This window comes from Centruroides vittatus, unplaced genomic scaffold (genome assembly GCF_030686945.1).
Source record: "Centruroides vittatus isolate TY-2023 unplaced genomic scaffold, ASM3068694v2 contig_811, whole genome shotgun sequence".
Classification (NCBI taxonomy): domain Eukaryota; kingdom Metazoa; phylum Arthropoda; class Arachnida; order Scorpiones; family Buthidae; genus Centruroides; species Centruroides vittatus.
In genome coordinates this window covers 38,778-176,893 of record NW_027122529.1, presented here as the reverse complement: position 1 = coordinate 176,893, position 138,116 = coordinate 38,778, and the positions used below count along the sequence as shown (strand labels likewise).

The 138,116-nt window shown below is 35.5% G+C and overlaps 2 protein-coding genes and 1 pseudogene across 4 annotated transcripts; 1 reads left to right on the top strand and 2 right to left on the bottom strand.

The window, feature by feature from the left end:
• Positions 1 to 2,253: 2,253 nt before the first annotated feature.
• On the top strand, positions 2,254 to 5,410 carry LOC136982135 (uncharacterized). The gene is made up of 2 exons (XM_067278559.1): positions 2,254 to 2,259; positions 4,940 to 5,410. Exons 1-2 carry the CDS (start codon positions 2,254 to 2,256, stop codon positions 5,408 to 5,410), a joined length of 477 nt encoding a protein of 158 aa, XP_067134660.1.
• Positions 5,411 to 9,529: 4,119 nt separating this feature from the next.
• On the bottom strand, positions 9,530 to 22,746 carry LOC136982132 (Na(+)/citrate cotransporter-like; annotated as a pseudogene).
• Positions 22,747 to 43,465: 20,719 nt separating this feature from the next.
• Positions 43,466 to 135,590, bottom strand: LOC136982140 (acetylcholine receptor subunit alpha-like). Of its 3 annotated transcripts, XM_067278566.1 has the most exons (8): positions 135,360 to 135,590; positions 91,373 to 91,532; positions 61,786 to 61,925; positions 55,154 to 55,198; positions 54,969 to 55,078; positions 51,712 to 51,892; positions 50,790 to 51,644; positions 43,466 to 44,514 (listed from the first exon to the last, which is right to left on the bottom strand). In XM_067278566.1, exons 4-8 carry the CDS (start codon positions 55,178 to 55,180, stop codon positions 44,323 to 44,325), a joined length of 1,365 nt encoding a protein of 454 aa, XP_067134667.1. In that variant the 5' UTR covers positions 55,181 to 55,198; positions 61,786 to 61,925; positions 91,373 to 91,532; positions 135,360 to 135,590; the 3' UTR covers positions 43,466 to 44,322. The 3 variants fall into 3 exon arrangements, with proteins under 3 accessions (XP_067134667.1, XP_067134666.1, XP_067134664.1); XM_067278565.1 differs by lacking the exon at positions 91,373 to 91,532; XM_067278563.1 differs by lacking the exon at positions 91,373 to 91,532 and having other exon boundaries at positions 54,969 to 55,198.
• Between the last annotated feature and the right edge of the window lie 2,526 nt (positions 135,591 to 138,116).

Here is a 138,116-nt window from a genome sequence, read left to right as displayed (position 1 = left end):
CAAAACCACTTTTGAGTCGATCGCGAATAAACCTTGTTTCATTTGTTATTTAAACGGTCGAGAGAGGTGGCACCACGGCTCAGTCGCCGATTTTATCACAATCTAGATTGAAATGCTCAGTGCGAATGGGGTCTTACCGTGTCTTACATATTAAGTAGTATTTCTAACATATTTTCAGACGAGAACGTTAATGTATATCAGAATAATAATCAAATAGACCAGACCATAAAAAATGATAATAATGCATTACAAAAATACAAATAAACGTAAATTTTATTCTTTTAATTAAAATTTTATCTGTATTCATCGAAAACATAAAAAAGTCGGTTTTTCGAATAAATACTGGCAGCAAACACGCGAAACTTACATGGATTACTGGAAAAATTTATTATTGATGTATTTATGTATAGTGTTTAAAATTACCTTCTTCTGAATACTGGAACAAATCACAAACACACTTTAAAAGTTATTTAAAGTGTGTCTACGTAAAGTGCGCATAATAATGATCTTGGAAAAGGAAAAGAATAAAAATACAAATAATTGAAAACTCTTCTGCGCAATCGATTACCGCAAACAATTCCCGGTCGTTGTTCGTCGTTTTCGTTTTTTTTTTTTTTTTTTTTTTCTTTCTATTGTTATGATTTTTGGCTTCCGTTTCTGCTGTCGTTTGTCTTAACATGTAATTTGAATTCTATCTTGAATTCTGATTGCTATCTACTACTGTCATTACTATTAAACAGTAGAATTTACACATAAAGGCTATTATACTTTTTTCTAAAATAGAATTAAAGTACAGGCATTCTTGGCTTAACGCGGGATTTCATTAACGCGCAAAATTAATTGAGACATTCTCTTCTTATACGCGGCAGAAGTTTTATTTAATTAACCGCATTAATCAAGGGATGCCTGTAGTCAGGCTTACCATAATATTTTTTTTCTCAAACCGAAGCAATTTTGAGAAAATACAACAGAAAATGACGCCTACTAGGATGGTTGAAAAGGCTATATAAAAAGTTGTTAACAAAAAACAAGAAGTTAAAAGTAATTTCTAGTAACTCAACTTGTGATAAATATTAATAAGTTCTTAATAATAAAGTATTGAACATACTTTATTATTAAGAACTTATTAATATTTATAACAAGTGTAAACTTTTTTTGAAATTCTTTGTTACTTAAATCGGTACCTTTAAAATATAACAATATATTTAAGGAAGTACCTAATTCTACTAGTTTTGCCTTATGTTTCGTACATTTCAAGTGATTTTTAATATTTGAACTCCCACCACGAGTTAATGAAAATTCTAAAAAGCACAGTTCATATTTCACTTCGTCAATCCGATTACAGATATTTTTCAAAAACGGATAATCCTTTTTCAATCATCATTAAACACACGGTTTTTTGGAATTTTGGAGATTAAATTAATTTAAGGGTATCGGTCCCTCCCGTGGAGCCAAACACAATTGCATCGTTGTCAACCCGGTATCCTTGCGGCAAAATGGTCCCCTAAGTTATATGTGTATTGAATCAGAAGCATAGTCTGATTTAATTCGTATTCTTTTTATAATTGACTTCTAAAATCGTGAAGGTTTGGTAAGGGGATTTACAGAGTTCAGCTTAGGGCTTCGAAATGCTTTAACCCAACCCTGTGCCTCACACAACATTACTGGCATTTTAAACTTTAAGGAAATATCTTTTAAAATTGACAGCATAACTTATTGATGTAAAGCTGGACAATCGGGAAACTGATTCAATTCTTAACAGTCTAATCCACTCTTTCACAATTCAGAGAAGCTCATAAATATAACCGACCGATTTCCGAATAATCATCTGTTTTTCGTGTGGGAATAGACGAAAACTTATATTAAGCTCCCGTAAGGCTTTTAAATTGCAATTTGGAACTTAACAGAAAGCTTTGCTTTTTCTATTGCTATTCTGATAATACACAAGAATGAATCAAACGACCCAGATCAAATAGTTTTGTTTTTAAACACCATCCGGTGAAAAATGCGAATATTTGATTGTGACGATACTTTACGTGGCATTACTGATTGTAACTTAAAAATAAATAGAGATTTTTATTCCAATTTTGTCTAAAGGAAGATTTAGATTAGAATTTAGACATAGTGTCCGGAGCATGCAGCAAATGCGGTACCAAATGTTACCATGCGAGAGCCGTGCTTTTATTATCGATTATAACCTTTTTATATACATAAAAAAACAAACAAAAATTTTTTTCCAGCAATTAATAAAAGATGGAAGTATGTGACTGTGTTTTCACTTCCTTCTAAAAGTGACAAATCTTCCGAATGTGTCACCCGGAAATTACCGAAATTCATCTATTGGCCACTACCTATAACATTTCCAAAAAAGGACAATAGGAAACACGAAAAAGACTCTCCAATAAAAAGGAGGGACGGATGACGATCATGACTGTCGTCACAAGAAGTTCGTCCTCGTCTTGCTCCTCGCTCGGATACCTCCGTGATTCTACTCTATCCCTAACACCTTAAAAAAGTAAACTATTAATACTTTTAATGCGGACTTAATCACAGTGAACCTTCTGAATAAGTGAACTCCTTTAAAGTGACTCTTTCAAAGGAAAAAAGAACCCATAAAAGCAACTTCTAGAAGAAGAGAAAAAGTGAAAGTCGTCAACGAGAGGGGACTCCCGTGAACTCCGTCAATTCGGCAGTGTAAGGTATCTATACAATGTATCTAGATGTAAGCTCTCTCTCTCCCAATGCAAATAGGTTAAATCGTAGATGTAACCTTTACTATAAAATATCAATCTTTTTGTATAATTAGTTAAATAAACGGATAATTTTTTGTTTAATTGGTGTTTGGTGCACTTCCTTAACGCGTTGTCTCTCGTGTCGCCTCCATCCGGATCCGACCTCCTTTAATACGTAACCGCTTGCGCAAGAACGAGATCGCTATCGCGCTGGTATGTCGATTCCGACATACTGGTGTCATCTTGACGAGACATCGTGACGTGATGCCGACCCTCCGGCCACACTACAACGTGACTGCAACGTGTGTCCATTTTTCACATCGTATTAGCTATGTGAAGAGCGTAATAAATGATTAAAATTTGTTTTTCATAATTAAAATTTACAAAAAACTTTCCTAAAATTGAAAAAAAATTCATTTTTGTAAATTTATAATGAAAAAAATTCTATTATATTTTATTCTATAAAAATAATACAATTAAAGCAGGATGTGCACTAGCTCACCATATATTTCTAAATGTTTTACAAAATTTCCAATTTTTATTGCTATTTTCGTTTCCCTATATAATTAAACGTATATATAATAAAATCTATTAATTAAAAAACTATTGGATATTGTTTATGACATCAGAAACTACGTTAAAAAAACATAACCAAAGTCAAATCTGTGCATTAGAAGTTTAAAACGATTAAATTAATAGCAAGGTTGTGGCCGAAGTTTCAAACGTGAAAACGTGTACGTCGGACGTTCTGCGCCGCTTTCCTGTAAGCCTAGAAGTTTGGCAATGGCGTTTGGAAAGTCAGTGGAATCATGCTCGACGTTCCAAACGCCATTGCCAAACTTCTAGGCTTACAGGAAAGCGGCGCAGAACGTCCGACCTACACGTTTTCACGTTTAAAACTTCGGCCACAACCTTGTTAATTTGATTTTAAAAAATCCCATTAAAAACAATTATACGTTAATCGCGTGTCAGTAAAGGTCATGTAATTACTAAATTAAATCGTAACTTGCAGTAAAAAAAAAATAATTTCTGATGTTTTAAATGGAAATTCAGGATTTATGACTAAGACTATAGGTATGCCATCTTTGAACGATACTTTAAACTAAAGACTTGCCCAAATTACTTTTTTACCTGTTAATACATTGTAGTGTAAATTTTATGTGTTTGCATTAAAACAACTACAATATTTATACACACATTTTTACAATCTCTTCTTCTTATTACACATTAATAAAAAAATAGAAAAAATCATTTAACATAAAAAATTAAAAAAAATGTTACTTGTAATTTGGTTCATAAAAATATTAACATTGAGAATTGTGAATTTTTACAAATTTTGAATTATGTTGAATTATTTAATTTAAAAAAAGTGAGAACTTAATCGATGTATTACTTTTACATTAGTGCCATCTGGAGAACACAATAGTAACTATCTTTTACATACACAAATAATATTTATATATTACAAAAACAAAAAAAACTTATTAAAATATTACAAAATAATAACTAGAAAATATTATTTATATCTTTCATCATAATAATTATAACAATAATAATTTCATTATTTTAATGTATTTAAATTTAATTTATGGTAAATATCTAAACAATGAGAAATGAATTTATTTACTGAAATAATGCTTTTAAATAATGGAAAACATTTAATATTTAAAATTCTTTTGATTTCTTCAATAGCGTCTACGTCATAGGAATAGAATGGCATGACGTTACCTGCCGCAGGTGTTTCTGCGGGCACATGACCTGTCACGTGACCGCAGAAACAGGTGTTTTTGTTTTCAATATTTTTCACTATACAGCTAGTGGAAGGAAGGGCGAAACTAGATCGAGGCGCCTTTAGCGGCGACGCCGGGTGACAGAATCGGGGCTACAAAGGCGGCACCAGTGTTGTTCCACCTAGTGCTGTTGTACTAATCTAGTACCTTTTTACTTGTTCCAGTACCAACATACCCAACACCATTTTCCTAGTACTATTTATTAAATCCTAATACCTTTCCTTTCAATTTAGTACCTTTCAAAACATTCATTTTTATTCTATATTTCTACATTTTTTTACATTTACTTTGGCAGTAAATAGATGTTTTTATTGCTTCCTCATTCAAGTGCAGCAGTTGAACGTATTTTTTGCAATTAAATTTAATAAGAACTACAAAATTGAGTTCTTACCGGTTCCTGTGAAGCACTGTTATTAGCAAAGGAGCTACTTAAAAGCAACAACGATAAAACATTACACTTGGAAACCATCATCTGCTTCAAATATACAAAAACATTCTAGTGAGGATGATTCTGATTCTAGTGAGGGAGATTCTGATTCTAGTGAGGGAGATTCTGATTCTAGTGAGGAAGATTCTGATTCTAGTGAGGGAGATTCTGATTCTAGTGAGGGAGATTCTGATTCTAGTGAGGATGATTCTGATTCTAGTGAGGGAGATTCTGATTCTAGTGAGGGAGATTCTGATTATAGTGAGGGAGATTCTGATTCTTGTGAGGGAGATTCTGATTCTAGTGAGGGAGATTCTGATTCTAGTGAGGGAGATTCTGATTCTAGTGAGGGAGATTCTGATTCTTGTGAGGGAGATTCTGATTATAGTGAGGGAGATTCTGATTATAGTGAGGGAGATTCTGATTCTTGTGAGGGAGATTCTGATTCTAGTGAGGGATGATTCTGATTCTAGTGAGGGAGATTCTGATTCTTGTGAGGGAGATTCTGATTCTTGTGAGGGAGATTCTGATTCTAGTGAGGAGGATTCTGATTCTAGTGAGGAGGATTCTGATTATAGTGAGTGAACATTCCGCAACTTCGGACGTAAGTCGAGAAGTGACTGTACTTACAACAAAACAGTTACACAATCTTACACAAGCACGCGCGAAGGGTAACTAACTACAGAACAAAACTAAAGACGACGCAATCAATCGCCAGAAGCGTGCAAGATCTATATGTATATTATATATATTTGACGAAAACTATAAAAATTTGATACATTTTTAAAATTTTTTAATGCAATTTTTTGTTGTAATTGCGAATGGTCTTAAGTCAAGGAATGAATGAATTAAATGAATTAAAATATAAAACTAAATAAAATACGTTAAAAATTATTATTATACAATAATATTGAATCACATTTCAAGGGTTCACTTCAGCTACGTTTTGCTTATGTAATGCGCATACGTTTATATTCTACGTTCTTATCTATGTCTATCGATGCCAGACATGCGACAGTCGGCGTATTCTGCTTGTCTGGATCAGGACAGTTTGCCTATTCCCGCGTGCTTTTGTTAATAAGTAATAGAATGACTCATAAAAGACAAAAAGTTAATTGTTCCAAAACTGTTTTATTATTTCTTAAATCTAACTTTTAACGATATAATTTTAAACAAACAACTTGACACCTAAATGCGAATTCCAGCATATAATAAACAAATAACGTTGACTTTAAACATTAAAGTTTGAACGTTATAATTTTAGTTTAAAACTTGAAGATGGCTTATGTTAACAGGTTGAAAATGTTTAAATATAAATTTCCAACTTTTCTAGAGATCCCACAGTGTTTGGCTCTGATGATGGTTGCCTGCTCCCATTGTATACCTCTATGTCTTGATGTTGCGCTTAAGCTTCCATCATCGTATTATTGAGATATTTATTAATTGTGTACTTGTGCTCCTTGAGTTGTTGTAGATTACGCATAGTGGCACCCATGTAAACCATTGGTCGATTATTGGGATATAATTTAAACGTTGGTCGATTATTGGGATGGAGTAAATCCCTGCAGTGAAATTACAGTTATTTGGTTTCTTATCATTCCTTAAAATTCTGAAGATCGTTGTGTTGCGTCTATATAACACCACGACATTATTAGCTCTGGCCACTTTTCTATGTATCTTTCTTAAAGATAGGATATAATTTAAAACCACTCTTCGTTTCTGGTCCACCAATTATTGATGTTTGAAAGGTTGCGATCAATTTCTGTATTATTTTTATCGGATAACCCTGTTGCTCTGCGATTTTTAAGATGTAATCTAGCTCCATTACGGTGTCTCTGGTACAATGGGTATATGCCTTTATTATTAAGGATGTAAAGGTTGGTAATTTGATGTGCCGGGAATCAAGAAAGTTGTATGGAAGTAAAATAGGTTGAAAACATGGTTTCCTGTATACCTTGGTCCAAATTTCGCCATTCTTGCAAGAGATAAAAATGTCCAAAAAGTTTCCATTTTTTCCGCCGTTCGGGAAGAGGAGGAAATCATTAGACAAATACATTCCCCAACTTTAGCAAAGACGGCGGAAAAAATGGAAATATACAAGAGTAGACTTGACAATAGATGCATTAACGCCAGGGATGCAGAGGGCTTACCCTCAGCTTGGAAGTTTGCAATTAAAAGACTTACAAATGGCTCATGATTTGCGCCATGTTTCGTATTATGAGAACCTTAATATTTTATTATCTGTTAAATGATATTAGCTTGTACTAATAACTTTGGAATTGTTATATGTCTGTTATTTTACATTTGTGTATTTTTTACGCTTTAATTCTCATTTTAATTAGTTGCTCCGTTGCCGGTATTTTTGAATTTAAATTTGTTGTGTTCTATTCTATGGAATTATTTCTTGTTCGTCAGTTTAAACCTGAAGATGATCTATGGAATAGATCGAAAACGTTAGTTTTTTTAATTAAAAATTCCTTCGTCAACTTATAAGGTGGTGGTTACTGGAGTATTTAAGATTATATTTATTGATGCTGACATTATTAACAAATATCCGTTAAAATTTAAAATTTGAACTTTAATGCTGTGAAGTTCCTAAAAGAGAGTGAAAGTTACGAATAACTATAAAGTTCCTAAGTCGGAGAAGTTTCGGAGGTCAATTCGGGTCAGGAACACATGTTGGTGATGTAGACCAGACAGGAAGGAAACTTTCTTACTTATTATAAAACAAACGCAATGCGATGATAAACGACAGAGGGGAATGTCAACCGAGAGAGAGAGGGAACTTTGTCAAGGTGCTCGCCAACAAGTGTCGGGTCTAAACAATCGAGAAAAAGGGGGGTTAATGACCAAAAGGACATCTGTTAAGTCATGTAAACCCAAACCCGTTAGGGGGTAAATTGCCACAAGAACATCTGGAAGTCCGTTTAGGTTCAAAGACGTCAGAGAAAAGGGCCATAACTGAGTAAAATACGAGTACGGACTTCGAAAGCTCCTGTCAACACCTCTCGGAGCTTTTCCGACCCGGATCAGTCTCGGGTTTCGTTTAGAGACAAAAGAATGACCAATAGGGGAAAGGGAGAAGGCTAACAGGACCAACCAAAAAGGTAAGATGCGTGGAGAAACCCTATAAAACCCCCAAGTCTCAAGGTCAAGCGTCGGTTCTCTTCCGGACAAGTGTCGTTGTATAGATCCCAGGACCTCCGTCCACCAGCCCGTCACGCCCGTCCAAACCTCTCCTGTAAAGACAACGAGTTCTCCGCCTGCTAAGAAGTGTGTGCGTCAGAACGTCAACCCGTCGCCCCTGAACCAGCATCCCACCTCCGACTCTGCGGACTTTTCTCCTTGGAAGCCCGGGCCACCACAAGTGTCACACCTCGTCCGACGTCCGACGTTCCATGTTTATTGTTCTTCTATTGTTATGTAAGTTAAACTAGTTGTTAAAATTAACGGTTTTTGTGTAAGACACTTGTCATCTTTGTCTCCTGCCGCCTCCACCCACATACGATTCGCCCCTAGGTTTTCCTGACGCGCAATTAACTTATTGCCCCTAAAAGTCGGCGAGCTTACAATGCTAACAAACTTTCCTTTTATAATTTTTTCATATCCACCACAAGCACTTCTAAATAAATAGCATATTATTTTTCAATTAGTTATTTTTTAAAAAAAATAGAAAAAATATCATCTATTTTCAGATGCAGTGTAAGATTACAATAAGAAAGAGGCTTTCATTCCATACCGTATACGATCTATTCATTTTTGCGCTAGTATGGTTTGTTCATCCCTTAAGTACCAAATACTGTCTCCGTATTCTGAATTTCATGTCTCCCAGTGATTTCTTGCGGAGTTACGACAGAAAACAATTGTTGCTTAAGTTTTGCACACCAGTGTATTTGTAATGCAATATTATTATGTTTGATGTAATATAGTAAAATCTCAATCTGTTGTTCCTGGATGTTGAACGGAGAGGAGGCATTTCGTCTTCCGAAAAGTGAAATGTCTCCATGTTGACGACATCATCTTTGCCGCACTGGGAGGGGAGGAACGTTTCGATCATTCCTTCCTTTTCCAACGAGTGGGATCCTCTCGTTCCGTGTGGGTAAGGATTCAAAGGAAAAAGCGTCGCTTCGCAAGAGATGTGAACGACGTTTTCCCTTGCTATTTCTGAAGTAACATTTAAATTTAAGGTTTTAGTTTCAATTTACTAACGTAGGATAAGAAAGCAAGAGGTTTTTTATTTCCTTTGGGGTAGAGAAGTTTTCGATCTCGCTATAAATAATAAAGAACAATAGTGTATAACGTGTCAATCAAACGCTGGTGTTTTCGTCGTGTGACGTAATTTAAAAAATTATAATAAAAAATTGAAATTATTTAAATTCAATTATAATTAAATAAATTAAAATTATATTCAATTTCACGTCTATCTAATTAATAAGAAAGAAATGTAAACCAGTGGTTTCTTTGGAGTACGTTAATTAAATGACGACACGTAATTCAATTTTTCCAAATATATTTATTTTATAAAAGATCAGAGAGAGCAATAAATACGATAGAATAAGTTACAATTTTATTTAAAGTAACGATTTTTATAAAAGAATAATATATAAAATGGAGGCTGCTCTCAAGAAGGGTCTGTCAATGAATTGTTAGCCCATTCGGGGAAGGTATCGATTTTAAACATGGCGCTACCTAATGTGTTTATCATCAGAAACGTGACTGCCAAACAGATGATTTTCGCCAACAATCCTGGTATTATCTAAATAATAATCAAAATTACACGTTAAATTATGAATGAAATGTTACTTTATAAGAAATATCCTTTTCCAGGATGGATTATGTTAATGTTTTTTCTGTTTTTATGATGATAATTAGATGAAGTTTCATCCAGTGTTGAGTGACATTTACTTTTCTTATTATTTAAATTATAAGATAAATATTACAAAGTAACTATAGTATAAAGAAAAATAATGATTGCTGAACTTTTCCGGCATTCTTTATTTGTTTTCATCCCTAATAATTACTACAGTCATCATTAAGTCTTCTTATCGGTTCGGAAGATATTAGGGGTCATATCTCCCGAAACAATGGTCAGATTTTTCTGAAAATTACTAGAAACATTCGCTTATAATACTCAAACCTTCCTGCCGAATTTCAGATAATTTCGAGAAATGGCACATGAGTTATTACGTTTCAAATTGGAGGAAAAAAATTGTGCCCTCCAAACACAATAACATCTACACATACAGAAAAACTTCCAACATTTCTCGACGTTTCAAGGTGTTCTAAGTTTAAAATTCTAAAAATTTGGGGGGGTATTTTTTGACCGATCCCTATACTTTCCCTCTGTTATATATAAAGTAAAATAAAGTAGCCTATTACACACACGTTAATGATGATAACATTTTTAAAAGATTAATTCATTTAATAATATCTTCATATTAGTATTTTATGAAGACAATACAGTAAATAACTTACCATTTCTTTAATTTTTAATTTAAAGTTTTCGTATATGATAGCATTAGGTGCAGAAGCAACCGGAAAGATGAATGCAAAAGAGGAACAGATCGCGGTGGGCAACGTCAGATACAGTGGATGAATCCGTTGAATGGCAGCCTGAAAAATTATAATAGATAAATTATTTCTGGGATGGTAAGACCCTCTGTCTTACACATCCCAGCTGGCCATTGTGAGTTAGGTATAGGCCTAATTTAAGACCAACCATATATACCAATTGTACTATACAGCTATAATATTAAACTATTGTTTTTTTTGGGGGGGGTTCGAGAGGTCTGAACACATGGAGAGTTGGAAATGACATTTCACAATTTATTAACTTAATTTTACCAAATTTTGACTTTTTAATGGGACTTTTCGCTCCTACTCTTATATACTGTGAAAGAAAAAAAATATTACTCGATGAAAGTTAGCAATGATTGATGCTGCATATATTTCACGAAAAACTTTTTAATTAAAATATAATTAAAACTAGTTATATTGTATAACAAATTTTCAATATATAATAGTAATAAAGTGATAAAAAAATTTCTCAAGCGTTAAATTGAAAACCCGTAAATTAAGAAAAGGTGATAAGTAATAAGTTTCGTTTTTTACCGCTTCTGTTTCTTTTACAATATTTTAAAATGGCCGTTCTTTATTAAACAATAAATAAAACAAAAAGTTTTAATACAGCATGCATTAAATAACGTGGTAAACGTTTTAATGTGCTATGTGTAAGGTATTATGAATACGGAAGGAAGAATCGATTGTAAAAATCTGTATCACAGTAAGCTTTCATTCTGAACATAAGCAGTCACATAAATATTCGAAACGACACGGGATATTTTTATTAAAGTGAAACAATTTATGCAAATTTTAGTTAAAATTTCCGCCACTAGGTAGCGCTCACAAGCAATGGAAGCGCTCTATTAAGTTATTTCTGCAACTCACTTCGTATTTTATTTTAAAAACTTTATATTATTAACAGTTCTAAAGTATCAAAAAGCTTAATTTTGAGGGTAGAGATGAGTCTTATAAAAGGAAAAATGTAAATTATAATAACAAATAAAATCTTCATTAAGTCCGACCTTACTCGATACGAATGATTACTCCCCTCTATCTTTCCTCCTTCTTCACCTTTAACCACCAAAATTTAATAGAAATAACGCTCCTAACACTCAAACCCACCTGCAAAATTTCAGAAATTTTCGACTAAAGGTACGGGAGTTATTAAGCTTTAAATTGGGTGAACAAAATTGTGCCCACCCACACACACACAATAACATGTATACATACAGAAATCTCCCTGAATTTTTTCGCATTTTTCGACATTTCAAGCCTCCCTGAGTCCGAAAATGTATGAGGAGGGGAGTCACTTATAAGTGAGAAATTTCCCTCTGTTATAAAACAGAGGGAAAGTAAAACTCCTGTATCAATCTGAATATTTCTGTGAAAATTGCACGTGTTTAAGATCGAAATTCATTGAGATATGAATATTTAAAGACGTGCCCTACTTCCGAATCGCCTGTACATACGTAAACTCATTATAATTTTTTATATTTATTATATAAAGTCACTATCAAAACACCGGATTTATACTTCACATAAATATGTCAATTAAATTATTGTTACGTATTGTTTGAAAAGAGAATTTGTTCTGTTTACCGTGTCGATAACATCATTTGTTATCAGTAATAATGATGCTTAATGGCAATTCGCCTGCTTAAAAATGAAGGTTACAAAGCTTTTCAGATTTCATTACAGATAATAAACGAGCACATCTGACGTTATTATACAATATCATTACTCGAATATTACTTAAGTAATGATAATGTTTATCACTGGTTATACACGAATAATAAAGGATCATAAAATACTCCCTGGAAACGTCTGTACCATTCTTGTTGTGTAAACTAAATCAAAAATCCTTAATAAATCAGTTCAATTCATAAAATTCCATCAAGAAGAATTAATTTATAAAATATTAATACGGGTAGATTATTCACTATTATTAAAAATACAACAACTAGTTGCGTAACTTTCCCGGTAGGAGTTAAAATTATGTGTGCTGCCATCTGTTAGAAACGTTTTTTTTTTATATTGTTAACTGTTATAAAACGGCAAAAAGCTTAATTTTCAAGGTAGAGATGAGCTTTGACCTTTCACCACAAAAATTTAACAGCATTAATGCCCCTAACATACAATCCTCCCTGTCGGACAATGGGCACAGGAGTTATTAAGCTTGAAATCGGGTAAACAAAAACGTACCCCACACTCTAACATACAGAAAAATTCCCTTGCATTTCTGGACATTTCAATGTCTCCCGAATCCAAAAATGTAAAAATTTTAGGGGTCATTTAACGATCGATCGCCATAGTTTTCCTCTGTTATACATAACAGCCTGGAAAGTAGTATTATAATAAATTAAAAACCAGAATTATATTACGAGTTATTATAGAATTTATAGAAAAATAAAATGGTGTGAGATAACGATGACGAATGAGAAAAAGGTTGATAAAGGATAAATAAATGTAACTTCATCGATTTGTAAATATAATTTGATAAAGTTACAGTCTAATAAGTTCTATCAGTAACTACGATATACGATGCAACCCTTTCTTATCCTCGTTGATCTTCATTACCGTGTTATATACTACGACACAGATAAGATATAATCAGCTTCGCTTTTATATCGGAAATTACCGTATATCAAAATGTAAATCGATGATTACTTTTTTATTACAAATAATCACAATATATGTAATTTCTTGTTTTAAAAGTATAAGTCTTATCTTACCAAATTGCCGTGTAATCTAAGAACAATTTGTAATTCAAACAATTTAGGGTGCATTATTGATCTGACTTTCTCGGCTGTTATATACAACAGAAAGTGTGGAGATCGGTCAAAAGAATGACCCCCCCCGAAGATTTTTTTCATTTTTGGACTCGGAAGACCTTAAATGTCCAGAAATGCACAAAATTTGGGGTTTTTTTCTCTCTCTCTATTTGTCGATGTAAGTGTGTGGGGGTTCACCCAATTTGAAGCTTAATATCTCCTGTGCCTTTTGTCGAAATTTTTTGAAATTTTGCACAAGAGTTTGGCAGTGAGAAGCGTTGATGCCCCCAAACTTTCATGGTTAAAGGTCCAAGGGGTGGGGAGAAACGAGCACTCATGTGACACATCTCGAAGGCAGTTGGACTAAATGAACATTTATTCGTTGGTAACGTTTACAAACTTTACAAATCTATTATAAAACTCATCTATACCCTCAAAATTAAGCTTTTTTGTACTTTAGAATTATTAGTAATAGAAAAAGCTTTCAAATAAAATGACATAACAGATGGCACTACACGTTTTGCCGGGAAAGTTAAGCAACTCGTTGTTAGGTTTTTTTTATTTCTTTTTTTATTCTTTCTGTTTTAATAATTAATAAAACTGTCGAATGCTTATGCAAATTTAATTTCTGAAGTGAATAAGAAATGAAAATAGATAAGATGTGTGATTTTATCCTTTATTTTTATGTCTTAAAGTGTGGAGCATCACTGCTTGTTTTATTTTACAACAGCTTTATTGTTTACGAGTCGATATTTAAAAAGCTCTTCCTGATTCAATTTCCCTTTCTACATCTCTAATAACTTTCTGTTGTACAAATGCAAAGACACGAATAGAAAAGAAAACAAGAATCAAAGCGAAATCTTTCGACTTCCCATTCACTCAGTTTTTATTTTGTAAGGTTTTAAGGAAATGAAATTGAAATGACATTAATTTTTGAATATTTGTAGAAAGATTTACTAAATAAAGAACGAACAAAATTAAATACGTAAGAAGTAATAAGCGCTTTAACATTGAAGATTTCAACAAAAACTGCATCTTTTATGTCGCCTGTCTCTTTTCCTTTATCACTTCTTAAAAGCTTTCTCTTCTTTTAGAGTTTCTTACTTTTATATAATTATTTCGTTTAGAAATTTATAAAACAATTTACATATCGTGGAAAGAAAAAGGTAAGGAATTTAAAAGGCTCCAACTATATATGAACTACTGTATATATTAACTATATAATTTTTCTGTATTATATCAATAGCCAGAGCTGATAAAACATGCAACTTACCATTCTGGCGATGACGGGGAAGAGGACAGTGGCCGTAGCAGTGTTTCCCGAAACTTCGATAAGAGATAGGACCACCAGACACAATACTAAGCATAAAACGGGTGCAGAGAAATCACTCAATTTCGATAAATTTCGGCTCAGCCAATCGGAAAAGCCAGAATCCTGTTAAGTATATGGACGTCTTAATCAATTCCGTACGAATAATTAAGAATTATAATTGTTATTGTCCGTATCTTCGTCGGTTGACAGATACGTTGAAACAGAGAATATTGTGTATTACTTTTGCACCTTCTGCCAGAGCGAATCCTCCTCCCAAAAGTATGAAGACTCCCCAAGGTACTTTCTCTTGAGCGATTTTCCAGTCTAGTAACGAAGGACTGGTGGAACGAAGTTTGGGTTCTGACGGAATAACAAACAGTAAAACTGCCACCGCTAAAGTCGAAGTAGCATCCGTCACCTTCCTAAGATAAAAAATATTCAGAATTTTTCATTAATATTTCAATACATAAGAATAAGAATTTAATTTTAAGAAATTCAATGGATTGCAAATCAGGGGAGCTTCAAGCGTGAGGTTTGGTTTTGCAGAATTCTTGTTTAGGATGCCAACTCTTGAGTTATATGAGCAGTAGCATAAAGGTGTTGAAAGTATCACGTGGTATTAATCTCGGGTTTGGTGTTGAGACCATTCATTGAACGGGTTCTCGGTTTCAGTAAGCCCATTCACTAATTAAACGGGTACTCGTGTTTGGTTTATTTTCTTATGTTAACGCGACAAATGAGCCATCTGCCAAGAGGAATCCTTCCCGGAAGGACTTTCTATGGAATACTGGCATATTTAAGTGTTACAAACGTGAATAAAACCGAAAAACTCCGCGTGGCCAGGCGCGAACCCAAGTGTTCACTGGTTTTATCCACTCGGCCATTGGTGGGCTCCGAACGTGTTCGCAACACGCGAGACTATTCGAATGTACACCAATTTTAACATTCGCTGATTTATTGGTATTTTATTTAAAGTTATTCGTTTAATACGAATATTCAGAAACGATTTATCAATTTTACTATAATTATTATGGCTTGTAACAAAAAACACGAAACAAAGGAATTTAGTAGCAGTGTTGGATGATACTTACGCAGGTCCAGGCATTAGTTTGTCCCATCCACTCATAAATTCTGGATCACGGAACAACCAAAGAATTGCCAAGATTATAAATAGAATTAGAACTGCTGTCTCTTGGAACCTGAAAATAAATACGTAATGTATTTCAAAGCTATTTTCTGGGTTAATTCTGTTGTTGTTATATAAACACCACAGTGCATAAATGTATTGTAATTGATACCTTAATCGTCCGAGCTCGTAATATTTTTCGTCCAAGAACTTCTTTACTTGTAACTTGTCCACCTGAGATTTTCTGAAATTTTGAAGAATAATTTTAATTAAATTTATATTTATTGAGATATTTTGATAAAATAACCTATTTAATTTTAAGAAGATAAATCAGCCTGAACGATTAAACGTTACACGTATTCGTATAGTTAAACCTATTCTGGAAGTATAATCAAAGACCTTTTATCTATCTAAGATTATAGGAAGGACAGACACGCAGACGGCAGTGGAAATTTTTAAATTTGCAGCGCAAAAAGAATATATTTCCAAACTCTTACATTTTCCTTACGTAAACGAGAACTAGAAATATCCATATTAATGTGGCATTGATCAGCATCCCTGGTAAATTGAATAACATCCAAGAAGTGAAGGTCATTCCTTCGTAATGTGGATAAAAACTGAAAAAATAAAATAATGTAGTGGAAATAAACAGATAAAAACATCATTATTATTTTCATGACATGATATTTTACCTGTCCATGACGGTTTTAAACACTAAATTAGGAGCCGTGGCGGGAATGGTTCCGGTACCTCCGATGTTGGTGGAATAACAAAGAGCCAGTAATAGAACTTTCTTCAGAAGATCGCTCTCTACATTTTCTTCCTGACTATTTAAAATATAAAAAAAACACACTAAAATAAATTATTCGAAAGTTTTTTCTTTGTTTTAAATGACGAATCTTTTCCTGTGTTTATGCGCGTGTTCTTTTTCCATCTTTCTGCCGTGTGGAGACACAAAGAAGGCTTTTTACCTAACCTATCGTGGCTTGGCCAGGCCCACAATTGGGGGGCTGACCATATGAAGGACGAGTATCCGGGATAGATCGCCCATAAAAATTTCTCTCCATCCGGATTCGATTCCGGATTCCCCGGAGCAGCAGCTGATGTCTTAGCCTTCTTCTCAGATTATCGGTCCACCAATGAGCTAATGGATTAAACCACCGAACACAGGTATAAACACTAGTAGTGTGTCGGGAATTCGCGCTTGAACTCGGAAACTGGCCACGTGGATGATCCCGGAACTGGAGGATGATCCCATCACTCCAACAACACTTCTCGAATTAAGGAATTGAAGTTAAACAGATCCGTATAACTTGAGTGAATTTTTATTGTATTGTCATTAATTAATACTTAAAACTACGAAGAAGTTAAAGTAGAATAATTAATACAATAAAAATATTTGATAAAAATAAATGGCATAGACCTACTTTATAACCTTTTCCTTTTCTTCACCGGGTTCTATCTGATAATGATTCGAGACAGATGGAGCTTTATCTGATTAAATAATAAAATAAATCTTCCTGTTTTATAAAATTCGGTTTCCATTTATTTTTATTTAAAACTAAAACGTAAAAAAATATTCATAAACAGATACGAATTTTCTGTCATTTGTATTTCAGTCACGAAAGGAGGAAATTCGTATCTGGATTAGTATTGTAACAATTTCTTTTTTTTTTCGGTTGTGTTTTATTTTCAGCTAACACAACAAAAGATAAAAGGGAAGAAAATAGTTTAGATATCGAGATTCTACAAATTTAAAATAAAATCTCCTTGTTTACATTTGGTATTCCTCTCCTTGAACATAACAGAGACTTTGCAAGTCGAAGAAATCAATTTTGTTCTTCGTGTACTAAAAAGAAGACATTTTAGATCCTCAAATATGCATTGCTCCTATACCAGGGTGGTGTTATATAAGGGTTTGGCTGCATATATAGAACTTTTTTACTTATTTACTTTCCTGGCTGTTATATATAACAGAGGGGAAAGACAACAATCGTTCAAAAAATGACCCCTTTGTCTGAAATTTTGCACGTAGGTTTGTGTATTATAGACGTATTGATGCTGTTCAATTTTGATGGTTAAAGGTCAAGGGGTAGAAAGATAGAGAGAGGGATCAGGCTCAATGAGTATTTAACTCGTTATTGCCATAGATAATTTTTTTATTAAACCCATCCCTACCATCAAAACTGAGCTTTTATTTTATATTTTATAATAAGTAATTACATAAAATGTTTTAAAAATAAACTATCATAACAGATGGCGCCATATAGAGTTTTGAATGTCGTTGCCGGGAAAGTTATGCAACTCGTTGCTAAACTTTATAATAGAAGGAAAGAAGAAGAAACCCATTTGAAATATAAAAATGATCTAAAATACACCGAATTAATTATTGAAAGTTGCCTGAAAAAATTTGAATTATTCTTTTTTGAAGAGGGTAACTTTCACAATTGGCTGGAAAGTTATTTTCTGTTTATTGGCGGAAGTCACTCCCTTTTAAATAAAATGACTTTCGCCACACTTACTGAAGGATTACGTTACGTAGTAAAAGTTTATTAAACTGATTGACAGAATGATACTTACGTCGACGAATGATGTCACATTTTTAGATTTAATCCCGGTGGTATTAAATCCTCGAGTAACTCAACACAATTAATTATAATTAAGACATGACGTTACGCGATTTTCAGTGAAGCTAATGACAGGGTATTAGGTATTAGTGTAAAGTAAAAATTCAGAAACGAAATTTGGCGTGGTAACTTGTTATATAAGTGGCATTGATGCTCTTAAATATCGGTGGTTAAAGGTCAAAGGAGTGAGGAGATATCGTGGCAGTCGTATGAAAATTTTTTTCGTTATTGGCATTTATAATATTTATTTCTATGATTTCTACCCTCAAAATTAAGACTTTGCTCTTTTTTTATAATAATTAATAATATAAAAGTTATTGCTAATGACAATACTTAAGAATTTAACCTCTTTTAGACGAGTATTTACGAAAATCTTTACCTTTCATCTCGATTTGCTGCGAATCGATGATTTTTAGTTGATCCAGAACCGACTTAACGATTGGCATCATCATGGCCATCACTGGAGTGGGTCCAATCCACATGGAAATGAACATAGACGAGATCATGAAACCTACCAAAAGTCTACAAAACGAATAAAGTTAACGAGCAATTATTTATTCATTTACTTAACTCCGTTCTTGAGATTAAAGAAAGACAGACAGACGGACGACAGTGTGAATTTAACCGATCTGGACTCAAACCCGGGTTCTCCGAGTGATAAAGAACCATTTAACAACTCGGCCCTATTGTTTTCTTCATCGATACTTTACTACAGTATTATTTTGCTCACAAGAATACATACACAAGAATATTTTTGCATATTTTTGCTAAAACTTTCTCCGGTATTCTCTGATAATATAACGAACTGTTTACCTTTTAGGAGTGGTTCCAATTTTTCTCAACACTAATAAGGCTACTCTTTCGTGAAGCCGGCATTGTTCTACAGCCACCGCTACTAAAATGCTTCCCACAGCCGATCATGATGGCTTCCTGAAAGGAAGAATAGGTACGTTAGTAAAAAGAGAAAACTATCATACGCAGTGATTGTGTGTGTTTATCGCGTGCTAAGTGTCACATATATAGTCAAACTGATTTTGGAGATCAGCGGAAACATACAAAAAACACTTACATTCATGTAGGCGGAACAGACATTTGTAGTATCAACGATTCCCAAAGAAGGTAGCAGAACAATGGGTAATAGACCGGTGACGGGTAGAGGAAGAGCTTCAGTCATCCAATAGACTGCCATCAACAGTACGACGTAACCGCATCTGGAGGCCTACGTAAACCAAACACAACACTTACAATGTTGCCATAAATGTCTATTTTTACATTGAATCCATTTTTTCGGATGAATGTGTACAGTAAACACCGGCTAAATCGGACTTTTATAAACTCCTACAACCCACACCCCCTATTATTCTAATTGAAGGAGATTTATTGTATATATATATATATAACTCATTACTTAAGTTTACTTATAAGATCTTTGCATGTGTAAGAATAATCTGGATAAATTCGTGACTTATTGTTATAATTTAAGCAAATTTCTGGCGTACTTACGCATATACAGTACTTATGCGTGTCTATGTGTTACTCGATGACAAACCTCTTACTTAAAAATATTTATTTCCTGTAAAACTCCTGTGTAATGTGTAGTGTATGTATGTGACTGCATATATTTTATTCGTTAATTTAAAAAAATGCTTATATTCCATCAAAGGGGAGAAGATAGCCAAGATAATAGAAAGTGCAACGCATCAAGAGAGGAAATCTTATAAAACGAAAATTACAACAAGCTAATGAGAGACTTAAGGTCCGAAATGCATTCTTTTTGGAAAAATAAAGTGATTTTCTAAGGCTGGTCTTGTGTCCAGTGACGGTGTGATAAGTCTAGCAATAAAGAAAGGCCAATATAGTGCCCACAAGTATATACCAAGACTAGAAAGAAGCGTATTATAGTATATAAAATCGAATTATTGTCAAATCATCACAATGCCAAGCTACAATTATTAATCTTGTGTATACTTTAATCAGATCCTCCTGCCCCTAAATTTACTATATCTGGCCTCGATTTTCATTTAACTCCGTTCCTAGAATTAAGAAAGGGCATTTGGAAACTTATTTATTTATTTATACAGAGCATTAGAAAACTTGAAATTTCCAAATGCTCTGTATAAATAAATAAATACGATAAAAAGGTGGAGATATATAACAATATCGATTACACAAGCGAATTTATAGCATTTATGTAAGTCATTACATATAAATACACATTTCTTCATCGTATTGAAAAATCTCTGGTAACCAAAAATATATATTTATAATATAAAATCGATAAAACTTCTATACATTGTTAAATATATTTAAAATTAATTCATTTCTTATCTACAATAGAACAATAATCGCGATTAAATCTGACGTGATTTAAATTATCTTTGTTAATATTTATTCGTGTCAAATGCTTACTTTACCTCCTAATTAACAATTTATATAATAATAAATAATGTCGAATATTCGCATATTTATACGAAATGAATCTAATTCCTAACATATTTAAATAATTCGTAGTGTAATTACATAAGAGAAGATAGAAGAAGTAACGAGAAAGAGAAGAAAATTGTGGAATTTTACGAGAATCTTTATCGCCGCATTATGACTTTTATTACAAATAATTGTATTATTTTTCTAAATAAAAGAAAATATATATACAGTCCAAACACTTAAATTAAAATTATTCTTACTTATATTACACAGCTATGTGTTTCTAAGCTTTCTGCTCGAATCTAAGTTGGATAAATTCTTATTTTATACAGGAATTGTATGAAAGGATAGCACACCGTTCTATTGTGTTCGGTTCTGTTTAAAATATTAAATTCTATACGCTTCTCAGAATGCATGAAAGGGGTGTAATTGAATTACTTTACCTTCTTCGATAAAGGAGTTTGGTGTGAACTTAAACATTGTCATGTTTTCGTCAATTTTGAGCCTATCAAATCACCACAAAAACAGATTTATCTCACTAAAAAGTCGAGATTTATAAGGTTAATATCTGGAAAGTAATAACGGGATTCTTAAAATTATTCTGTATTTATTGGACCGAAATATATATAAACGTACAACGCAGTCGAGTCTGCAATTATTGATGTGACAATCACTAAACAAGTACGAAATTACGTAGATAAATATATACAATAAGTAACCTTATATACATTTGTATTAGGTGTTTCATTTCAGGTATGTTTCCTAAACTATACTGGGAGGAAATTCAACCTCTCTGTAACTGAGAAAAGAAGAATTTTATAGGGAACTTCATTAGTTTTCATTACACTCCTTCGTAATTATAAATGGAGATTTAACTCGAAGTTAGCTGTAATTACAGTGATACTTCCGGTATGTCACTCCTTCGAGATTAAGATTTTGTTATATAAATGGATTCTGTAGACTTATTTTTTTATGTTTTGACTAAAAAAATTAATTGCTAACGAATATTTAATGATGGAAATGTTGATTATTCTAGTATTAAGTAAATATTCACATTGTACACAAGCAAAAATTTACGATTTGTGAGTGTCAAAATCGAAACAAATGTTTTTACTTAACGTTTATTACATTTTACATTAAAAAAACTCAATAAATTATTGTTAATAAATTAATTATTGATGATTTTTATCGAGTTAATTAAATTTATGTATTAAAATTCTTGCTATAAATGAAAAAATGAGGCTTTTTTTCCCTGTATGTAAGGATTGGGGACACGATTTTGTTCACCCAGTTTGAAACTTAGTAACTCCTGTGCCTTTTGTCGAAAATTGCTGAAATTTTACAGAGATATTTTACTATTATATGTAAATGATTTCACAAATTTTCAGGAAAATCGAATTATTGGTTCGGAAGATATGGCCTTATTCCTTTTATATGTCCCGAACCAGTCTGAAGACTTATAAAGATAATGGTAACAATTGTTAAGGATGAAAACAAATAAAGAATGCCAGAAAAGTCCAGCAAAAACATTGCCAGATTTTTTAAATGGCAGATAAAATCAAATTTTTATCTAAAATATTGAATATTAATTTTAACTGATAATATTCATTCAAATCGGAGAGAGAGTGTGTGAATTCTCTGATAAGTTTGAAAAGATAATAATTGTTTTCCTAAACTTACATTAATTTTAATTTTAATTTCAGTTAATTGGGCCTTCTGTCCCTAAGATTCGCATACCTGGTATTGAATTTCATATATATAACACGAGATTAAGGAAAGACAGACTGACACATAGACGACAATGGGAATCTATATGTCTACAAAAGTTCATCTTACTTGAGTTCCGTAATGGAAGGGAAGAGGAAGTAACAAGATGGGTGCCAGCAATAACAGAGATCTTTTCCTCCAGGCTCGAAAGATAGAGCATCCTCCGCAGGATTGCATCCATCCCAGGAAGGGCAATGCGACCGATCGAGACATGGTTCAGTACGTAAATGAAGAGGTTACCGATACTTTTATCTTATCTTCTCCACAAAATAACACTATCTGGTAGGCGGAACTTTATCTGTTGGCATCTGCTGATCAGTACAAACAAAAGGGGAAGTGAAAAAGGGTTGTAATTTATAAAGGATATTGCCTATCTGCCATTGGCCAGGATACAAACATAACTCGTATCCTGACCAAAAGACAATGACTTCTTGAATCTATGGACACATAAACTGTAATACATATCTCTCTCCTACCTCGTCCCTCTCTCTTTTCTCCTGTTTCCCTTCCCTTCTCTCTCTTCTTTTCCTTCTCTCTCTTCTTTTCCTTCTCTTTCTTCTACCTTACCCGTGTCTCTCCTCTCTTCACCTTCTCTCTCCCCTCTCTCTATCTTTTCCCCCTTCTTTCCTCTCTCTACAAATGATAATTCAATAGCATTTACATACTAATCAGAAAATAATAACGTCAAAAACAATACAGACAGAATAGTTATCTTTTGAATACCCAAAAATATATACAATAGATAAAGACTACTCACTTTTATTAATATTTTTATTATACTGTGGAAAGGTATTATCCAATAAGGGGATGACTTTCTATGGAAATCCGCCCCTATTTAGGTGTTATAACGCGAAAATAATAGGAAAAGTCCACGTAGCCAGTCCGTTGGCCAGGTGCGAACCAACTAGTGTTCAGTGGTGTTATCCATTCGGTCTCTGGTAGGTGATTATCAAAGGGTACATAAATGGCAATGACTATTCACTGGTATCATTGTCATCTTAAAGTACGTTTCTAGAAACTATTCTATATATTTACGTTGCAATTTGAAAAAAATTAGACTTATAAATAGCCACTGTCCTTCGTCTGGTGTCTGCCCTTCTTTACTCTCGAAAATGGAGTTAGGTAGATTAAAATCGAGATCAAATATGAAAACCTTTGGGGCAGAAAGCCCTGACAAACTATATGCTTAAAATTAAGTAATCCCCTTATTGTGGACGTAATTAATGTTACATTTAATTACTTTTCATATTATTTGCACGTGAAAAACGACTATAGACCTACGTAAGTAAAATTAATAAAACTAATAGAAAAGTATTGTAAGAACTTAATAAGTTCTTCCCGAGGGGAAAAAAATGGGCAACCTCATTTGACGATCCTGACTTAAATTCAATTAAATTAAAGACCATGGTGAGAAAATAAACAAGACCGATAAATTTTTTACTCCTGCCAGAATTAAAAATAAACAGAAGTTTTTATTTTCCTGGCTGTTATATATAACAGGGAAAGTATGGCGCTCTGTCAAAAAAATGACCCCCCCCGAATTTTTACATTTCTGGACTCGGAGGGCATTGAAACGACTTTGTTTGCCTACTTTAAAGCTTCACAAAATTTCAGAAACATTCGACAAAAGACACAGGATTAAGCTTTAATCTGGACCTCTGGCTCCTAATCTTTCCATATCTAGTCTCGATTTTCGTATATCTAACTCCATTCTCTAGATTAAGGGAGTACGGACAGCTAATGGATGCCAGTGCGAATTTATAGGCCTGCAATTTTAAAATTGGGTTAATGTTACCTTAGGTGCCAAGATGGCGGCTCGCTTCTAATTCCAGCAAAGAAACAATAGGACGCTCGTTCTAACCTAACCTAACCTAATCTAATAAATTACCATAATTATTAGCAACCGAATTATTAGGTTAGAACGTGCGTCCCACTGTTTCCTTGCTGGAATCAGAAGCGAGCCGCCAACTTGGCACCTAAGGTAACATTAACCTAAAATTGCAGCCCAAATTAAAAATGTTATATTGTATATATATTTTTAAATACCGTATATGTTGTAGCTAGTCTCCTATTATATCTTCCTTACAATTCCTTACAATACACCCATCCCTGTGAGGACTGAGTGAACCATTTATCAAGCCCATGGGTTTGTCTATGCCAACAATGTGGTAGTTGAATGTTAAAGGACCACTCCCAAAATATTTCTGGGGAGTTTCCGATTCAACCTTTAATTTTAGATAATTAGCTCTCTTCTTTATATAATACCAGGTAAGTGTTCACTAGCATTTTTAGCTGACAAATTTAAAAAGAAGTTCTTAAAAAACGAAATTCCGTCTACATTTCAATTATTTGTAGGGAAAGATAGTAGCTTTGGAGGTTGTTTATTTATTATTTCTACTTAAATTCAATTACAGTTGAAGAAAATCCATTCCAAGAGGTGTATCGATCTGAAAAATTCCTTTTTTTGTAACACTATTTCACAAAGAAAGTCTCTCATTTGAACATTCCTTAGGGCATTACGAGTGCTTTTCTATAATTACTTGATGCACAACAAATTAAAATAATCAACAGAGAATATACTACTCAGTTTATAAAACAGGATTCATTCCTGGCTGATTCGATCCGTTCTACTGTGTTTAACCACTTCGAAGCTTAATAACTTCTGTGCCTATTGTCGAAAATCTCTGAAATTTTGCAGAGAGGTTTGTGTATCGGGGGCATTAATGCCCTTAAATTTTAGTGGTTAAAGGTCGACGGAGTGAGGAGTTAGAGGGGAAGTTACGTGTCGTATCTCGAGTGGGGTCGGACAAAATGAAGATTTTACTCGTTATTTAAACTTTTTTTGCCAGGAAAGTTACGCAATTCGTTAATGGACTTTTATATATAGAGGCATTTAAGGACAGTTCATTTATTTCACGCATTAAACAAAAGTAAGTTTTCAAAGAAATATTAATGAATTATCCCAAAACTGCTTTGAAATTAATTTGCAGATAAATATTGACAAAACAAAACTTTTAATCTTCGAAAAGAGTGAGTAAATTAAACAGAAGCATAAAATTTAATTAAATTATAAATTATAAAATATTTCAACTATTAATTATTTAGGCATCATTATTTATTCTCCTTGAAAATTCACACATCAGATGGAAACGTTGTAAAATCTCTTCTCAAATTATATGAATCTTAATTAGACTTTAGATTAACCCCACTGTTCGCTCATTATCACCTCCTTCCGTCCTTATTCCTCAACAGTATAATTTATGCTTTTCCTGTTTAGTGATTTCTCGTTACGTTTCCATCGAAAAATTTCATTTACAATTCATTAATTGTATTTTACCACTAAATCATCCTATCAACGTTTCACTGATTAAACGTGAATCAGCGAAACTCTGTGTAAGATTAATTATTTAAATACTCTGCTTCTGGTGAGGATTTCTGTACGTTTTTAACTGTATTATATTAACAGACATTAATATTTTTCCAATAATTATCTAACTTTATCAATAGCTGTGTTTCATTGGTACAACAGTATCAATTACACTGTTGCAACGGTACAAGACTACAAGACTATCAATTACACTGTTGCAACGGTACAAGACTACAAGACTATCAATTACACTGTTGCAACGGTACAAGACTACAAGACTATCAATTACACTGTTGCAACGGTACAAGACTACAAGACTATCAATTACACTGGTTGCAACGGTACAAGACTATCAATTACACTGTTGAATTGGTACGAAAGTGTCAATACAATACAAGTATGTCGATTGAAATACTAAACATTAAATTTAATTGGTAAAACTTTCGATAGCGGTATCGAATTAATAGGATATTTTTTCTATAGTTATTTAGTGCAAAAAGGAAAGCAAGCATCGTCATTATATATCTCGTCGTATTACAGAGTGAGTGTAACACATCATCACGATAATTACTGCACTCTCTGTGAAGTGTCTACTTGGGAAGTGGCTTTCTGGTCAATAAACAATTTATTTTCTATGAAATCAATGGTTTGACGTTCGTTCCCTCATTTCCTAGTAACTTGGCGTAATCGTTCTCTAACGAACTCTAATTGATAATGCTACTCGTAATATATAATTACATATTTATTATCATTTCCATACAACCAACTTGGGATTAATAGTAAAATCAACGTGTCTGTTAGTCTGCGAAGAAAATTTACGACTACGTTTACAGTAAATCTACTAATTGTATTTTTAATTATTTATTTTAATACTGCTAAATATATACTTTACATCATAAATATTTACCATAGAAAACAATAGTGAGGTATAAAAAAAAAACAATATTTCAGCTGTTTTTGCCAGTTTCTTGTTTTTGCTATTATATAATTAATATTTTATTTAAATTGTGTTTATAAATTTCTTTTTATAATCGTAACATAAATGTCGGTATAAAGAGATAACCCACAAGACTTTACAAGACCCGTTTTACGAATGATATAAATTTTCCTTGACTATAAACGACGTGTTTAAGTATTATATTCTATTTTATTGAAATTCTCTGCGTGATATTACATACTTGCACCTATTTTTAAGAACTTAACCTAAATTTATGACACTAAAGTTGGAGAAAATACGACGGTTCGCTTTACGACGGTTTTCTATGGAGTATATATGCAATTTATATACACCTGCATTATTGTAATCACTGCATAACTGGTGACACCGGCTTTTATAAACGTTGCACGACACCAAGTTTACTCCGGGTGCAGAGTTTCTACACTATAGCTAATAAGTCAACAACGAGTTGCTCAACTTTCCCGGCAACATTTAAAATTTTAGTAGCGCCATCTGTTATTATATTTTTAACTATAGAAAGCTTCATTTGAGTGTAAGGATAAGTTTTATTTAAAAAAAAAAACAAGGAGTAATTAAGCTTCAAACGAGGTAAACAAAATCGTGTCATACACACACATACAGTACACACACCTACCCAGACACACTAACATCCATACATATAGAAATTACCCACAAATTTCTTTGCATTTCTCAAGGTGTCATGAGTCCAAATATGTAAAAATCTTAGGGGGTTAAACAATCGCCCTTTTTTTATTATGACCTCACAATTAGGCAACACGGTATCCAATAATTTAATATTGATAGAAATGTCTAATTATTTGATAACTTTATATCCCTGTACTTTAATCGAATTATCACCAAGCCTGGATATCGTTGGATGGTTGTATTGATTGAACACTCGGAATTTATCTTCCAAGCTTGTTGCTAGGGTGACCTATTGTGGAAGTAAACAATAATTTATTCCATTATTAATTACTTGTATAAATTGTATATAAAACGATCGCCCGACGTGAAAGTGCGATCAAAATTAGGACGGTAATATATAACAATAAAGTAATTTCTGTACGCTTCCTTGTGAACGAAAGGCACTTTAAAATAAATGTTTTGTAATTTTCGATTAGTGTTTAAAATTATTTTCGGTCTTTACACGTGCATTTTGCTGAAAAAGATAAGTAGATTCGTGTCAATTGTTCACGAAATCTTTCGTGTTACAAACAGATATTTGTATTTCTGTACGTTTGCTCTTGTGTGGGAGAAAGGCTCCAAGCCAATAATCGCTAAAGTCGATGCTTAAACAGTTGAATAATTCAATAGCAACAATTCAGAGACTATGAGCATAGTTTTCGTAACAATTATTATAATAATTTATTTGTCTTTTCTTCTCGTATTTTGATAACGTCAAAACACGAGAAAATCTCTACGAAACGGGACGTTTATAGAAATGAATTGGGAGTCAAATTAATTTTATTTCGTATTTTAAAATACACACAGAGTGCGTAATAATGCATTGTTGATGGAATTATATCTTTTAACAGGAGAGTCATTTTTTTGGGAAAGGATAAAACCACCGAATCGTGGGTTCGCGCTTGACCAATGTACTATACAGGTGGAGTTATCTGGTATATCTTCATTTCTATAACACCTCAATAGAGCCCGGTTTCACGTAGACTAAATGCGATCTAAATATAGTTCAAATTTTATATAGGGACCAGTATAAGGTCTAAATAGGGTCCAGTTTCAAGTCCTTCCGTCGGGCACACCCCTTGGCAGATCGCCCAAGAGTTGCGTTGCCTCATTCCATCAATCCATACTTATTTCATTTTATTTATTATTTTTTAGAGACGAAGCGTCGAATCGAAGGCACAGAATATTGGAAAATCGATGAATTTTCTTCGACTGATTGACGTCGTGCGCATTATACGACAATTCGTCCCTTATCGGGACGATCGGCGGTTTAACACCCACACCAAATACAAAAGTCATCTCTCATGAAGGAAGGCGATATTTATTTCGGTGATAGACTGTGCCGAAAACATCTCCATTCGATATTAGATAATAAGATATGTGCTCTTGGCTCGAGAGTCATCATTCGATCTTACTGTTAGATAGAATTTCCGATTCGCATTTCGTCCCAACAAAAGAACACAGTTACACTCTGTCGTCGTCACAAACGATAGTTGTCATCACGTGAATCTTGCTGACACAATTATTAATTAATAATACAAAATAAATATATAAGTGGAACTACTTACTTAAAAAGCAGTGGTGTAACTACCATTTCTACAATCTATGAAACTTACATGCTTCAATTTCACAAGTTGTAGAAATGTATGGCTAGTGTGAAGCTGCACACTAGCCACAATAGGAGAAATTATAAATGTAATTAAGGAGTTCAAAAGACAAAGAGAAAATATGTGGTTTAGTATTACAGAATTTACAGAAAGTCCAATGGAGGGTCCTTTCTGGATAATTTAGTTTGCCACTGTTGATATTACAAAACTTTTGTACTGAAATTTCTAAGGAGTCTAGGGAATAACGTTGTGTTGCTTGATATATTGCCGTGTTCTTTAATTGTTTCCTGTAGCATCGATTTAAAATATAGTATTTTTACCAAAACTTAACATATTGTATAGAAGTCTACCCTGGATTTGTATAATGTTAATGGGAAGCTCTGTCGTGGGAACATTGCGTAACACTGGAGATATTTAAAACCATTTTAAGCCAATTTTATTTGTTTCATTCATCTAAAACTTAAACTATATTCCATTTTCAGTGCCTTGTTTATACTCTCACGTTGTCACCTTGTCACATGTCCGGTGTGCACCTATACTTACTATTTTCATTCTCAACTGTAATCTTTAGTTTACATTTGTCACGGAACACACTGTTTTTAATAAATATGTTTACTCACTAATCTAATATACCTAAATGTTTTTAAAGCATTAATTTTAATTTTATATCAACGTGGTATAAAATTAAAATTAATGTACAGTGTAGTATTTACTTTTCTTTTGTTATTTTTCAACATTTCATATAAATCAATACAAGAAACCTTAATTTAATCTTAAATAAAAAGTTTTAGTTTTATTTCTCTAATCTCCTTTCTTTCTAACTTTTATCCTTAGATCTCGACGTTTGAAGCTCCTCTGAGTCCAGAAATCTGGACTAAGGGAATCTTGTAACGTCCAGAATGCAAGAATGGGATTTTTTGTGTATGTGTGGACGTTAGAATGTGTTTAAGAAAGGCACAATTTTACACCCAATTTAAAGCTTAATAACTCCTGCGTTTTTTGCCGAAAATTTCTGAAATTTTGTACGCTCGTTTGTATATTAGGGGGGAACGTTTCCAGAGATTTTCAGGAATATCGGACCATTGGTTCGCGAAATATAACCCAAACACTTTAATATTGTCTGAACCAATCTGAAGACTTATAATGGTGATGGTGTCAATAACTAGAGATGAAAACAAATAAAGAATACCGGGAAAATCTAGCAACAATGTTGACAACTTTGTGTTTATTTTTAATTAATGAAGAAATTGAAAAATTATTTTTATATTATTACGTAATAATATGTTAATAACGTTAGTTATATTAACGCTGCTAAACTGACAGCATGGTTAGTAATTGAGAAGATATTCCATTATTATTTTTAATAAGACTTTTTAAACATCTTATATATATTTATATCCGTTATCATTCTAGAGAAAACATTTTACGAAAGTAATCTTATAAGTACTTTACATATCATACAAATTATCTTACATTCTATTAATGTGTTCTCGTTAATGTAAACAGATTCTTATTTGTCTTCACTTTTTTAAAAATTACTCGATCGATTTCCATTAAAATCTTGTTTGCGTCATCGATTTAAAGCTCTTCCACTTTTCAGAAATTAAAGAACTAAACCAAATAGAGCAGTCCAAATTTCTGATTAACTTTTATAATGTGCCTGTTTGAAGTCTTCATTAAAAAATGAGGACGTTGAACTGTGCGACAAGAAATATCTGTTCTAAAAAACACATACTGTATTGTAAAGCCGTTCTTGAAAACATAATATGTGAATTTATTCTAGAACAAAATACATTGTGAATCTATTCTAGAACAAAGACATTGTGAATCTATCCTAGAACAAAATACACTGTGAATCTATTCTAGATCAAAGACACTGTGAATCTATTCTAAAACAAAATACACTGTGAACGAAATACACTGTGAATCTATTCTAGAACAAAGACATTGTGAATCTATCCTAGAACGAAATACACTGTGAATCTATCCTAGAACGAAATACACTGTGAATCTATTCTAGAACAAAATACACTGTGAATCTATTCTAGATCAAAGACATTGTGAATCTATTCTAGAACAAAATACACTGTGAATCTATCCTAGAACAAAATACACTGTGAATCTATTCTAGATCAAAGACATTGTGAATCTATCCTAGAACGAAATACACTGTGAATCTATCCTAGAACGAAATACACTGTGAATCTATTCTAGAACAAAGACATTGTGAATCTATTCTAGAACGAAATACACTGTGAATCTATCCTAGAACGAAATACACTGTGAATCTATTCTAGAACAAAGACATTGTGAATCTATTCTAGAACGAAGACATTGTGAATCTATTCTAGAACAAAATACACTGTGAATCTATTCTAGAACAAAGACATTGTGAATCTATTCTAGAACGAAGACATTGTGAATCTATTCTAGAACAGAATACTCTGTAAATCTTTTAGAACAAATACTCTGTGAATCTATTCTAGAACACATCTAGAATACACCTTTTGTAGTCAGATCATGCGTGTTTTACTTTTTACCTATATCCAATGGTAAGATATATTGAAGGAAATCAATTTTCGGAATAAATTAAGAAAAATAAAAACTATAGAAACGTAAACTCTAGATTTTGCTGTTCAATTTTAATGATTAGGATTTTTTGCTGTTGTTTCCCTTTGTAATTAAATATTTATTTATGAGTGAGCCGTAATTTATCTTATAAATTCTAGAACTCGTTCATCACGAATTCGCGAAAAAAAAAAATACAAAATTAACAATTAATTCTTCTTCCTGTCACATTGATTGTAGAGAAAATAACATTTATTTTTAACGGTATGTTTTTTTTTATTGTTTATTTATTTATTTTATTGTTGTAAATATTAATTTGTAGAAATAAACGGTTTGTTTCTTTCGAGTTTCCCTAGGATTAAATTACTTCTCGGACTCTCGCTAATCCGGCATCTCAATAATTCAGCATATCTTCCAATGTGATTGCCTTTGCCAGTGGTTTTCAAACGGAGTGCTGAGCAGCGCCAAACCACTTATTACACATGTATTACTGAAAGTACAGTACAAAGAACACAATGATAAAAGTGATAAATGCGGGGAGAATATATTGCCAGTACGGGGGTGCAACTATTGGAAAAGGGTTGAAAAACACTAGCCTATGCGCTTTTGTTTTTAGAAAAATGTTAGTGATGTCACACCTCTTGTCTCTTCGTTTACTCGTGTTTTATCTTTACGTTCACATTGTTATCTATAACAGAGGAAAAATATCGCGTTTGGTCAAAAGCCTCCCCCCCAGATTTTTACATTTTTGGACACAGAGGACCTCGAAACGTCGAGAAATACAAAGAAATTGGGTTTTTTTATGTATGGATGTTATTGTGTGTTTAGGGACACTATTTTATTCACTCTGTCTGAAAGCTTAATAACTCCCGTGCTTTTTGTCGAAAACTTCTGAAATTTTTTGTGGAAGTTTGTGCATTAGGAAGATTGATGCTATTAAATTTTGGTGGTTAAAGGTCGACACGGTGGGTAAATAAAGGGAATAGTGTGTCACATCTCGAGTGGAGTCGAACTTAATGACGATTTTACTTGTTATCAGTATTTACAGTTTTTTTTATAAAACACATCCCTACTCTCAAAATTCAGCTTTTTGCCGTTTTATAATAAATAACAATATGAAAAAGCTTTTAATAATAAAATATCGTAACAGATGGCACCACACACGCACTTTTAACTGTTTCCGGGAAAGTTAAGCAATTCGTTGCTGGATTTTTATGTATAGTGGTGTATTACTTGCCTGCCTGTTTCCGTAAACAATCATTATCGGAGAGCGACAGTTCACGCCATTCATTTAAGCAAGATTTAGGTTGTACACTCTCGGTAATCCGGCACTATCGCCACCCTCCGTGCAAAGCACAATTGAACTTTTTAAAAATAGTTTCCGCTCTGTGGGTAGTAAGAGAACTTCTTTCAGCAAGCCCATTATGGGTTTGGCTAGACCCACAATGAAGCGGCCGGGTGGTAAGAGACAGGGTCCACATATATCCGCGAAAAATTCCTGGAGATTTTTCCGACCCCTTTCGGGTTCTCCAGAGCAGTAGGCTGCCACCTTGACCGCTCGGCAATCCGGCCATTCGGATTATCGAAAGTCTACTGTATTGTATTTTCGATCTTAAATAAATTCCAGACTTACTTCTACAACACATCATCATCTCATTTTTGAAAAGTCAATTAATTTAATCATAAATTTAATTAATTATTAAATTGAAAAGTCAATTAATAATGCCAAAATTCTGTTGTTAAGCATTCTGTAAGTAGAAATGATGGCGGAAATACTCCTAGGCGAAGTTAATGAAAAGGTTGGTGAGATGGAGAGAAGAAGGGTACTCGTGCAATGTTAGTTGGAAGTTCTTGTTTTTCTTCTTAATTATAAAGACAAGAACATATTTATGAAGCACTCGACGTCGAACGACAGAGATCTTTACTCACCTCTCAATAAAAGTCCTTCCTCTTTCAATTTTCCATGTTTATAAAGAATTAACAACTGCCATCGATTCTCATTTATCAATTGAGAATTATCGAAACAAGTAATGAATATATTCTGCTAAATTGGGATTCGAAGTGTTCCACTTGATTTTTGCCTGTCTAGAACGAACAATTGAAAAAAGTATAGCCTTGCATCTGTGTTAAGTTAAATTAATTGTGAATTTTTTGATACCAGAATTGTTTTCTTGTATTCTATTACACCCAGGATTACAGAAGAGATTGATTGACGGCCGGATTGCCGAGTGGTTAAGTTGACATCCTACGGCTGTGGTAGATCCGGCATCGAATCGTTCCAGGAATTTTTCCGAATATGTGGACCTTCAACCGGCTGCTTTATGGTGGGCCTGGTAGAATCCATAATGGGCTCGTTTAAAGGCCCTCTTATTAAAGCAAAAACAGATCCGAAACAGAACGGTGTAGTTTATTCGCGATTTAAGCGTGTGTTAAAATAATGTAACGATCATAAGGTGATTTTATTGGCATATAATACAGAAGAAACTATCATATAATACGTTATTCTGCTCATATAGAATAACGTGAAAAGACCTACTTAATTATATTAATTAACTTTGCGTGACTGTCTAAACGAATTAATTATGTAAATAAGGCAAGACGTCTTCATTTATTTTTAATGAAAATCATATTTTTATTACGAGGAAGGAGGAAACTTTCACGTAAAGGAGAAATCTTCTTGTTTCTCATCTTCCGTTTGTCCATGGTAATCCAGAACAATTAAAAATAACGCATACACCCCAATCTTCGTATGACATTTTTCTTGTGTTTAATAATATTAAATTAACATTTAAAATTGCAAATTATGAATAAAAACGTAAATAAATACAAGAGGATTGTAACACTTGAATTACGTCACTTCGTCACTTCCGTCAGTGGGGCGATACAAGGGATGACGTGACATTAAGCAGTATTAAATTAAAAATGTCTGTACACATTTTTATTGGGTGATCGAAGGTATTATTTACTAATCCGAGATTTGGAGGAGTCCATTCGCCACCCTCGAGATTGATCGATGGGAACACGTGACGGATCGAAGAGAAGATTAGGATAAAAACAGATATACAACCGAACGTACTCTAAAAAATCCTACATCTACTAAATCATTTTGTCTAGAAGGTAAACATATGTTTCGTGTTGTATCGAAATATACCACAAAATCCGTATTTATTAGACGTGAAATTACATTCTTAGCTCCATTCCGAACGAACGTTTCGATTTCCAATAAGGCGACGAGTCGACGATTAAATCAACGTCTAATTTAACTGTACTTTTACATAAATAACGAGAGAAAAATAATAAGAAGAAATAAAGAATTAATTCTTCGTTCGAAAACAATTAATCTAATAAATATTTTAAGAATAAGTTTGATTAATCGTTCGGGTGCGGTCGAAATATTGAAAAACAATAATAAATTACGAATAGAAATTGATAAAGTTGCTCATTATCGTTAGAAATTTTCCAATAGAAAATATACATTTAAAAAATAATAATAATAATTGATCGATAAAGCTTGTATGAATCGTAAAGATAAATATTTTACGCGGCGTAAAATGCGATTAGAATTTAAAATGCCAACTTTTTTTTTAAATAATTTTATACGGGAGAAAAGAAGAGATAAAGAAGATAAAGAAGAATTTATATCTTCTTGGTCCTCGTTTGTTAGGGATTTTACATCCTAAAAGAAGATTATCATGCAGAAACCTCCATTAAAAATAAACCATTTCGTATATATACTACATTTTATTACTGAAACTAATCGTCCATGTATTAAATCGAATTCATCTTTAATTATTTTTTTATACAAATCTCCTCCGTCAAAATTTCTCTAGAATTATACAACCAAACTACTGACATAAAGGTTGTCGACTAGAAACGTGTCGTTAGTTTAAACAATTACAGTAATTGGTCAGAAGAAAACAAGATCCTCCAATCCGTAAGGACTTTATAACAAAGAAACGTTATTTTTAACACAGAAAAAACATCTTTGGTTTCTAAATCCTCATACTTCTCATTGTGAATTAACTGTTTACACCTTCACTAAATCCCCCAATTTAGAAGTTTATATAAAGAGAAAGCAATTAGAAAAGTTTTCAGAAGAACACCTTAATCCCCAACACCTTCTCTACAAAGACACCCGCTACACCTCTACGAAGACACCCCCCATTACACCTTCTCTCTACGAAAACACCCCCCTACACCTTCTCTACGAAAACACCCCCCTACACCTTCTCTACGAAAGACACCCCCTACACCTTCTCTACGAAGACACGCCCCTACACCTTCTCTACGAAGAACACCCCCTACACCTTCTCTACGAAGACACCCTCCCTACACCTTCTCTACGAAGACACCCCCCTACACCTTCTCTACGAAGACACCCCCTACACCTTCTCTAACGAAGACACCCCCCTACACCTTCTCTACGAAGACACCCTACACCTCTCTACAAACCCTACTTCTCTACGAAGACACCCCCGTACACCTTCTCTACAAGACACCCCTACACTTCTCTACGAAGACACACCCCGTACACCTTCTCTACGAAGACACCCCCTACACCTTCTCTACGAAGACACACCCCTACACCTTCTCTACGAAGACACCCCCTACACCTTCTCTACGAAGAACACCCCCCTACACCTTCTCTACGAAGACACCCCTACACCTTCTTCTACGAAGACACCACCCCTACACCTTCTCTACGAAAGACACCCCCTACACCTTCTCTACGAAGACACACCCTACACCTTCTCTACGAAGACACCCCTACACCTTCTCTACGAAGACACCCCCCTACACCTTCTCTACGAAGACACCCCTACACCTTCTCTACGAAGACACCCCCTACACCTTCTCTACGAAGACACCCCTACACCTTCTCTACGAAAGACACCCCCTACACCTTCTCTACGAAAGACACCCCCTACACCTTCTCTACGAAAACCCTACACTTCTCTACGAAGACACCCCCTACACCTTCTCTACGAAGACCACCCCCTACACCTTCTCTACGAAGACACACCCTACACCTTCTCTACGAAGACACCCTACACCTTCTCTACGAAGACACACCCCTACACCTTCTCTACGAAGACACCCCCTACACCTTCTCTACGAAGACACACCCCTACACCTTCTCTACGAAGACACACCCTACACCTTCTCTACGAAGACACCACCCCTACACCTTCTCTATGAAGACACCCCTACACCTTCTCTACGAAGACACCCCCCTACACCTTCTCTACCAAGACACCCCTACACCTTCTCTACGAAGACACCCCCCTACACCTTCTCTACGAAGACACCCCCTACACCTTCTCTACGAAGACACCCTACACTTTCTCTACGAAGACACACCCTACACCTTCTCTACGAAGACACCCCCCTATACCTTCTCTACGAAGACACACCCACGTGTTGAAAATCGGAAATCAGGAGGGGTGAATCGCGAGGACGTCAGTGTCAAGTTATTGCTGGAAGATGAGGATTTCTAAGGAGTAAGAGCCAAGATCTTTTTATAAGAAGCGATCTTAAGAGTGTAATTCGGAATTAATAATAAAATTACACTAAGATTTTTGCTTAGCGTTAATAACTGCACTTAATTTTCTAGAAAACATTAAGGATAACAAAAGAAAGATGGCAATTTTAGAGCGAGAATGGCGAAAGTATTGCCATTCTCATTATGGAGAGTAACGATGTAAGATGGATGGGTGCCGACGGGAGCAATCGATTTTAAAGAAAAGCCCGATTAACTAATCGTTAATCGTATTAGTAAATAAAGTGTTCGGTAAATCGAGAGCGAGAGTTTCTCGCTTTAAGTCGATAAAAGCGAGAAAATGCGATGGAATAAAGCGAGTAAAAATTGAATTTTCGCTCGGGGCGAGGGGAGGAGAAAATTCGATTTGATACACTCCGACAAAATATCGACGTAATTTGAATACCGTAGCGAAAAATTGCTTCGAACGGAAAAACTTAAACGCTTAATAATTAGTAAATTAATTAATATATTCTAATTACGCGTATAATTATACGGATAATTATATTGTTACAAAGTCTTTGGTTGTATAATTGCTTTTTTGTTAATAACTCAATAAGGTGTTGTTTGCTTTTTCACGCGTCTAATGTCGCCTGGTGTTTGATTATCTTCTCATCTGACGCGCCTGGTATCGCAATCGTGGTTTCAGGAAGGATAAACTCACGGATATACCTGTTTTAACGTTGATTAAGAGCCAACTAGAGGTTGTCCAGCTCTATCCCCTCTCACAGAAGTGAAACGTGGCATGCACCTCACTGAGGAGGAATTCGAATCTTCTCTTTGATATTTTAACAACTTCCTCTGTCGGATTGATGAGTGCCAACTATTAGAAAAGTAAATCGCGAATGCTTAGCAACGAAAAAGTAGGGCAGGAGCGAGAGTTAACGGTCTTATTATTTCTCACACTAGAGAATCGTCGGAGGAGAATAATAGCTCAAAGGATTTGATCTCTGACAGATGTGAGGGAGGTTATCGCTATTAAGTTAATAAGATGCGCTCCTTCCAGGAAGAAAATCCCATCTGCTCTTTCAGTTTAAAGATCAATTGATGAATATGCTCATCGTGTTCTTTCTTTCCTTCCAAAGCAAACCAGATGACAACCAGAACCGGGTAGTATTTCCTTACTCTCAGGGCCTTTCCGTGCTTGTATGAGCCCCAGGATAGAGTTAAGCCAGTAAGCCCAGTTACTTAATTAATAAAAAAGCAGTGTTAAATACTACCTTCTATTAGTAAAAATAACAATTTTTAGGGGTAGGAACAACTATGAGTACTTAAATTCGCGAATAATCTCCAGCCCCTTCTCCAACTCGACGGCCCTGCTTATCTTCCCTATCCGTGGCGAATTTTCGACACCTTGGAATCTTCCTCGGAGGAAGCGACGAACTTTCGAGTAGTTTCCATAGTAACCGTCTCTACCTCCGTCTCCTTCCGTACAGCGCGTGCCACCAGGATACAATCTCACAAGTTAGAGATGAGAGGATGCAAATATCTCCAACTTTCACCAAATTAGCAAATATTTTACCGATAATTTGCTACTGACGGAGCTGAAATATTGTTTTACGTGCGTCAGAAATAATTACATTGTATACGATTTTAAAACTATATTTAATATTCATTTTCATTGGTCAAAATTTCAATTAAATAATTTAATTGGAAACAAGAGAATTCGGCAATTGAAACCAAGTAAACGAACAGAAAACGTTCAACAGATGTACCGACGAACGTTCTCAGGTCGATGACAGTTTTACGAATCGCTTTGGAACAGATAATGAAGTGATTAATGAAGAAGCGGGTCGCGGTATCGTCCCTTTCCCTCCGATAATAAATGACGTAATGACAGAACGCCGCCAGAAGAAATATGTCGTCGCGACCCTCTCCCATCTCACCATTTCTTCGGTCGTTTTTCTTCGAGAAAATCCGTTACTCAACGACGAAACGAAGCTTTCTAATTGGCTGAAGGATTACAAAAATGAAATTAATTTCGTGTGGTGTTTTAGCTCGCGTGCTGTTGTGACGAAATAATTCACAGCCGGCTCCTAAACGACGCATCTGGAGCGCGACACGTCGACAAAATTGGTAGGGGGAGAGCGCACGCGATTTATTGTAAATTTCGATAGTTTATATGAGAATTTTAGAATAATTATAGTTTGGAAAAAATCTTCCATCTGTAGGATACGAACTCCTAAAATAAACACCGTACAAACTAATTTATGTGTGACAGATATCGTGCATTGTTCTAACACACACACGCACACACACATGTCCACGCTGCACGATCCAGATTGCGCGTATTCGCCAGAATTCACGAGTTTTTAAATTATTTCTGATTTTCCGTTTCGTGTGGCATTCGTAAGCGTAGTTCCATCCAATTTTATGTATATACAAAACAGTCTTTTTCCACGAAACTATCAAAGTTACCGGGTTAAAAAGCCATTGTTTTTCTTCAATTTATCGACGAGAGTGTATATAAATACATTCTCGAGTACAATTATTTCGAATTGCGTGATTTCGTAACCACGAAAATCCGTGATAAACTTTGTAACGATTCAGTAACGTACGAGATTAACCGCGTGCACTCGTCACTTCCGCCATTTTGAATCGCGCCGCGTAAGAAACCATGTGATACTTTTCACCTTATTACCTTAAAATAACGAAAGAATTCCGATTAATCTTCACTTTTATATATCAACAACACTTTTGTACATAAAACAACTTACGCTAAACCTAACCTCGAATTACCGTATTTTTTCCCGAAAACAACGCGTGAAATCTCAGTTTAAATTATATTTTATATATGTAGGCCTATATTCGCATATATAAAATATAAGTTCTTAAATATATATATATATATATACATATTATATATATATATATTTAGTGAATATATAAATGTATTTACAGGTACACATATAGACATCGATATAATGGAATATTGTTGATGTCCGCATAGGCCCAGTATATAAAGTATGTACTGTACATACTTTATAAAGTTGCGGGCTATAAAAATGTGGAAGACGTTACCATTTTGCTAATTCTCTCGAATTTCTAATCGACAGAGTCGGAAACGTCGCTAGTATCGTCGGAAGTCGGAAACGAAATCGGTCGTTCGCTGCCTTCCACCCACACTGCACCTCCATTTTTATTTTTTTATTTATTTATTATTAAAATTGTTCTCCGTCCCGATTCGTTTTCTGACAACCAAATTCGGGAATTAAATTTCACAATGACAAAATTTAAAATATAACATTTATTTCTAAAACACATACAAACTCTTCGGATATAAAATGAGAATGTAATACCTCTCTAATTTCTTCGTTTACAACTATTTGTCGTTAATTTACATATTTTATTAATGATCTGCGTAACGCCGATTCCTAATATATTTTTCTATTCGATACATAAGATCTACATGCCTATTTAGCTAAGGTTTTTCAGAAAATGCCTATCCGGAGTGAAAAAATAATTAATTAATTAATTAATTAATTAATTAAATTCAAAAACGCAGGATGAAAAATTGAATTAAAAACATAAGTCGTCCTCTGCCTGATAAGTAGGATTTAAAATGTAAACGATGATTGGTTAGAAACGTGATTATCTTTACGGCGATTGGTCGAAGAAATAAATGACGAAACTGTTCGATTTTTTTCTTATATATTCGAGTTAAAATAATCGTGTCTTCAATCGTTGTCGTCACAATTGGTTAATCGTTACGTCAGATATTTACGTACTTAATATAAAACAACTATTTAAATGAATAATTTTATTCTTTTATCTATTTACACTTTCCAAATGGCTGTGTATAAATATTCGTTTCGACTTTTGTATCTGATGATAAAATAAGAAAATATTGACTTTTATTAATGATGCCATTACGAAAATATATATCCTCGTCGCTATTTTATTCTTTAAAAAACACAAAGAATTATTCAATAAAACGAAAATTCGACTTCATCTCAATACAATGGATTCTATCGGAGTAAAATTTAATAGCATTCTTAATAATCAAGCAGCATTAAGAATTAAAAATTGTTATGCAAATTAGCAACAATGGAGTATTTAATATTGCAAAATACTAAAATCAGCTTTGTTTACATACGAATATATATGTAAAAATTAATAATATTAATTGATAAGTACGCTAAATTCAAATGTTAGTAATGAGGGTAATAAAATAAGACCATTAAATCTTATAGTTTGAGATACAAAATTCACGAAATGTCATAATGTCTAATTTTAATATTCATTAATTTAAATAATTATATTCGAGTGTCATTAGAAATTTATTCATTGTCCCCATTAAAGTCTAAATCTAAACCACTAACGACAGAGCCGCTTTCGATTTAGAATACTAAAATGACATACGCGTATCGTCGCTCCTTGTGGGTTGGAAACGAATTCTCACCGAGTGAACTCGAAATGGACTCTACACATCTTCTCCAAATGGTCCCGTAAATGGCCTCGTTGGAAAGGAGATTATTACATAAAATTAAATATGTATATACTCATGACTTCTCATACAGGTATGGTGCTTATCTAATTTAATAAAGTAACACAATAATTTGAAACACAATAGAAAAGATCTTTTGTATTTCGTTATGTGTGTTGTCAAACAGATCCCACAGTAATCTATCGATTTTTATCTTCGGTTCTACAAACTTCTGTCGAAAATTAGCCGTTTTCTTTGTCCCGTTATGGTCCAAAGTCTTCAAAATAAACCCATTGTTCTTATCCATTTCATTTATTTCCTAGACCATAAATTCTCAATTGAGTAACATCAGCAGCATTTCTAAAATGTAGTGCCACGGATTAAATTTAGTTTAACGATTTTTTTCCGCCGTCCCCGATCTATCTACAGTTAATGGAATTTAAATGATGTAGGAACCTGTCGCTGCAAATTTTAGGGTGGAGTTTCTACACACTTGTTTTCAATATCCTGATAAGAATTTTGAACTCGGTGAGAAATGCTCTTCGTCTAAATTCTGCAATCTAAATATTATATAAATATGCATATATTTATATATTACACGAATGAACAAAGCATGTGTCTTATATAGGTTTTATCGCTTGTGTAATACTAGAAATCGAATGAGATACAGCGCATATATCACTACTCTTGTGCTGTGTATAATGCATAATTTTCACAAAATTATACGCTGCATAAAATGTTCTGCGTTGCTGCAAAGCGTTTGCATACTAGAAAGGAGGATGCGGAATCTCAATAAGAGCAGGTATTGTTAACTATCTGGACAATATAATAATTAATTAAAATGACTGCTTATAAGACAAAAACTTCGTGTAACTAATATGAATACACTGTATATATATATATATATATATAGGTAAATAATACCTGTGACGTACAAAATGTCTAATCTGGAATTCCATTTAACAACGATAAAATCGAAATCTGTTGCCATTTATAACCTGCATCTAAGGAAATCACGTTCTTAATAAATGGAAGTACAACTTATAAGTTAGACTATTCTCCGAGACAAATGATGATAATATTTTACACCTCTTTCGTATAGCCACTTCGCACACGACATACCTTGTATGAGCTATTACTTCATTAAATCTTAATCTTCTATGTCACTTCTTGGAGGTTTTTTCAGCTTTACCAACTTCTTTGCTGAACACAAAACAGATGGAACAAAAGATGCAAAGTTTGGAAATCATTTTCTTTTCAGCAGAATTAAAAAAAAAAATGTTTTCCCTTTCAAATAAATATAAACGGAATTTATTCACTAAGAGTTGCATTAAGAATTTTTTTTTTTTTAAATCCAAAACAAAACACAGTTCTATAAATTTGCAAAATACCATTCTTACACATTTTTTAAGAAAATAATCACATAATTATATTCAAAATTTAAATATTTACTGTGAAAATCCTCACTGTTTTCGGGTAAGAACTTCATGAAGAATTTATAATCATCGTGGATCTTGAAGAAGTTAGGTACTTCGATGAAATTTTTGTTGATTACTTACGAAATTGTGGTAACCACGGAAATTCCTGTTGTCAAGGGGCACAAATCAGAAAGCTGCATTTTTTCCTGTTTCCTCCGACACTCCCTCCATATCCAACAATTCTGATACACCACACAGCAATCCGGGTTTAGCATCAATAGCGATTACCGAAGAAGGTTCCACGATCTTAGTTATCGCTACTTACATTTTCAATTCCATCGAGTGATAATTCAACGCCACCCTACGATCAGTAAAGGAATATAACGGGAACACAATATGCACCGAATGGGATAGGCAGTGTGTGTAGAAGGCAGCGAGCCAGCTTTCCGAATGTTATTTAGCGCCCCACCTTCGTTAGCTGAGGAGAGAGATACGGTTTCCTTCACGAGGAATTCATTGCCATTGCCGAAGTGCTAGAGGATGGGGAGAAGATACGTCAGAACCGTGCCGGAAACGAAAATACTAAAGAGAAGGATTCGAATCCGCTTTTAATCTGAAGAACGGGAGCTACTTTTTCGTTTTACTTTAGAAATTCGAGGCTAACACGTCTCCTTTGCAAAGGCTCTCAGAGAAGAGAGGGCGCGACTTCTGGCATTCGGGAGCCTTCAAAGAAATCGAAGAAGGCCGATGCCAGTGACTACAACGAGAGCATCTTCGCCCCACCCGATCCGTTCGGCTCCTTTTTTAGGAGGGCCGAAACGAGCGGCACCGATGATTCTCGACGCGAGGTGGCGCGACGGAAAGCATAGGTTCTCATCAATGCAGTTGGTTTGCAGTGCACCTGAAGAAGAAATCATCTTTAATAGTTACACTAGTTGTGGTGCCGACGACAAAAATATTTTCTAATTTACGAGGTCGTCCATTCGGCGGTCGACCGAATTTGGCAGTAGAATTACATTGGCCGAAATTTTTCGGAAAGCTGCGAAAATAGTTACTCTTTTCCTTATAAATTTTCCAACGAGATTCGGTACCCGGTTAAAATCGGATCGTCGCCGCTCCGCTCCGCGGGCGTGGATCGAAATCGCCGTCGACCGAGCGTGATGGCGCCGACGACACGCTTCGTTGTCCGTCCCGACACCTAGCGCCACTCGGCCGAATCATAATGTTCTCTTGTGGTGCATAGTGGCCGTCGCCACCTCCGACAGATCCACGTCTATCGGCTCTCTCGTATCGTACAGCGTGGGTGCGTGCAGAATGATGCCGCAAGTTCCAACCAGAACGGCCACGGAAAAGATCCACAGAAACAGGCGATCCAGCACCATGGCCACGTACTTCCAGTCTTCCTTCACCTGAAAAATAAACACAAAACTCTTAGTTCCTACACACCACGCACTAGTCTATAAGTAATTGGTTGTTTCGTGCTGTTGGCTCACATCCCCACTCATTTTTTCAATGAACGACCTCTTATAACTTTGAAGATAAGATAGAACAGAGATTGGCAATGTATTTGTCAATCAGAAGTGTGACAAAATACGGTATACCAAAAAGGGGTCATTTACGTATTACGTCCACACTGGAAAAGGGGAATGTGTATTGATACAAAGGATTCTCAAATATTTTTCTATTTAAAATAAATCTAAACACTAGGCACCACCCATTGAAAGTTTGGCCTAGACTTAAACTGAAGGAGTGTTGAGTAGCAGCATTGCATCGACGAATCATTCAAAAAATTGCAACCGGTACTTGCAGTCAGATGAAGGTTTATATTTTATTGTTGAAGCCAAATATGGCAGGTCGAAATACGTCACGTTTGCGTGGCCAATTCGTCACAAGTGACGAATTGAGACAGAATTGCCCACCTACGTTATAATCTTTGTAACCTTACACTGTCGATCGTGAGACAGTGTTATGTTTTCTTGTATCGAAGCGGTACCGAATTCTATAATATTTTTGCGGAAAAAACCCAAAAATTAATAATTAAATAAAAATTTATTGGTGTGTAATTATTTGTTTGCAAGCCTTACCTCTATGAAAATTTCCTGCGTACACTCCTGGCATGGTCACAACAATACGATCAATAATAAACTAATGTAATTAAATAAAATATTTATATTACCCTTATTCAATATAATATTTAATAGGAATTGTATTATATATATATATATTTATTTATGTTAAACTCTCCAAGTTGTTGCCACTAAAAAAGGCTTTAAAAAGGCCGGGATGTTTTTCATTAGTATATCTCTCTCCCATCATTCAATTTCTTAGACAAATTTTAAATTTACGTCGCCTTTCAAGAAAATATATGGTAATTACAAAATACTATTGAATATTTATTATATTTTATTTCATAAACACATTATTCAAATGAGTTTACTTGTTTGCTTACTAACACTAGAAATGTTTTTTTTTTCTTTCTGTTAAATCTGTATCATTCATTGCATATTCCGTCACACTGTTTTATATTTTAGTTTAAGATATAATACAATAATCCGGCGCGATTCAATTTAAATTTTTCATTTTACCCAAGATGATAATTTAATATAAGATATTGCATTAAAAATAATCAATTTATTACTATATTTCGAAATTAGTTCATACATAGTTGCAAATTTAATTAAGAAAACATTTGTTACATACATACTGCACGTTTTATGTCTGAAGAAAATCGATATTGACGATTCACATCGTTCAGTGAATGTGGATCTTTCCAGTCGAAGGAACGTGACATGGATATATTTGAGGAGACCCTCCATCCCTCTCATCGTGGACAAAATTAAACAGCAATTGATAGTGGGGCGTAATCCTACGGATAAAAAAAGGGAATTGCCCGGTGTCCTCGTCAACGGGAGGCCCCAAACCATTCTTATTACAGTAGTAACAATATACACGAGGTTCATAGATTGCCGGTATGGCATAAACGCAAAGCGGGATCCCCAAAGTATTCCCCGGAGTAAAATTCACTCTGTACTTGGGGGGCCCCTAATTCAAATTTGCCTGATCCCCGTGAAGCTATAACATGCCACTGACAAGAGTCTACTAAAACGATTAAAAGGAAGGAAAACGAAAACGTATGAAAAATCGCAAGTCGGAATCCTATTCTTTGCTTCGGTGTTAAGTGACTATTCCATCAAAATTTCATGACGTGACAAATTGGGAATTCTAGATAAAGATGTCGAAAGGTTCACCATGTCAACAAAAGCAACGAACGTGTGTATCTACTGGAGTGTTTCCATCGAGGAAAACGGTCGAGTGCCTGTATCGAACGAAATAACTGTTTGTGCTTCTAATCTAGCAACAATATAAGAATGCAATCATGGAATCGACCGAATGAAGGAATCCGTATTTCGGACGATAGCGGCAGATTCGAATTCTTTGCGGATCCTAAAGACTTTTTCCTATGAAAACTTCAAACAGACGTTCGTTTACTCACTTTCCCCCAATTCCATTGAGAGAGCTGAAATAACTTCAATTGAGAATGTCACTACATTTCATCATTAAAATGTAAGCTTTTTAATGTATGTAACCTAGTAAATTTAAATTATGAGTACAGGTAAACGAATACAGCTTAAGTATTGTTTTAAATTATTGAATATTCGAAATTATGAATATTGAAAACACTGATTGATACTGTTAGATTTCGAGTAACGACAGGTAACTGTTGAGACGTTCTATGAGTTTATCAGTCCGTTTTTAATAACCAAAATACAGCTCACGTCCCATAAACAATGCAAAGTAATGAAATGAAATCTAATAATTAATAATATTGAGCATTGAACACAAGACCGTGTTATTTATCAAACACTAATGATCGAATGGTGGTGTCCGAAACAATTTCCCTCAACTATTTGCCAACAGCTTGATGTAAATGCTGAAGAAGGCTCCACACAATAAAACTGTCCCCACACATCCCCACACAATAAAACATGCTCCACACCATCATCTGAGTGTAGTATAACATGTAATCATATAATCTTTAATCTTATACTCTTTATTCAATGAAACATTGTAAAAAATTCTAGAAACTTGAAAGCCCAAACACATCGTCAATAGTAACAGAAATATACATAGAATTATAAATACTAAAATAGATATGATAAATAGGATGGATGCAATTACGTGCCTCGAAGATAAACAGAATATAGACACGCGTATCGACATTATACTGTAATATTTACCATGGCCAACACGCAATTACCCTATCGAAAACATATAAAATGAGTTACTACTGCTACAAAAATCTCGACTTTTACACAAACAAAAGTTATACGAATGTTTGAAAATAACAATTGAAAATGACTATATTCTAGTAAATACTCTGTACTCAAATCGTCTTAAAATCCTTTCAAAACACTGTACGAAACATGTACAAAAAAACTAAAACGTCTTTATATCTTCGTCATATCCAATAACCAAGTCTGTTCCTAATGATTGGACATGAATTACCACGACGGATTGCATGGACACGACGAATAAATGTAAATGTAAGAACGACCTTAATAATAACTCCTGTGCTTTTTGTCAACAATTTTTGAAATTTTGCAAAGAGGTTTAGGTATTAGGAACATTCATAATATTAAATTTTGGTGGTTAAAGGTTGAGAGAGTGGGGAGATTGAGAGGCCAAGTGTCGTATCTCGAATGGGGTTAGAATTAATGAAGTACTAACTCATTATCAGCATTTGCAATCTTTTATAAAACTCATCTTTTATTTATAAAAATTTTATATATTATTAAAAAGAAAAGGCTTAATTTTGAGAGTAGAAATGACTTTTATAAATAAATAAATATATATATATATATATATATTATAAACGTTAATAACGAGTAAAACCATTAAGTTCGACCCCACTCGAGATATGACACGTGACCTCCTCTATCTCTCTATTTCCTCGACCATTAACCACCAAAATTTAAGAGCATTAATCTCCCCAATACACAAACCTTCAATACACAAATGTTAACAACCAAGACTGAAACATTGAAAGTTGCCAAATGTATAAAAATTCTTATTTAAATCGATACAATGGTATTTAAACGAGACGTTCCGTCTCCCTGTTAAAAATGCCTTACAATATAAACAATCGTCCTTCGACCAGACACACTAACGATCCATATCTTATTGGTATCGACGAGACTAGAAGTCTAGTCTACAAAACTTCATTTATTTTATAAGAGAACGAATTCGTTTCTAGAAGGGCGCTTACATTAATAATTTCAATTTAATTTATAGACAGTGTGTTGAGATTCTGACAGTTTTAAACGATAATCAAAGGAAACAATTGATTAATAATAATCACTAGATGTGTGTGGGTTTGAATGACCAAAGTTGATGCATATGTCGAGTTCTGTTTCATACCATTGTGAGCTGGCTGTACACGTAATCGATATGGAAAAAAGACCCCTTTCAGTACCCACAGGGTGGAAACTTTAAAAGAAATCAAAATATATATGTGTATATATCTCTATATAAATTGTATATTGCAACGCGACACGTGAGCGATCTGCCGACGGTGTCTTTCAGGAGGACTTTCTATGATAAACTGGTTATTCAGGCGTTGTAAACGTGAATAAAAACTGTAAAACTGTACGTGGCCAACCCGTTGGGGAGGCGCGAACCCACCACCAACTACTAGTGTACAGTGGTTGTATCCACTCGGCCACTAGTGAGCAAAAATCGCTTAAGACTTTTATTGTCAAGGTTCTCGAGGTTTTTTCGAGGTGTTTTTGTGTAAAACCACTGAACACTAGTATTTAGTCGTGGGTTCGTGCCTCTTCAACAGGCTGGTCACGTGGAGTTTTCCAAGTTTTCTTCATATTACTAACACCTAAATATGGGTCAATTTCTCATAAAAGGCTATCCGAGAGAGACTATCACAGTAGGACATCTGCAATTCCCAAGTAAATGTGTTTTTGCCTTTGATATAACGAGCTTTCACTTTCTAAATATGTGAAGAAAATTCAACCGAATGAGAAACTTTAAAGTGAATAAATCAATATTTATTATAAATTTATTTTCATACTCTAAAATTTCACTTAAATAGGATGCTAATGTGTTTTAATTGAAAATCACGGCACCGAATATAATCAAGTTATTCGAAACTTCTTCCCTGTATACACGTATACAGGGGTGTTTTGTACACGGATAGGAGGAAATTATTCGTCAACAGTAAACGTCATCGATTTATAATTAAACCGGACGAATCAATTAAACTTTTAACGAATATTCACATCACTTGGAGTGATTAGAATCTCAAGTGGGGTGTTTGACGTCAGTTTCTTCTCCACTTCTTGAAGTGGTGAAGAGTAGTGAATAAACCATTTTTCTTAAGTTTCGAAGTGGTCCAAGTCCGAACGACGATTGGAAAATTGTTTTGTCACCGAATAAAAAAGAATTTACATTTATATGAGGGAGAAGTAAAAGAAGAGAAGAGGAGCTTTATTTCGATTTCCTAAAATAGAGCGGAGGGAGTCAAAATTTATCCATTTTTCATTCACAGTATTGAACTTTTCAAACTCAGCGCCGAGTTTAAAAGAGAAAAATGGTTTTTAAGGGCCGACGTATTTATTAAATGATACGGTCTGGTCAAACGGAAGACACCATTTAACCAAATTTTCCACGTCCCGCCGAATATTTTAATCCTATTAATTTTCCAGGTGCTCATTTAACGAGTCGAGATACAGAATGACTCTTACATTCGAACCTCTAAAAATACTGGAAATATTCTAATTTTTTTTCGTTTATAACCCGCAGAAATTCGAAAGTTTAGAGAAAGAAAAACTTTGGTAAAAATTTATGCCTTCGCTTCGCACCTTTATCACCGATCGTTAACGACAGTTCTGGTCATTTAAGAAAATTTTCGAGAGACGTTAGAAACATTAAAATATGTGAGAGAGGCGATAAGAGACGGTCTCCTACTTAAAACGAAGGAAACGTTAATATCTTAATGACCACACTACTGATCCTAACCCCCTGGAGTTAATATTTTCCAGTTGCAATTCCGACTCCATCCAGTTTATGGGGATGGACTGCCCCTCCATTTTTACGCCTTTTAATATGTGATTTACATATTTATGTGTTAGTGTAGTATTTGTACGTCGTAAGTGTATTTTTATCTTATCGAAATAGTGAAAAGGTCCTCTACAATGATCTTCTATAGAAATTCATAACGATAGCGTAATTAAAAGGATATTAGGCAGGGTATACGTTATCGAGATATATGGCGAAGAGATACTTTATCACGTTGTTATATCTGAAAAGTCTCTCGTATTTTTCTTATATCTGAGAATGTTTCGGTATTCTAGAAAATTTTTTTTAATTATCATCTTCACCTCAAATTTACAACAATTTCTTTCTAATTTCAGCCCATTAAATACCTTTGAACAATCGTGGGTTGGCGACGTGTAGTTTTCCTGATTTTATTCACGCTGAGGACTTTCTATAGGAAACTGGCCTCTATTTAGGTGTTTATAACACCTAAATAGGGGCCAGTTTCCCATCTTGGGAGCACCTTTCTTCAGCAGATCGCACACTTATCAGTTGTCGCATACAAACAAATAAATGAGAAGTAGAACAATTAACAGAAGCCAAAATAGTTGTTGAGAGTGTGAAAAGTGGTACTTACGTTCATTTCTTCCTCGTATCTGCTGGTATGATCGGCGATGTAATGGACCGATTCCAGAGCTCTCTGCAACTCGGGACAGAAGTGAAGTTTGCCTCTCATGGAAGATCCCGCTTCTTCGCGAATGATTGTCTCCTCCTCTACGCGAGGGGCGGGACCGTGGATCTTGCAACCGTTGTAATGGCCCCCGTAGTCGGGATCGTACATCTGCTTGACGGGGCAGGTGTCCGCGTGGTGAAAGTTGTAGTCTTTCAACTCCGTTCCGTGGCAGGTGCGAATCATGACTTTGGGCGATTCAGACGAAGATCCCGAAGGACGACGCATGAGAAGTAGCCTGGGTAAGAGATGCATGAACACTCTTTTGACCCAAGGAGCCATACGATGGGTGGAGGGAGTGCGGAAATGTACGTTGAGCACCACTACCGTCACGCAGATGGACAACGTGACTAGAATCATGGTGAAGAGTAAGTATTTACCCAGCAACGGCACCACCAGAGAGGTCGGGGGGATTATTTCCGCCAGCAGCAGAAAGAACACCGTGAGAGAAAGGAGAATAGAAATGCTCAGGCTAACTTTTTCACCGCTGTCCGACGGTAAATAAAATACCAGCACAGTTAGAAAGGAGATCCCCATGCACGGTACGATTAGGTTGACGGTGTAGAACAGAGTTTTTCTCCTCATGCTGATGTTAAAAGTGATGTCGATGTAAGGTTCTGAGCAGCAAGTGTAATACTTTTCATTACGAACGGCGGGAACGTTCAGAATATCCCATTCCACGCTCAGATAGAATTCGGTCAGATCGATGCCTATCTCCACTCGATTGATGTCTTTGGCTTCGTCTTTGTGTCTGAGATCTACCTGAAAACCGGGAGTAACGCCAGGTCATCGGATCAGTACAGGAGAACCGCGAGACGCCAATACTTACTTGGAAGCCATCGTAGGTCCAGGATCCGAATTTCATCAGACAAGTCTGCTCGTCGAAGGGAAAGTATTCCACATCGATTTCGCAGGAACTCTTGTAGATGGCGGGCGGTTTCCATTGGATCATTCCGCTATGGTCTAACTGGGCCTTGGTTTCCAGAGTGACTTCGAAATTTCCATCGGCGCTGAAAAAAGAAATTAAATTTCTAAATACAATGGAGTGAGTGAGGATATTGAGCACCACTACTGTGCTCGCACGAATGTACCCATAAACGTGGTTTTATACCAACGAAGGCATTTCGTGGGTATAGAACCATACGCGGCATGGGTATAGAACCTATAACACCGTAATTTTCAGAAAACAGGATTTGAAAAGTCTAATCGTAGAACTGTTCTTGTATTTAACATGGAAAGTATAGGTTGGTGACCATGTGTGAGCTTGGCAAAAACACCTTCTCAGTGCCTACAGGACGAAAACTGTGAAAAGAAATGCAAGTTGCACGTTGCAATCGAATTTCAATTCATAGTTTGTAAAATACAAAAATCATTTCTTAGAAGATTCACCGAGTATTTTGTAATTAGCAAAAACGCCATTAATTAATTTCGAGATTAAATAGTTATATGTAAGAATTCATTTCGTTTTCATACTCAAACGCACGTAACACGTCTACTCCGACTTACTAAAGACTCTCTTTAAAGATTACGCTCGTTTTTTCTCCCCTATATAATAATAAAAAGATGAAGCGAAAGTATATAATTCGGGTAAATTCCTGGATACAAAAGACACGTCGGATGCTCGGCCATTAAGCAAATACGTGCGCTTATTGCCTGCGCGTGAATTACAAGGAAAATGTGAACTCTTGTCGACTGTCGCTTTTACTTTTACACACGTAACAAGAAAAATGAGCTCTTCCCTTATTAACTGTGGTGACATTACTTCGTTCAACTTCAATTTCCGTTTATGTCGATGAAATTCCATGTTTTATTCCAGTAAACAATTAATTCTAGATCTCTAAAAGAATCTAGAATTAACAATCTCTCGATTTCAAGAAAAGACGTACTAGAAAAACAATGCACTTGTAGAGGAAAAATTCTGAAAACTTCTATAGAAATTTTCGGAATTTTACTTCTACAGTGCCCATTAAGATCCATTTTTACCTTTACAATGACTATTAGTGAACCATTAGTACCCATGTTTCTGGCGATCGATGCAGATGGACGAAACAGTGGGATAACAGTTGGATCTCTATCAAAAACCGTGCCACTTTCATAAGAATCAGTACTAAAAACCTATTGAAACATTAAATCGGAAAAATTTCTATAAAAAATACGACACGAAGTAGAAATTCTTTCGCCCATTATCCTGTAATTGCGAATTTAAAACTAAGCAAAGAATCTTCAACTTCCTTTCTTCTTCATTGTTACGATCCTCTTAAGAGTCACAGTGGCGTCACACCTATTCTCGTATTGTTTCCGGCATCTGTTCCACGACTTAATTAAAAATTTTACTTCCGTTTTCGCTCGAAGAATCGATTCTTCATTCAAATTTACACAACCGCAAAACATAAAACACAGGAGGAAAAAAAAAAACACAGGAAATTTATGACAAAGAATGTAAGAAAGCGCATGGATAGAATAAACTTAAGAATTTCTATTCATATCCATGCCGAACAATCGAAAATTTAAATTTTGGTTAATGTTACTTATGGTTCTAAAATGGCGGCTCGTCTCTGATTCCAGCAAATAGAAGAAAGAAAACACGTTCTAACCTAACCTATTCTAATAATTTTGTTGGTAATAATTATGGTAATTTATTAGAATAGGTTAGGTTAGGTTAGAACGTGCGTCCCCACTGTTTCCTTTCTTCTATTTGCTGGAATCAGAGACGAGCCGCCATTTTGAAACCATAGGTAACGTTAACCTAAATTTTTATGCGGCGAAAATTGTAATTTGCGTTGGTAAATCGCATAATTTTTTTTTTTTAAATTTAAATATCGAAATATTTATATTTTTGTTTCCTGGTTCCGGCCTTTCGTGATTCCTTTCGGTGGGTCATCGAACGTCGATCGTTGTATCGAAAATCGATTGAATCGTTCGAGTGGAGATTTTCTAGAAGTGGTATTTCTCCAACGATAATTTATCAAATTCCTTATCAAAAATTCGACGTAAGGCTTTAACTTTGGTCACGTGTAGTATAAAAGTAAACGTCGGAATGGGGATCGAACAATGCGCGTGATACCAAAACTCACGTACATTTGTGTAGAAAACTTTATCCCCTTTTATAACGCCAACCGCATATTTGCTTTATTTCGAGAAAAGAAAGTCTCTTACGCTTTAATATTTATTTAGATTTTAACTTTATTGAAAATTGTTTACTCAACCATTTGTTGAATACATTTTCTCAACGATTCGGTGTTTCGGTTTTTCTTTTTTACTGTGCACGCAGTCTAATCGTTAACCTTAATACGAGCATTAAATATTCTAGAAAAATTAGGAAAATATTCTACAAGAGAATTGTGAATAATGTGGAAGATGTGACTCAAAATACCCCTTTAAAACTTCACGCGCCTTTTGCCAAACAGAAAGAATTCCAGTTAAGTGTTCCCGAGGAATTCTTAAAAATTGAATTAAAGGCAATATTGCGGATAGAATTGTAAAGAAATAACAATAGTTAATTTTGTTTTCTTTTGTAAACCGCTAAAAATATTTCCCGAGTCTTGTTATTTTTAAAGGAAAATGGCCATTGCATTGTGTGAAAGATGAAGATGCGCGGATGCAGAAAAATCAATTAAGACATTGAAAATATTAGGAAAACCGGCGATTGTCTTCTCACGAAATCATTTTTGAGATGGAAACTTTAAAGTTTATTTTCAATTTTCGTATAAGATAAGAAAATTAATATCGTCGCACTGTGGAAATAGCCAAGAGGTATTTATTAAGTAATAATGTCGTGGAGATCGAAACAATCCATTGTTTAGTCTCTGAAGATTTTCTTAGTTGCCTTGTGAATTCTCGCATTTTATTTTTGTTCTTATTATTTCGAAAATACTCCATTTGTTTCAGTTAAAAAGCGTCATCGAGACAGAAAATCTGTGAAGGAAAGAACGAAATTTCGAGAGGAAAATCATCACTCGCGTACGAAATATTCCACGATATAATATGTAAATCGAAACACTTCGAATGGGGATTTTGACTCGTGTCTGAGATAGAAGCGAATATTCCATCACCGGTAGAAGTTCCCAGGAGGAGAAACGTACTTACTTGTTATACAAAACGATGTCAGGTCTCCAGATGTGATCGGAAGGCACGTGCAGCATATCCACCCCGCCGTACTCTTTCGGTTCCCAAGTCAATTTGTAGTCGTGCCAGTACTGAAACAGAAAGATAAGTGAATACCATTCGATTTTTCTTTTCGCCATTTCGCGTTTTATACACAACGTTCTTACCTGTTCCACCCATAAATTGGTCGTCATTATTTGGTTCTTCAAGTTCTGAAAACATACAATTTTCTCTTGTTAGAAATGTACTGGAATCTACATGGATATTGTCACATATTTATGTGTTAACGTTAAGTGATTTTAACTTGAGTCTTATCCCAATAAATTCATAGAGACGTGTTCCTAATGAGAAAAACATCTCTAGGAATTTCTTAGGATAAAGCAATTGTCAAGATGGTGATCCTCGAGCACTAATGAGTGTTTGAGTCATCTAATCTATTTCTATGCCTTTTTTCTTATTTGGCATGTTTAATAATAAGATTTTTCAAAGGCCCATCCCTAACCACCCGAACGTGGGCCTTGTGGGTTTAAATAAAAGGCGCCGTTACTGCCCACGAGGCGGAAAGATTCAAAGAGAAAAACGTTATTTCGAGGGGGAAACCTGTTTCGAACTAAAATGTGTTTTTATTAAAGTAAAATAAACCAGAAAATAAGCAAAAAGTGTGTCTAGTTTCTGGGTAGACGAATATATCTTTCGTTAAGAAATGACAAATGGATGATATCAAAATAGAAACGTGCCGGTCTGCCAAACGAGTGATAGTCCAGACGGAACAGTCGAAATTCTGGAAGAGAAACGGAACGAGGTGCAAAGGTCACTCGCAATACGTGCTTCACTACTCGAACGATGATTTAGAGGAGAGAAGTGAAGTGGAAATGGCTCTCTACCTTTAACAAATTGATATCCGTGAAGAAAATGGAAAAAGCGTAACTCATTCTAGGAGGCAAGACAATCGAACGGATCATTTTAAATTATAAATTAGGCAATTTTCGCCCGATAAATACAAACATTTTCGACCAAACGGTGGAAGGAAACGGTTTGGCCAAAAATATTACCGAAATTTACATAACAGCGAGGAACGAAAACGTTTATGGAGTAAGAAAATATCTTCCAACGTTTATTAAAGTCTACAGGCGACTAACAATATTAAAATTGATTCGGAACGATTACTTTCATTCGGAAATCGATTATGAGTGACGAAGAATTCGAAATCGATGCCCAATCGATTTTAATAACGTTTTGCGGTTGTATGACGGACAGAAAGTAACGGAAAACGTTTTTCTAAGCGACTCTGAATTCCATTATAAGTGTGCATCGGATATGACGTATGTAAACAATAACAATTCTCATCTTACAATTTGGTAGCCAGCACTTACCTGGCTGTTATACATTAGAGGGAATTTATGGTAATCGGTCAAAAATTGATCCCCTAAATTTTTACATTTTTGGACTCGGAGGAGGACCTTGAAACGTCCAGAAATGCAAAAAAAGGGGAGTTTTTTTCTGTATGTATGGAGGTTAGCATGTGCGAGGGGCACAATTTTGTTAACCAGTTTGAAAGCTTAATAAGTCGTGTGCCCTTTGTCGAAAGTTTGAAAAATTTTGCAGGGAGCTTTAGGTATTAGGGGCATTGGTTTTGTTAAATTTTGGTGGTTATAGATCAAGAGGGTGAGAAATACAGGGGTCATGTGTCATATCTCGATCTTACTCGTTATTATCGTTTACAGGTTTTTCTTTTCGTAAAACAAGTCACTACCCTGAAAATTAAGCTTTTTGTCACTTTATATTAATTAATAATATAAAAAGTTTTTAAAATTAAATCTCATAGCAGATGGCGCCACAAACCATTTTAACTTTTTTGCCGAGAAAGTTACGCAACACGTTACTGGACTTGAATGTTTACTAAATATCACGATTTTACACAATTATTTAACAAACTATAGATCTTGTCAAGCGTAACTTGTGATTTTCATATTATTAATTGCAATCCACGTCGATCCAGAATCGGAAGAAAAGAATTAAAAATGCCAATTATGGAAGCTGGAAAAGCCTCTATCACGTCAGTGTCTCTTTATTATAAATGTTTTTACATCTTTCTATTGCTACGCATTCGCGGGAGAGGAGGTAAATCTTCATTTGAAAGATGAATTTAACATATTGTAACACGGAACGAAAGCGGTATTCTTTCTCCGACTACAAAAACTCTCTTAAAATATTCACAGGGAGAGAGTGGATAGACGAGTGATAAAACCACGCTTATTGGAAAATCCCACTCTACGTTATCTTCCCCTATCTACTAGCCACACCACCAAATAATCTACCAAAATGTTGCCATATTTCTATTTTAGTAAATCTCATTTGATTCTATGATTAAGGAAAGGAATTCTCAGTCTCTACCTGATTCCGTACGGGTGGACGTGATATCGACCACGAATTTCTAGAAAATTTGCGTAAATATTATGGATGTCAGTTATAATTATCGATCGTCGTCAAACCTTTTAAATTTCACAATATATCAAATATTGCGTTACCGAGGTTAATAATAGGAATTCCCATCGATAAAGGAATTTCCTCGTGTACGGTAGAGTTGTAACAAATGCAATTTTCCTGTATAAAATGGTAGGTCGAATATTTATAAGGCATTTATTATAGTAAATCACGAGACGATGCGGATCGATGGGCAGTTCGATAATAATTTTATCGATGTTTAATTTTTCTGTAAATCTCTTCCAAGTATTAAATTTTAACAGTGATTTTTCTTTATATTTTTTAAAGGAGAGAGAGAGTTTTTTTTCTTGTTGTTTTGTTTTAAAGTGACGTGTCGACGTTTACTCGCATCCAATGGGCTGTTAGGTAACAATCGATGCATTCTCCCCGTTGATGCATCCACCCGACCGTTGTTATTTCGGTTGTTATGTCACCGATCGAGTCCCACCCACTTGTCGTTCGCTCGACTGACCCCGTCCCACCCGAAAAGCGTATTTCCCTGTAACACCTGACAGCTTGATTGTCCGGCTGTCTTTAAATTGTCGTGTCTCCATCGAAAGAAATTTAATCAATCAAATCTACAATCGCTCCAAGTCACAAAACTTCAAATTCAATTCTGTGCTACTTCCATCCCTTTGTACTCTTATAACATTTCAAGATGTGCAATTTTAATTGTTCTCCTTAATAATAATTAATGAAAAATAAAAAAAAAGTACAGTATATAAACAGCCCTGAAATTAACAAATTTTCAGGTAAAGCTCCTTCAAGAATATACAACAAACACTAGATCTCGTGTACAGAAACGTATACGTCACACTTCACTTAAACTTTCTGAAGAACAGTAACAAACAAGTTCGAGCATTTCCATTCGTTTACATACGCGTTACGTTGCGTAACGGGAAAATGTGGCGCAATAATATAACGTTCTGTTGATAGCAATCGCTGAGTAACCAGCGTGAATGACAGAAGCGATCAACGACCGTAATTAAGGGCATTCTATACAAAATCGAAAACGATAACGCTTTAGTAATTAACCACGGATTAGATTTATCAATTTATCTCGCCATTTTCTAACCGGTGGATAACGTATTATTAATCCTAAACGAGTATTGTGACGTAGATTACGTAGAACCCGATAACTTCCCCTTCTTCTCCAGCGATCTACAAAAAAAAATCTCTGCTCTTCAGGTACGAAGAATCGAATCGATCCGGGTTAGACACGCTGTATTTATTCTAATAACTATCATCGATTAAGGCCAGTAATATTTATAACCCGTCAATAGCGTTATCCAATTATCCGTATGCTTAGCATAATTCTCTAAGGTAAATATTTGCCACGTATTATATCGCATTTACATTCGTGTTTACCGAGATCGCTTTCACTCTTTAAAACGTTCGAGTGAAGTTTGAACTTTATTAATTAACTTCGTCTATTTGTTTGTTTCCTTTTATTTACTTAAAGGGATAATTAAAAACGTCATCGATCCATTATCCGCTCGGAATGCTCCACGCAACTCTTTCGTTTTTGGTATTTCAGGTGTATAACTTTAAAATGCCAAACCCAGTGGCGTAGCGAGGGGGTTGCAAGGGGGTGTATCGTGCACCGGGCGCCACTCGCAGAGGGGCACCCAAATGGTCTCCAAGACAAACTATATGTGTTTCTGGACGGGGAGAGGGGCGCCAGTTATGTTCGCTACGCCACTGGCCAAACCACACACTAGTATCCATACACGTAGGAAAAAACCATTTTGGGCTAAAATCCTTGTTTATATTGACCTATGATAATTATATAATATAAACCTAATCTATATATGTTCCTGCATTGTTAGTAATAAGGAACTTTTGATATAAACATACGTTTAACCGTGTATTATGCGCACCAATGTTTCGTAGAATTATCAAATTCTCTGTATTGCTATAGGGATTATAACTCCGTTCTAGAATTTCTTAATTGGATGCCAGATTTTAGGTAATAAAATTGGGTATTACGCATCCGCATAACACTAGTGAGATTTATGTCCATTATATAATTGAAATGAACTTCGGATATTCATTAAACTCTAATTTCGAACCTAATTATTACAATAACCCCGTGGAGTTTTCAGTGAATTTTAATGGGAATTTTATAATTACAGATTGAAAATTCTATTAAAATCTAGTGAAAAATTAGACAAGCTTGTTTATAACGTTTAACTGTTGTTAATTGTTCAACTGCATTGTAATAAAATCGAAATTGAGAGCATTAGAAATGTTCATAAAGTGATTTAACAAGAATTTGATTGATTTTCAATCAATTAACGAGATTTTCAAACAATATTATAGGTTATTCATCAAAAAGGGGGTAATTTATCGTGTTAAGGTCTTGGCGTGACACCTATTTTCCGAAAATTCCTCATTAAAATCTATTCATTTAGCTATACGTAGGATTTGTTATATTGTTTAATGACAATTCATTCTTGGTCATTCTTCTATTTCTTTTCTGTGCCATTTCTTTCCGGAGTTCTGGGATTGCTGTGTCATTGTTTTTCACTCTTCACCGTCCACCGATTGCTCTTTACTCTCAATCCACACTTCACCATACCAATTTTTTTTACTATTGTTTTGTACCAATTCCCAAAATTGGGAAGTAACGAAACAAAAATTTATTGCGCCAAATATAGAACAAAAGTGTTAAACTTCTGTTCAAATCGATATTAATGTTAACAAGAGTGGAGTGGAGTGATAAGGCAACGCAACACATGGGAAATCTGTCGTGGAAGAGTGCCTCCCTGTATGACTTTCTATATGAAATTTCCTATATTCAAGTGTTAAACACGCAAAGAAAACTCAAAAAAGTACACGTGGCCATCCTGTTGATGAGGCGCGAACCCAAGACCATTGTTTGTTAGTCTCACCAAACATTGGTAGTGCATTGGGATTTAATTCCGGATCCCTCTGAGCGGAAGGCTGACTTATTAACTAACTCGGTCATTCATCCATTTTTAGCCTCTATTATAGTGAATAATAGAAAAAAATCATACTTCCTACTAGCTATATAAACAATAGCTTCTGATACTCCGTCTAGCGGTCATTCCTTGAACTAATACTGGCAATAGGGAATACATCATACTGTATTTGATTTCCTGTCGCGCATTATTCCTTATTTAATTATAAGCTTGTTATTTCCTCATTAATTAATAAAAATACGTAGGAGTATTCTTATAAGAATAAGAAATTGTTTATCCGTGACGAAAAATGATATACTGTAATTATATATCTTTAAAGTCAAAGAAGAAATGTTATCCGTAAAATCAATTTCCATTGTAATTAATTAAAATATAATTAACTAATTGAATTATCTTACATCGATAGATGACTGGAATTATATTTTTTTTTATGTAATTGTAGTGTTTGAATCACTAACGTGTCTTAATTCAGTAACGAAATACCCAAAACAATAAGCTTCGTTTATCGATATACCAGCACAAAAATGTATTATAAATATTATTTACAGTAATACGAGTGTATTATACGCTTTAAGGCCATTTTTTTATTGTTGTAAGGTACTTTACAGGAACAAATACAGGTAAAAATTGTTATTAAATCAAACAGAATTACAGCAGTAATGTTTACAACACGTGACTTACGTTTACTTTACGAGTGTACAGTTGATAAGTCCATTATTTTAATTAGGAAAATAGGAAAAGCTGTTCGGACTACACGAGGTTCGGATTTTCGCGCCCGTACTGTATCAACTGATAGTAATTTACATAATTTTAAAGTAGCGCATTAATCTGGATACAATATAGCGTAGTTTTATTCAATATAATCGTAAGTACTCCTCTTTATTATAATTTTGAATAGCTTTGAGGGATATTGCTAGGCAAGTTTTATCAAAATATTCCAGATCGTGTCCATTTTTCACAATCTATCCTCACTTGTCATCATTATTCTCGTTATTATCGTAGCGTAACAGTTTAAGGTAAGGCATTCTTTATTAAGTTAGAATTTTCTCCAATATTTTATACAAAAAAAAAAGGCATAAAATTCTTGGAAATACAATATGCTGCTGGTATTTTGCATTATTTTTCGATCTTTATTATCTAAATTCGGTTCGATTGTTATTAGAATTCCGTTGGAGTACGAAATTCAGTCTCGAACCGAACATCTGTTCCCATTCAAATTCGAACAAATTACTTTCTTTTTTCCACTAAAAAAAATGCGGAAAGATAATGGAACTTTCTTTGTCTCTTTGCATTTTCGATCAAAGTTAGGTGCCGATTGGAGAAAATGCCGAAAGAAATGGGGAGGGAAGAGGGGACGAAAGCTGACTTACCACTTCGATCAACTGCGAAAGCTTGAGTTTGATGTGGACGGTTAACGGTTCGGTGACGTTGACCACCGGGCGCACCAACTTGTTGTATCGAGATATCAGGTCGTCGTACAGCCTCTTGGCGTCCGGATTGGCCAGGGTATCTGCAAACCAAGTAATTATCTCAGTTTTCATCCATCAAAATCCTATATTAAGAAAGTTGCCGTCCGTGTAATTATATAATTTAAATTACTGTCGTATAAGAAATTGTAATTCCGAACTTAATTTTCTCGGAAAGATATAAAATATTCACTCTATTACTTTATTTCCGGTAATAAAGTCATCGAAAAGTACATTACAAGCGCTTTATGGAGGAGGTATTCTTAGTGAGATTTAATTTGTTATGTAAGCGGAACGTTTCAAAAATATTAAGTAAATTACCCGAAAGCCAACGAAAGAATGATTATTACGGATTATTCTTGATATCCGTCTATTTTTATGTCTCCCAGTGGCCATCTACCGTAGCATTCCCTCTGCCATGTTATTATTTTTAACATTCTGCCTTGTATTAATAATAATTACATGCTAATCGTGGTATAAATTTCGGTAGGAATCTCGATGAGAATTCCCAATATGTAAGTAATGGCGGTGCTCCCTAAGGGCCACCACGTGTTAGCCCGGCTGAACCCGTGACAGGTGTAATTCTTTTAACTCCACCCTGTCGCACTAAAAGGGTCCATTATGGGTTCGGCCACGCTTATAATGGCTCCACGTATCTCGGTTAGTTCCAGGGGGTGTTTCGACCCGTGCCAATTCGATGCAAGACCACCTAACACCTTAAGGGTGAAAGGATTTAACATTAAAAAAAAATTTAATTAAATTATTTTTATATTAAGTTTTCGCTTATAATCGAAATGCTGTTTATTTATTATTCATTAATTTAATTAATTGCTGGGAGCGAATTGACTGTTTTCACTTTTTTTACGGTGCAACGATTCAAAAACTTGTGTTTGCGTATTACCGAAATTAATTTAATGGAATAGCAAACATGGTTTTAAAATTAAAATTTATTAACGCATTGTGGTATGTTAACAATACTTTTAAACAGTTCAATCTTTAAAAAGGTTGTCAACGTTTATTTGTTTAACTTCAGAATGGTCTGGAAGATATTGTATGGGGCCATATCTCCCGTACCAATGGTTCGATTTTCCTGAAATTTTTTGGGAACATTTCTCTCTAATACCCAAATTTCCCTGCAAAATTTCAGAAAGTTTCGACAAAAGGCACGGGAGTTATTAAGCTTCAAATTGGGTAAACAAAATTTTGCCCCCAATACACACTTTAATCCCATACATACAGCAATAAAACTACCAACATTTTTGATTTCTCGATGTTTTAAGAACCCCTGAGTCCAAAAACTCTTGGGGGTCATTTTTTGGAATCATATACCATTTTCTGTTGGCGTGGTATTCCAAATTTATACAGTAAAACCTGTCCAAAACGAAACTTTAATAAAACAGAAACCTGCCTAAACGGGAAGAATTCTTCGAAACAGCGATTTTCTGTGTTATAAAAAAGAACCTGTATAAAAAGGATACCTGCCAAACAGGAAAAATATTCGATACCGCGAGAGTCCGTTTTACACAGGTTTTACAGTACTGCATTAATGATTACTCCTTACGTAAATGATTTCGTCTTCTCTTATCCAAAACAAATCGTAACTATAACCTGTTACGAATATTATTGTTTAAATAAAGTAATATTTAGCGTAACGATTGTTTGTTTAATGAATTGTTTACAACGCTGTGTGACTTACACGCATTCGAAATCCGTCTTCGAATGCGTGTACAGTACGTCGAATACGTGCTTAGTTACGTCGTTGAATCCAAAATAAATTACGTATCCTATCACGAAACGTTGTCTTGTTTGTTAATTATATATTTGGGGTCGACGGACCCATTCGATCTACATCGAGTAAACACGTATTTTATTCGTTAAATGTATATTTTTACGTTTCTAATTCGAAACAAAACAATCGTGATGAGGGAGTAGCGAAAATCATACGAAAACACAAGCATATTGTCTATTGTACAGAAGAAATGTTTAATTGAAATGATTTTAATATGTTTTAAAACACGCTTTTATTGGTCATGTTTTTCATGCTGGGATAAGGGGGATAAAAAGATTCGAACAGGTTGATGATTTTCGAGGAATTTTAGGTTCGAAGGTTAAGTCTGGAAATGGAAAATTATCATTCGATCGTTCGCTGTGCGATTGATCCAGCTCACGTGTCTTTATCGATTATAGTTTTTCGCTAGGGGTTAAGCCAATTCGCAGATAGCCCACTGACTGACATGACTTTCACTAACAAATATTATGAATTTTGTGGCCGTAAGCGAAAAGAATTCAGGTTATAAAGAGAGGTTCGAATTATATACAAGGCTTTTTTTCTATTGATCTATTAATTATTTCTTTGACTTAAGAAGCTCGGAAGTAATTCTTCGAAGTTCGATATAGAGTTCCCCTACATAAACACTTTGGTTATACCGTATCGAAACACTATAAATATTTCTAATCACTATTCAAGCAACTAACTCTACAGTCTTTTTGGTTGATGTTACCCATGGTTCCAAAATGGCGGCTCGTCTCTGATTCTAGCAAATAGAAGAAAGGAAATAGTGGAGACACACGTTCTAACTTAACCTAACCTATTCTAATAATTTTGTTGGTAATAATTATGGTAATTTATTAAAATAGGTTAGATTAGGTGAGGTTAGAACGTGTTTCCTTTCTTCTATTTGCTGGAATCAGAGACGAGCCGCCATTTTCGAACCATGGGTAACATGAACCGTATTTTTATGTGGAGAACAGTAAATGCTTTGCTGTATTTAAGTATTTACGTGTACTGTGGGGTTATCATACTGGAACCACCTATAGTAGGTTGCCAGGTCCCTCGATGTAACTGGAAGTAATACAACTTTCGGTTTGGACCAGAAGTTGTATTATTTCAATTCAACATTTTCCCCTTAAAAGGAATTAGATACACTTCAATGCTTCCCTTCATTTTGCGTGTAGTTCTGTGATTGATCTGATACACTTTTTTATGTAAATCTTCCATATAAAAGTGCCACCAGTAACGTTCGATTATATCACTCGTGCCCATTTTAAGCGGGTCACCCAGCAGGAAAAATATTATTCGGCTGTCCCATTTACAGTTTATCAATTATTAATTTCTTTACAAAAACGAATTTCGAGTTTAAATTTGGTTAATTTACAACCGATTTCAAGAGCAGTTCTTGCAGAAATCAGTTGCAATTCCTCAGTTACCAACAAGAAAAGTTTTTATTAAACGGCACCATCGAAATTTAAATCGTGAATTTATCGTGTAGCAGAGAACAAATGTACGATAGAAACGTCATAAATTTAATATTTCCAACTATAAAGTAAGGTGATGCACGAAGATTTAAAAGAAAAATGTACGCGGTATCGTCGAAGCCACGCTTACTTTAGAGGATCACGGCTAGTGAAGTTTCATAAACGAGCTTTGATCCTTTATAAATACCTTACAAAACGTCATATTCGTGTTGTAACAACGATAACAAAACACGAATAAATTTTTCTGTAGCGTGCGAATTTGATTGGCACTCTCAAATGTGCCATTTTCGTCCGTAGATAGAACACTTATTGTTTGTGATTCGAACAAATGGAAATGCTTCTTTCAAAGAAAACTTTGTATAGAGAAAAATAAGTGGCAGGAGGCTTGAATTTATATACTATAACGCGAAGTCAGCTCTGTACATTCTTTATCGAAGCAGATTACCCAAAAAAAAATGGAAGATATGGCTGACTTTTATCTTATAAAAATAAATATTCTTTTAATCTTTTCTTTTCCGTGCCAACTTCTTTAAGTCTTTTTTTTTTATCAATATAAAATGGCTTTGATAAACTACTTCTCGAAGAAAAGATATTAAAGATACACTGTGTGTAAAAAAAGGTCAAAATATACAATAAGCCTTCATTTATCTAAAAATTCTATATTCTTTATCGTACCGCATACTTTTTCTATGAAATTTTTAAAAATTTGAGTGTATAAGTAAGCGTATATCTTGCTTTTAAAGCGTGTCTTTCGGTGTTAAAAACGTTAAAAAGTACTTTAAAATGTTTTTGTAGAGAGCCAACAAAGGCGACTCGCCATCTTTTGATCGCTTCAAAATATCGATTTTGACCACATCGAAGAAGATCGATAAACGAATTCGATCGCTCGTCGACCGTCTCGTTCGACAAGATGCACTACAATTAAATTTTTACAATCAATATTCGAGAATTTGACTCCAGGAAACGTCTCAAAACCCGTCCACAATGGAGTTCGGAGGAATCCTTAGAGATTCAAGAAGAGAGAAATAAAATATTGTATTTTTGTCTTCTTTAAGAAATTTTCAATTTTCCAATCAGAAATCAATATATAAAATATGATATTCGTAAAATCGAGGTAACGAGTTAAATCGGATTTGAAGCGTAAATGCACCATAGAGGAATCAAAGTGAAAGCGATTCCTTTCCATTATCTGCTCCTCTGAAGGCCTCAATGGAGGAGATGGTGTCGAGAAATAAAGATAAAAAGTACAAAAACGTTTTCGGAATTTTTTACTTTTGTTGACAGAACAATGCGTTAGGGGGAGGGGGAGTCGCTGTGTCGTTTGCCGAAAAGAATTGAATGACGTGTTGACAACCAATAACAGGAAACGATTTGGATATTGAGCCGCAAACGTCAATCTTATCGATGGCCTTCGAACGAACATTCGCGTGCTTTTACGTGATGAAGATTGATGAAAGACAATAAAATATCACTAAATGAAAGGATTCACTTCTAAAGAATGTGAATGTGTCATATGCATAAGTTGCGAGGGATCGATCGATCGTTTTAATATAAAGAGGAATCCGGGTTCGATCCGATCCTCGTCCTGTCGAGACTGTGTGGATTTGTTTATCTGTTTTTACAGTGTACGGGCAAAAAAAAGGGGGAAATTTGTGTGGGACCCTATCAACAAAGAACCCCAAAAAATCTTTTATAAGGATATATTTCCCTAAATTACTTCCTTCCAAGAAAAATGACTAAAGTCAGGGGGCCCCATAATTCTAATTTCACTGGACCCTATCAAGTTATACGTTATTTCTATATATTTATATATTTCAAAGAACTTTGGCTTTTCTTTCCTTTTTAACTTTATTTCGTGTAATAGGCTTATAAGTGTTACTTTATGGCATTGTTCGACTATTCTTCTCCATTCTTGAAATTGCTTTCTCTTATTGGCTGTCGCCTTGTCAATCACGCTTTCTAGAAATAAAGGAAGAAAACTTCTAATGCATTTTTCCTCGAAAAAAACAACTTTATTTTCCACGTTTCTTCTCACCCATTCACGTACACACACGAAAGAATCGGAATTGTAAATCCTCTCATCAACATTCCTGACATTAAGATTTGGTTTATTTGTAAGCGGCAATGCGATCTGCCGAGGAGGAATGCCTCAGGGGAGACTTTCTATGGAAAAAACTGTCCCCTATTTATGTGTTTCATGAGAAACTGACTTGTATTTTGTGGTTAAAAACACAAACAAAACCCGGGAAAGTTAAGAAAAATTGACCCCTATTAGGTGTTTTATAAGAAACTGGCACGTGTTTAGTTAGAAACACAAAGAAAACGAAGAAATTTAAAAGAAACTGGCCCTTATTTAGGCATTTTATGGGAAACTGGCCCTTATTTAGGCATTTTATGGGAAACTGGCCCTTATTTAGGCATTTTATGGGAAACTGGCCCTTATTTAGGCATTTTATGGAAAACTGGCCCTTATTTAGGCATTTTATGGGAAACTGGCCCTTATTTAAACATTTTATGGGAAACTGGCCCTTATTTAGGCATTTTATGGAAAACTGGCCTTTATTTATCTGTTACAACATGAAGAAAACTTCATTGGCGAGGTGCGAACCCGCGACCAATGTTAAGGTCTCATCATAATAATTAACAGGTGAGAATTTTAAAACCCAAAACACTGAGAACAGAGTCAATCATTATTATATCTTCACACTAGAAATTTTTATATAAAAAGAATGAAGACACGTCAGAAGAAGGAAGAGAGAAAAACAAAGCGAGTTCCTGGAGAAAATCTGCCAAAACATATTAATTTGACGTGGCGCGATAGAAGATAATATTCTTCGTTCGAACGTATTAAAACGTTACCCGATTGATAATGACTCGTGAGAGGTTAAATGACGTGGCCACAGAAAGTATCCATCAAAATATCTGAGATAATATGAACGGGGATAGACGTAATGACAAATGAACTGGTCTGAGAAAGCGAAATGAGACTTAATAAATTTTAATGAGCGAATTTGCAGAGAATTCTTTCTTAAAATATCTGCATTAATGAGAACGATTGCAATAATAAATGATAAGAATATAATATAATTTATATAATGCTACGAAACCGTAAATTGCAAAGGATTTTAAAAGTTCATTTCATTTTTAAAGTCAATACTTAGCCATTGAATTGGCTTTGTTTACAATTACCGACTCTGCTGTCGATTGAAATAAATAATCCTTCGAAAAATACAAAAAAGAAAGAAATTTAATTAACTATAAATAAAAGAAAACCACCAAATGCCATTTTATTTTATTTTTATTTTAACTCCTAATACCCTCTTCATCAATTCTCCTTTCTTCTCCGGTATGTTATATAGCTTCTCGGGGACCGGACGAATTTGAATCGGGGGTGGCCCATCCATTTGGGAGAAATAATTTCTTATAAAAGACTGGTTTGCGGTCTTTCTTTGGGGGGGTGGGATCTTAAGCAACTGCACATTTTGCCCGTAGGATAACGAGAATTCTCCGGAATTTAGAATTTCGATAACGATTGGTGTTTTATAAGGGAATTTGTTCTTTTTCGCGTGTTCCCGTTGTACCAACGAAGTAATTTTGTTCAAATGTTTAGACGTACTTCCATCTTCCGGTTACAAAAGTCGTCGTTTGTTCTTCCTTCTTCGGTTCATTTAGCGCTAGACTAAAGTGAGTCTGTATGTTCCTGGTAAGTGTACATTGTTCTTGTTTGACACTATCTTTACGTCGATGCTTACTTTAATAGTCGACAATAGAGGAATTGTTCGATGGACTCCATTTATTCTTCCTTCGCCCTAGTCATTACGCAACTTATCCTCCATTACAATCTTTGATTTCGTTACAGATCGCTTTAATATCTGTAAAAGTATTCGATTTTAAACAACACTAACCGAAGAAACTGTATCTAAATAGATAATAGAGAGGATCTAAAACAATTTCTCTTATAATATAATGGGAGAAATTAAGCTGTAGATAAAGACTCGAAATATATTTAAATTTACATTTATAAACACCTCATACTTTGACTACACATTCTTGTAGTGTACAGTAAACATGTATGTATATGTAAACACTATAAATTCATAATGTGTACTAGTGTATACATTATAAAATTCGTTACATTAATTAATGTAAATATTGTCACATCCTCAGAAGGGTGCACACGTGATTGAGAAATATAACATTACACATCTTCGACTATGGGTGGCTTTCATGCAATGCCATATAAATCTACTGTGAATAAATCCCCCCGAAATTAAGTAATTAAATGAAAATTGATTGATGTAACTTGTCTACAAGCTCGGTCACCCCCTGAAAAATTTTGGCGCGGGTGCCCATATTCATTGCCACGCAATAAATCCGAAAATCAAGGAAGGGAATGCTATTAAGAACAACTTCTCAGTGTCTAGAAAGGGCGAAAGAAGATTCTATAAGAGACTATCGAATTTTCGGTCGAATGTAAATTTTCTACTCAAACATCTGTTCCTAGCCTTTTAATGTACACATTTTCGCTATTGTTTTTATAAGTTTTGCAAACATTTCCTTCTTCCCTCGAGTTGCCTTTTTTTTCTTCTTTTATTTCTATTTTTTTCCGGATTAAATAATATTTTAATATATTTAATAAGATTTATCTTTAATTTTCTTTAAATATGAAATAACGCCGATTACAGAAAGATTACTGTAATAAACCACAGAAGGAAAACTCTTGGTGACAATTTTTAATCTTTATTTACTTTCTCTAAAGGATTTTTATGGGTGGGTGGCAACAGTGTAAAAGCGAACGATGGTGGAAAGTGAAACAGGTCGAACGGGGGGAGGAGGAAACAAGAAAAATTACTCGAGGTTTATCCGAACGAAAATCAGGATTTGGGAACAAAAACGCGCGACACGAATGGCCCCGGGGATTACTCCTTTATCTTCTAAGAGATTCTTTGGTTCTTTACAAAGGATTCGGCGCCTATACTTTAATAAAAACGTCATCGATCGGAGGAAGGGTGCGCGGCCATTCCCAGACGTCATTTCCGACTCGAGAACCTAGAAAAGCACCGAATAATTAATTCCTTTTCGTCAAATATTCCAGTCCAGAAGACGGAAGTCGAGTAATAAAAATGCTAAGTACAATAAAGGGCATTAATCATTCGACCCTCGGGTGGAGGTGGCGGCCGACACGGTCCATAATAAAGGCACCCTCGCCGATCGATAGGGCTTATTAAAGGGCCGCTAACTACTCGATTAAGGAAGAAGATCCGGTTGGCATCTTTTTTTCTCTCCCCCTCTGGCATTAGCATTTATGTGGGCCTAGTAATTGCCGGGGTGGAGTTTGCGCGACCTTTATTTTTATCCAAAGAATTCTTCTGAATGTTTCTTATCGCTGACAATTTATACACAAAATTTGAAAATAAAAAATAGCTTTTTTTCATATCAATAAACGGTGCCACGTTACTTCCGCTCCTCGTACGTGTTCGTATACTCTCCATCTCCAACTTTCTACACATTACTGGAAATAAAGAAGTGAAAGCCAGAACGTATAATATTAAAATCAATCTGAAAACTTGCTGGATTTTCCTTCCTTCGTGTAATTTCAAACGAAATTCTAAAAAAAAACATTACAACAAAAAATTCCTAACGAATCGTCACGCGTGCCGGATGTGCCTGGGGTGGTGGTTTCCGTATAAAATCGAAACGGAACTTTACAAAACGGCAATATTTTTTATTCTCTTCTAGAAAATGCTCGAAGACAACGAGAAAAACTGAAAAAATATTCTATTTTAAAGAAAAGAAAGTACAGTACACGACAAACAATTCGAATTTTCGCCATTATAGACGAGAGATTGACAAATTTTCACCATTGTAGACGAGAGATTGACAAATTTTCACCATTACAGACGAGAGATTGACAGATTTTCACCATTACAGACGAGAGATTGACAGATTTTCACCATTACAGACAAGAGATTGACAGATTTTCACCATTACAGACAAGAGATTGACAGATTTTCACCATTGTAGACGAGAAATTGACAGATTTTCACCATTGTAGACGAGAAATTGACAGATTTTCACCATTACAGACAAGAGATTGACAGATTTTCACCATTGTAGACGAGAAATTGACAGATTTTCACCATTGTAGACGAGAAATTGACAGATTTTCACCATTGTAGACGAGAAATTGACAGATTTTCACCATTGTAGACGAGAAATTGACAGATTTTCACCATTACACCATTACGAGAGATTGATTGTGTATTATTAATATTAAACGTCTAAAATACTTTAATTCGGGCATAGATTTGAATTAGTATAATAAACATTAGGTTAGGAAATTTTATGAAAACATCGAGTATAATTTTCTACTAAGAGTATCTTTTTATGCCACGTAGTAGAAAATTATTATACGTCTTGTAAACTACAACAAAAATTCCTCCTCAACTTTTCCTCGGGCATCGTTTATTCCAATGCTCAAATATTACAATAACAATGAAGTTAAGTGAATTCTAAACAATTCGATTCGCTCCAAATTTGATTTTTATTGTAAGATCTCTCCAAACTTTTCGAATAATATTAAGATGTAGTTAGCTCGAGCTTAGAAATAATGGTTTAATCTATTATTATCATTCACAAACACGATAATTAGGAGCGAACAAATTTCGATTTGATGCGCTGTCAAAGTCCAAAATGTAATTACATTAATCTTCCGGATTTATCTATCGAATTCGTTTCCAAAAATCATTTTTCCACCGTTCCGTCAGCCAAAGGGGGTGCCAGGAACCATTGCTATTTCTCTTTATTTCTATCTTTACGTGACCAAATGTGGTAAACTATCAACGCTAACGATTCGAACAGGAAGGTGTCTTGTCTTGTCTGTCTCTCTCTCTCTCTCTCTCTCCTTCTCTACGTGATCTGCTTACCACTTTTTGTTCTGTCTAACAATTGAATCGAGCTTCTCCAAAAATCCATTCGTTACTTTCCTCTTGACAAGCAATAATCTATTTAATCTCGATTCGTCTAGTCGAGATATTTCATTGGTAGATTATGTCCTCGTTGGATGCATTGCCTTTCCATTGTTCCAATGAAGTAACTTCGTTTGTCCACTTTGCCGTCCGTAGCTCTAAAATTTCGATTTAAATATTGATAAAATTAAACGTTTTTGCTTTATAAATTATCAATTAAACCTTGTAAAATTTTTCTTGAAATGCAAACAAGTTGGAAGCTTTTTTCCTGTATGGATGGAGGTTTATAGGACACGAATTTCTTCACTCATTTTGAAGTTTAATAACTCCTGTGTCTTTTGTCGAAAATTTCTGAAAATTTGCTGGAAGGTTTGTGTATTACGGGAATTCATGCTATTAAGTTTTGGTGTTTGAAGGTCAAAAACGTGAGAAGATATTAATTAAGATTTTACTCGTTATTAGCATTTACAATTTTTTAAAAACTTGTCTTAACCTTCAAAATTAAGCTTTTTGCCATTTTATAATAATTAATAATATAAAAATATATAAATTAAATCTCATAATATAAGGCACCACACACAATTTTAACCTTTCTGCAGGGAAATTCATGCAACTTGTTGCTATATTTATTTACTTATCATTCGATATACATTAAAAATTGTAAGAGAAAGTTACCTGAAAAAAAAGGGTATAGTCTATTAAAAATAATCTATTCATTCAATAATTATTTAGAAGTTAGATAAATGTTCTTCTAATTAAAACAGGAAAGAAAAGTTTCTTCTTCTATGTCTAATTCTCTCGGTACAGATCCAGAGAAGAGATAAAGTTCGGTCGACCGAGAGGAGGCGAATTGGATTCTTCTATTGTTAACACCATATTAATAGTAACAATAGGAAAATCTAGGAAAATAGGAAAAATACCGTGAATTTTATATTAAAGACAAGGAGAAAATCGACCACTCCCCGTCTCTGACCTTTCGTAAATATTACTTAATCGTGTGATTCGGATTATAGGAAAAATCGTTAAGTTACTTAAAATATATTCAAATGGTGACGCCTACGTAATTCATTACAAAGAGGACAATGCAAAAAGAAGGATGGATTTGTCTTTAAATATTAAATTATAAAAACAAATTCGCTATTTATCAAGTTAACAATTTATTAAATTTTAACTGAAACAATGCAATGGCCTCTTTACTAAACTCAGTATAAAGAAAATATACTTTCTGTTATCTAAAAATAATAAATAATGTGTCAATCTTCGAGGATTTCGAACGTACAACAATGTCAAAGATGATGGAGAAGATTTCGTGTGTCATTTTACATTAATACAAACGATAAAATGTAATCTGCAAATAAAATCCACAGTTAAACACTAAAGCAAGCATGATATAAATAATCATAATACACTTTCTATCTAATCACATATAATTAAATTATTAAATTATTAAGACACGCTATCTTATACAAAACCTCATATATTTTTCTCACGTTTTCAAGATAATATGATAAATTTTGTGGTTGTTTCTTTCATTTTTTGGTATAGAAAGCGATTCAATTAATAGAGAAGCACAATTATCATTTTGGGATTTAAAAATGACTTGGCATTATTCTTAAGCAGGAAAACATCATTCATAAATAAGTTACAAAAATCGATTTCATACTATTTAATTTCTCATTTCTCGTATGTATTACATTATCTTATATAAATGTACGTAAGTAAATATAATAATTTTAAACGTAGACTAATTACTTTACATGTAGATTTTAAACGGTCGTCGTTAGTTGACTGTAAATTAATAAATTTATGCTCGAATGCGCTCGTTTCCCCTACCGTTTACGGTCGGTATGTTTCTTTTATTCCATTCAATGTCGCCGTAATCCCGATGATTCTATGGCGACAACAAAATCAGTCTCGAACAGAACCCGTTGCATAACCGCTCTTTTGTATTGAATAGACGTCTCGACGACGCCCTGTAAAGCTGCTTTTCCTGCACGACTCGGAGAAGCACGGCGGGGAAGCCGACATTAAACGAAAAAGTACGGTTTTTCTTTCGGAATAAAAGTTCTTCCCTATAAAAATTCGAGCATAATTAATACGTAGAATTAAGAAGCAAGAATTTCATTCGTCTGTAAATGGCTTACACTTATATTTACGATAGGAATTTTAAAAATTTTAAATAATTTTCCTCTTTCCACATCTTTTACAAAGCGTATTCTCATCGGTATTTTCCTCTCGACACTTCAAAACAAAGCTGTCTTTATCAAAATGCAAATCTAAGAAATTTGTTTATCATAAGCAAAACGATTGGAAAGGAGAGAATGGAAGAAAAACACGAATGGTGAATATATTTAGTAGAGGAGAATGACAAATTCGTTAAGATACCTTGACGGATGGATTCTCCTCCCACTCTTAAGGTCGATATTAATTTCGAGGGTTTATCTCCTTCCTCGTCGACCATTTTGATTAACGAGAACGAGAATCCGACGGTATTTTAAACGTCCTTTGCACTAATTCACAAATCACGCTAACCGGAAACCGAAAGCGGATGGAAAGATTAACTTCCGGTCGTATCCGCGGAACGTTCACCAACCGTTCGTTCATGATAAACTACTGCATCCGGAGCGATGCATCCTTTTTTCGGAGAATGGAGAATGCCCACTCGGGGCATCCTCCATTACAGTTCTCATCTATAATAAAGATGCGGTTTCTCTTTCGCTTCCATTCTAAAGACTGGAAGAAACAGTAGGAGGAGCGCTGCAGATTTCCTCTAGAGGCAAAACGGATGAGGCGGATGCGGATGAAAGAATCCGTCTGTATCGATCGCTCGGAAGATTCTCCTCTAAAGGAAGAGGCGTATAGACTCGTGCTTTAAAAATGAAGAGCGCAGAAAGGACGAAAATCAGCAGGATTCCTTCCATTATATAAGACTACTTCATTTACCGATAAATCAAGTTTTTAATAAACTTTCCTCGTATAGACATACCGCTGTTTAACCGAATAACTAATTACCTATTGAAGAGGACCTCTCAGCATCCGTCTTCCCTTCAGAATTTCAACTGTAATTCTACGAAACTGCACGTTTTCTCTACTTATTTTGATTTATAAACCTCCGCTTTTCGCTTACATTCTTTTGACTCTCGGGTGCAATTATTTAAAAAGAATACAAAGGAGGGTTTTTTCCTGCAATCGCGGTCAAAATATTTTAAAAAGTAAACGAGTTTTGATCGAGTTGGTTGGTGATTTTCTCTTTTCTAACGGCGACTCGTAAAATTTCATACACGTAATCAATCTCTCCATTTTTTTTCTATCCAACTATCATATATAAAGTGAGTAGAACGTGAAGGTGTGTTTTTTACTTCCTCCTCACAAAAATCTATAATTTTTATAACTCCTTTTTTTTATACGAGAACGTACTTCCGAACTGTGTTTTTGCTTTTAACTTCCGAGTTAACTCGACACTCTTCTCCTTCCATTAGAAAATGGCAGGTAGAGAAAAGTTCCTGTCGAAGTATTCAATCCTTTCTAGCATTACGCGACACCAAAACTGTTTATCTGCGGGAAGTCGATACTAAAACTAATTGTAGGACTTCCCGTCGGGAGTAATTATCCGACAGAAACCAGGCAAAACCGATATTTGGGAAGAGGAAAAAAATAATAATTCTAAAAATGAAAAAAAATATCACTTGGAAAGCATCAAAAATAGGAAAAATAATTAACTTGTCCGTCTAATTTTCATTTTTTCCGCTCGATTCTTTAATCTAATTGCGAAAGTATCGAATAAAACGATAAATTAATAATAGAAACAAAATGAGAATTATCTTAAAGAAGTCGGGATTACTTTACAAATCGATATACAAGAATTTAATGCAGTTCCGGATGCAGTTTGTAAAAGTAAAAAATAAAATAAAAAAAAAGAGAAAGTCCACGTAATGCGATGAGGAGGATGCCTACAGGATCACTTACCGAAATCACTAGTATCATTTGTAAAAAAACAAATCGACGAGACAGATATTCTTATTTTTATTTTTGCGCCCCTTCTTCCGCTCTTTCGTTGTGACGAATCTATTTTAAATATGTTAATTTTCACGAAAATTTCTAGTAAAATTTGCTTATTACTTTCGGATTAATATAAATTTCCTTTTTAAAATTCACTCTCAAACTTCTCATGCACTTTCACGCATCGATCGGTATGATCGATCAACGATTACCTTCGGATTTAGCTAAACTTTCACTTTTATTTTAATCTCCTCCTCCTCCTCCATCTTCTCTCTTCCCTTCCTACTCCTCATCCTGCATCGTTCTACTTACTCCCTTTTAATATAAATGTCTTCCCGTAATGAAAATATGAATTTTAAAATCGAGATTACGCCCGGTTGGATACAACCAACGAAATTTTATACGAGGTTACAAAATTTCACGTGTACATATAAGACACTTCTATACGATTTTAATATTAAATGGTTACGTAGGAAACGGTTAAAGGAGTGACAAGTACGTCACAGTATCTAAAAGTTTGGAATTCTTTCCTCGGGGATACCACGAGTCATGCATTTATAATTTCTGACAAGGCAGGTTGTCAATTCCGACCGAAAACTTTTCGAAATTGTGACGTACTTGTCAATTAAATAGACGTTTTGCATTTACCTTCTTTAATATTAAATAAGGAATTTCCGAATCCACTCGCTTTCTCGCGCCTTTTAACCTGGATCCAAAAGATAAAAAAAAAGGAGCAGCAGGATCTTATGGGAAAGTAACAATGTCCGTCAGAAGAAAATCCGCATTTTTCTTCTAAAATTTGCCTTTTAAAAATTTAATTTTTTAACGTCTTTTCCATGTTTTTGTTCACTTTATCCTATTTTTAATTTAAAAATCACGCGACTTTTTGTCCAGACAAGAAGTTCATATATAGTTAATTGACTAAGCTTTCCATATCTGGTCTCGATTTTCATGTAGCTAGCTTCATTCTTGAGCTTCTTTCCATATCTGATTTCGATTTTCATGTAGTTAGCTTCATTCTTGAGCTTCTTTCCATATCTGGTCTCGATTTTCATATAGTTAGCTTCATTCTTGAGCTTCTTTCCATATCTGGTCTCGATTTTCATGTAGTTAGCTTCATTCTTGAGCTTCTTTCCATATCTGATTTCGATTTTCATGTAGTTAGCTTCATTCTTGAGCTTCTTTCCATATCTGGTCTCGATTTTCATGTAGTTAGCTTCATTCTTGAGCTTCTTTCCATATCTGGTCTCGATTTTCATGTAGTTAGCTTCATTCTTGAGCTTCTTTCCATATCTGATTTCGATTTTCATGTAGTTAGCTTCATTCTTGAGCTTCTTTCCATATCTGGTCTCAATTTTCATGTAGTTAGCTTCATTCTTGAGCTTCTTTCCATATCTGATTTCGATTTTCATGTAGTTAGCTTCATTCTTGAGCTTCTTTCCATATCTGGTCTCGATTTTCATATAGTTAGCTTCATTCTTGAGCTTCTTTCCATATCTGGTCTCGATTTTCATGTAGTTAGCTTCATTCTTGAGCTTCTTTCCATATCTGATTTCGATTTTCATGTAGTTAGCTTCATTCTTGAGCTTCTTTCCATATCTGGTCTCAATTTTCATGTAGTTAGCTTCATTCTTGAGCTTCTTTCCATATCTGGTCTCGATTTTCATGTAGTTAGCTTCATTCTTGAGCTTCTTTCCATATCTGATTTCGATTTTCATGTAGTTAGCTTCATTCTTGAGCTTCTTTCCATATCTGGTCTCAATTTTCATGTAGTTAGCTTCATTCTTGAGCTTCTTTCCATATCTGGTCTCGATTTTCATGTAGCTAGCTTCATTCTTGAGCGTCTTTCCATATCTGGTCTTGATTTTCATATTATTTTTTGTAATAAATAAGAGTTGAAGATAATATGTTATATGAAACATGGAATATTTAATTTTTTTACCATTAATTCCTAAGAATTGATGAGATTTTTGATATTCATCCAGATGTTTATTCTCAAACTTTTCTCGATTATTTGGATCGGATCGTTTACATATTCCAACTGCCATTTCGGTGCTGTCGCCCGAATAGATGCTATAGTGAAAACAGGTCCTTGTAGAATCGGGGAGGACAGGGGTAGTAAAATATTACGCAATCCTCTCACAGATATGTGGATCGATGATATCGTATTCCGGTCTGTAACGTGACAAAAATGGCAGATGTACCATCGAATGGTTCTCCAATTTTCCTCATTCGGATCCATCAAAATTTTTGCTCCACAGGGATCGAAACTGATCCACACGTTAAAACGTCATTAGTGTTAATTTGGCGCGTAATCCGAACCCAGTGTATATTCACGTAATTTATTAAGGACAGTAGTGTTTGGCATCCCTTTCCTCATGTACAGTACATTAATCCACTCGTAATAGTTCCTACTGGACTTGAAGGAGTTAGAGAGAAGAAAGTCGAGACCATATATAAAAAGCTGAAGACCAGATAACAATACATAAACTTCCGGGCACGAGTCGATTGTTATCAGGAGAAGTGTGATGTACAGTACAGGCGCAAGATGCTACTTTAATCGAGACCAGATATAGAAACTTAATATTCACGTGAATTTTTTTAATTAAAAGATGATTAAAAATCGCAACCTCCTGGCATTGCTGACACGTAACAATAAATAATTGCCGATTATATTTTGCTTATTCTGTAATTAATCGCAATTAGTTTAAACGGTCATTACAGGAAAATTTTGGAAAATATTTCGAACGGAATCTCGAAAAATCTAAAAATAAACACAACCAGATGCAAATAAAGTAAAGAAAATTGCGAAATAATAATGGAATTACAATCGTTACCATGGAAATACAAAAGAGGAGAGTTCGTTCATTGTTCTATACGACAATTAACGAAGTTAATGATATTCTAACGAAATTTTTAAAATGTAATAAGTAAGTTTTTATTTTTTAAATTATATAATTTACCAATCTAAAATTAGGAGGGCATTCGTAAATTTTCCGTTGTAGCCAAAGTAATTTTCAGGAAAGCCGGGATGCAACGAGATTTTGTAAGGAAGAACAAGACGTTTCTTTATTTTTGTCAGTAGTTTCTCGTTTTTCCAAATTCGATTCGGAAGAAGAACAAAAAAAAAAAAGAAAGAAAGAAAGTATTGTCGAAACAACCCGAAGCGAAACGCTCACTCCTCGCTTTTGTTAGCCCAAATCGATTTCCTTCGGTTATAGAAAGATTCCTCTGGTTCTACACAAGGAAAATAAAGAATCCAATCCATTCCAAATCCACGAATTTGTTCGAGAGAAGGTTCCAACCAGAGACTTATTGTTAATACAGTTCCTCTTCCAGTGAAAAAATTATCGACGTATTGTTCCCTACTAATCTACCGATTGGAAGGAAGGTGAACGAGAACAATCCCCTGAACGAACCACGTCTTGCAATAGAAATAACTATAATTAACGTCCGATTATTAAAGGTGTTACAGGTCGAGATGTAATCCCGGATCGATAAAATCCGCCATTTTGAAAATTAGGGTTTATATTTTCCATTCATTCTCACTATAGTATAGAAATGAGTCTTCAAGTTGGGATAATCGAAAGGGGTAACAAATTCTATGAGTTTCGGAGTGGCTTTTATAGTTACTGTCATGAAAAAATCATGCCAATCAATATGAAATATTCAGTATTGAAAGAGAGAATTTCGAATTTTGTAGTGAATTGCATCGTTTCTTTCCACAATTCGCATATATAAAAACGCTGGCAACATTGTTGCTAGATTTTCCTGGCATTTTTTATTTGTTTTCATCTCTAATAATTGTTGTTATTAGGGATGAGAACAAATAAGTTAAGTCTTTAGATTGGTTCGGGAGATATTAAGGGGATGATGGGCCATATCTCCCGAACCAATGGTCCGATTTTCTCGAAAATTTCCAGAAACATTTTCCTCTAATACATAAACCAATCCGCAAAATTTCAGAAATTTTCAACAAAGGGCACGCGAGTTATTAAGCTTCAAATTTGGTGACAAAAATTTTCTCCCAAAACACACTAATACACATCCATACAAGGAAAAACGACCCTAAATTTTTGCATTTTTTCAAGTTTTCCGAGTGTAAAAATGTAAAAATTTGGGGGTGAGATCATTTTTCGACCGATGGCCATACTTTTCCTTTGTTATACATAACAACCGAAAAGTAAAATCGCCGAGGGTGTCACTCTTCACGAATTGAACAACTGCTGAAACGAGCGTGAAGACATACACTTCAACGAAAATTCGCCCTCTCCATTCATTACTCCATAATTTACGTATAACACTTTAAATTACAAACACTGGGCCTAATTGTTACGGATCAATCCGGTAGTGACGCAATCCAACTTAATCGTCGTCACGGAAATACTCCCCCCTTTCTCTTCGAATTTTACACACTTCCTCTCCTGATATTCTTGTTTGGATGTTTAAATTTACATAAGGAATATAGAAGATTTTGTTTAAGCCATGCATAATACATAAGGAGTGAAGGACCCCAGAGGAATCTTTTTGACTACGTCATTTCCGACTGGCATCAATTGGTTTTTGAGAAAGAAAGAGGGACGAGAATACTCGATGATCCGTTTATATGATCGTCATCGTAAATTGCGATGCTTTAATTAATTAGGATGTCGTCGGCACGTATAATTAAATTTTAGTTTTGGCATTAAAACGAAATAATTAATTTGTTAATTAACAGCATTAACTATTGTTTTTGCCCCGCTTAAATTAAGGATACCCACGACAGAAATGAATAACGTCTTTCTTTTACCTATTAAGTTAAACGGTAATAATGGGTTTTATACGTCACGAATCACGCGAATTACCCCATTTTTTCTTAATTTTAATAAGAAATCTGTCGATTAATTAAAAATTTCCAAACGTATTTAATGGGCGAAGATTTCAGAAGATCGTAAATTTAACCACGAAAAATTTATGACTAACTTTACGGTTTCTAATGGGGGGAGTGGATAAGAGGGAGGGTAATTACTTCTAATTTTATTCTGCGTGCAACAGGTGAGTTCGAATGTAGTTTAACAATGGTAAATTATTTTTATCCAGGAGCCATATTTAATGATTTCTTAATGTTCTTTTCTGTGTGTTTAATTGTAGCAAGTGTAACGTAAGTACGATTTCTCCTTTGTTATATATAACAGAGGGAAAGTGTTGAAATTCGCAGAGAGGTTTGTGCATTAGGGGGGTGCTGATTCTATTAAATTTTGGTGGTTAAAGATCAAAAGAGTGGGAAGATTGACGGAGGGGGTCATTTCTCCGGTGAATTTAGACGTTATTGGGCTGAATTTTAAAATCGCAAACCTATAAATTCCCACTGGTAATACATCAGTATGTCTGCCCTTCCTTAATCTCGAGAACGGAATTAGACGAGACCAAATATGGAATGATTAGGAGCCGGAAGTTCATATATTCTTAATCGCTCCCGAACGGAAGTCACGTTATTTTCAATTGAAAATTTTTTCCAGAACGGAGCACGGCATTGTGATGATGTCACAATAAATGATTACCGGAAAAGTTAAGCAACTCATTGCTGGAATTTTTTTTTTTTAATGCAGATTTCTACGCAGAGAAGAATAAAGATAAATTCAAATCTAAATATCGGTTTAGTAAATGCGAGAAAGCAATATTCCCCTGTCTTAAACAGATAAATATACCATTTCTGGATGCTGCCAAGCGTATCTAAAGTCATAAATGAAAGAAACGATGACAATATTTCAAACAGCACTCTATTATAATTCAATCTAAAGAGTAACAGTCGCTGTTGCCGCTTCTTATTGTAAAATCTATTATCTTTCAGGTCTCTGGAGGATGTTTACGCCCATTTTTTGATACTACCCATACACAATTCATTGTTTTTGCTTTCCGATATGAAACGAAAGTATTAAAATGGAAGAATTTACTAAATCAGGAAATATTTTATGTTATAAATAAAACAATTTGAAAGAATAGACAAAAGATTTTCAGTTTTTTTTTCAATCAGCGTGACTCTTTCGTGTATAATAGAGAAACACAAGAATGCGTTGAATAAATTTACAAAATGGGCTCTCGGTTATCCGTAAATGTTAAATTTTAATACAGCACTAACGTAAACATCTTAAAGATGGGTATACCTGAACGTGTGGATGGGGACGATCAGGTATATCAATACGTTTAAAGCAGCCATAAGAAACGTGGGTTAATGTTACCTATAGTTCCAAAATGGCGGCTCGTCTCTGATTCAAGGGAACAGAAGAAAGAAAACGTTCTAACCTAACCTATTCTAGTAAATTACCATAATTATAACCAACCAAATTATTAGAATAGGTTAGGTTAGAACGTGCGTCCCCACTGTTTTCTTTCTTCTGTCCGCTCGAATCAGATACGAGCCGCCATTTTGGAACCATAGGTAACATTAACCGAAACGGGTGTATGTAGGGAACTGACAGTTCTGTAATTCACACGTTCAGCTTACCAGACGGGTATGCCCGTTGAGGTATACAAGTAAATAACGTAAAATATGAATTATTTGTACAAGAATTGCTCCAACGAAGCAATAATGTTATTTAATAAAGTTCCAGAAAAAAGAAATGTAAGAAGTCATTTCGACCAAATCATTTTTCGACTCATTTTTCTTTCCTTTAAAGATAAGAATGATTCGAGAGACTTTTGATAGAAACGTTTGAAAGGGATGAATTTTTTGATAACTCGATTTAATAAAGGACAGATATTTATCGAAAAAAATCCAGTTGACATCTTCTATAAAAAAGAATTGCGTAGAAAATAAAATGTCGGAAGAATATGATAAGCCGGCAAAGGGATTTTTTAACTCGCTCGATTCATAAACCAATTACTCCACGTCTTTGACTTCTTCCTGCTTATTACATTCCTTCCATTTTTATGTTCTTAACCAAAGATCTTATTAATCGTCTTATTTTTTGGCCAAGCAAAAATGGATTCGAATCACGTAACAATTCACAAAACTATAAATGGAAGGTATTATAAACCCCAGCTACGCGCTTAATTCTGTATAGAAATCGCTCCTGGTTAAAGCAAATATTCAAAATGAAACTAGGAGCAAACATTTAACCTCAATGTTATTCAGATTTTCCCACGAGCCAGGATTAATTCGAATAAAATGACGTTATTCGTTCTGCCGGGGTGAGTTTATTGAAAAATCTCGCGAAAAGAAAACACTATATTTCATAGAAATGGCGAAGAATTTTTATTGCTTTATTAACATAATGGTCTTTCCGGCAATCCCGTACACGAAAAAATAAAGTTATAAGCTGAGTACAATAAAAACATTTGCTTGTTTCTAAGCTTTCTCTTCCGTTACGCTTGGTCTTGTACTGAACGAAACGTGGACGATGACGTATTCGTCGGTCATAAATAAATAATTCCGATCCACAACACAAACGTTAATTAGTAGCTAATGTATCGTAACAATTTTAAATCATAGTCGTAATGAGCAGCGCCATTAACAACGGCAATAATTAACAAATTACCAGCAAAACAAAATCTAATAAAAGTGTGTGACCACTGATTATTTTAGCCAATCGATATTCTCAGAACGAAGGAATTTTGACATTAAAGTAACATCCTGGCAGTAAAAGCCTTAGAATATACATATATAAATTAAAGCCTTCCTTACGCTCCTTAATACATATGTGGGCAGAAAGAAGAAAGAGAAAACAGAGAAGCAAGAGAAAAGAAAGTGGGGAGAAAGAGAAGAGAGACAAAGAAAAGAGAGAGAGGCATGGGCGTAGCAAGGAAGGGGCATCGGTGGGCACGACCCCCCCCCCCCAGTTAACCTGGTGCCCCTTCCTAGAAAATTACAGCCTCTATTAGGCCCCCATAACAAAACCCCGGCTACGCCAATGGAGAGAGGAGAAAGCCCATACCAGGAGTGTCCAAACTTTGTCAACCAGGAGCCATATGTGGGCAGAGAGAAAACAGAAAACACAGAAGTAAGAGATGAGAAAAGCAAGAGAAAAGAAAGTGGGGGGAGAGAGAAGAGAGAGAAAGAGGAGAGAGAGAAAGAGGAGAGAGAGAGAGGAGAGAGGAGAGAAGCCCATACCAGGAGTGTCCAAACTTTGTCAACCAGGAGCCATATGTGGGCAGAGAGAAAACAGAAAACACAGAAGTAAGAGATGAGAAAAGCAAGAGAAAAGAAAGTGGGGGGAGAGAGAAGAGAGAGAAAGAGGAGAGAGAGAAAGAGGAGAGAGCCCATACCAGGAGTGTCCAAACTTTGTCAACCAGGAGCCATATCAGATACACGTGAGAGCCTCATCTCGGAATTTATATAATCTATATACTGTATATAGCAGAAAAGCAAATTCGACCCCTAAGTACGAACTCCCTCGGCTTATTTCGCGAAAGAAGTGTTGCACATCAGAGTTAAGTAAAGTAAACACTTCATAATTTTGAAGTTTATTAAAGAAATCGTACAACAATACAAGAGCTGCAATAGGGGTCTAGAAGAAACACGCGAGTGTTAGTAAATTCAGAAACTTTCGACGGAGACTCTTCCTTCGCGATAAAGTCGAACGAAACATGTAAATTTTCGTGAAGTTGAGTGGCGAAAACGTTTGTTTTAATAAAACAAAAAACGCATGTAAGACAGAAAAGGGAATCGAGTAAATTTGATTTTAATATTTATTTTCTCGTCCATTCGTTAAGAGAAACAAAGAGCCATCTTGTTAACATGTAACATACGGAGAGGAACATTTACGAGGAAGAAAACGTTTATTTAATTTCTGCTCTTCTAATATCTCGCAAGATTATATTATTTATTTAAGCCGATTGGTTTCGTATTTAAATTCTTAAATAAATTTCACCAAGTTCTTCCTCATCTTTTAATCTGTTTAGTGCAAGATGCTTATAAAAATTCTTGAAAGAATTGTAAAATTAAATTCCAATTTATTCCAATACAAACAATTTCCTTAAATAAATATTAAAAAAAAAACAAATGCGGCTGCCACAATCCAATAAAAGTACGCAAGAAAATACGATAATTAGTGGAAAAATAAGGAAAAAAATGTGTTATTTATAATCTTTTAATGTAATTACAATTAAACAAAGACAGTTTTTCTTGCATGTGCATTAAGAGCGGCAATAATAATATAAAAAAAAAAGAATCCTGTTTGATGGAGCCGAAAGATAAAGAAGATGAGAGATTTTCCCGGGTAAATCGGACGTTTAGAGGATGACGCCACGTGGTCGCGACGTCACAATCTCGTCACGACAGAGATAAAATGCCATCGATTGTCGAAGAGCATTTGCTTAATTAACACAATAAACTTTTCGTACCACTGCAAAATTTTCTAGTTGATGTTGATAACGGTTCTTAATGATTCCATCTCGTGATTGAAATGATTGCAATTAGCCGTTGCAGATTTTAACGACGTTATAAAAACTAAATTATCGTATTTTTGAAAGTAAAAAAAAAGACAGAAATTCGTTACTGTTTTCCGTTTCCGGTGGTTCTAGAGATGTAAGGATCTCGTTTTGGCAATCCATCCGTGACGAATTTCTCAGTTATCTTTTAGTTGTTACCATTGATTTTCGTGAATTCGTCCATCCTAAAATTTGAAGTGGGTAGTATGTCTGTACGAAATGTGTCGTGAAAGTCCAGCGAGTGGATACAATGCCATTCGAGACAAGTTTAGTTTTTCTAATTTTTCTTAATGTCCACTGCAAAGGAGATGGAGACAAACGGATGTATATACCTCTGTAGGGATGCTTCTGCAAAGAGGAACTTTTACAGAAGAAATATCACAATACAAGTCTTGAAATGTTTCAGTCTTTGGCTGCAATTTGAAAAACAACTTGTAGCCCTATAAATTCCCGTCTGTCTGTCCTTCCTGCATCTTGAAAATGGTGTTATGTAGACGAAAGTCGAGACAAGATATGGAAAGATTATGAGCAGGAGGACCCGATTCGCTATATAGTTTTCAATTCAAAATCTAGTGTTGTTATCAGGAAAAGTATGATTTACAGGGGCAAGACACCAGTATTTTGAGGTGGAGAGCACATATTTTAAATTAACAATACGTTAAATGTATTATTTGAGTTAAAAATATAAAGTCTATAACGATTTATTTGCTTTATGAAGCTTTCTACTATTAACTTCCATCAATCGAATGGTGCGGCTTATGTTCTGCACACCTTACTCAGATGCAGCGACTATAAATAACACGAAAGTAATGTTTATTTATTAGGATAAAAGAAATCATTTGAGCAACATCTAAAAGAATTTTATTAAAATCGAGGAAAATCACACTTCAAAATAAATATTTCGTGAATAAAATTGCTATCTGCATAAAAGCTTTGTTAACCTATCACAATCGACGATCGATAATAAAGAAGCACACCTATTGCAAAGCGTAAGATGCCGAACTTTACCCTCTATCCATTAAGAAAATTAATTTAAATTTACTTTATACAATTGGTATGTTTGTAAACAGCAATTAACAAATGAAGGGGTGTGCTCCCTGGTCTTTCATGGCTTCTATTTAGGTGTTATTAACGTGAGAAAACCCGGAAAACTCCGCGTGGCCAGCCCATTGGGAAGGTACGAACCCACGACCAGTGTTCTGTGGTTTCATTTATTAGGTCACTGGTGGGTTACTTTATACAAAACTGGCTATTTATAACTATATAAAAGGAATCGATAGAAGTAACCTTAGTGTTGTACGATCGTCGACGTTTGTGCAGATCGTAAACTAAGTAGGTATGTGGTTAAATTATGAGTATTAGGTATGAGGTACACATTAATAAATAGGGCTAGAGTATCTCCCATTTTTAAACCGAATTGTTCTTCTTAGGATTTAAATATAATCGTGTTCAATAGGAACAAAGCACAACTGGAGAATCCTGTTTGAAATGTTCCTGTGATCCTAAGTTGGAGAAGACGGAAACACTTAATAATTTCAACTTTAAAGGAATAATACTGGATAATACTCTTTATAACTTTCTCATTTTTAAAATAAGTTAGACAAGTCATTAGGAAACTTTCGCTTTTCTACTATTTTTGGACTATTTTACGAGGTATTATGACGTTAATTATCCCCTTCACGCCCTTACCTTGTTCTACTTTACTACAAAAAGGGAATATTTAACGAATTAAACACATTTCTGTTTAATAAAAGAACTTCCTTCTCCATATACAGACCCTATATTTCATGCTTACAACTAAATATAGAAGAAATTTGGGATTGAAAAATTGTTCTTGCGAATCGACACGACTCTTCACTTTTCTATTTTATTATTTTAATAAAGGTTAAATAATCGAAAACTGAATTTAACAATATTATTACATATATTTAAAGCGTAAAATTAATATATTATAAGCCAGATTTCTGGTAATGTCCTAAAATTGAAATTAATTCCAATTTACGAAGTAATAATATTGAAATTAGCTAACAATCGACTGTATAGTAAAGGGACACTCCCTTATACTGACATGGGAATAGATAACGACGTCACTTCCGCTTACGTACGTAAGCGGAAGTGACGTTAGAAAGGATGCTTCACTCATGCTAAAGTCCTATTGAAGGTCATGCCAAAGAGTAGAGTTAATTAAAAGGTGAAATTACTGAAGAATTAAACGGTGAAGAAAGCATTGATTTTTCGTACGAATTTGACCGACAGATCGACAGACTGTACAAAATAACTTCGAGATGTACTATAGTTAATTATAGTAAAGTTTTCAATTTTCTACCGCCAGTTATCTCGAAATACACTGTAAAACTGTGATGAATTACCCAAACGTCACAACCAGATTGGACGTAAAGTTCACAGTAAAAAATGATGGCTTGTCTGTAACGAATAAAAATACTTTAATTCGAGATTTCTGCTATAAAATGTTTATAAATAATTCAATTTATTTCGCCATCGACATCATAAAATATTAATAAAATACAATTGTACAGTACATGTACGATTCCATAAACTTTTTTTTATTTTTTTTATTTTCCATTGTACTGTACAGTACTTGCGCAGAAATTTAAAGGTCACTTTAGGGTCAAACTACATCTTGACATTTTCCGGATTTAAATAAATTAAAAATAATTCATTAACGATCTAAAAATGCAGTAAATTTCCAAGTACAATTTGAACAATTGATTTAATGGATGAAAGTCCGTCAAGCTCCGGCGACCATTTTCATAATTAACGAGAAAGTATTCGAAATATTTTCGACTTGGATCAAATTTTATGAATAGTTTGGATCCTAAATTGAGAGGAAGATATTAAAATTGGGTTGTTCCGAAAATCTTCTTCGGCTTAATTGATGGAAGCGATTATTAATTCTAATTACAGTTTATATTGGGGTTTAGAGATTTTGAGGTTTGGAGGATCGGAATTTAGAGGTTTGGAGGTTCGGGATTTGGAGGTTTGGAAGATCGGGTTTCGGAGGTTTGAAAGATCGGGTTTCGGAGGTTTGGAGGTACGGGATATGGAGGTTTGGAAGATCGGGATTTGAAGGTTTGGATAATCGGGATTTGAAGGTTTGGATAATCGGGATTTGGAGGTTTGGAGGATCGGGATTTGAAGGTTTGGATAATCGGGATTTGGAGGTTTGGAGGATCGGAATTCCGAGGTACGACTTTTAAAGGTTTGGTGTTTCGGGATTTGAAGAAAGTTTAAAAGTAAAGTTTGTATGCTAACATAGCAATACATTTTGATTTCAGTCTTTGTGTATTCATTTTTAACCATAAGAAGGTATCATTCGCTTAAATTTTCGTAGTTTTAAACAATTTTAATGCATAAAAACTTTCAAAAATCGTTAATTCTAATAACACAGAAGATTTTATCGATCTGAAGGTGTTCTACTCGTTCTTCGAACATCGTCGGATTCGGATTTTTTTTTTTACGAATAAATATTTTTGAATGAGAAACGTGTACAGATAAATATAATCTCTTATCTGTAGAGTTTTCATTTCATTCAAGTGTAGAGTGCCTAAAAAATGGGAAATACCCTTCAAGCACCCTTCAACGGCACGTCAATGTATAGGAATATAAAGATGAAAGCCGTAGTAATAGCACTCACGTTTTCCGAATTTGAAGGGCATAGTTATAAATAACAGACGTTAATAAAGACGTGTCAAGTATAAACATATCCGTAGGACTATCTTTACTAGAAGCAGATATAAGACAAAAGTTTAAATTAATTACGTGCCTTTATAGCGTGGCTGAATAATTAAAACGAGCTCCTTTATGTGTAGTTATCGCTCAGCATCGATCGACAAAAAGTCTCTCTCCAACATTAAAACTTTCCGAAAATTCTTCAAACGGCAATTAAATTTTTATTGCCAACCTTATCGAAATCTGTCAATAAAGTTATCGAGAGTCAAAGGTTAACATCAAAACATTAATTGTAATTAACAAGCTCTTAAAAACAATGCGAAATTTCGGGTGACTTCAAAGTATGTAAGGGTAACAATCATTCTTATTGTAAGACGACATCCCACATGGGAATAAGAAAATTACCATTGATAATTTAATTAATAAGTTATATCGGTTGTAGCGGCATTCGTTATATGTCAAACTAGTGTTTCTATACACTGACTTTTCGTATTCGAAACGTGAAGTTCACAAATTGAGGCAGAATGAATGTATTTAAATTTCTTGAATCCGAGTGAATTTTAAACAGCTTCGATTCTTTCTTCTTTGTTCAGCCTTCGAGTGAATTTCAACGAAATCCCTCTTCCATTTTGTCTTCATTTTCTACAGTAAATATATAAAACGTTTGATCTTCCAACTCACCACAAATTTCCACGTTTTCAGCTGATTTGTAAGGAGGAAACCATTTTGAAAATCGACGTTTTTTTTCACTTCTTACTTATCACTCATCCTTCGAATAATGGAAGATAGATCCGACTTAATTCGTTAACAAGGAAGATAATTCTAATTAAATTCTAAAGAAGGAATTTATCCAATTATCACCCATTTAAAGAGGAATTAGCATTTGCATAAAGAAATTTATTGAAGGGATTAATGGAAAAATTTTGTCCAATCTACAAAAAAAAGCTACACTCGTTTAAAATGCGGGAATTTACTTTAACGAGTGGAAAGTTCCACAATAAAAAAATTTCTACCATAATTTTCCTCTGTAAGTTAAGAAAATTTCCTTTTCTAATCTCACCATCCCAAGTGTCTTTCAGTTAGAGAGAAGATAAAAAGAGAGATTCTCCTCTTCCAATTATATGTTACGGCCCGAAATCGTAACTAATTACCTCCTGGTAAGTTGCAACAGGAAAACATTCGTTACGTTCGAGGTAATTGTAAATTTAAAAGGGATATTAAGTTCCCATTCTTTGACGTCTCTACGTTTCCTACAATAAATTGATAGGTGTATAAATTAAATACTCGTGATGTATTATTTCTCGTAGACGATTCTTCATCGAGAAACAATCGACTGTATCTCGTCCCCCCTTCTTGTCATTAAACATTCCATTCATTATACTCGTCTCGCGTAGGATCGTGGTATATATATATAAAATCCATTTTTCCACGTATCGTATGGACATATTTTTATTTAAATCGAGTCCCCGGGTGTCTATCCACATACCATTTTTATTCCTATTGAATTTATATGCAAAGGGAGTTTGGCGTTGCCTAGAAAAATGGAAATATCTGAAGAAGGATGCTATAAAATGTAATAATATGGGTAACTTATACACCTGACATATTTATTTTCACCCCAGTGTCTTACTTTCTGTGTTGTTCTGCCATGACTCCACACAAAAATAAGGTCCACGTATCGTATGATACGTAGAGTGAAGGAATTTGATGGGATCCATTGCAGATTCTCGGATCGAGGGAGGAAGATCGGGTGTATTATTTCTGGCGGGGGAGGGGGAGTCTGTGGTGGTTGATAAAGTGGCACTCGCGATAAAGACGGTTTCTCAAAGGGGAAAGGGGAAAGGGGTTTCGACCAGGTAGGATTTTAGACGGCGGGTCCGAAGAGGGAAGAGGATACGACCTCCGATTTTTTTAATAAAAAAAATAAAAATTAAATATATTTAGTCTTTTAAAAAATGTTTATTAAATTAATTTAGTTTTAATTATTTATTTTAGTATAAAAATTTTATTATTTTAATTTTTAATTTTTATTTTAGTATTATTAATAATAATATTAATAATATTAGAGCGTTAGTATTAGTATTTATAGTATTTTATTATTTAATTTAATTTTATTATTAGTCTATTATTAATATATTATGATTATTATAGTAAATATAATTATTATTTACTTTACAGCTTTGCTTGCAACTCGGACTAAGACCCGGACCGTCTTATTTCGGACAGGCAGCATGACAATTGACTTTGAGAGACGGGATCGCCCCTCTTTCTTCCTCCACCCGTGGCCGTCGCTCAGAGGTCGAAGGTCATCGGGTCGCACCCATCCGAGCCCTGAATTAAAGGATTGCCACATTAATCACATGTCGCAATTGCAAAAAAATACCAATACCTTTTAAATAACGCGCACGAATTCCTATCCGGGAGGGCCCTCGGCTCCCTCTAAAGGACGGGCACGAGAGGAACCCGAATTTTTTTTTATATTATTATTTTTTTTTTTTCTTTTGCCCTCGACTCTCTCTCACGTTCGAACTTTCCCATCTCGATTTTCGCTGGTCCACGTGAATTTCGGTAATACAGATTTGTGCGGAGAGTGGCAAAACGTCACCAACCACTAAATGCTTTCGAGTGGAATCGAATGCCAGCAATAAAAGTTAATTTTATAGCTTAAAATATAAATTATACATATTGAACTTACTTTGGTTAAATCGGACGATGAAGTACCGTCCACGAATTTGATATCTTCTAAACCTGTAATCAACTTAAAAATCCATGAGTAGAATATTATTCGAAATGCTTCTATACGGACAGACAATCAAACGGATTACAATATAAATAAGTTTTAAATCGTCGTAAGCTCGGTCTACTTACCGAATTTCGTCAACCGTAAAAATACATTCGGAATCGTATTTAACGTTTCAATTTCGGTAATTTCATAGGTAAAATTTCGTTTTTTTCTATTCATATTTTACTTACAATTAATTGTAAACCGTTTGATTATCGATCGGTTAAAGTTTCTATCTATTGATTACACGCAGTGTTACAAGTTTAGATCCATTTTTCGTAGACGGTACTTCGTTGTTTACATTTACACGAAACACTTAGAATGTTGTAACCATTGTATTTTCTATCTTCTTCCATCTTTATTTAATAAACCACGCGATAATTTACTTTCTTCCTATGAAATCTGTCGAGTGGAAAACCGTAAGAATTTGCTGTTGGCTTCGTTAGCCGTGACGAAAAAAAAATTATCTGGCATGTTTCCCCTCGACATTTTCGTCAGGTTTAATCCGTTAGTCAATTTTGAAGTGTACGTTGCATTTCCATTTTAGGTATTGTGCCCGAAATTCCAGTTTTTTTTCGTCAGAACGAGTGCCCTTAAGGGGTTCGTGAATAATAGAAGCACGTTGAGGAGCCAAGCGAATCTGAGAATAAGAAGGGATGAAGAGTCGATTTTAAACTAATGAGAGGGGTACAAAGATTGAGTTACGTGTAGATTCTCGAGGAATTAACTCTGCTTGACAGAATTCATGTGTCAATCGTACTTCCAAAGCAAATAATTCGGTAATTTTTGACTCGACTTACACCCTACTTTCGGCATAGTTAAAGGTACAACCGACGAATTATTCGTAGCTTATAGAAAGTTTTCTAGAATTTTACAGAACTTAGACTGTATATCTAGTAAGCTGACAGACAGAGATTGCTGTTTAAAGCTTCAATAATAAAGAAAAGGATGTAAATCAACAATGTTTAGAATAAATTAGAAATAAACGAAAATTTATCTCTTCATTCCCGGTTTCATTTCTTTCGCGAAGTGGCTTTAAATCAAATAAAACTTATACATTAGTTTGAATTAATTTGATTATATCGGCAGACGGAATTAATTATAGTACTTGAATAAGTGCATACGAATGGTTCTCACTCCTTTACTGGTATTAGCACGTCAAATGAATTAATTAGATAAATGAAGTATCTATTTTTCTCAATTTAGAAACAAAAAGTCATATTTTACACGTACGACACGTGTCTTCGCCAGCATTCAAGCCAATATAATCGCGTGAATATTATTTAAATTTGCATCATCCGCATCTTTGAAAGTCTGCATCATCCGCATCCTCGGAAGTCCTCATCCTCCGCATCTTTGAAAGTCTGCATCATCGGCATCTTTGAAAGTCTGCATCATCCGCATCCTCGAAAGTCCTCATCCTCCGCATCTTTGAAAGTCTGCATCATCCGCATCTTTGAAAGTCTGCATCATCCGCATCTTTGAAAGTCTGCATCATCCGCATCCTCGGAAGTCCTCATCCTCCGCATCTTTGAAAGTCTGCATCATCCGCATCTTTGAAAGTCTGCATCCTCCGCATCCTCGGAAGTCCTCATCCTCCGCATCTTTGAAAGTTCGCATCAACTTTAATTTCGTCCAGCTTAAAACAGTTTTAAAAGTGTACTCAATGAACATTTTCTTATTTTTCTATCATTAATCAATTAATTAATATTCATTTTAGAATTTTACAGAATTAACATAGATCAATGAGCACCTCACAACTCCTTGTCGGATGCTCAAGAGGGGAAAAACTCAAGAAAAGATAAACAACATCAAAAACAAATTACTATATATTTTGTAACGGGATGATTCGAGCAAAGAGGGGTGTAGAGGAGATAGGATGCCGGTTTCATATATAACTCTTTGTGTATTCTCATCGCTTTTTAGCATGTCCAGTCGAAGACTTGTACTCTGTCATCTTCCATGGTTATTAACTATATATTAATTGTCTTTCATTAGCAACCGATATAAAAGGTACACCGTGTTTCTAATTTTAATTTAGTAGATTCAAGAAGTCTCCTTGTACAGTAGAGTTCACCCATTTAGAAGATAACCACCGTCCCAGATAAGAACTAACAGTCCGATTAATAATTGAATATAAAACAACATTAAAATCCTGTTCAATTTTAAATTTTTCATTAGGAAGATTATCAATTCATTCGAATATTCCGTACTCTAAAGAAAGGCTTTTGTTACATTCCACTCCTCTTATTAACAGAAAAATTTATTCGAATCCTTGAATTACGTACTTGAAAGTTCTTGTACTTAAAGAAAAATAAACCAATTTTCGAACGGTTTAGAGGCGAAAAATGAACAAAAAAACCAGAAAAATCTGCAAAAAACCAGAAATTTTGTACCCGGAGGGGCGAAACGAAAAAACCCTTGTAGAAAAGGGAGCGGAAATGTGTAGAAAGGGGGAGCAAAAAAGCAAAAAATCTATAGAAAAAAGGGATGGAAAGTGAAGTCTGCGGGGGAGGGGGCAAAAAACAAAGGCTGCGGAGAGGGGGCAAAATGACTCTGCGGGATAGGGGGAGCAAAAATTGGATCTGCGGGATAGGCGGTAAAAATTGCACATGCGGGAAAAGGGAGCAAAACTCAAATCTGCGGGAAAGGGGAAGCAAAAATCGAATCTGCAGGAAAGGGGAAGCAAAATTCTGCAGTAAAAAGAGCGAAAAACCAAAAAAAATCTGTAGTAAAGAGGAAAGCGAAATTTTACACGAATTATCACTAATCTTTTCTGTTTTCACTTCTCTAACAATATTAATAACGATACGATCGCCTACAACGAGAACACAGCTAAAGAAAACCACGACTCAATCTACCTTAACTAGTGTCACGGCACGTTGTATCGATTTTACATTATTGTTACACAAGCAAACCGAAGATAACATTTGAAATGTAAGATTTTCTTTTATCCTTTCTCATCCGGCTTCTACGTATAACGCAATAAGCGGGTAACTACTCGGAGAAACGGAAAGGCGCGTGTTAAAACTTCGTTAATAACGACGATATCAGTCAAAAATATAAGAAACCACTCGTTCATTTGTGGTAATTTGTGGATTCGAATGTCGAAGATGACCAAATTTAGTGATGACATTCAGCAAAACTTTAATTAATTTCAAAGTGAGAATTTGCAACGAAGAATTCGAGCAATTAGTCCAGAATACGCAAAATTTTCGCCGAAATTGATTTAAAATTAAATTAAATTTTGTAAAATCCTCAGTATTTCGGCAATGCATGAAGTTTCTTTGTAAAAGAAAGAAATCACGTGGAAGTTCCTCAAGAAATTGGGAAGTCAACCCCACTCATGAGATTGAATTTTCTGCAAATCGAATCAAAATTTCCGCAGAGAGAAGCGGAAGTTGAACAAACAAAGTGAATTTTCATTAACGAGAAAGTCGAATTTTTCTTTATTTTTATGCTTGAATTTTGTGATTTAAGTAAAAGAGAGGAGCAGATTGGAATTAGATTAAAGACGTGGTTTTCAGGTTGCAAAGCGTGAAGACGTGTCCAACGAATAAAAGTTTGATTATAACTGTGGTAAGATTACGGACAAGATTACTCGTAGAAACTTCTTGGAGCGAGAAGATCTTCTCAATAAACTTAACTGCTTTATCTCACCACGTCGTCGACGAAGAGTGAAGATTGTTGTGATAGCTTCATTGTAACTAATGGTGAAGATTCGACGAATTCGCGCCCAATTTCCTTTTTTACTTTAGATTTTTTACCACAAGAATTTATACTTTTGGACTCAGGGAACCTTCAAACATCGAAACATGCAAAACAATTTGGGGTTTTTTCCTGTATGCATGGATGTGTGTGTGGGGAGGAACGATTTTGTTCACCCAATTTAAAGCTTAATAACGCCCGTGCCTTTTGTCAAAAATTCTTGAAATTTTGCAAGGAGGTTTGGGTATTATGGGCATTGATACTATAAAATGTTGGTGGTTAGAGGTAAAGGGGTGAAGAGATAGAGAAGGGCCATGTGTGGTATCTTAATCTTTTTCTCTCCTTATAAGTTTGAAGCGGAAGTACACGCTTTCCTTCGGACCTCTTCGTCTCCTATACATTTGAAGCAGACGTTTTCCTGAATTAACCTAATTATTTATATCAAGGAACCTCTGTAAGAGTTTAAAAGGTTAACGATACACCGTTGATTCTTCCTACAAAGATAATTGCATTAGGCAGATAACAGGCAAGAACGGAATAACCCTCGTTCATCTAGGAAAATCCGCTTTAACGCGAACAGATTCGATCGAGAGTTACGGGTTTCCGCGCCCGGATTTTATCGATTATCTTAATTACCGTCGACTCGAAAACGGGAGCCTCTGAGTCGCCCCCTCCCCCTTCGAATGTCGCCCGACAATGGATCGTAATTACGTTCCGGTCACGAGAAGAACGGCGCTAAATCCAGATTAAGACTGTTTGGGTGCGAAATCTTTCAATGTCGCGAGTCCTCTGCTTGCTAATTTCCGCCAAACGAATGGTCCCTCCCCAGAGGATCGTTAAATCCTGTACTCGCCACCTCGTAAAATAATACTTAATCCCGACTTTAAGATCGTCGATCGCGTTATAAAATTGGCTCCTCTTAAATTATAGGGGGGAGGAAAGTCGATTGGTTAAAGCTAATTCGTAAATTAACTATTTATAGGGTGGTAAACCGCAAAACAATGTCATTTTATTGAGTTAATCTACTAAAATGGCCTACTCCTTCGAGTATCGGGTCCTATATTTCTTAGTATATTTGACGTCACACGTTGTCCTTAAGAATTTTAGTTACGCTGGAGTTCCTAACGTCGGCATCTCGAGGCGTTACTTGTATAAAGATATGGTGAATGACAAGATAATTACAACGAGAAATTCATGTAGATTACGCTTTACCAAGGTTAAGGATGAGGAACGAATTCCTTTAACTTCCCTCTTCCCATTCGCGTAACGTTATCGCAGAAAACGACGTTACGCGACGTGGGTTGGATCGCTTCGTCACCCGTTTTCTCCGGCTCTCAGCCTTGTAAACATGACTTTTTCAATCGTTTTTCGTTTCAAACGAGCTACTTTCGCGACAATAAAGCTAAATTTTAGACAAAACGACCCTATTTTTCTCTTTGTAGTGGCACACTACATCACTAGAAAACTCCATCCTCCTCTAGTAAGCGTTGTTACTTCGATTCTTCTAGGAAAGATTCAACCAAAGATTTACTAAACTTTCCAACATTTAATTAATAGCTCTTCTTCCTTTGGGAGACGTAACACATCATAAATCTGTACGTAACGACGGCAAAAATTTTTTTTTCTCGTAGTTCGAACGATCCATGTTAGAGATAAATCGTTCTAGAAGTGTATACCTGACCAGATAATAAATCGCGCGTGTATCCGGCCGCGAAAGAAAGAGTGGAAAAATAAAGGCGCAATTCTTCTAGCATCCCAGGAATTTATCCCTCCAGAAACACTTTCGGGTGTTGTTTGTAGTTTGATTTACGAACGGCAGTAGGCACCTTAAATCGTCATACGTCGACCTCGCGCACTTTCGCAAACTTTTCTAGCGATTAACTACTCCCCGTTCGATTTTAAAAGGACCCCCGAGAACTAACTACCAGCGCATTCTACAGTTTGTAAATTACAATAAAATCTCGTGGGCTCGAGCCCCAGTTCGTTCCTCAGTTCCCGTTTCGCGCCCACACTGGATCGGGCTCCATTACGTCTCCAAATACTTTAAACAATAAATACACGCAGAATACGAATACTTTCTCGAGATAAAGGACGGACAGACGTTCGGACGGGCGTCAGTGTGAATTTATAGGTATGCTAATTTAAAATATACTGAAAAGACATCGATATTCGTTAAACAAGTCACAATACTCTTCCAAGTGAGTCCATTTATTCTACACTACGAATAACGATCCTTCTTGACTCTCCCCCCAGACAGTAACAATAAATCTATAAACTCTTCTAACAAGCCCGTTTGTTAACGAGACCTGTAGTTCTATATTTTGGGATATTCCGATATTTAAAACACTAGGATTTTCTCCAACTGTTTTACGGAGAAGAACTGAACTGGATTGAAGGAATGGCGAATTCGAAAAAGATTCCTTAATATCCCTAACAGAAAACGACTATTAATCGTTCAATCGGAAGATAAATAATAAAAAAACTGGCAACACTTTTGCTAAAATTTCCCGACATTCTTTGTTTTTTTCCCTAATAATTGATCCAATTACTTTTAAGTCTTCAGATTGGTTCGTAAAATAGATGGGGTCATATCTCTCGAACCAGTGGTCCGATTTATCCGAAAATTTCTGAAATCATTAAACCCTAATATTCGAACCTTCGTGCAAATTTTCAGAAATTTGTGACAAAGGGCACGCGAGTTATTGAGATTCAAATACGACGAACAAAATCCTGTCCCGCATACGCGCTAACAACCATACATATAGAAAAAGTCCCAAATTTAATTCCCGATTTAATTTCGAACCATTTCTATGTTAAACAGCTTAAAGACAATTTAAATATAATATAAATCGACCAGATATTTAATTAATTATAAATGAAATATTATTCGCATCCCTTCCCTAAACGCGTTAAAACGAATTTTTTTCGTTATTAAACGAAATATCCAAAAAACAAATGTTAAGGTTAGATAAATCGTGAAAGATTCGATTTCGTAGCCGGACAGACAAACGACGGTCGTAGTAAACGAAACAATAATATTAGAGAGGTAAGCGGAGTCGATTTTTTTAAGGTAAATAGCGAAGTTATTTTCGGACAATGCAATGGAAACAGAACAGATTGCTCTGTTAATCTGTATTGTTCGACGACAAACTTTATTGATTCTTCTGAAAATAATAATTGTTAATCCTCCATTTTAATTTTGGGGGGGGAGAATCGGGGCATCTTTCGCCCGGTCACGAGATCGACTTTAAATCGAATCGCGTGTCGATCTTACGTTTTCATGTGTATAATTCCCGTTTGTAACGATAGCGTTATATTATAAACTGGAATTTTCGAGAGGGTAACGCTCGAAGATACACGTATTAGAATAACAAACAGATCAATATATACGTCCCGTCACTACAAAGGTTTTTTTCTCGATTTGTCGTCGAGGTTTGGATACCGTCGTGTTTCCACGCCATTCGGTCTGACGTGACATTTTATTACCGTTCCTGTCAAAAAAGAAACTACAATTGTCGTGGAGGAAGAGTGACGGCGATGATCGCAGTGTTGCCAACCGTTCTGTATCTACCCCCGTCAACAGATGCTTCGGCTCCTTCAATACTAAATGTCAACCGATCGTTTTGATAGAATTTACCATACTTCTCGAGGGGAAAATGGGGGAAAGGGGAGAGTGCCCCAAGAAGAGAAGTTAAAGAAAAGAAGATGAATGTGAGAAGATTTCTTAAAGTTAACAGAAAACACGAAGGCTTCTGAAGAATTCCAGATTTAGAGGTTTAAAATACGAAGGTGTAACTCAACGCTAGTGATGCGGGTGAAGCTATTGGATTAGGTGATGTCCACCCTCATTCAGAATCAACAATAGGGGATTATTCGAAGGAAATAAGTCAGAGATTTCTTATTATGTGAAGGGTGACGGTGACATCCATGGTGGACGATTGGCACGAAACACGATGAAATTCCTTGGTAGTAATCGAATGGCAAAGATGAGGTCCTCGTGGAAAATTTATGTGTGGTAATTAAAGTCTATAAATGTTCGATGGCAATCACTTTGAGCGCGGTTTCTCGATTATCTCCAAGAAATTATACGACTAAATTAGCTGGGTCGTGGTTAAGTTTCGATACTTAAGATTCCTCATTTGTTTTCTTCTGTGTCAACGAAGCGATAAAGACGTAATTAACGATATAGACGAGGAGTTTTTTGCTAATACTATACACGAAAATGGGTATTGCTTTTACATTTTTTAGACTGGGAGACCTTCAAATGTCGAGAAATGCAAAAACACTTGGAGGTGTTTTTTCTGTGTGTTGAAGACTCGGTTTGTTCTCCATTTTCGGGCTTAACTCCTGTGAGTTTTGTCGAAATTTTCTAAAATTTTGCAAAATTTAGTTAAAATTTGATGGTTAAAAACCAAGGGGTGGGAAATACAGGAGGGTTGTGTGTCGTATCTCGAATGGAATCGGACTTAACGAAGAGTTTACTCGTTACCATTTATTTATAAAACTCACCTCTACCCTCGAAAATAAGCATTTTGTCATTTTACAATAATTAACAATATTAAAAGTTTCTTAAATAAAATCTCGTAACACACAATTTTAACATTTTTTGCCGGAAAAGTTACGCAACTCGTTATTGGATTTTCGTAAGTATAGAAGATTGACATCCAAGAAACTACTACATTCTCTCTTCATGGTAAGTCAGAGACTACGCCTTTCAGTTACAATAACGATAATGAATTTTAGAATTACATTAATCAGAAGAGGTAAATACGAATGCAAGCCTTTGTACAGCCACGGCGCCATTTATAGTCATGCGTCACAAAAGGGAAAATCTTGAAGACAATTTATCAAAGTACAAGATTCGCTTTGCATCTGTTTCGTAGCCATTCGGCTATTGTTTCTTCTTCCTTTATAAAATATTTATGGCAGTTTGGGCCATCATTCGTCTACTCGGTTTTGTAGTAAAAACAGTTTGGATGCCAACACGGGTTATAAAAATCCACTGTCTTTTACGTCGTCTTCCACGTAATGTGAAGACGTTAGCCATTTCATCGGCTGGATACAAACAATAACCGTATATTTTTTTATCGTCTGGTCGAAGATAAACGAGAAATTTCCGAAATTCCTGTGTTTGAGGGCGATGATTTTTATACTCGAACCGATTTAAGAATGAAGAGACGAGTATGGAAGCCGTATCCAACGTTTTATTACGGAAGTGCGGTCAAAGAACAAAGGTGAAACAGAATACAATAGAGAAAACAAAGGCACAACTTTTGTTTTCTCCATTAACCACAAATAATCATTCAGGCTACCAAAACACCTAATTTTCCATTAATTCCAGCTGGTGTCCGTTGAGTCCTGAAGGATCTTTCTCCATTTTCATTATTTTTACAAATGAAACTGGCCTCTTCGAGTTGAAGAGAGACAGAGCATATGTCCCGAAATAGTGCTGTAAAAATAATAAAAATAAACATTTCCGGGGATTAAGAGGCCACGTGTTGTTTTAATTAATAGAAGATTCAGTGTCTTCACGCCGCGCACGAGTGTATAATAATCACCAACTCCCGTTTGAAGAAGAAAATAACCGTTTTATTTCGCAGTTTCTTACACCGGGATTTTTTGCGGTGAGGCATAAATCGGCGATTTTATTGCCAAACTCCGACGTGAATTTTAATAAACGAGAAAGTTTTAATATTATGTATTTTTATCGCTTCGATTTTCATTAACGGAGCAACTCCTAGAGCAGAACTTTATCTCGGTTTTATTCTATAGAATAACTGAAGTTACGCTCCATTTGTCTTTTCGGCGGATTTCGTCTATCTTCGACTGTCTTCAAGAAGGCTTTTCTACAACTAATCGATTGATTTCTATCAAAATTTTCTTTATTTACTTGTTTCTAAGTGGGATTTTACCAGAAAACACTTCTTACTCGCCTAAATCAGTGTTGAACTCAATAAAATTCAAGTGGATAACTCAAGCGTATTATATACGACTCGAGTATACAGAAATATCGTTTTCTTCCCCTTAATTAGTGTCTAAATATCTGTTGTATAACATTTCCACTCGACGTTACGAGGGAGCCAAATTCTCAATCCCGCTTAAAGCGTGCATGAAACTTTAACGTTATGTCGAGTCATCAATGTATTATAGTATTCTGCTGCTTGATTAGTGATTGGAGAAAATGATAACAAATGGAAGTGTTTGTTGATTAATTAAAAAATACGCAAAGCTTTAACTTTAAAGCATTTTTTCGTAGCATTTTAAAATGTCGTTTTTAATTAACAATACCTATTATACAGTAAACCCCGCTCAATCAGACTATTATACATTAAACCCTCCCTAAATCAGGATATTATACAGTAAACCCTTGCTTATATCACACTATATTTGCGACACAGTGCGATAAATATTTAATTTCACTGTATTCAGTAAGTAGTACATTGCTGTGTAATGTACTACTTCTGTATAGATACTATTGTAATAAATTACTGTACAGTATATCTATCTCATTTTCCACGTTATCGAAAAAGCCACTCAAATAACTCGGACAAACTTCACCCCGTGTTAGTCCGAGTTAGGAGGGGTTTACTGTACTTGTATTGATTTCCACTTCGGGGCTTTATTAGGAGGACGTTGGAACACAAGGAATTGTTATTTGTGAGCACTGTAAAGCACGAGGTATTGTCTCTTTCGCTCTATTTTAGACTCTGATTTAAATTTTCCAAGATTTTCCTCGAGTTTAAAATGGTAGAGCCGTTTGTCACGCGATAACATGGTCATAAATTTACGTATTTATCGCGTGGTAATTAATATAATCTTTGTTTCTTAACCTGTAACGGATCCAACGACGTCACAAAGGAATGGAGTATGGAGTTTTAAAAGCATATTTGCTGGGATTGAAACTGGAAGAAACGATCCCCACGGCCTTCTTTACCAGAAAATTGAAGAAAAATAAGTCGTATCCGACTGGATGACACTCGTTATCTTACAGGAAATAAATGAAAAACTAAGCGATGTAAAAATTTCCCGGAAATTACGCTTACTAAAAATAGAAATATTGTAATTCGCTTATCTCTTACACGCGGTGAAACAAAAGTACATTACAATGCTTCCAGGATGTTTTCTTTTAATCGTTAATACGGATCCAGAGGATGAAATTTATGTCTTCTGTTGAAATTAGAAAAAGAATCTCCATGATCCTAACCTCGTAAAACTCGTAAAAATGCGCGAAAAAAATCCCTTAGCTCGGAAATTTTGTTTATATCTGATATGTTTATAAACAACTCCCCAGCAACGTGCTGCATAACTTTCCTGGCTAAAAAAAAGAGGTTATAATTACGTATGAAGCTTTAATTTTAAACGATTTTACATTGTTAATTAGTATAAAATGGCAAAAAGGTTAATTTTGAAGGCAGAGATGAGTTTTATAAAAGATTTTAAATGCTAATAAAACCTTCATTAAGTCCGACCCCACTCGAGATATGACAAGTGACTTTCCTCTATCTTCCAACTCCCTTGACATATAAAGACGAAAATTTAAGAGCGTCAATTCCCGAAAGATACGAAATTTTTTGCAAAATTTCAGAAATTTTCGACAAAAGGCACGAGAGTTATTAAGCTTCAAATTGTATGAACAAAACTGTGCCCCAACACATACATAAATAGAGGAAAATAACCCAATTTTTTCGCATTTCTCGGCGTTTCAAGGTCCCTTGAGTCCAAAAATGTGAAAATCTTGGGAAGGGGTCAGTTTTAGAGAAAGTACAGTGATCTGTCACTATATTTTTCCTTTGTTAAATATCACAGCTGGAAAGTAAACAATTCGCAGGTAAACTATTAAAAACAGCAAATACACTTACTTCTCAAGAGTTCTTTTTTGATTTTTTTTATACTTTTTGTTGCTCTATCCCTATTAAGTACACTACAATAAAATCCCCGCAGTCAATTTTCTCTTTACAACGTTCTCTGCTTAGTTTTTCCGATACTTTAAAGTAAACTAAAATGTTTTTATTCTCGTCGTCCTGTCCGTAAAACCAATCCTAAAGTACAGAAACACTGGGAAGAATGCGTACATCGAAAACAATAAAAAATAAATCAAATATTCCATTAAAACCGAAACGAAGCATCTCGTCAGAGACCATATTGAAAAGATTCGTGTAAACTGTCGAGTAGCATCCTATTTACGGACTGGGAAAAGATAGAACTGGCTCCTCTAGTATACATTCTTCTCTGGAAAGATCCAAACGTTAAGTAGAGGAAGAAAATCAGTTGCCATTATTTTTTATTTTACGATCCAATAAAAATACCCAAACATTAAAAAAGACTTTTCGCACAAATCGAAGAATAAAAACAAAAACTATTGCTGACTCCACCAATTGGGCTGTTATATATAACACAGATAAAGTGTGGCCATCATTCGAAAATGACCCCCAAAAATTTTTACATTTTTGGACCCCGAAGACCTTGAAATGTCCAGACATAAAAAAACAATTGGGTGTTTTTGTTTGTCTTAATGTTAGTGTGTATAGAGGGCGCGATTATGTCCCACAATTTGAAGCTTATTGTTCAATTTGAAGCTTAATAACTCACGTGATTTTAGTCGAAAATTTCTGAAATTTTGCAGGAAATTTTGAGTATCAGGGGTAAACATTTCTCGAAATTTTTGTGAAAATCGAACCAGTGGTTCCGGAGATATGGTCCTCCGCCCCTTCTAAACCAATATGAAGACTTAGGAATGGTAGCAATTATTAGGGATGAAAGCAAGTAAAAAATACGAAAGAGTCCGGAAACAATGTTACAAACATTTTTATTGGTGATAAAGTATATATATATATATTTTTTCTTTTCTTCAAAAAAATTCCGTGAATTTCAGTAAATTATTAAAGTATAAAATAACGAAAATTTTCCCCCTTTTTCAGGAAAAATACACCCGAAACATTTTAATGATCAGCAACACTTTATAAAGAATAATGTCCAAATATTACAAAATAATAAAATTTATATATTATTTATGAAAATGAATTAGAATTGCAATAAAGAAAAAAAGGAATTTCGTCTTTAACAGGTAAAATTAATTTTTCCCTTAAAACTCCGTTTCCTAGCAAAGCCTATGTTTAATTAAAATGACTTTTTAATTAAAACACCTGAAGCGTATATATATATATATATATATATATTATATTGTTAATTAAAATTATTGAAGAAATTTTATTATTATATAGAAACGAAGCGTTTTGGAGACTAGAGGCTACAAAACGGAGGAAAACAATAAATGAAAGTATAGACTTGGCTGAAAGTGCCGGTGGCAATTAGAATTCGGGGATTTCTAACGATCTCTTGAAACCGTGTTAAAATAACAAAATATATAATAAATTCGATACAAATGAAATTCGTTCCGCCGGCCTTTTAACAATGTTTTCTGTGCCTTCCTGTGTGCCCTTCGATGGTAGAATATCTAAAACCACCAAACATTAGTAGATGGTCGTAGGTTCGGGCATCGCAAATGTGCTAGCCACGTGAAAGTTTTCGGGTTTTTATCACGTGAGTAACACCTAGTTTCTCATAAAAGATCTCCCGGTAGGCATTCCTCTTCTCGCTTGGTTTATTTGCATATGGCAACACCATACGCGGGCGATCTGCCGAAGAGGGATGACTTTCTTCGTGACAACATCACCCTTTTCCTTCTACCCCATCTCATTTACTAATCATTTAATTTACGTAAATAATATATCGTTCGGATAATACACGCCAAATAAACGAACGAAAGTGTTCCATACGAATGGATTTCTCCGTGTTATATTGTAGGCCAGGTGTGGGTCGATTTAATCTCTGTTTGTAATAAAGGTGGAATAACAGCAAGCCGTGGGGCATAACAATTGCATTGTAAGGATGAGGAAGGTCACGGTTCTCGTCTCTTTTGTCCCCATATACTTAACACAGATAAACGGATCGAGTTTCGTCGATCGATAAGTTCTAGTTGTGGTCGTACACCACTCGATTCTCGCGGTACTCTTCCCTCTTCGATTAGAATCGTCCACCACTCTTAAACCGCCAACTCGAATCCTTTCCGGATCGAAACGTCGATAGAAAATTCTAAAATAGGGGATGTCCTTCCGGCGCGTGCGTTTTTTTGTGTTTTTTTTTTACTTCCCTTAAATTAAAAGAATTTCCGCGACGTTAAATTTCAATAACTGGTGACGTAATATAATAAAAGCTGGATGACTTTCTACATTAACTTCTCCATTCGGACTGGAGTGAGTTTCGGTAATTGCATTTCGTATTCATTTTTCAAATTTGCATTTTACTAAAATAATATCTCGTTCCATCGTGTTTTAACCGGAAAATTGATAAACGACAAAGAAAAAAATTCCCACTCGTCATTTACCTTCGAGATAACGACCCACCGGTTGATGACGAACAACACTTAACTCTCGGCCCTCGAAACGGATCGATAAAAAACTGTAATTTCCTCCTCTCCATCCTCTGCCTAAATAAGATTCTACCTGGTTTGAAAAATTCCGATTATTTATATTTTTCTATCTTAAACTACGTCATAATTAAAAAAAAACACGAAGAGCTTATTGTTAACTTTCTATAATCGATAGGCGAAATTAATTTGTACGATAAGTAAATAAATCGAATTTCAATAAAGAGTGGACTGAAAACACCAGGTGCAGGCGTACTTCGTATGCCAGACACACAGTAGTTAACCCTTCGCTCTTTTATCCTCACCTTAGATGAATTAGCGCGTTATAGCTTCATTATGCAAATTTGAATTAGGGGTCCCACGTACGGTGTTGACGTCAGACATTTTTCTTCGGAGAAAATTTGGGGGAAAATCTTTTTGGTTAATGTTACCTATGGTTCCAAGATGGCGACTCGTCTCCGCTTCCAGCAAATAGAAGAAGGGAAATAGTGGGGACGCACGTTCTAACCTAACCTAACTTATTCTAATAAATTACCATAACTATTACCAACAAATTTATTAGAATAGGTTAGGTTAAGTTAGAACGTGCGTCCCCACTGTTTCCTTGGTGGAATCAGACGAGCCGCCATCTTGGAACCATAGGTAACATTAACCATATTTTTTTTATAAGAGATTGGTTTTGGACCTCCTATTAATGTGGACTCCAGGCAAAATTCCCAGGCGTTATACTCCTTCTTCCTGTTACTGCGTATAAACAAATTGTAAAGGGGATGTTTGACAAATGAATTATCTTTCCCACTTTGTATACGAAGGGCGATTCCGGATTTTGTACATTCGTCTGCACGTCTCCGTTTCCGAATAGGGTATTACCAACCCTACGGCGGATAGAGATAAGGAGAAATGCCGAAGGATGCGGTCGTTATACTAATTATAACGCTATTTAAATGTATAAGTAGCGACGTATTTTCCGCTCTTCGTTATTCGTTACGCGTGACCGAAATTTCGTTACGATGTTCGAGTTCGAGTACGAAAAACGTACAAACTTTATCGCCCGAAAACACAACGAAAAAAGGAAAAACAATTGTTTTCTTCTGTTTTCAGACAGGAAGTGCTTGAGGTAAAACACGTGAAAAACGTTCTGACTGCTTAGAATTTTCGGCTAAACTGGGTAAAGTCGAGCGATAATTGTCACGCTGCCGAAAGATTTCGTCCACCTCCGAAAGCTGAAAGTATCTCCAATTAAATTACCTTCACAGGAACTACCATTTGTTGCCCGTCAAAACACTGCAATTTCCTACGCGGATACATAAATATATAATTTTAATTGTTAGAAGTAGTATTTATCAGTAGAATTTAACCATTAGTTGCCTAATGATGGAGGTCATTTGCGCTATATTCATTCATCTTCGAAGAATGAATTGGATTGATAATTAAAAATGGCGATTGTGTGAAAGTAAAAGTACAAGTGAAAATGTCTTTCGAGATAAAGCAAGAATAGAAAATAATTACAAATGATTAATGTGGCCAAAAAACGTAGTTAGCAGATAGAATTATTAATTGCTAATCAGCTTTCTGCAAATGATAATAGTGAGGATTTTGTGCTTTATAAATTATTACAGGGGCGCGAAATTCTTAATGAATACAAAAGCGAGAAGATTGCTAGAAAAATAAGTTTTTATATTTGGCTATTTAAAATAATCGAAACGTGGCAACTCGTGTCAAAATGGCGGATATCGACGTTTAGAAGGAAAGAATCGAATTTGAAGAAATCATGCTTAATTTGTTTAATGTTTACACCAGACTATTGTACTTTCACTTTGATCATTTGCGTATAAGGAGCATTAATAATGTAAAATTTTGGTGGTTAAATGTCAAAGTTGGTAGGTAAAATGGCGGTAATCTTTCTGCCATTTTTATAACTAATAATATAAAAGTTATTTTTAATACAATCTCATAACAGATGGAGCCAGACAAAGTTAAAGATAAAGTTATACTTTAACTTTGTGCCGGACGTTGACAGATTTTTTTTTTTTTTTTTTTTTTTTAGTTTATTCACGATACTAAGATGACAGACAGATCTGAACAGAAATTTCAGTGATAATCAGCAGAAAAGTTAAAGAAGCGATGCCAGTTCGGTTTCAAATTTAGGTTATTATAGTGTATCAATTAGAAATATGATTTTTCGTCAAATTCACGAAGATAATATTGATTTCTATTTGAAAATCATAAAATATTCCCCTACAGAAGAGGTAGGCCCTCCGCCTACACAATGGCGCCTTACTCTTCTCAATACCATTAACGTTGCCAGTCTATGTTTCATTTGAAGGAACCGAATATTAGTTTTAAAGCATAGGAAAATATATTCTATTATCGATTTGAAGAATGGAAATAATAAACGAAATCTCTTGACAACTTTAAGCACGTCAAGAGATTATTTTCTCAACCCCAAAAGTTTAGAATTTATATTAAACGTATCCATGCGAGGCAATTCTAGAGACGGGATAGATGCAAAAATAAGTATATTTGTTAGGAAGTATGGATGGAAAACCGTGTTTGACGGTGTAGAGAGGCAGAAATTTAGAAGAGAAAGCAGAAAATAGCCCGTTAGACAAAACTAGTGGTCTCCCTTTTAATCTGTAAGCGAGATTTCACGAAATAGTTCAGCCAAACGTGAAATTAGATTTAAAACGTTAAGAACATATTAAACTTTTTAAAAGTAAATTGCTTAACTTACTTAAAATCCTTTTGTTGGCCATCACGTATCGCGTTTAGTTATGCCAGAATTAAATCGCTCTGGCGAGCAGAAATGCTAATCTTACAGACTCTTCCAGGAATAGAAAATTTCGCCCCTCCCCTACCGACATAAAGGGCGGCAAATGAAAATGTATAAAGGTTTGGTGTCTTCACCCAGAAAACTCCAAAACCCTCACAATTAGTTGGCAACACCAAAAAACACTGGAAGGCGCGTGACGGAAATTGTGGTGTTTAACGTCGGCTCGTGACGAAGAAAAAAAAAGATGAATGGCGGCCATTTCTACCCGCTGCTTTGGATCGAATTTTAGGATACGGCTTTATAGCTATATATAGCCCGGAAAAATATATATAAACGAAACGTCACTTCCGCTCTCTGTTACTAAATACGATTCATTATTGAAACCACGGCATAATTTGATAGTTGGAGACATTTTTCAATTATAACCCGCTTCTGTAAGTCCCGGTTTTCGAATTTAATATATTCGATGATTACGAAACAAATCGAGTAGAAGAATATATAAATTCCGGTGTGTTATTAGTCACGCGCCACTAATTTATGCAAAAGAAATCTTGTATTGTCGAAGAGAAATTCTTCAGCTTCATCCAGTTTCGTTAAAGAAAAAGAAAAGTAAAAAATTTGAAATTTAATTTCGGGAGGATCCATGCTATCTTCATCAGTACAATCGATAGAACGAATTCCCAAGAAGTAACAAATCATTTCTCTCCAAAAAGGTAAAGAAACTTTACATAAAAAGTAAAATTTCTGACGCTTTAAATCGATGTAAAGGTAAAAAAAAAATTCAAATTGAAAAAGGGGGAAAAAGTAAATTTACCTTTCGACTGAACGTGTTTAAAAACAATGAAACTTTTACGTGTTTCTTTCAGCTCCAGATAATTCGGAAATTTGTTTCTTTCGATGCTGGGAACAAAACTTTTGTCATTTCTGACGGAATTATGACGAAACCCGAAAGATTTTTTCGGCCAAACGTCGTAAATAACTCCATCCGAAATTAGCTTTTCGTTTCGATCGTGACACCAGACCATCACGTCACAATCGAAACTGACACCCGTCCGTCTTACCAACTTCTTAAACCCATTTAGCTATTGTTCTGCTTGGCTTCCATCCACTAATATTCGTTTTGTGATGTCAAAAATATAAAAAATAGCATCGCAAGAGAAATGTACAGTACAGTTAGCTCTATATTCGTATATTCTTGTGTGGTTATTACAATGGAAACTGCAAGAATCGAACAGATCTGTGCGTACAAGTGTACTCCTTACAAAAAACGAAAGAGACAAAGCGGAAAAATTCGGGAATTAGAAATACAGAAGCTAGAAAATTGAGTGTGTGGTTCAGTAGTATTGAGTGCAATTCACTTCGTACATACCAGAAGAGTCAGTGGCATTGAAATTCTTTTTAATGCAAGTTCAAAAGTAATCTTAGGACGGAATAACGAGTACTCGGGACATATTCTTCTATGACCCAATCGATTAATGCATTCTGCAAGAGCGGTTTCCATACACTCGAAACGAAAGAGATTGTCATACAACGTTTCCATCATACGTCGCTGATATCGTTCATCGGACACTAAAATACCGATATTGCAGTGTGACGACACTGTATTTAACTCTGAATCTTACAGTAGTATCATTTTATTGCCATCTTTCTTACTGCAGTTGATAATGCTATTATCTGTCTTTCAAAAATATCTTCGCATTTCTCCGAGATAGGAACAAATCAATTCTTCCGGAAGAAAATGTATCACATCACTAGAGTCAGCAGAAAATTTTTCGGGAGAAGGGCCAAGCTTGAAGACGAGTAATTACGTCAATAAATTTTTTGTCTATTTTGCCACAGACAATGCGATCTATTGTGAAGGTTACAAGGTCACAAACGAGGGAAAATGCCCCGTTTGCCCGTCTCCATCGCTCATAAATAAGACTTTCCAGAAGAATGATTCAGAGAAAGTTGCATTGCGTGTCGACTTCCACACGGCTCGACCTTCTATTGATACAATGCTTATCTTCTATTCAGATTTATTCCTCCTCAAATGATAAGTGGCTAGTATGAAGTAAAATTCTTCTAGTAGCATATGGCAACGGAATCTTAAAACTGGCGGTGATGCCAGACAATTCTTCTGATAAGGTGAGAAATAAATAATACAATGGATAATTTGGACAGAAATCTTATGAACATCTCAAAAATTATCTTGGATAAAATAAGATGGAAGATGGTATAAGTAAGATTGATTTCTGGTCTTAAGTACTCTTCGGATATGAACCAACGATCCAGCAAGAGTCGAGCGTGATTTTTTTTTCTGGAATTGTTATTGAATCGAACTTAATCTGTAATTTTAGAAATCCCAAATAACTTTACAGTCCCAACGTTTCCATTCATCAACTCGAACGTCGCTAGAGATTCCAGAAGATTTTTAAATTCTACAAGAAATCCGAACCCAATCTGAAACTCGATATCTGAACATACCGATCGATTCCCATAGATTTTTATAGCAGAGGTAGTGTTTAAAGTCATTACATTTATTTATTAATTCTGCGGTAATTCTTCTTAAACAAGTCTTTGGTACGAACCTAATCCAAGTCGAGAAATCATTGGAAACCATCGGAAAGTGTATTGAAAAAAATTAATACTTCATTAAAATTTAATTACGTATCAAAGGATGAAGAGGAGGATCGAACGTGTCTTCGTTCCGTTCGTGTTAAGTGTCAGGTGTATAAAAAAGTATTAAAAAAAAAATAATAATAATCTTTTCCGTCAGATCTTTAGGTTTTAAAGTCAGAAGACGATTTGTGCACGAATACTTAATGCTCTTTCATTAATATTAGAACCGCACTTCGGAGGCAATTCGTTGGATGCATTAATTAAATAACCTTATCGTGGCATCATCCGGCGGCTGCTTCTTCGACGGTCGATGCGACTCCCCTCTTCTTCCAACTCCACTGACACTAATAGAAATTTCCAACCGAACAGAAGGAATAAAAAATAATACGGTAAATACACTCAAATATGTTTTTATAAATTATTCTTTTCCTTTCCCTCCCTGCGGGCACACGGAAAACCTTTCTAGTCATACCCCATCGAGGGTTCTGCCGGGGGCGGCCGGCAGAAAAGTTGCATTTTTTTTTTTTTTTCTAGTAGCAAATTACCGAGTGAGGCTATTGTTTTCCCTGAAGAAGGAGTATTTGTTTATACGAGAACACCGGTTTCCATAGCTGTCAAATTTGCCTGGCGGATAACACGGTGTATTATAATGTGCGGGAACGACGAGGATAATTGCGAACGGCTCTTTAACCGTCACGAGCGATTTGACAAAGTTTATTGTGACGTCGGCATTATTAGCTTTGTCTGGCATTCCTACTGTGTAATTTATACGTATAGTTTTCGATTGTTGCCATTTGTTAACTCCTGGCAATTCCTCGTCTTCGTGTGTTCTAGCAATTATCCTGGATCGATTTTTCAACGTGAATTATTCTTTTCGTTAATAATTTAAGAATTATTTTTGTGACCCGCCAGACCTTTCGCGGGAGAAACAGCGAAGAGTAATTATTTTCTGAGAGTCGATCGGCGAGAAGGAAACAAGGAGTGAGAAGAGGAAGAATCTTAATTATAATCGACTCCATCCGTCAACTGGTAGAAACCGTGAGTGGGGGGAGGACATTCTTCGGCACGATCTCAGTGTATAGAACACCAGAAAATCCAACCGAAATTTTGATTATTGCTGAATTTTCCGAACGTTTTGCGTCAGACAGGAGCGAGGGTCATCTGGAACTCATAACGGTTTCCTGTCTGTATCATTTACGATCCGTAAAATAAAGAAGGATGCTACACCCGTAATGTGTCTGGCCGTAAAAATAGGCGTAAAATGAGTAAAGAAAATGCGATCTGTATTTTATTTCCCAAAGATGTAAATAAAAGCGCTAAACGAATTAAAAACTTAATTTTAATTCGCCTTATACTCGTTATCTAATTCGCGTATTATGCGGGTACTCGAGAAATACATTAAAAAATTATCGAAAGTATCTTCTTCCATTAAATTTAAGCGTATAAAACTTTTTTACGCGTTTTTCTATGAAACTATTTACTTAAAATAATCATATACTTGGAATGGGGGAACCATAAAGTTAACAACGCTTTTAGAGAAAATATCTTCTTCCAGGCACCCGTCAATATTCATACATAATCCCACCCTTGTATATAGAGTAAAGAAGGATAATTTTGTGACACAACATTAATTTAAAACTGGTCGAAATGACATCTATTGAACTAGTAATTTAAATTTATTAGAGAATTTAATGCATGTTATCCATTAGATGATAATGGCTTACATTGTGACGTTGAGGTAAACAACAGTGCCAAACTTCTTAAGCTCATATTTTCTTCCATCGTTCGTCAGTAAAATTGAACTGATAGAGGAAGACAAGTGATAGAAACTTATAACACTTCTATAGTGTTTCTGACTGGTATAATTTCGTGCGGTGTTTTAATTTTAAATTATTAAGTGATACAAACATATCTTCTCCTGTGTTCGAGTGGTTAAAACCACCGATACTAGTAAGTGTTCGTGGATCTGTTCCTCACAAATGTGAAATTTTATTAGTACTATTCAATAAATATATACTTTATATATACAGGGATATAGGGTGTGTCTCGCGGATATGACAACAGCGACTAGGGGATCTAAAAATGCCCTATAAACAGTCCTTCAAATTGATTGTTTCTAAGCCAGAAGAGGGTACGTAAGGTACATTTCTTGTCGCTTTAGTACATCAAATTAATAGTATCTACTTTAATATTTTCAATTTAATATATTACTAAACCAAACACTAGCTTAAGTACGTAATAAAATGCATAATGAATCTAAACAACGTAACTTTAGAATCCTGCAACTGTTGTAATAAAGAATATGAAAACTAAGCAGCAGGAAAAGTATAATAAAAATCAACAAGATATTTTAAATAGAATATCATAGAAAATTTTTAATGACAGAGATTGTATTTCACATACAAAATCATTTATTATGCCAAAGGTGTTACATACAAAAAGTTAATTTTCCACAGGATAATCTTAAAATCAATACATTAACATACCAAAGGTAAATAATAATATAAAGATGCCACCAGGAATCGGGTAATAATGTGTCAAAGTAATGTTTAATAACGTTTATTGGGTGTAAAATAAATCTCTCGGTTTCATAAGATGCAAATTTAATACTTCCATGAAATTACACTCTGGCAGAATTAACTTCCTTTATTATAGAAATGTATAACACAAAAAAAACCCCTATCACATCTCTAGTCAAATCATAATTTATTAATGTAAATGGTTTTTATAGCTGAAGTTATAACTGCTGTAACTAATAATAAATAAGCTAAAAATAACACGAAATTGCCTTTCTTTGCTATATTGCATCGATGTTTTCACTGGAAATGCTTTATTTATAGTCGATATAAAAAGAGATTGATGTAGCTAATAATTTGTCTGAGATTGCAAGCATCTAAATGAAATACCCCCCCCCAAAAAAGGGGCAATCATTGATCCTTAGGCTTACATAAAACTTCATTGAATTTCGTTTTAGAGGCGCGAACCCACGACCACCGAGTGGTCGTGGGTTCGCGCCTCTGGCACGTGAGTTTTCCGAGTTTTATTCACGGTTGTAACACCTAAATAGGGCCCAGTTTCCGTAGAAAGACCTCAGTGGTGGCACTCCCTGGCTGATCGCCCACGTGTTGCATTGCCGTATACAAAGATTATGCATTGCATTGACAATACCGTATTGGAGAGTAATTATAGTGTTATGCAATACGCCAGCAAAACACTGAACGGAGGAGTAAGAATTCTCTGCAGATATTATCGATTAATTCGTATTCTCGGTTGTTCTGTTGTAACATTTTAGTCGAACATATGTAAATAATATTGTTTTCTAGAATAATACAAGAGTCCGGCTGTTTTAAATTAAGGAATTTCGACAACGATTAGCATAATGAAGTCTAAACATAAATTCTAGATTCCTAATTCTAGTTTTTTCGGTGTCAGGATTCTTTACGTCTACAGGTATTTACGTTGAAATTAATGGTTATCAAGAATGCTGGCGAGTTCAGGTGTCTTAATACTAATCATACTTCAATATTAAATGCTCCATTATAATATTAATTTGTAAGAAATTTCACTGGGCACACCAATCTTACAAGAGCGGATTTCATTTCAAATTTCTTTAAAGTAGAATTATGTGAACCTCTCGAATTGCTCCACGGCACGAAAGAATTGGATTGGGTAGTTTTTCCTAGCACCAGAACAGAGAATATACGGCAAACCTTAACTAACGTCCACAGACAATAGGAACCACAGCACGGGGGGAAGAGGAGGAGGGAATTACTCACGATATATTACCAGAATTCGAATTAAATGGGATCGAACCCAGCACGTGAATACCTGGTCCACCGCAACACGAACACCCCAATTTGATAGACTCGCCTTCAAATTGTATTTTTCGGCAAAGTAGTCGGCGAAAAATAAATTTGTATGTTTCTTTGTATACAGCAATGCGACAGGTGGGAAATCTGCCAATGGGTACGCTCCCAGAAAGACTTTCTATGGAAAACTTAGTTTTACAAACGTGAATAAAACCCGGAAAACTCTCCACGTGCCAGCCTTTTGGAGAGGTGTGAACCCACGACTCTAGCGTTTAATGGTTTTATCTGTTGGGCTGGGCAAAAGTTTCAGAATAATTCTTTAAAAATTTAGTTTTTAATCCGAATAAAGTTCGCCTTGTTGCAATTACTGAATAAATAAAACACAGTTCATCAATATGAATAGATTCTTTTCTCTTCTCTTCTTTTAACGCCACACCTACGTCTTCCAAAATTGTCGAATTTCTTTTTTAAAAAAAAATCTTTCCTCCTCTCGATCATTTATTTGCTTTATTTTCTACGTATTAAACAAGTAAAAATAAAGGAAATAAATATGATCGATGCAAACACTAGATGCTAAACATTAAAATGATCTCACGAAACACCAGAAATGTGAAGTAAATAAATGGTAAAGCCACACCTTTTGTAAAATGGGTAAATTTACATGCGTGAGGGAACAATTGTATCAATCAAATCTTAGACAAAGAAAACGAAATTGGATAGTAATCGAGTAACAATAACCATTGAAATTTTTTTCCCAAAGAATTATTGTTTGTATTCTTGACTATTGTTTGTACTAATTACCGACATTCCTTGCGGTTTCGTTTCGGCTTTCTTTATCTAAAGCTCAATTGATTTTCTATTGTTTTCCGATGCAAATGACGTTAAACTTAATACGAAAGGAATATATGCTTATGAAGCAAAACGTGCTCTATCTACACTTTTTAATACTTTTTATTGGCACAAATATTGGCACCCAGTTTATGTATACTGCATATATCAATTAATCACTCTATTCTGTCGCTGTCAAATTAATTTTTCGGGGTTCTTTATCGGAAAAGTCACTCATTCTTGTGTTTTACAGGTATCGTAAAACACAGATCATCGTCCTCTCTCAATCCAACTTCACCAATGAGAATGATATCATCGAAAGTCTCCACGCGAATAATCCCACAATACCTATCACTCTATATTGATATCCGGCCATTCAGTTACGTAACAATAACAAACAATAACGGCTCGATAACGTTTTTAATAAGTTGAAATTGATTCTATCGAACAATCACACATACTGTGTATTATTAATAATAATCGATAATCTTCTCCCTTACATACACTCGACTATCACAAATAGTAAATACAGTACTGCTTTTGACTGCCAAAAGCATATTACAGGGTTGTTATAACACAGGAAAGGTCAAAAAAAATAACCCTACCGCCCAAAATTTTTACTTTCTTGAACTCGGGAGACCTTCAAACCTCCAGAAGTTCAAAAAAATCGGGGGTTTTACCTTGCATACGTGACTAATAGTGTAGGGGCACGATTCTGTTCACCCAACTTGTACCTTAATAACTCACGTGTCATTTGTCTAAAATTTCTGAAATTTTGCAAAGATGTTTGCGTATTAAGAAAAAATTTTTGTAGAAATTTTCGGGAAAATCGGTCCATTCACTCGGGAGATATGGCCCACTTCCTTAACATCTCATCAATTAATCTGAAGAATTACAGGTAATGGTAACAATTAAACCTGTGTTTGTTTTGTGTATTTTTCCTTGTTCGTAATACTAAAGCTCGGCGACACTGTACTAAAAATAGGTCTTATGCAATAAGTTTCAGATAATTAAGTGCAGTAAAATTTCTCTACCATAATATTTTAGTGGTAACGACATGGATTTCTTGTCCGGATGATCCTGGAAATCGATAGATGCTGTGGCGTGAAGAAGCGGCTTCTGACTCCAATATCGCCTTTCTACCTTTAACCATTTTAATGCCAGGATATTAAAATTGATTGGATCACGTCAACTTCTCTAGAACCTTCGACGTTTAGTGAAATTTCTACTTTTACGTCATACGTAATGTCTAATGCAAACACATAAATCAACCTAATAATTCGCACGCGGAGTTAATAAGATGCAATTAACCTTCTCTGTTACACTAAATTCTAATCTCTAAAGAGAGAAATAAAAATAAAAATAAAAATTCAGTAACGAGTTGAATGACTTTTCCGGCAAAAAGTTAAGATTGTTTGTGGCGCCATCTTGTATTTAAATAAACTTTTTTATATTAATAATTATTATAAAATAGCAAAAGGGTTAATTTTGAGAGTAGACATCAGTTTTATAAAAGAATTTCAAGTGTTAATAACGAGTAAAATCCCCATTAAATCCGACACCACTCGAGATATGTCAGATGACTTCCCCTCTATCTACTCACCCCTTGACCTTTAAATTACCAAAATTTAACAGCATCGAAGCCTCTAATACACAAACCTCCGTGCAAAATTTCAGACATTTTCGACAAAAGGCACAGGAGTTATTCAGCTTCAAAGTGGGTGAACGAAACCATTCCCTCCCCCAAACACACACAAATCTCAATAGATACAGAAGAAACTCTCCAAAATTTTTTGCATTTTTCGACTCTTGAATCCAAAAAGTATAATTCTTGAGGGGGACCTATCACCACACTTTCCCTCTGTTATATATAACAATAGGGAAAGTAACAGTAACAGATAATTCAAACAAAATTTATAGAATCCTGAGGTTTAATGTAAACTATATACAAACTTTCACACTATATGGAGGTAAAAGTTATAGCATTTGTTCCTTTAAAATATCTTATTTCTAAAGTGAAGCATCTTCTGCATTATTTATCTGTTAAATTTGAATGTCTTTTTATTATATAACCCGCTCTAATGCCGCGAATAAAGCGCGCAATATATCTTTCAGATTATACAACGTGTTATATGTGAGTAACACATCTTCTATTCTGACATAATCGACTGTGTTTCTCAACCGTTACCGTCACATCACCGGCGAGGAATCCATATTTTTCCGGATCGGAGAGGTAGGGTTTGTAAACACTCGTTTAAACCTGCCATTTTCCCCCGTTTTTCCTTACATTATTCGATTTATAACTTTGCCTATCGAATTATAATAGTGTCAGCGTGCGTAACCAAAATATTTCGGTTACGCACGCTGAGGAGATTGTAGATAATCTGTAGCTTTTCGGCTCCGTGCTACCGGGTGATGCTGCTCCTCCGTAAACAACCTTCCCACCCGGGCAGTAAACAAACGTGGAGTGACGATCGATAGAAACGAGACACAACATCGATTCCTGAATGTGTAGCTCAACATCTTCCTATCATTTAAGGTCACTGGCGTACGTCTTATCGACATTACGACCTTCGTTCCGGTAGAGTCCGGATTCGAGTCTTCCGTTCTCCATTTATCGTCTCTATAAACTGCGCATAAAAATAATTAAAGCTACCTTAAAGTTAATTTCTGAATGTTGCTTAGTAGTTCGCTTCTTACGTCACGTAAATTAAACGTTGTTGCTAGACTTTCCTGACGTTCTTCACTTCTTTTCATCCCTAATAATTGCTACAATTACCTTTACTCTTCAGATTGATTCGGAAGGTATTAAGTGAGTGGAGCCATATCTCCCGAACTAATGGTCTTATTTTCTTGGAATATTCTAGAGACATTTCCCTCTAATACCCAAACCTACCTGAAAAATTTCAGAAATTTTTGACAAAAGGCGCGTGAGTTATTAAGCTTCAAATTGGGTGAAAAATTGTGCCTCCATACACAATACGTACAGAAGAAACCGCTAATTTTCCCCCATTTTTTGACTTTTTAAGGTCAAAAATTTTGGGGGGGTCACTTTTGAACGATTTCCATACTTTACCTCTATTATACAACAGCAGGAAAAGTAATTAAACGCTAGAACTCGAACCCTTCTTGTTAGTGTTATACAATACTCATATAATTATGTAAATCCACTCGCCGCAAGGTTCCATTATTATAAATGTCTCTACTTTAATCAACATTCATTTATTCATTGAGACATAATGGATTCCTTCGCCGAAATTAGCTTAAGGTTACGAAAGTAAATACGAAAGAATTATGCAAAATGATTACAACATGCCATACAATAGCAATTGTATAATGATAATATGATCAATAGACGTTACTCCCTTCCACTTTTCTACATGGATTCGGGAAAATACTACGGGCTGATGATTCTGGCTGCATGATAATCCGCATCGTTTATCAATACTTGGGTACGGATAAAAGTTTTATGGTGGGTGTAAGTTGAGAAACAATACAATACAGCAGCCGTACGTATCGAGTGATCCATAAAACTATTAATCATATAGAACCGTTAATAAATGGCATCAATCATCATCCTCTCAACTTTGCCAACTATTAATGTGTTTATACATTTGGCCCGTAATAGCAACACATTAATACACGAGTTTTATCAACGTCACACGCGACCATCCCTCTGGTAACACCATCAATTAGTTGGATTTTATTGCAAGTGTTTAATATAAGTTACAGAAAAATTAAAATCAGAATAACTTAGTTTACAACACTAAAAGTTATAATATATACCCGAATATTCGGTGTGTTCGTTAACGTTTAATTCCGTAAGCGTTGGTGTACGAGTTGTACAGTACGTGGCAGCCATTTTAATATTTAATGCCATGTGTTTACTGATTACAGGCAAGATGGATGCATTTCTAGTAAACAATACTTATCATTTATCAATTGTTGCCGGTAAAACCGAGTGAGAGTTAAAATTTTGCTTGAGATTTACTAACAAATAAGCGAACGAAAAGAAATAGAAACCTTATATACAACCATCGATTTTCTTTGCATATTGTGTCGGGCAAGCAATCTCTAGGAATACATTACGTGCACTTTATCTGCCAACATTTTGATCATCGAAATCAATTACTTCTCTTCTACTTTCGAGAGAAGCAACTTCAGCATTTTCATCTTCTACAGATCAATATCTCGCTTTCGTTTATAATTCCTTGTCAATTCAGTTACCATCATCCTCACCCCCCGCAAAAATCATCAGAATCATTGTAATCCATGCAAGATTCTGACAGAATGGCATCCTAATCATTGGCACGTTATCCTACGGACAAAAAAAAGGGCAGTTTACAACAAACAGGGAGGCTCCAAACCAATCTTTGCTGTACTAATAACATCGAAATTTAAATTTAGGGCATATCTGAAAACCCTAGATTGCCGGTGTGGTGCAGGAGCAGGATGTACTGACAACCCGGGCAAATTCCACCAATAAAATTGTCAACACCGTAAACGGGACCCCCTGATTTAAATTTGCCTGGAATCCACGAATCAATCGGATGAGAGGACCAAAATTTCGGCGTGTTTTTTTTTTTCATGGTACGTGTCTCGTGACGTTTGTTAACAGAACAAGATGTCTGCCTTCTTGTTAATATAAAACTAGAGGAACTTGGTAATGAAAGAAAATAAAATGGAGAGTCGAACCGTGTCGAAAATATCCAATTCTAATGATATTCCATTATAAATATGTATGATCCATAATTAAGCGAGGGAAAGATTCAAAAAATTGAATAAAAAGAGTGAAAATCTCCGTTCGAAGCGACCAATTATTCACGCGATCGAACGTTTCGTTGTTTTTTTTTACTGTCCTATCGAAAGATTATACGTAAAAAAACAAGGAAAACAAAGCCTTACAATGATTAAACACTGTGTAAACTGTATAAAGAGGAAAACTCTGAAGAAACAGAAACACAAAGGGGGGTAGAGAGAATTTAAGACGTAATTAATCGCCTTCGTACTTATAATATTAATGAAGTTAAGAGCAGGAAAGGTGGGGGAAAAAAATAATATTAATAAACCATCGATCAATAAACGAGCGACGTTAGAAAACAAAGTTCATCCCTATTAATTCAATGTTATACACCCATTACAATAATGGCAGAAAATAGCAATTAATAATGTATAATGACTGAAAGCAAAATAAATATAAAATACTCAACTTAAAATCGTCGTAACAGGTTTTTTTTCTCGTCATGAAACGGTGGAACCGGAAATCGTATCCCGTGTTGCGAGTAAAGGGGCTAAGCACGTGGAGAAGAGGGAAGGAAGCCAACCCCCCGGTCACTAGATAAGTACAGTAAAACCTGGGTAAACCGAACGGTGTGGAATACTTTTCCGTTTTGAACAGGTAGGTTTTTTATTTTAAACACAGCAAATCGCTGTCTTTCGAAGAATTCTACCCGTTTAGGAAGGTTTCCTTCTTATTACGGTTCCGTTTTAAACAGGTTTTACCGTAATTAAGTTTACCAGAACTCGGCTAATTAGTTACGCATTCGTTTTCTTTATCGAATTTCAACTTCGAACGGTTGTAAACTTCTTTCGTTCCATCAGGAAATTTGAATAAGTGATGATTCTATTTTTAAAAATAGTGTAAAAGGACTATTATCGAATGGAAAACCGTTAATGCACCGAGAACGAATGGATCTGTCATTATTCTTCACGTTTAATGCAACGTATTAATCGCGCAGGAAGAAGAACTAGAAGCAGTGGAAGCAGTGTATTTTCCTGTGTTTTCCTTCGTATTTTTATTGTATCCGCAGTTGCAAATACTTCTCGGCGTGTAGTACTTAATTATTATTATTACATTACCTAACGAGTATGTGTAAAAATGTATTTAAACCTATACAAAACGTTAATACACATAAAACCTGTGTAACCGGACTCGTACGGTACCGGTTCGATAGATTCCATTTTGAATAGGTATTTTTATAACACATAAAATCTCTGCACCCCTAATAATTTTACCCGTTCAGGCAGGTTTCCGTTTTTAACAGGTTTACTTATATACCGTGGACATCTGTAGAATTTTTGCACATTTACAGTAAAACCTGTTTAAAACCTGCCAGGCCGGAAAAATTCCTTACCGTACGAGTCCGGCATACACAGGTTTCACTGTATTGTACATAAACACACACGGGTATACAAGACAAAGGCATTTTTTACGTAAATATTACAGCAGTAATGTCATATTTTACTGTGTTATAAATAGAAGAATCTGCAGAAAGTCAAGCAGATTTCTATAATTCTTTATGACCTGACGGTTTTGTTTCCGTTCTTCCAATAGAAATTTCTGTCTCATACGACGTCACATACGAAAAAATTCTATTCGATAATATTTTACTATTGATAAATATGGAGAAAGTTTTAAAAAAGTAAGTTCTTTCAAAGGAAATTACAATAGTTTTTTCTGTTTGAAATGGCTTAAAACTTTTTCTGTATGGCAAAGAATTTACATTTCAGCAAGATTTAAAAGAAGTTGAGAGCCAACGTTTTTCAAAATTCGCTATTTTAAAGTGGAAACAAAAGACAACGTCATTTCCTGCCGGTGACGTCTTTCCGACAGATTTCTTTTCTTTTTCCACGCGCAACAAACGGGTTTTTCCACATACCTTAATTACTACAATGGTTAAAATTTCGTACAAAGCGGGTACGTCGCCGATAATCGCTGCGTTAGTACGAATAACCTTCTGTACTTCACACTAAACTCGACCCGTGTCTTCCATCTCTGTGTTAAAACCGAGATAAGTTATTCATCTATTATATCGATTAACCGTGTGTGTAGCTGGCTCATTCGGTTAATTTCAAATCAACAGGAAGAAATTGGAATACTTCGTTGTCCACGGAGGATTGGGAGATTAATTTCTTCGTGGCCTTCCTAGTTTAAAAGGGGGACATCCAACTTACAATAAATTTCAAACTATATAGGAGACGTCGAAAGGGACGTCACGTGCTTACGTTATTTACGGTCTACACGAGATTCCTTCCTCCCTTTTAGACTTATTTAGTTAATTTTTTATAGATACAATCTATTTACGTCGACCGCACACTAAAAAGCACTCGGAAAGACATCGATAACGTGTTTTTGGCCGGGGACGACGGGTCATCGATACTCTAAATTGTATTACTCCAAACATTATCACGTTATTAATCATTTTTATCGGCATTTAAAGGAGTATCAATTTGCAAAAATTATTTTTTTAAATATTCAATATTTCTTTCTGTGACGTATACGACTGGAAAAACGGGAGGAAACAATCGACGACGGCGCCCTCTAGAAAATAATAACCCTGTCAATTTTCCCGAAATAAGACAAAGCGGCGCGGATTTTTTCCTGTTTTTTTTTTACCCTAATTTTTATGTTTAAGTAGAAAAAAATAAGGAATTTTATGACATTTTTGGAAAAAATTAACATATATTTTTGCATTCTTTTCATAAATGGGTTATCGGTGGAGCGTTATCCTATGGACAGACAGGAAACTTGCCCGGAGCTCCACTAACGGGGGCTCCGAATTAATCTTTTATGTACTAAAAACATCGAAATTTAAATTTGGACCAACATCTGAAGACCCTAGATTGCCTGTGTGGCGCAGATGCAAGGTGTACTGGCACAGAGGGAAAGTCCCGGGGAGATTCCCCAAAATCCACCTAGAAAAATGTTTGAAGTCAACACCGAATCAAATTTGCCTGGGGTCCCATGAATCTATAACGCGCTACTGTGGATTGTGAATATTTTATGCATTTTTTCAAAAATTCGAATGGGTTGCACGTTCCGTTTTGGAGTCTCTTTCCCACCCGATACAGACCTTCGAGATCTAACGCCTATTCTGGGTTTGTTTGAAGGAGGCGGAATCTTGGCATCACGATTTGGATGGCCCCCATGCGCGACAACCGATGCCAAGATGGTTTCCTCTCTTCTCGGGCATCTATTATTTTCTAAAACACATATACCTTTAATCTAAATAATTATTTGAAAAATGTATTTAGTTATCGAAATTTTGCAGCTCTGTAAAAGTATCGTTGAAGTGTCTTTGTATTTTGGTACGTGTCGAAGCTGATTTTAGCTTTAACGAGCATTTTCTCTAGTGATGTGTCCTTGTAATGTGTTTATATACACAAGGGTAACGCGTCGAACAGTTCAATAGAGTAAAATGTGTTTTACCCGCTACTGTTGGCGGTAAAGAAATCAGTCATCAAAAATTAAATATAAAAAAAACAGCATTAACCGGGGAAGGATGAGATATCAAGTGTCTTTGGAGCGCTTCGCGGGTAAGAAATCGATTCCGCGTAAACATTTGCGAACGCATTCTACCTCCCCAGGGAGGGAGGCGAGGACGAATGGGTCCGTCGGGAAACAGGAAAAAAAGAATTCCCTAGAAATTCGGTAAGAAAGCAACGGGAGCAAAAGACAACTTTGAAAATTCCTCATTTAATCCCTCCCTTCTTTATATTATTTAATACATGTAACACAGGAGAAATAATAAAGAATTCTGCTAATTATCCCCATATTTATTATAGCCCTTATAATAAAATATAATTAAAGTTTAGTATTTGTAATAAACAATGGTGGAAATTCTCGTTCCCTTTCCGCGCTTGGCTCTGAAAATTTACAGCGCAGACTATTTATATAACACAAAGAAACAACCCGGTTAAGAAGATTTTCCTCGATATAACGTAATTTGCGATTAAACCGTTTGTAAACATCTAATTAAACGTCTTATGGGGATTCGTCGTAAAAATTTAAGAAAAATCCGTTAGAAAATGTGTTATTTAACTTATTTTATTGAGGTTAATTCTTCATTCTTCCCTTCTTAATTTCGTAGTCGTATATTTAATATTTCTCTTAATAAAAGAAGAGAAAAATTGGGCCAGACGTTGATTCAATTGCTCCTATTCACCAAATAATTATCATCTTGAAGCGCTTCGAAATACGATAACTCGAAGGAGATTTCATTTTATAAAAAGGTTTCACTTCAATGCCTTACAATATTCCTTGAAATACAAAGGATAAGATAAAGGTTTTAACATTTATCTTAAAGGATAAACTTTCCTAAAACCTCGATGTAAACGTCTTCAGAATGGTTCTGGAATATTAAGAGGGTGGGCCATATCTCCCGAAAAAATGGTTCGATTTTCCTGAAAATTTCTAGAAACGTTGCCACCTAATATGCAACCCTCCTTACAAAATTTCAGAAATTTTAGACAATTGGCACGTCAGTTATTAATTCTAAACTTCAAATTGGGAGAACAAAATCGCGCCCCCACATAAACTAACGTACAGTACATACAGAACTTACAGAAATTCCCAAGTTTTTTTGCATTTCTCAACGTTTCAGGGTGTCCTGAGTCCAAAAATGTGAAAATTTTGGAGGGTCATTTTTAATCTATCACCATATAACAGCCGGGAAAGTAATACAGTTTATCAATAGTGTTACTCAGCCTCAGAACGGTTGATTACCACTCATTTTTTCTAATGTGAAATTAACGTGGCGACGAAGGATTTTAATGGAACTATTGTTCCAAATGTAATTAATTTTTGAAGATTTCTGCGTTTTATAAACATAAAAACACTAAAAATAGTTTCCTCTGAATGCGTTCTTACCTTCAAAATTTATTTCCTTTTCTAATTATATTACTCGAAAGATAAATAAATTAATTTATCCATAATAATTATTCTACTTGTTACAACATAGGAGTTTAGTTTCTGCTCGATAATTATTGTTATTATTATTATTCTATTGAGTTAATTGCGGATCAAAGTGTGCGATTCTAGCAGAAACTACCTTTTCTCATTTATTTGCTACTTACAGAGACGTAGGCCCACTAATTATATGAGAAATTAATTACAAGATTTTATGGTCCGCAAACGTCAGGATTAAGGACGAAAGCGCGCTATATGATACGTAAAATATTCGTCACTAAATAGAGTGACGACGAAAAACACGTAAAGACATATGAATAAATAAATATAAAACGAAGGGTATGTCCCTCCTAAAGTCCTGTTCAACCCGGGCCCTTAATTTGTCCTGATTTTCCTCTATTTTTACGAATAATTAGAGATTTCTTTGAGTAACGAGAGCGGCAGATTACTCAATTAGGAACACCAGGCGCTCGCCTAGGGCCTCGTCGTCTCGATGGGCCCCGAAAATTGCAAAGATTTTGTTGCCTTTTTAATTACATAAAGGGCCTTATAACAAAACTGCGCATAAGGTCTCCTGTACTGAGTAACGACTAGAAAACTAATACGCATTCGATCGTTACGTATTGTTGCTTAACTGTAATGATGTATACCTGCATAAATATACGTGTGTATGTATACACTTAAAATTTACTCAAAACACTACTAAATATATATGTAATTTATGCATGCGTAATATTCATGCATGCATAAATTACATATATTACATTTGGAGAACGATACGTAACATTCAAAGCGCGAGTGAGTATTAACAATTTTATATGTATACATTCATTAGAATTATTCTTGTACATGTATTCTACATACACACACTTAGGCCATAAACAATATACTACGTAATTGACACTATATATTTGTATGTAGTTCCAGTATTGAATAGAGAATCTATGAGCAAAATTCGATTATATCGGAGAGGACCCGTGTAGAAGTGACAAACTGGATTTCATCCCCCTATTTAACGTCGTTGGTATAAATTGCACAGATATTAATAAATCGGGGGAAAACGTTGTCCGAATACAAGAGAGGATATTGGATTGAACCGAGCATTTTGCTGTCGACACGAGTTCCAAATATAGCGAGCAAAAATCAATATTTACAATCTTCTCGCGATTTATATAAATAACGGAGTGGCATCGGCCGAGATTTCACCTCGTATAGCGCGAACGAGAGAAGAGTTCGCTTAAAATCTAATTAGTTTCGAAATAATTACTTAGATTATTGTTAATAATTAGCGATAGAACGAGGTAATAGTAACGTACGGGCCGTGTGACGTTGTAACTAACGAACGCACCCAAGAGAATCTCGTATTTATTTACGTAATAAACGGAATTAATGACGCCACACCATAAATTTGATCCAATTCGATCCCCTTTTCGTTCGATTCGTCGATCGATCATTATCGTGGAAATACTCGATTTTAACCAATGAGAAGCTTTCAAAAGTCTTACTAAAAGGCCAATTAGCCACGTGTTATTATTACGTATGAAAAATTGACATCTGGCAGCACTGTAAACGTAAAACCGCCATTTTTTTTCCAGCAACGATTTATTGTTTATTTAATATTATTTGTCGTATAATAAATATTTTTACGATTTTTTTGGATTTTCATTTACTGTTACTATAAATAAAATTCGCTCGTAAGAAAGAAAAGCGGGTTACGATGAATTATTAATTTGGCAATAACGAAATCTCTAAGAACCGACATTTATTTACAATGTAACGAAACGAAAAAGGACATTACGGTAAAATAGGTGTCTCGTTTATATTCCTATTTTTGCCAAGTCTTTTTTTTTATTTTTTCTTTTAAAATACAGGAGGAAAACAATTGTTTTTTGAATTATTAAATCAAATCTGCTTACAGGAAAATATATCTTGCCTATCTTGAATAATCAATGTATAGTAAACGTCCATCCCGGTTTATATAATATGCACACTTCAGTATGATCAAAAAATCACTAGGCATATACATTACAAATATATATGATATGCCGTAGGTGGTCGGTGACTTTTTGATCGTTCTATGTAACTAAACAGAAAGAATTCCTCTTGTAATTCGCTTCTTCGAATATACTTCGAGTGAAATTCTTTTACAATTTATACTTGGATGGAAGTTTAATTAATTCGAAATAATTCTGTAATAATGAGTTATAGAATTTAAAGTTTTTTATTGTGTTTAACGGTATATTTAGTAATAATTATTGTAGATTACATTAATAAATCATCTACCAAACAGTGGCTTGATGGATAAAACCACTAAACACTGGTAGTTGTTCGCGCCTCGTGGAGTTTTCGGGTTTTCTTACCGTTATCAACTTCGATGTGATAGTAATAGTAAGGAATCTAAAATTGACACCTGTGGAACTTTTCGAATGGGTCCTGTAGAGCTATCAGAGAATATCTACGGATTGCCATGTGTCGGACGATCCTATCTCACCCTAATTATAGCAAGATGTGTGACATGCATTTGGCAGCATCTGCCAAATGCATTGTTTGCAGATCAACTGAGGCTCGAAAACATCATCTAAAAAGCTGCCGTGCACGAATCTCCAGAGTTTCGATACATAAAAAAATCAGAACTCGTCGTAGCCTTTCTAACATCAGAAAAAAGACCATTATGGAGATGCGGCTTGATGGTTTGGAGAAAAATCTGTTCAATGGCAGTAGTAACTGTGTCACCAAACCGTCGACGATATGTTCGTGACATAAAGAACCCCATTTTTTTACCTATATAACTCATTCCAACTTCATTTTAATGCAGAAGATACGAGATATACACGATAGGAGAATATCTTGAAGATGTTCAAGGAAGGAAGTGATCAGCTAACTCTTCTCATCTGTGGAAAGATATAGAAATGTTGATAATCCTCCCCGAATTAAAGAGTGGTGTCTACCACCCATGAGGCCCATGGGATACTACACCTTTTTCGTCTAGGTTGCTATTTTCCAAATCCCCAGGGATCCCAAATTCCATTATCAATAAACAACAGAAAATTCATTTTTAGTTTATTTTACAAATATAAAATAAACTATCGATATTTGTCTATTGTGCCATGCAGCCTCATTCCTTGTGTTCAAGGCTGTTAGACCCGATTGCAATCACCTGGATCGTTAATCCGACGTTCAGTCATAGAGTTTGAAGCTTCTTGCATAAGGTGCAATGCCCTTATGCAAGAAGCTTGTGTCCCCCCTTCTTTACAGTCTGCAGGCCAGCTGCTGCCACCAACCGCAAAGACCAATCAGTTTATTCTCAGCACCAATCCTCGCTTTGCAATCAACATACCCGTAAGAGTCGAGCGTGTACCTTACTCATATTTATTCCAATTAACAATACCGATTACGAAACAGATAAATTTTCAATAATTATTGAAACATTTTAAATGAACATCTATAGTGCCACACTAGAAGATCGCTTGAAATTTTAATTTGGATGTAGAGCCTATTTGAAGTTTTTGAAATTTATTCTTTCTTCTGAATTTTTGATGACCATTACAGAATTTTTTCCGAGTCCCCATTCAAAACTCATAAATTTTCGGTAATTTATGAGAATAGAGCATCACCGCAAGACGAACAGCATGCAAAGTATAATCAAATAAACCGAACTGTTATTCCTATTCGTATTGCTAGAAATTATTTACTCCGGATTATGATTTATAGAAATAAAAATCCATAAATTTCAGATATAATTATATTTCGAAACATTTTATGCGGAAATTTTTACGTAGCGTTAGCGAAAACATATACACAGCATAGCGAAGATACAGTAAGCAAGAAGAAAAGACGTTCCGGTTGATTGATATTCCATCAAATGGGCATAATTTATTCATTTCTACTTATTCGGAAACTTTCATGAATTATTAACAGTGGAAATTCTAATTATTTCAACGGCACCAGAGCCCGAGTGGATAAAACCACTAAACACTTGTGGTTGTGGGTTCGCGCCTTGCCAAAGGGCGCAAACCCACGATCATCAGCGAAAGAAAAACCGGAAGAAACCCGGAAAACTCCACGTAACCATGAAGTTTTACAGATTTCTTCATGTCTTAACAGCTAAATAGGAAAGCGTTTTCTCTGTTTAGGTGTTAAGACACAATGCCCATAGCCTCCACACGTGTTGCTTTGCCTTACACCAACAATCTAATCCAATCTAATTGCTCTATATACGATTCAATTAATACTTATTAAGTATTTAATACCTAACAATATTGTTAATAATAAATCTGACAGTAATCCCATTATTAAAATTTTTAATACAAGATTATTATAGATCATTACGTATACCATAATAACACGGTGTTAAAAGTAATAATATATAATTTAGGCAATACATTATACGCTAATGAATATATTATGAATATATATTATCCCCGTGCCAGAAGGCAAGGTGAGACCCTTGCCTTCTGGCACGGGGGAGCAAAGGTGTTGGAATACAAAGGGGGCAAAAACTCATTTGAAAACAAAAAAACATAAGAAATACATGCACTAAAATGGGAAGAAGTCCGAAAGGTTTGTAAAACATTGGGCTAAATTTCCAGATTTCTTCAATACAAAGACTTGGTAAGACAATAGACTGAACTTACCGAGTGAATTACATATATACTTAACCATATTTCGGGTAATTTGTGTTAAATATATTCTTTGAAATTCTTTTTAATTATTAATTTTGTTATATTTAGAAACGTCTCCTAGGTATTTCGTTACTGTATTTGTAATAATTAATAAGAGCGGAACACAGACAAAGCATTTTATAAGCCTCCCTGGTGTATTTTTCCTCGAGATATGTCTGAGTTGACATTATCCTACATCGATATGAAAAATTGAAATGGTACGCATTCTAAAATAGAACATTTGCCGTTTCAATTTCTTATATTAAAATTGAAAACGGCCTGCAAAAATAAATCCAACTTATACGTACGTATATGTATATATATATATATATATTGGAGAGCAAGAACATCAAGAAAATACGAAAATGCGATGAGGTAGATTGGAGCATAAATTCTTACAGATAGACATCCGGACAGAACGATCACTACGTTCTATAAAACTGGCCATAAATGTAAATTATCGTTAGATATTATATAATACAATAACTCTCCATTGACTGAATTATTTCTAATCCCCGTTCCTATTTTTGGAACCGGCGGCTGTTACCTAAATTCGCTCCAATAAACAACAGAGAAAAGAATACAAAGGATTTATTATTCATTGCGACATCGTCACAATGCCGGGCTGCAATTTTCAACCATCTTTTAATTTAAAAACCTCACGTAACTTCCGGTTTTTACATGGTTAATCGTAGTTTACTGCCCATAAGCTTTCTAAATCCGGTCTGGATTTTCATCCATCCCTCTCCGTTCTCGATATTAGCGAAGGACAGACACACGCAATGGGCATAAATCGATAAAAATTGCAGCCCAATACGGACATTTTAAATTGATAGCGAATTTTTAAATTAGTCCTCCCGTATAATAATAATAGACCCATTGTAAACACGAGTGGTTGCATAAGGACCCGGGATCGAATCCCGACGGGTCGAAATTCTCTGGAATTTTTTGTTGATATATCGGATCCCGGCTGGACTATTGTAGACCCGGGCCAATCCACTAAAAAGGCCTCTTTTAGTACCCACGGGGCACCAAGAGGGCCTTTGTATCAAGCCCACAGTAGCGAGGATTTTTAAAACAATGTGTAGCGCTCGGTAATGGTGTAATGTCGTAAAAATGGTCTCGTTTATAATGTCTTGTCAAAAACAAATCTGGTAAAAAGTTAAATATAAAATTCACGTAATTAAAGTTATTGCACGCTTCATTTATTCCGCTTACGTCATATGTAATATTGTGACGTGTATTGTCGACATAAACAATAATAAATTCCACGTGAACGAGACTCGGTTCTAGCCAGTCGAAAGTATTCGAATCCCCGTCTTTCACACCTCTTTAGGGGGGGAATTCTCCTGAAAATCTGCACGTGCTCATACCTGTGCGAATAATTCGACCAATAAAATTTCACGAGACGGTGTACTACGTCGTTTATTATTGGTGAGAGCCAATAGAGAATGGCGTAAAATCGAATAAATAATTAATCGTTTCTTCGTGCGTGGGATCAAAAACAGTAGAGAATTCGATTGGCACTCGACTGAATGGTGCCATTACCATGAAAGCACGGATGCCAGGAAAATATGTACGACACGATCACTCAATTGTGAAAGAATTCAATCGCGTTACTACGAGGTTAATTTAAATATAACTGATTAATTACTTGTAATTAGTGGCGTAACTAAGATTTTGCTTCGAGGGGTGATCTGGGAGAACAATTACAATGAAAATTTAAGCGTGCCTAAAATACCCGGCAGACAATTTTTCTAGAATTTCCTGATACATCTAGAAGGAAACTCCCTTCTATAACGAGTTAAATTCCATTCTAAAACCTCTGGGAGGATCCAACATCCGCATCACCCCCCTTAATTACGCCATACTTTTCGTGTAGTGTACGTATCTAGAGACAGAGGTTTTACTAATAAATAAGCTCGTTGGTTTATTACTTACAAGTATACAATGTGCGGTTACGTCATACTAATTATTTTAAATGAATAAATACGAATGGCCGTTACGTATTTCGAATTATAACGCGAAGCCGAATTAAATAACCGTTAAGAGCAGCAAAAGGTATGAATTTCGGCAATTTTCCGCCTTTTAGCTCCGTCGACGTTTAGACTTCCGCCATTTTCTAAAACTGGAACGTAATTTATTCCCGGGAGGAGGGAGAACGAGATTAGATTCCGATAAGGCCAACATCCGGCGTAACGTTTACGAACGATAACGAACCAGTAAAGCGCAATTTCGGGGTTTGGCCTTTTAATACCGGAAGCCAACGTTTCGCTTGTGGTAATCGACCTTCGACCTTCTACCTTCTACCTTCTACCTCAAGGTTACGGAGGGAACGTCTAACAACAATCGGAAGCGTCAAACAACAATACAAGTATTCTGCAACTTCCTCCAAAGACACCACTTGACTATAGATGATTTGGGGGTTCTGGAAACTTTTTCGGGTGCGGGTGGGTAGAAACAATTGAATTAACTCTAAGGGTCGTGACCTCTTTAAACTCCGGAGAAAAAAGTTTAAAATGGTCGATGATACCTCCTGGCAAAACCGCGTGTTTCGGTGGTTGCGCGTGACATCTTTATCTCTTAGATCGTCACTTCCTGTTTGGGGAGGACTCTTCTGTCCTCCCCATCGTACTGAATAGAAATGTTAAAGAAGAAATTCATCCTCGCTTTGTTGGGTCCTGGAAAGAGCCGAGACCCGAAAAAGCAAAAAACTATTCTTTCCATTGTGTTTTCGAATATAATGAAAGAGCGAAGGACCCCTTTACTATTTTACACTCCCCCTTAACTTTACAGAGGGCGGTTCCCTCACTTTTTCGGAGGTCAAAGGCAAAGTAGAGAGGAAACTTCGTTATAAATTACAAAGCGATTTTCTTCCACCCCCGACCTTAAACAAGCTTTTCCCAAAAGAAAGGGGGGTCATTCAGTATGACGTCCTCACTGGGGTCAAATTTTCTGGCAGATTGCGACGGGTGTGGAGAGTGTCAGTAGAATTGGTGACGTTGTATTTTAATGACCCCCAATGCTTGAATGACTTCGAAATGACCCGGAAGAAAGCTCGACTTTTAACGAAAATTGAGGGAGGAACGTTTCTGGTTAATCCTTTGGACAGAGAAGTCGAGGCAAAACTTCTCACCCCGCGGCTTAAGTGGGACGTGGTTAATTTTAAGTGGAATTAAATCGGTCCCATCCCTCCCTCCATTCGTTGGCGTGACAGAGCGCTCTTTGGGGTGGTGAAGGGAGAATCTTTCCAGTCTTGCGGTTTTATAAAGGGATTTCTTTGTCTACGTCGACCTTTCTCGTATCTTATGCAAGCAGAAATAAAACAAAAGTTCCGTTCGTCCCTCCTTTCCGCCGTTATCTTAATCGAACTTCGATCGAGTTTTCTCAATCGGAAAACGGCGCCATCTTTGTTAAATACGCGGAGCGACGACTTCAAAAACAACAAAAGAAAACACACCGGGCTTTATTAATTCAAATTAATTGAGCTTATCCGAAGTTCTTACATCTAGGAAGGTTTCACAGAAGGGTCGTCTATCGAGAGGGGAGGGGTGTCTCTTCCCTTCTACGCAACGCCATCAAAGTAACGCTTTAAGTGATGGGATGAAGGAGTTAAGGAGGTGAAAGGTCGTTTTCCGACGCTCTTCTTCGGGAATGGAGATTTCCCTGTCTCTCCTCCTCGATTCCGGTACAAAGGACGACCGGAAGTGCGTCGCCGCCGCTATTCTGAGAAAAAAACCAGGACGAAAGAAAAACGGAAGCGACGGGGAGACAGTCGGACCGAAAGACCTCGCCTTTCACCTAATTACTTCCGGTGCAAGGAAAGGTCGAACGTCGGACGGGCATTTTCGTCTTCCGTCCTTTCCTCCCCCTCCAGGAATTTGCGGAGGAGAGACCGCCGCACAGGTCGCGCGCGGAGACAAAGGAGTTCGAAGAGAGCCGCGCGGAAGAGGTTCTTCGTCTTCCGAACGTAATGGCGTGGCTTTCTCCATCCCCCCGCTAGAGTAAAAGTGATTGGGGAGGAGACTGATGGCGGGTCGTAAGAATCGTCTTTTCTCCGGGTCGAAGGTCGAAGGTCGATCGAATCGCTTCTCCCGCGAGAAGAGAAGAGAAGGACCACCCAGACGCCGCTCCTCGGGTTCGACGGAGCGGCGGATCGGCCGGGAGCAGATCGATAGCTCCTCCGCGCGCCGCTTCCGGTCCCCTTCCCGCTTCGAGCGAAAGGGAGAGAGAGAACGTTCGCGCCCGGAAAAAAGGCCTCCTTCTCCCTTCTCTTCCCGCACCCGCGAAACTCCTCTCCGCCCGAAGTCTCTATCCTTCCCGCCGAATTTTTTGGTTCCAGAGAATCCGTCGTCCCTCCCTCTTCTCCTGAATCTTCTCCTACCGAGGGATCACACGCGCCCCGGAGGAGGGAAAGTTTCCCGGCTTCCTCGCCTTGTCTTCAATGTGTTTGCGGAGAGGAACGTCGTTTCCGGGCTCCGTCGGCCCGCCGGAAACGGAAAGACGGACGACGGCCGGTTGTTGCGCGCGCAACAAGTGTTCTTCCGGGCGGCGCCTTCCGCCGGCCGTCGTCTGGTCCGGCGAACGGGGGAACCGGACCGCCGGCGCCCGAGACCTCCGGAGCTGGGAACCCGTCGGGGCCCGTCCGGAGCGCCGCTGCCTTCCCGGGGGCGGCCGCCCGCGCTCGTGCGGGGCGGAGGAGGGAGACGGCGTCCGCCCGACGGCCTCCTCCGCCGCCGTCAGAAAGGGCCCGACTGGTCGGGGGTGGCGCACGCCGGCCGGCAGAAGGTGCCGCTTGCCGCCCAGTAGTGGGAAGGGGCCGGTCCCCCGGGCCGGGGAAGACCGCGAGTCGGCCCGGGACCCGAAGAAAAGAGGGACTCACCTGCGGCCAAGAAGACGAAGAAGCAGGTCTTGAGCAGTCGCTCCATCCCGTCTTCCGGATGCGAATTTTCGGGCCGTAATCCTGAGAAGCGCGCGGACGCCGCCGTACCCACCGCCGTTCTCCTACCTTATCGACCCGACGGACGCCGTCGCTGCCGCCAGGGGGAGCCACCGACGAAGGAGTCGGCGTAGGACCGGGAGCGCGCCGGCCCGCCGCCGGAAAGGTGCGCTCCCCCTCTCTCCCGAGGGCCTACTCTTTCGGAACCGGAGGTAGGGGGCCTTCGAGCGCCCCGTCTCGGCGTTCGAATGTGGCGCCCCTCTCTCCTAAGTCTAAAGAGACGAAACTACACGACATACGCTTCACTCGCGGTGTTTTTGCGGTAAAGGCGCTACGCGACGCGTAGCGAAGCGAAGCGCACAGGCGTCGCCTGAGAAGGGAAAGAGATTGAACGGGAAAGATGTCGTCGTCGTCGTCGTCGTCGTCGTCCCTAAGCGGGAAAAGGCAAAAAGAAAGCGATGGGAAAATTGATATAAATTATGAAGAGGGAGAAGTATTTAAATTCCTGGAGCGTCTCGAGGATTAGTTAGGGGCGAGCTTCTCCTCCGTAGCTTAAGGAGGAGCGAGAAGAGTCTGTTTATGTTCAAATTCCTGGTTTAATTATCGCGTTGATTAAATAAATAAGACCAAGAAGCTCGGATATCCGAGACGTCTTTAAACACGTCTTCCGAGTTTTTTCCAACGTCTATCCGTTCGTCCGGCTGTTTGTTCGTCTCCTCGATTCTCATTCTCATCCCAAGTTGCACAGCCCGTTCGTCACCATTTTACTAATTAATTATAATTGCTTATTTGTAATTAGCTAAACTAATAATTTAGCCAGTTGGGAAGGGAGAAAGGATGAGAGACGAACGGAGATTTTCGGACAGAGATAAAGGATGCGGGAAAAAGTCACTCTTCCGCTTCGAGTTTCGAAAGGGATTTTTCCAGGGATTTTTGGGGGGGAAATCCGAGATCCCCTACAAAAACAATGTTTTTTTTCTGTCGGTTCTCGCACCCCTTAGCACCCCTTCTATTAAGAAAACAACCAAATCGAGTGTCCACCGTCCGAATGAACACTCGGCGATTAAATTCAACTACGTCGCGCGAGAAACGGAGCGACTCTCGCTCCTTCTCTCCCTTTGACCCCGGTAATGACGTCACGATGAGGTTCTCCTCAATCTATCTATTTTATAAGGGCTCGAGTCGCCCGGGGTGCGGAACGTGGAAACTTTATTTCACTGTAAGCACGATTTATTTACCAATTAAGCCGATTTGTTTTGGTTACGGTCGTCGTCTCCCTCTTTAAATTTGTCATTAATAAATTTGTTTACTGTCTTTTTACTATTATTATTTTTTTCTTTATAAAGTAGGCTTTCGTCACGCCACGTCCGGTCGGGTGGTACCTGGTGACGTGAAAAATAATACGTTATAAATTTTTGAAGGGTCAACGAAATTTTCGTCGGGGGATTGCTTACAATTTCTCTTCCTCTTGTCACCCCCGCCATGTTTAACTGACCTTAAAACGTACGAAATGGCCTACCGGTGATGTAATTGTTACCTGCATTAAGGGGAGAAACAGTTATACCGATAGAAGCGCCATAAACCCCCCTTAACGTATAGGTTTTGTACGTAAATCTCCGTACTGACATATCGTGCGTCTAACAATACGATCGAAGGATTATAACAATAAGCTAATTAAGTAAGACACGAAATTATAGGTTAAATGTTTTACGTCTCCCTGGATACTCGAGGGTTCCGGTATTTGTGACGTCAAGACAATACGTAACTATAGACGATACACCTTTAATCACTCATATCAAACAGATGAGGGAGCAAACGTAGTGTAAGAAGACGTCGTTCCACACCAGAAACCAAAATTCGATCGGAAGCGGAAGTGTATTTTCGCTTGATATTAGGGGGATGCGAGCGAACAAATAGGTTAGGGCGGAAGTAGGCCAATATATGACTAAAAATAAACTGAACAATATATATATATATATATATAATCAATGAGTTAGCTGCAAGTATAGAATCCTACAGCGGCCGATGTTATTCGTAAACGGTCCGAAACGAAATTACTCCTCCTCCACCTCCTCTTCCTCCAGGAGTGACGCCATTAATTTCCAAATTAAAATTTCATATTTGGCGCCAGAATAATAGACGTTTCGAGTGGAAACGTCCTTTAAAAATCGATGAAAATTGAAGGAACACGGCTAGAGAACGTGGTGGAAAACACCCGATATTATTGGGAGTAGGAAAATATAATTAATAGGATCGGGTGTCAAACGGTAGTTAAGTCTAAGTTATGGTCTCATTTAAGATATCGAATCTATTAACTGAGGAAACAAGATCAATAAATTGTTTTTAACTCTATTGTTACGGAGAGAAATATAGTGGAGGGAAGGAAACGATCTCGGGGGGTGTAAATTGTGATTTGATTTTACCCTCCAGCATCCCATTTGTTGCAGTTTAAAGAAAGAAGACGATGGTAATAAAATACAAATATGACTAACAGACATTGATGGAAGGATGAACGAGACGTCTCTCCTGTTATATATAACACTGGGAAAGTACCGAAATTGGAAAACTGACCCCCCCCCGAAGATTTATGTATTTTTAGACTCGAGAGACCTTCAAGCGTCCAGAAATGCAATAAATTTGGTAGATTTTTAAGCAGGTGTGTGAGGGGCACGATTTGTTTCGCCCAATTTAAAGCTCAAT

What these genes read in the sequence shown, in the direction of transcription:
- LOC136982140 (XM_067278563.1), bottom strand. Translation starts at nt 135,405, where the DNA reads ATGGAGCGACTGCTCAAGACCTGCTTCTTCGTCTTCTTGGCCGCAG. An exon ending in CTTCGTCTTCTTGGCCGCAG is followed by an intron (nt 61,926 to 135,359) that starts GTGAGTCCCTCT and finishes CTTGGTTTGCAG; the next exon opens with ATACCCTGGCCAATCCGGAC. An exon ending in GATACGAGGAAGAAATGAAC is followed by an intron (nt 44,515 to 50,789) that starts GTAAGTACCACT and finishes TTTATTTTTCAG; the next exon opens with GTGAAGGAAGACTGGAAGTA.